The sequence below is a fragment of the Rhinoraja longicauda genome, chromosome 3, assembly GCF_053455715.1.
Source record: "Rhinoraja longicauda isolate Sanriku21f chromosome 3, sRhiLon1.1, whole genome shotgun sequence".
NCBI lineage: Eukaryota > Metazoa > Chordata > Chondrichthyes > Rajiformes > Arhynchobatidae > Rhinoraja > Rhinoraja longicauda.
This window is the reverse complement of record NC_135955.1, coordinates 81,872,657-82,016,835: the sequence shown is the minus strand read 5'-3', so window position 1 is coordinate 82,016,835 and position 144,179 is coordinate 81,872,657. Positions and strand designations below refer to the sequence as shown.

At 41.9% G+C, this 144,179-nt stretch overlaps 2 protein-coding genes and 1 pseudogene across 3 annotated transcripts in view; 1 reads left to right on the top strand and 2 right to left on the bottom strand.

The window, feature by feature from the left end:
• Positions 1 to 28,276: 28,276 nt before the first annotated feature.
• LOC144592513 (U2 spliceosomal RNA) lies at positions 28,277 to 28,367 on the bottom strand (annotated as a pseudogene).
• A 3,815-nt stretch (positions 28,368 to 32,182) lies between these two features.
• On the top strand, positions 32,183 to 123,061 carry LOC144592132 (ras GTPase-activating protein 1-like). Of its 2 annotated transcripts, XM_078396531.1 has the most exons (25): positions 32,185 to 32,963; positions 56,567 to 56,719; positions 59,532 to 59,667; positions 65,730 to 65,800; positions 70,947 to 71,064; positions 74,863 to 74,894; positions 75,596 to 75,648; positions 76,885 to 77,035; positions 80,583 to 80,661; positions 83,593 to 83,713; positions 86,724 to 86,880; positions 92,298 to 92,385; positions 93,108 to 93,188; positions 99,547 to 99,704; positions 100,019 to 100,095; positions 104,402 to 104,574; positions 105,156 to 105,315; positions 105,485 to 105,627; positions 107,669 to 107,784; positions 112,470 to 112,556; positions 113,496 to 113,563; positions 116,579 to 116,667; positions 116,925 to 117,002; positions 119,555 to 119,689; positions 121,514 to 123,061. In XM_078396531.1, the coding sequence occupies exons 1-25, from the start codon at positions 32,620 to 32,622 to the stop codon at positions 121,589 to 121,591; spliced, it is 2,946 nt and encodes a 981-aa protein (XP_078252657.1). In that variant the 5' UTR covers positions 32,185 to 32,619; the 3' UTR covers positions 121,592 to 123,061. The 2 variants fall into 2 exon arrangements, with proteins under 2 accessions (XP_078252658.1, XP_078252657.1); XM_078396532.1 differs by lacking the exons at positions 116,579 to 116,667; positions 116,925 to 117,002; positions 119,555 to 119,689; positions 121,514 to 123,061 and adding an exon at positions 114,904 to 116,558 and having other exon boundaries at positions 32,183 to 32,963.
• Positions 123,062 to 128,630: 5,569 nt separating this feature from the next.
• The window catches only part of ccnh (cyclin H), a 16,327-nt gene continuing 778 nt past the window's right edge, over positions 128,631 to 144,179 (bottom strand). The window contains exons 2-10 of the mRNA XM_078396533.1: positions 140,130 to 140,273; positions 137,759 to 137,884; positions 136,409 to 136,482; positions 133,559 to 133,769; positions 132,142 to 132,305; positions 131,230 to 131,300; positions 129,847 to 129,958; positions 129,593 to 129,653; positions 128,631 to 129,117 (exon numbers count right to left, since the gene is read on the bottom strand). Of these exons, the coding sequence (XP_078252659.1) occupies positions 129,079 to 129,117; positions 129,593 to 129,653; positions 129,847 to 129,958; positions 131,230 to 131,300; positions 132,142 to 132,305; positions 133,559 to 133,769; positions 136,409 to 136,482; positions 137,759 to 137,884; positions 140,130 to 140,246 (975 nt within the window). The 5' untranslated portion in view covers positions 140,247 to 140,273 and the 3' untranslated portion in view covers positions 128,631 to 129,078. The remainder of the gene's footprint in view (positions 129,118 to 129,592; positions 129,654 to 129,846; positions 129,959 to 131,229; positions 131,301 to 132,141; positions 132,306 to 133,558; positions 133,770 to 136,408; positions 136,483 to 137,758; positions 137,885 to 140,129; positions 140,274 to 144,179) is intronic.

Here is a 144,179-nt window from a genome sequence, read left to right as displayed (position 1 = left end):
TCACTCCATTACAGGAAGGATATGGAAGCTTTGCAGAGGTTGCAGAATAGATTTACCAGAATGATGCCCGGATTAGAGGCTGTTAGCTATAAGGAAAGGTTGAACCAACTCAGGCTTTTTTCTCGGGAGTGTTGGAGGCTACAGTGAGACCTGATAGGAGTATATAAAAGTATGAGAGGCATAGATGGGGTAGACAATCAGAACCCTTTTCCCAGGGTGGAAAATGAAGGGTAAGTTTGTGAAGGTTTAAAATAAATGTGTAGGGCAAGTTTTTATACACAGAGTGGTGGGTGCCTGGAACGCGCTACTCTAGGTGGTGGTGGAGGCAGATTTGATAGTGGCATTTAAGTGCCTTTTAAGTAAGCAGGGAATGGAGGGATATGGTCAAGTGAAGGCAGAGGGGAATAGTTCAACTTGGCATCATGTTCGGTACGGACATTGTGGGTCAAAGAGCCTGTTCCTGCACTGTATTGTTCTGTTATTTTTATACTTATATCAATCATCTTGCAATGAAGGGCAACATACAATTTTCCTTCTTAATTGCTTGCTCTTCCAATGATTCATGTAAAAGGACATCTAGCACCCACTGTACATCAACATCTTTCAATCTCTCACCATTAAAAATACTAATTCTTTCATGTGAAAGGTTCTATATAAAGTAATATTGTTTCTAAGCATAATAGTAAAAGAACAATGTGAAATAGTAAAGAATCATGAGAAATATTAGAAATCTATATGAAATTGTAAAGATTCTGTATGAAATAGTGAAGCTCCAATGTGAAATATTAAAGCATGTAGGAAATAGTAAAATGTTATGCGGAGAGTAAAAGGTCTTGTGTGAAATATTTAAGGTCTAGTATAAAATAATAAAACCCTATGTAAAATATTAAATGTTTAGAATTAAATAGTAAAGATGTGTAAAATATTAAATCTCTAGCATGAAATAGTGAAACTTGTACATGAAGTAAAAAGGGTAAAATACAAGTTTCTTGGCTGAAATACCAAAGTTTCCCTTTGAATCAGGAGTCTCTGTGTGAAAGAGTGAAAGTCCTGAGTGAAATTGTAAAGTTTCAGTCTGAAATAGTAAAGATTCGGCTGGACAGATTACATTTTCTAATTGTTATTTTGAAACTCTACATGAGATAGTAATACATTAAAAAAACGATTGTATTAAGTTCCATTTTAAATTCATCCTGTCACCAATTATGAAATATCGGGAGAGATGCTCAGAGAGTACACACCACAACAAAGTATTTCATCCCCAAGGGGTATACATAAATAAATTTTGTGTGACCTGCATCTATCAATATAGCAGAACATTCGTCATTTTGACCAAAGAGAACAGCTAGGTCAATAGTCTTTACAGAATCATGTTGGCCCAAAAGGAATATTTGTGGTAGATGGAATGTGTAGGAAATGACTTAATGGAAAACTTTGCAGAGGAATTACTGCTTTCAACCTTTGCGCAAAGGTCTTCTAACTACTTAATCACACTTGAGCAGTATGTGCAGATACCTCTTTTTATCAATGGAAAAGTAAGCATCACCTTACTGCAAGTATTTTGGATGGATATTTGAAAGCATTGCAACACCTTGAAAACTTTTATGCACATAAAGAGTAAAGACAGACTGCGACATGTTGTTCAAATGCTATGAAGTACAACACAGGAGCCGCACAGCGCTAAAGACCCAGATTCAATCCTGACCTCGGGTACAGTATATGTGGAGTTTGCACGTTCTCCTTGTGACCCCATGCATTTCCTCTGGGTGCTCCAGTTTCCTTCCACAACCCAAAGACGTGCATGTTTGTAGGCTTTGTAAGTTGCCCCACAGTGTGTTGGGAGTTGATGAGAAAGTGGGATAACATAGAACTAGTATGAATGGTCGGCATGGACTTGGTAAGCCAAAAGGGCTGTTTCCATCCTGTATCTCTGAGCTCTGGTTTCCTCGTGTGGGTGTGGGTTTGTAGGTTAATTGCCCTATGTAAATTATCTGCGCTGTACAGAGTGGATGAGAAAGTTGGATAACATAGAACTTGGCAGCAAGGTTGTTGCCTTACAGCGCCAGGAACCCGGGTTCGATCCTGACTGTGGGTGCTTGTCTGTACGGAGTTTGTACATTCTCCTCGTGACCTGCGTGGGTGTTCTCTGAGATCTTCGGTTTCCTCCCACACTCCAAAGCCATACAAATTTGTAGGTTAATTGGATTGGTATAAATGTAAAATTGTCCCTAGTGTGTGTAGGGTAATGTGCGGCGATCGCTGGTCGGTGCGGACCCGGTGGGCCGAAGGGCTTGTTTCCACGCTGTATTTCTAAACTAAACTAAATTATAAACTAAGTGTAGATTGTGGCAGTAACTACTTTTTTTCCAGCGAGGTTTTGTGAACAGGGCTCTTTCTAAAAGGTAGCTATTTCTAAACTAATAATTTCTTCATCTCAAATTTTGGCTCAGCCCATCCCTTGCTATGTTCAACCCCATCTGGATTAGATAATTCCATGGCCAGAGGATTCCCAGGGTGGGTAGAGGAGTCTACAACTAGTGAACATAGGTTTCAGATGAGAGGGGTGATATTTAAGAGGGACCTCTGGAACAACTCAGAGCGTAGTCCTTATCTGAAATGAGCTGCCAGAGGAAGCAATAGAGGCAAATACAATTATGACTTTTAAAAGACATTTGGACAGATTTATAGATAGGAAGGGTTCAGAGGATGATGAGCCAAAGGCAGGCAAATGGGACTAGCCCAATAATCCAACTTGGTTGGCATCAACAACGTGGGCTAAAGGGCCCTTTTCCATGACAGATATATGAATCATTATTAGACTTGAGTAAGGTACAAGAACATTGGTGGATGCACAACATTGTTGTACCTCTATTTAAGAAGGGTTGCAAAGAAAAACCTGGAAACCATAGTCCAGTATATCTAACATAAGTGTTGGGAAATAACTGGATATTATTCTGAATGCTAACATATACATGCATTTGAAAAGACATGGGGTTGATTAGGGATACTTTACATGATTTTGTGCTTGGAAGATCATGTCTCAAACATTTTATTGAGTCTTTTGAGGAAGGAACCAAGAATGTTGATGAGGGCAGGGCCCTAATCATAGTATCTATGGACTTCAGCAAGCCCATTTGATACGGTTCTAAATAGCAGGCGGCTCTGGAAGGTTAAGTTGTATGGATTCTTTGGAGAGGTAGCTAATTGGATGCAGAATTGCCTTCCTGGTAGGAAGCAGTGGAAAGTCATTTTTTTGGACTGGAGCCCTGTGACAAGTGCAGTGCCTCAGGGATTGGTACTGGGCCCATTGGCCTATTTATGTGATCTATATCAGCGATCTGGATGAGACAAGGCATTATTCATATGTTTACAGTTAATACTAATAATTTAAATGGTATTGTGGACAATGAAAATAGTTAACAAAAATTATGGTGGAATCTTGATCAGCTGGGCAAATGGGCCAAGGAAAGACAAATATGAAAAAGTGTGAAGTGTTGGATTTTGGGAAGTCGAACCAGGACAGAGTAAATGGTAGGACCGTTGGGAATGTTGTAGAACAGAGGATCTTGGAATACAAGTACATAGTTCCCTAAAATTGGCAACACAGGTAAATTGGGTAGTGAAAAAGGCTTTTGGCATGCTGCCTTCACCAATCAGGATGCTGAATATAGTAATTGGGATGTTATGTTACAACTGTACAAGTGGTTGGTGAGGCACCACTTGGAGTACTTTTTTCAGTTTTTATTACCTTGCTATAGGAAAGATGCCATTAAGCTGGAAAGAGCATGTGAAGATTATGAAGATGTGGCCAGGCCTCAAGGGCTTGAGGTATAGGGAGTGGTTCGCCAGGCTAGGATATTATTCCTTGGAGTGCAGGACGGGTGATTTTACAGAGTTGTATAAAATCATGAGAGGAATAGATTGGGTGACGGCACAGAGTTGTTTACCCATGGTAGGAGGATAAAGCGGATTGAGGGATGGAGTGGGTGAGTGCGTGAGGGGGGAGGGAAGGAGGGGGATAGAGGGGGGATCAAGTGCTCGAGTGGAGAGGGGATAAGGGGGGATTGAGTGGGTGAGTGGGGGGGGGAGGAGGGGGGATAAGGGGGATCGAGTGGGTGAGTAGGGGGAGGGGGAATGGGAGAGGGGAGCGGGGGGAAGGGGAGGAGAGGGTGCTGGACCAATGCAGGAGTGGTTTGAGGCCAATGAGGGGGAGGGGGCTGCTGAGCCCACAAGTCGCTAACTTTAATAGATGAGCTGCCCCCCCCACTGACAGGAACGGCACCCGTCCCGGCATGCCCCGCACCTGACCTTCCTCACATGGTGCAGCGCAGTGGCAGAGGGCCCAACAAGACGGCCGTCGCCGCCATGCTGCAGGAGATGCTTCGGGTCCACGGCTCACTCTGGCTGCAGTGCTGGCAGCACGGGGCCAAGGTGAGTGCCTCCCTCTCCCGTTCCCTGGCCCCCCCACACCCGCCCACGGTCCTGGGGGACACTCCCCGCCCGGCAACGGGCTTCGTCAGTTGGAGAGGGTTGCCCCTGGAGAGGCCCGCAGGAGAGATTTGGACCCATCGGGTCCACCTATAGTAATAAAAATAAAAAAGAGGTACTTTGCAAAACAAGAAACAAAATCAATTTAGCCCAAGGCAAAATTAGCCATTTGATGATGAAAACATGGTTCAGGTTATTATGCTTATTGTGTAAAAGGTAATATTTACCCTTGTGCAAACTGTGACTAATTTTCTAATTTCAAAGGCTGAAACTAAAGAGCACTTCCTCCTGCCAAAGAGCCAGCTCTTGCATGAAATTTATCCCTTGAGTAATGCACCTGTTATTTCTATTTTTAAGAGTGGAGATTCAAGGTGTCCTCAGGGTATATTTTGAAATATTTCTGGGACACATAATGATCAGACGAGGAATGTATGTTTTTGAAATACATTTCCAATCGGATTTTCTCTTAATGGCAATGTGTATTCATTTTATATGGAAAATACATGACAAAGGTGTGAAAAGTGAACTGTCTGATGAAGGTTAGTTAGAAAACTGTGACAGCATCATTGTAATAAGTTCATAAATGATAGGAGCAAAATTAGGCCATTCGGTCCATCAAGTCTGCTCTGCTATTCCATCATGGCTGATCTATCTTTCCCTCTTAACCCCATAACCCTTAACCCCATAACTTGCCTTCTCCCCATAACCCTTGACACCCGTACTAATCAAGAATCTGTCTCTGCCTTAAAAATATCCACCGATGTAGTCTTCACAGCCTATGTGGCAATGAATTCCACAGATTTAGCACCCTCTGACTAAAGAAATTCCTCCTTATCTCCTTCCTGAAAGAACATCCTTTAATTCTGAGGCTATGACCTCTGGTCCTAGACTCGCCCCACCAGTGGAATCATCCTCCCCACATCCACTCTATCCAGGCCTTTCACTATTCAGTAAGTAAGTAATCCTTCTTTCAAACCTACCAGTGACAAGGCTTAAAATTGTCAAACATTTGTTGGTGACATTCCTATCGTGCTTTAGACTTTAGAGATACAGCGCGGGAACAGGCCCTTCGGACCACCGAGTGTATGCTGATCAGCGACCACCCCATACACTAGCACTAGCTTTTTATTGGACCTCAGTACACGTGATAATAAACTAACTTGAAACTGAACTATTCAACACACTGGAGACAATTTACAATTTTACCAAAGCTAATTAACCGACAAACCTGTACGTCTTTGGAGTGTGGGAGGAAACCAGAGCACCTGGAGAAAACCCACGTGGTCATAGGGGGAACGTACAAACTCCGTAGACGGCACCTGTGGTCTGGATCAAACCCAGGTCTCTGGCGCTGTAAGGCGGCAGGTGGAATATTATTGCCATGGTGCTGTTTATTATTTTTAAATCAAACAGAAAAGGAAAATAACATAAGCAGTACCATTAATATATCAAAATATTAATAAATGAGTTTAGAGATTGTACCTTAGAACTGTCACTCTTCTTTGTGTGACATTAAATTAGTGTTGTTAGGGTTACATAATTACTGAACTATTATAATTTAAAGTTTCCTGGAGTTGTGCTCATTTATATCCAGTAACAACCATTCACCCACAGCTGCTCGTTTCCATTAAAATGAATGGAGTCAATGAACCTGTGCCAAAATAAATGCAATGAAATTACAGGAAGTTGTTGCTCCACTGCTAGACTCCATGAAAGGATCAAAATCAGAATGTAGCCAGCATGACAGCGTCATGGTACTCTCAGGAAGTTTGAGACTTCGTTAGTTTGCATAACTGGCCCTTCAGTGTATTTCAGACTGCCAATCTGGGTCCTCTCACAACAGAATTGTGACCCTTTAAATGCAAATTTTAGAGATAACAACACTAAAATCTAACTTACAGTGTATTTATCACAGCAAAACACAAGGTGCTTCATGGTCATGGAAAAGAAGAACAACATAAGTCATAATTCCAAGGCGCACAAGTATAAAAAATTGGATGGAGTGCAGGATGATGAAGCAAACAATCTCTGAGCTGGTTTGTGAGGTACAGAAAGCTCCAATAATCATTACTTTTTACCTGAAAAGAGCAGCCCAATAGCTTAAATAAAATATGATGATATATTTAAACTTAGGTAGACGATAACATTGTATTGTATGGGGTAGTGGATTGACTTGAAATGGGGTGAGCAGAAGGAAGCAGGTTACTACAGTAGATTTAGCAGTAACAATAATTCAGGATAGACACAAAAAGCTGGAGTAACTCAATGGGACAGGCAGCATCTCTGGAGAGAAGGAATGGGATGTTTCGGGTCGAGACCCTTCTTCAGACCTCGATCTCGACCCAAAACTTCCCATTCCTTCTCTCCAGAAATACTGCCTGTCCCGCTGAGTTACTCTAGTTTTTTGTGTCTTTAAACCAGCATTTGCAGTTCCTTCCAACACAACAACAATTCAGGGTTGAGTGGATGATGGCAGGTGGTGGAGAAGGATGGTTGCAGTGGAGAATAACTGTATCATTTTCATTTCAAATGGGGTTGGGACCTCTCACAAAGGTTTTGGCCTTTCAGAACCGATTATCAAGCTCTTGGTTTTTCTGAGTGCAGATGATCCTAAATATCAGCTCAGTGCTGGGACCCCAGCTATTTACAATATATATTAATGATTTGGACGAGGGAATTGAATGCAACATCTCCAAGTTTGCGGATGACACGAAGCTGGGGGGAAGTGTTAGCTGTGAGGAGGATGCTAGGAGGCTGCAACGTGACTTGGATAGGTTAGGTGAGTGGGCAAATGCATGGCAGATGCAGTATAATGTGGATAAATGTGAGGTTATCCACTTTGTTGGCAAGAACAGGAAAGCAGACTATTATCTGAATAGTGGCCGATTAGGAGATGGGGAGATGCAGCGAGACCTGGGTGTCATGGTGCACCAGTCAGTGAAAGTAGGCATGCAGGTGCAGCAGGCAGTGAAGAAAGCGAATGGTATGTTGGCATTCATAGCGAGGGGATTTGAGTGTAGGAGCAGGGAGGTTCTGCTGCAGTTGTACAGGGCATTGGTGAGACCACACCTGGAGTATTGCGTACAGTTTTGGTCTCCTAATCTGAGGAAAGACATTCTTGCCATAGAGGGAGGACAGAGAAGGTTCACCAGATTGATTCCTGGGATGGCAGGACTTTCATATGAAGAAAGACTGGATAGACTCAGCTTGTACTCGCTGGAATTTAGAAGATTGAGGGGGGATCTTATAGAAACTTACAAAATTCTTAAGGGGTTGGACAGGCAAGATGCAGGAAGATTGTTCCGGATGTTGGGGAAGTCCAGAACAAGGGGTCACAGTTTAAGGATAAGGGGGAAGTCTTTTAGGACCGAGATGAGAACGTTTTTTTTCACACAGAGAGTGGTGAATCTGTGGAATTCTCTGCCACAGAAGGTAGTTGAGGCCAGTTCATTGGCTATATTTAAGAGGGAGTTAGATGTGGCCCTTGTGGCTAAAGGGATCAGGGGGTATGGAGAGAAGGCAGGTACGGGATACTGAGTTGGATGATCAGCCATGATCATATTAAATGGCTCGAAGGGCTGAATGGCCTACTCCTGCACCTATTTTCTATGTTTCTATGTTCCTATGTAAATCTCACATGTATATTATTCAGAGAAACAAGGAACTGCAGATGCTGGTTTACAAAAAATGATACAAAGTGCTGGAGTAACTCAGTGTGTCATGCAGCATCTCTGGATTACTAAAAAAGACCCAAAATGCTGGAGTAACCCAGCAGGTCAGGTAGCATCTCTGGAAATCCCTATCCAGCATCCTTGACAAAATACCTTCTTATGCCAACTGTTTATTATTGAAAAATATTGTCATTAACTGTATTCTTACAAAACATGTAAAGCAGTAAGCCTGGAGAGATTTAATCTATGTTTCCTTTCAAATAAATAGTACCCATATTTTTTATGCTCTTCGTCACTGCCTTGCTGTCATGTCTAAAACGCAGGTAAATTCAGCAAGATAAACTTTTAAAATTCAGATTATTAAAGGACATAAATCTTGAGACATAATTTTGAAAATTTAGCACGACTTTTATTTATTTAACAACTGCAAGGCTTCAGCTGAAATTCCTGTTGAACCGTGGAGTTTTAGTACAATTAGCACCATCCTAGAGCACATATTAATTTTAGCGATTTTGATTCTCCAGTCTAAGCACACACAACTATGGAGCTTATTGCATTTGGAGGAAGCCATTTGCTTGAACTGTGCATTGCTGTGCTGGGAATCAGACAGAAACTCATGTTCTACCTCATGCTGCTAATTGATTTTGCAGGGAACCTAGTGTAAATCATTGCTGTCTGCTGGTATAGAAACGTAGAAAAATAGATGCAGGAGTAGGCCTTTCAGCCCAGCTCGTGTTTGCCGGCGCCGACGCCACCGTTTGCCGTCGCTGTCGTTCGGCATCGCCGTCACTGCCGTTCACCGCCGAACAGCGATGCACGCACGGAGCACAGGTAGGTGGCTTTCGCCGCCAATGGGCCCACGGATCGGTAGGGTTGCTGGACCCGTCACAGCCCTGGGGGATGCTCCTCGCTCGCTACCTGGTGCACGGATCGGTAGGGTTGCTGGACCCGAGGGGAGGGGGTTGGGGGGAAGGTAGAGGGGGGAGTGGAGGGGAAGGGGGAAGAGGAGGGGGAATGGGGGAGGAGGGGGAAGGGGAAGGGAAAGGGGAGGCGAGTGGGGTGTGGGGGGTAGGGGGAGTGGGGATGGGGAGTAGTGGGGAGTAGTGGGGAGTGGGAGTGGCGGAGGGCAGACGGAGTGGGGGGGAGGGGAGGTGGGGAGTGGGGGTGGGAGAGGGAGTAAGGGAGGGGAGGGTGCTTGACCAATGTAGGAGAGGCTTTGGGTCCACGCCTCGATCTTGCTGCAGCGCTGGCAGCACGGGGCTGAGGTGAGTGGCACCCTCTCCCCTTCCCTGTCCCCCCTCACCCCCCCACGGCCCCGGGAGACACTCCCCGCCCGGCAACGGGCTTTGTCAGTTGGAGAGGGTTGCCGGGCTCGCAGGATCATCAGTTGGGGGAGGTTTGCCCCAGGAGAGGCCCGCAGGAGAGATTTGGGCCCAACGGGTCCATTTAGTCTCGTATATTACTAAAACTCTCTGTTTGTTTGTTATTCTGAGGGTTGATTTATGCTGTATGTTATTCTGACAGTGTATGTTATTCTGCGGGATGTTATCCACTGTATTTCTGTGCCCCCGTCACACGATAGCACGACAATTTTAGGACCACCTTAATCACCAAGTCGGGGAAGTTGGGGTGGGGGAAGTGGGGGTTGGGGCAGGGAAGTTGGGGTGGGGGAAGTGGGGGTTGTGGGGAGGGGATGGGGATGGGGGAGGGAAAGGGTGGGGAGTGGGGGTGCCGTTTATCCACATGTGCGCAGAACCCAACGGGTCCGAACGGGGTGGGGTGGAAGAGTGGGGGGGTTGGGGGGGAGTGGGGGTGAGAGGGGAGTGGGGCTGCAGGGGGGAGTGGGGATGGAGGGAGGGGTGGGGGGGAGTGGGGGTGAGGGGAAGGGTGGGAGGAGTGGCGGTGGGGGGGCAGTGGGGATGGGGAGGGGGGAGTGGGGCTGGGGGGAGTTGGGGTGGGGAGGAGAGGGGGGTAGGGGGGAGGGGGCAGGAGAGGGGGAAGGGGGAGAGTGGTGGGAAGGGGATGGGAGGGGAGAGGGAGTGGGGAGGGGAGGGTGCTAGACTAATGCAGGAGGCTTAGGGTCCACGGCTCACTCAGGCTGCAGCACTGGCGGCACGGGACCAAGGTGAGTGGCACCCTCTCCCCTTCCCTGTCCCCCCTCGCCTGCCCATGATCCCAAGGGAAACTCCCCGCTCGGCAATGGGCTTCATCAGTTGGAGAAGGTTGCCGGGCCCACAGGATCGTTAATTGGGGGAGGGTTACATAGAAACATAGAAAATAGGTGCAGGAGTAGGCCATTCGGCCCTTCGAGCCTGCACCGCCATTCAATATGGCTGATCATCCAGCTCAGTAGCCTGTACCTGCCTTCTCTCCATACCCCCTGATCCCTTTAGAAAAAGGGCCACATCTAACTCCCTCTTAAATATAGCCAATGAATTGGCCTCAACTACCTTCTGTGGCAGAGAATTCCACAGACTCACCACTCTCTGTGTGAAGAAATGTATTCTCATCTCGGTCCTAAAAGACTTCCCCCTTATCCTTAAGTTGTGACCCCTGGTTCTGGACTCCCCCAACATTGGGAACAATCTTCCCGCATCTAGCTTCTCCAACCCCTTAAGAATTTTATATGTTTCTATAAGATCCCCCCTCAGTCTTCTAAATTCCAGCGAGTACAAGCCGTCTATCCAGTCTTTCCTCATATGCAAGTCCCGCCATCCCAGGGATTAATCTGGTGAACCTTCTCTGTACTCCCTCTAAGGCAAGAACGTCTTTCCTCAGGTTAGGAGACCAAAACTGCACACAATACTCCAGGTGTGGTCTCACCAAGGCCCTGTACAACTGGGTTGACCCAGGAGAGGCCCGCAGGAGAGATTTGGACCCAACACATCCACCTCAGTCCAGTCATTAATAATTTCCAGGTTATTCTGCTTCGATGTAATAAGTAACATCTACACTTCCCTGATTTTCTCTGCAGATCCTCTTCCCTTGCCTCCAAATTCATTGTTCCTTACCTAACCACTCACAGCTCCCTTGCAACCGTCCTTAATATTCTCAAGCAGGATACGCCTCATATTCTTATTGCTTGAGATTGTTCTTCTCCCAGTAACCTCACTTCTTACCATTTTGGCATTATTCTTTTTTCCTATCGAATTTCTGCCCCTCAACATCCTCAACTGCAATGAGATACTTTGCTAGTTTTTTGGTCTCCAGCAACATATTTCCACCGTGGACATCTAATCTCATCAAACCTTCAGCACACCTGTTGATAGTCTGCAGGTTTTTTACTTCTTGCCATACAGAAGCTCTTCAATAAGCAGTCAGGCCACATCACTTCACCAATCACGGACCATATTCTGGGAGGCTTAAAACCCACTGATACTAACACCGGCTTGTCTGCTCAGACGAGAGTACGGAAACAGCTCTCTAATTAAGGCCCAACCATTCTCGGGTATATTTTATTGCATCCACAGTTCTGGTTTCCATTTGGCTGAATATTTAGAATTGTTTTTCAAAAATAAAACATGCCTTTAGAGTATATCCTAAAGCTCACAGAATTGTTGTCAGAACAACAAAGACATCTCGTTCCCAGCTTTACTCAGATGTACAATGACAGGAAATACATTAAATGTCTATTTCACTAGTTCATTTCATCAGTGCAGTCATCTCAGTTCCGAGCTTGAACTGAGAGCAAAAACAAAGGTCCAAAAAGGTCCTATCCCACCAAGAATTATCCATAATGGCAGCAGGTAACAAGTCTGGGAAGAGGCTATTTTAGAACTTTCAAACCATTTACAAATATTGTTCACAAGGTGGTGTCAGGGCAAATCTCTAGACTGGACCTTTGGTAACAGAATGACTGCCATAATTGCACTTAGTTTTTGTTTTAAGATAAGAGTAGATAAGATATATTTTGTATATTTAAAATGGCAAATTTCTTCAAAATTTCCTCATGCCAAAATCCCTACTATTCTAAAAGAGCTATTGTGCAAAACAAAAATCTTATTTTCTCAATTGATACTTTATTTTGCAAAAACTATATCTTTCAGATTAGATATAAAAACAAGGCCACGATGATATAAAAATGAAAACAGGAATGTTCTCATACCCACCATCATTCATCCCTCATCGAAAACCACATAAACTAATATATTCATATGAAACGACAGTGCATTTGCATGAAAATTGATAGTGGAGTGTTTTTTTAATCACTAATATTATTTTGTAGAACCATTCCATCAGTTTAATTAGGTAATAAAATACACTTTTAGAAAATGCTGAACATTTATATTCTAATTATTGAGTCTGCTGAATATATAGATTAAAGATATGTGACAATCAACTTGTAAAATTAAAATCAAAATAATCCAGTTATTTTCCCCTCTATTTTCCCCGAAGGGCATAACAATTGTGGAATTAGGCTTGGACACCAAAAAAAAACGGTTTCGCCAGTGAAATTGATTAGGTTGCACAGCTTTTTATAACTGTGTTCACTCTCCTCACTTGAAGGCATAAATGGAAAAAAACTGAAAGTCAAAAGCATTCATTGTATTTATGTTTTTTATCTATCTGGTTCTAATACAATTTAGTGCAGTCTGTATTATATCTTGTTGAGAAAATGTCCTCTGAGACTCAAATGTATTGGAAACATTAATGCACTGCAGGAAATAAGCAACATTTGACAATGTGTACCTGAGGCTGAAAAGGACAATTAAATGTAAACGGAAGTATTTAGGAACTTGTTATGGAGGCAGAACACAACATTGATGGCAAATTTAGAAATTATAAGTAATTCCAAATACTGACCTGATTACCTAATGCATCAATTGCCACCTGCATTTCAGGATCCAAAGCCCTTCCCTCCAAAATCCTCTAGAGACCTGGATTAATTTCAGCTAGTATTTCAATGTATTGGAGAGATATCACCAATATTTGTTCTGCAAAATCTCCACCAAATTAACTGGAAGGATGTCAGCCAACATCAGTTTCCTCTCCAGGGGCCAACATCTTAAACAGTGAAGCTTAAATTATACTATTATAGTCATGCCACATAATTTGCATACCTGACACTAGATCCCGAAGAAGGTACTATTCCAACCTCTGTGACCCTCGACTGACCCAGTAGATAAGGAGCATTTGGAATTGGATTAACAACCTCAAAGCCATGCACCAGAAGCATACAAGAACCCTGCGTAAGTGGCAGAAGGAATATAGCATCTCACCCATTCCATTAGGAACTCCCTGCCCCATCTGCTGAACAGACTGTAATTCCCACATTTCCCTCTTTAGTCACCTCAGGTCCCACAAAACCAGAGTGAAATCAAGTCATCCTCAACCCAGAGGAGCTACCGAAGAGGATGAAAATTGTGTAAAGCAATAACTTGGTGATTATATTCAAAAGTATAAGCTACACATCAGTAACATCCTGCCTCGTGGATCTTGTAAGTTTATTTATGCTAGTAATATTGCATTAATCACATCAGATGATTATTTTCTAAACTATTTGCCCACTCACTTATCCCGTACATAACTCATTAGAAATTCCTTTGCCTCCACAAAACTCACTGATTCTCATATAGGAGCATTTAACATCATTCAGCCTGTGGTTATTGGATCATGAACTTCTTTACTGGCTGCCTTGTGATGGGAAAACTAATTTGATTTAATCCAGGTTGTAGCTGTGAAAAATGTGTACTAAAAGCAGACTGTGACTGAAAATACCAGGAAGTAATTCAAAAGTACGTCTTCTTTCCTTCATTTTTGTAGAGTTTCTAAAACCAATTTTTGAACCTTGCTTTCCTATATTTAGACGGCGACATTAGGAAGATGTTATGGAAAATTGCATCAATGCAAAAGCTTTCAATTACCCTATCATAAGTTCAAGATTCTAAATGGATGTTTATTACTTTTAACTACTGCAATACATTAACATATATGCCCAGGATAGTTATGAGTGTACATTTCACCAAAAATCTATTTTCTTCCTTTAGTGCCCAATTACACCAAGCTGCTCCAGAGATGCATAATTAAAAAATGGATGCCATGCTGAAGAAGCAATTTTTTGTTAGCAAATAACCAAATATCTAGTTAAAAAGACTGATGAATAAAGCAGTTGATGATGCTTCAGAGACCAGAATCAATGGAAGTGGAGGTTTGTGAAAGAAAGCTTGGAGGCTATAGATCACAAATATAGCAGCGGTGGTGATTGTGGCGTGTATGGGAAGGGGGAGTAGCTCTGATGCAACAAACAGCTTGAAGCACAAAGATTACCATTTTTTATTAGAAAATCTATGGTGATTTTGTACGGGTAGGGTAGATCGGCAAGAAGAGCCTGTTGTAGCAAAGGGTATTGATATTATTTCATGAGCTAATTAATCCCAATAATGAACGATGAACAATGTTAAAATAGCTGAGGTTTGAGACGACAAAGGCACAAATGAGGATTTTAGAAATAGGCAGACTAAGTTAGGAACAGAGGTGATTATAGGCAGTCTTTGTTCTAAAATGTTTTAAGAATCTCTTGATCCAATTTCTCAGGGACATTTCATGGCTCCTTTTTGCCCTGCTAATTTTTTTCTTAAGCTCTCTCCTAGAGAAGAGTACAAGACATGGGAGCAGAATGGGGCTTTTGTAGGGGTTTGAAAGATGAAATCAGACTGGACCTTTGAGGAATATAAGGTAAGCAAGAAAGAACTCAAGTGGGCAATTAGAAATGTAATTGGCAAATCCGATCAAAGAAAATCTTAAGGCTTCTTTTATGTATATTAAAAACAAGAGGATAACCAAGGGGAAGGTAGGACCGCTCAAGGATAAAGGAGGGAATTTATGTTTGAGTCAGGATGGAGGTTAGGTACAAAATGAATGCTTTAAATCTTTATTCACCAAGGAGAAGGACATGGAGGACAGTGAGATCAGTGTGGGGAAGATAAATATGCTAGAACAATTTGAGATCAAGAAAGTGTTGGGGTTTTTGAAGTGGTTTAAGATGGATAAATCTCCAGGGATGGGATCTGACCAAGGTTATTGTACACTGTTGTACTGCTGCAAGAATTTCATTGTGAATGAAGGAACTGCACATGCTGGTTTACACCGTAGACACAAAATGCTGGAGTAAATCAGCGAGTCAGGCAGCATCTCCGGAGAAAAGGATTGGTTGATATTTCGGGTCCAGACCCTTCTTCAAACTGATACTGATTCTGGTTTGGGACATGACAACAAAACTCTTGACTCTTATGGCAAGAAAGGAGGTTGTTGGGGCCTTGACTAAAATCTTTGTATGTTCTCTAGCCACAGGCAAAGTTCTGGAGGACTGGAAAGTAATCAATGTTCTTCCTTGTTCAGGAAAAGTATAGATAATCCAGGAAATTGTAGCCTGGTGAGCCTCACATCAGTGGCTGGGAAGCTACCAGAATGGATTCTTCATGATAGTATTTACTCTCATTTGGAAGAGATGGGCTAATTAGGGACAGTCAGCATGGTTTTGTCTGTGGTATGTCATGTCTTACGAACTTGATTTGAGATTTTTGAGGAGGTGACAAAGGTGATTGAAGAGGATAGGGCAGTGGGTGTTGGCTACATGGATTTTTGTATTTAATAAAGTTCCTCACGTTAGGCTGATCCAGTAGATTAAGAAGCATGGAACACACAGTGACTTGGTTGTTTTGATTCAGAATTGGCTTACTCATAGAAGACAGAAGGTTGTACTGGAAGCATGTTATTCTGGCTGGAGGTCTGTGATCAGTGGAGTTCCATAGGGATCTGTGCTGTGTTGTTTGCAGAATATATAAACAATGGACATAAATGAATGAATGAGTTTATTGGCCAAGTATGCAGATACACGGAATGTGCCTTGGTGCTCCGCTCACAAATGACAACACAAACATACAGTTAACAATTAAGAATAAAGCATAAACACATCAAAACAATAAGGATACACCATTACTGTCTAAACATGTTGGTGAAAATAAACCAGAGCAAAAAAGAGACTACAGACTTTGGTTATTGAGTATAACTATCACTCAACGAAAATAGCTTTTTTTATGTCTGGCTGTGGCTGCTTTGACAGTCCCGAGTCGCCTTCCAGAGGGAAGTGCTTCGAAGAGTTTGTGGCCAGGGTGAAAGGGGTCAGAGATGATCTCGCTCGCTCGCTTCCTGGCCCTTGCAGTGTACAGTTCGTCAATGGGGGGGAAGGTTGCAGCCAACAACCTTCTCAGCTGTGCGAACGGTCTGTTGCAACCTCTGGATGTCGTGCTTCGTGGCTGAGCCAAACCAGACCATGATGGAGGTGAGGATGGACTCAATGATAGCAGAATAGAATTGAACCATTATTGCCTGTGGCAGATTGTGTTTCTTCAGTTGCCGCAGGAAGTACATCCTCTGTTGGGCCTTTGTGACTGTGGAGTTGATGGTGGCCCCCCATTTAAGGTCCTTGGAGATGATGGTTCCAAGGAACTTAAATGACTCCACAGATGTGACTATAGTGTTGTTGATGGTGAGTGGGGGGAGGGGGATCTCTTCAAAAGTCTACAATTAGTTCCACTGTCTTGAGAGCATTGAGCTCCAGGTTGTTGCGATGGCACCAGGACCCCAGCTGTGTCACTTCCCATCTGTAGGCAGATTCCTCCCCATCCTGGATCAGTCCAATCAGGGTAGTGTCATCCGCAACCTTGAGGAGCTTGACAGAGGAGTCTGTGGAGGTGCAGTCATTGGTGTAGAGAAAGTAAAGGAGAGGGGAGAGTACGCAGCCTTGCGGTGCTCCTCTGCTGAGGGTCCGAGATGTGGTTTCCCAGCCTCACATGCTGCTTCCTGTCCGTCAGGAAGTTGATGATCCACTGACAGAGGGGTTCAGGCAAATATAGCTAGAAGATAATGCAAAATGCTGGAGTAACTCTGCAAGACAGGCAGCATCTCTGGAGAGAAGGAATGGATGACGTTTCTGGTCGAAACATCCCCCAATTCCTTCTCTCTAAAGATGCTGCCTGTTCCGCTGAGTTACTCCAGCATTTTGTGTTTATCTTTGGTGTAAACCAGCAACTGCAGTTCCTTCCTATACATAAATGTAGATGGGTTGGTTGGTAAATTTGCAGATTACACAAAGATTGTCTGAGTTGCTGATAGTGAGGAAGTTTGTCAAAGTATACATACGGATATAGATCAGCTACAGAAATGGGTGGAGAAATGATAGATGTAGTTTAGTCGAAGTAAGTTTGAGATGTTGCATTTCAAGAGGTCGAATGTAAGGGGAAGTACAAGACCATTAACAGCATTGATGTATAAAGGGATCTCAGAAATTAGCAACACAAGTAGATAGAGTGGAGAAAGTGTATGGTATGCTTGCCTTTAATGGTCAGGGCACTGAAGATTTTTTTTTTTTTTATATCAAAAAATACTTTATTCAAGTAATAAATATCATTTACAAAACATCTTTTTTAAACAAACCCATCCGACATTTCCGGAGGTTACATATTCAATACAGGCATTTACTTAGACATTTACATACATTTACATACATATCCCTTATTTGGAGGGGCGTCTCTCTCCACCACACCCTGCCCCCCCCCCCCCATGTCCAGCAGCAGAAGGACCCTAGACTGTGGTCCTCCCCCACAGGGCCTTGGCGTTGGCTGCACCGAGCTTCAGAGCGTCCCTCAGCACGTACTCCTGCAGTCTGCAGTGGGCCAGTCGGCAACATTCCTTGACGGACAGCTCGCTCCGCTGGGAGGTCAACAAGGATCGGGCAGACCAAAGAGCGTCTTTCACCGAGTTGATGACCTTCCAGCAGCACTCGATGTCAGTCTCGGAATGCGTCCCTGGGAACAGTCCGTAGAGCACAGAGTCCTCTGTGACGGAGCTGCTCGGAATGAATCGTGACAGGGACCCCTGCAGACCTCTCCAGACTCTCCTGGCAAATCCACACTCTTTGAAGAGGTGGGCCACCGTTTCCTCTCCGTAGCAGCCGTCCCGAGGGCAGCGTGCGCTGGTAGTGAGGTTCCGGCGGTGCAGGAAGGATCTGACTGGGAGGGCTCCCCTCACCGCCAGCCAAGCCAGGTCTTGGTGCTTGTTGGTGAGTACTGGCGATGAGGCATTTTGCCAGACAAGCTGGGCTGTCTGTTCTGGGAACCACGCCACAGGGTCCATGGAGTCATTCCCCTGCAGTGCCTGCAGGACGTTCCGTGCTGACCACTGCCCGATGGACTTGTGGTCAAAGGTGTTGGTCCGGAAGAACCTGTCCACAAACGACAGATGGTTCGGCAATGTCCAGCTGACTGGCACATTGCGTGGCATCTGCACCAGGCCCATCCTTCGCAACACCGGGGACAGGTAGAACCTCAGCAGGTAGTGGCATTTGGTGCCCACGTGCCTTGGCTCTATGCTCCGCCTTATGCAGCCACACACGAAAGTGGCCATCAGAATGAAGGCGACGTTGGGCACGTCTTTACCCCCGTTGTCTGCCGACTTGTGCATTGTGGCTCGTCGCACCCGGTCCATCGCCGACCCCCAGATGAAACGGAAGACGGCCCGGGTGATCCCCGTGGCGTAGGATGGAGGGACGGGCCACAATTGCGCCAAGTACAGCAGCCCCGAGAGCACCTCACACCTGATGACCAGGTTTTTCCCCGTGATGGAGAGGGAGCGCTGCTTCCACAGCTCCAGCTTCTTCCCCACCCTGGCTATCTGCTCCAGCCAATTTTTGTCACATGACATGGGGTTGATTTGCACTCCAGACAAGGACGTATACAAAAAAACAGACAGCTTGAATTTGGGAAAAATATGTACCTCTGAGGTACATCTCGATGTAAATTATTTAAGTTAGTTGCCTTCCTAAGACTGAATGACATGATCACTCAGTCCTTTGAAGCATGGCCAATTTAAACAGAAATGGAGAAAACAGCAAAGTATATTCAATACAATTAGTCAACATGGGGCTCAAGCAGACACCTTTAACTCTCATGGGAAGAAAAAATGCTGCAACGTAAAAGGTTAGTGTTGGTGTTCTGCCTGTGAGAATCACGAGCCAGGCTGGCATTTGAAGAATCAGTGAATGGAACAGCTGCAGAGGAAAGGAATGAAGACAGACTGGAGGAGGGTTTCATCTTAACTCCTTTTTCTTTTCTCTTTTAGTAACCTTAACTAACAGTTGCCCATTCATGTCTGCCTGCTTTCTTTCTTGATCGGGAAAGGTTTGGAGGATTTTTATTTTTGTAACACTATGTCGTGGAGTAAGCTGTTAATAAGCTGTTGCTTTGTTGTTGATATTACCCTGCGATACAATGGACGTTCTAATGAAGTGGTGCCTGTGAAGTAGCATGTCCATCTGAAGATCATGGCCCTGGAGAATCTGGGAATGTGGAAAGGCATTTGGATCGGATGCACTTAGGTGATCCACCGAGATGGTTAGACCTGATGACTTGAGTTCATAAGGTCATAAGGAATAGGAGTAGAATTGGACCATTTGGCCCATCACATCTACTCCGCCATTCAATCATGGCTGATCTATCTTTCCCTCCTAACCCCATTCTCTTGCCTTCTACCCATAATCTCTGACACCTGTACTAATCAAGAACCTATCTATCTCTGCCTTAAAAATATCCATTGACTTGGCCTCTACCATCTTCTATGGCAAAGAATTCCACAGATTCACCACCCTCCGACTAAATAAATTTCTCCTCATCTCCTTCCTAAAAGAATGTACATAAATCCAGCCTCCTAAAATTGATGAAATAAATAACTAGTGAATAACCTTTGCATTCTGTGGACGCAGTCGGGAGACCCGGATGGTGGTTTGCCTCCCTGGTGCCGGTGTCCGGGATGTGTCTGAGCGTGTCCAGGATATCCTGAAAGGGGAAGGAGAGGAGCCAGAGGTCGTGGTACATATAGGTACCAACAATATAGGTAGAATAAGGGAAGAGGTCCTGAAAGGAGAATTTAGGGGGCTAGGAAGAGAGTTAAAAAAAAGGACTTCCAAAGCAATAATCTCAGGCTTACTGCCTGTGCCACGCGATAGTGAGAATAGGAATGGAGTGAGGTGGAGGATAAATACGTGGCTGAGGAACTGGTGCAGGGAGCAGGGATTCAAGTTTCTGGATCATTGGGACCTCTTCTGGGGGAAGTATGACCTGTACAAAAAGGACGGGTTGCATCTGAACCTGAGAGGAACCAATATCCTGGCGGGGAGATTTGCTAAGGTAATTGCGGAGACTTTAAACTAGTACGGTTGGGGGGAGGGACTTAAACACAGATAGCTAATAGGCAGTGTGTGAGGCAGGAGGCAGAAAAGGGAAACACTCAGACCCAATATGTAGGAGAGAAAGAAGTGAAAAGAAATAAACTGAGAATAAGAAATGAAGGGTCCCTTAAATGTGTATATTTTAATGCTAGGTGGATGAGCTTAGAGCCTGGATTGACATCTGGAAGTATGATGTTGTGGCAATCAGTGAAACATGGTTGCAGGAGGGTTGCGATTGGCAATTAAATATTCCAGGATTTCATTGTTTCAGATGTGATAGAATCGGAGGGGCAAGAGGTGGGGGTGTTGCATTGCTTGTCAGGGAGGATATCACAGCAGTGCTTTGGCAGGACAGACTAGAAGGCTCGATTAGGGAGGCTGTTTGGGTGGAACTCAGAAATGAGAAAGGTTTGGCAACACTTATAGGGGTGTATTATAGACCGCCAAATAGGGAACGAGAATTGGAAGAGCAAATATGTAAGGAGATAGCAGATATTAGTAGTAAGCACAGAGTAGTGATTGTGGGTGATTTCAATTTTCCGTATATAGACTGGGAATCACATTCTGTTAAAGGGCTAGATGGTTTGGAGTTTGTAAAATGTGTGCAGGATAGTTCTTTGCAGCAATACGTAGAGGTACCTACCAGAGAAGGGGCAGTGTTGGACCTCCTGTTAGGAAATGAGACGGGTCAGGTGACGGAGGTATGTGTTGAGGAGCACTTTGGGTCTAGTGATCACAATGCCATTAGTTTCAATATAATTATGGAGAAGGTCAAATCTGGACCAAGGGTTGAGATTTTGGATTGGAGAAAGGCTAATTTTGAGGAGATGAGAAAGGATTTAAAAGGAGTGAAATGGAACTTTTTGTTTTATGAAAAGGATATAATAGAGAAATGGAGGATATTTAAAGGTGACATTTTGAGAGTACAGAGTCTTTATGTCCCTGTTCGGTGGAAAGGAAAGAATAATAATTTGAAAGAGCCGTGGTTTTCCAGGGAAATTGGACACTTGGTTCGGAAAAAGAGGGAGATATACAATAAATATAAGCGGCAGGGAGTAAATGAGGTTCTTGAGGAATATAAAGAATGTAAAAGGAATCTTAACAAGGAAATTAGAAAAGCGAAAAAAAGATATGAGGCTGCTTTGGCAAGTAATGTAAAAGTAAACCCCAAGGGGTTCTACAGATATGTCAATAGCAAAAGGATAGCGAGGGATAAAATTGGTCCATTAGAGAGTCAGAGTGGACAGCTATGTGCTGAGCCGGAAGAAATGGGGGAGATATTAAACAAGTTCTTTTCTTCGGTATTCACCGAGGAGAAGGATATTGAATTATGTGAGGTAAGCGAAACAAGTAGAGTAGTGATGGAAATTATGAGGATTAAAGAAGAGGAGGTACGGACACTTTTGAAAAATATAAAAGTGGATAAGTCTCCAGGTCCTGATAGGATATTCCCTAGGACATTGAGGGAAGTTAGTGCAGAAATAGCAGGGGCTATGACGGAAATATTTCAAACGTCATTAGAAACGGGGATGGTGCCGGAAGATTGGCGCATTGCGCATGTTGTGCCTTTGTTTAAAAAAGGTTCTAAAAGTAAACCTAGCAATTATAGACCTGTTAGTTTGACGTCTGTGGTGGGCAAATTAATGGAAAAGATACTTAGGGACAATATATATAATTATTTGGATAAACAAGGCCTGATTAGAACCAGTCAACATGGATTTGTGCCTGGAAGGTCATGTTTGACTAATCTTCTTGAATTTTTTGAAGAGGTTACCAGGGAAATTGATAAGGGCAAGGCTGTGGATGTTGTCTATATGGACTTCAGTAAGGCATTTGACAAGGTTCCACATGGAAGGTTGATTAAGAAGGTTAAATCGTTGGGTATTAATAGTGAGGTTGCAAGATGGATTCAACAATGGCTGAATGGGAGATACCAGAGGGTAATGGTTGACAATTGTATGTCAGGTTGGAGGCCAGTGTCTAGTGGAGTACCCCAAGGATCTGTGTTGGGTCCACTGTTGTTTGTCATTTACATTAATGATTTGGATGATGGTGTGGCAAATTGGATTAGTAAATATGCAGATGATACTAAGATAGGTGGTGTAGTTAATAATTAAGTAGTTTCAAAGTCTACAGAGAGACTTGGGCCTTTTGGAAGGGTGGGCTGAAAGATGGCAGATGGAGTTTAATGCTGATAAGTGTGAGGTGCTGCATTTTGGTAGGACAAATCAAAATAGGACGTACAGGGTAAATGGTAGGGAATTGAGGAATGCAGTGGAACAGAGGGATCTGGGAATAACTGTGCATTGTTCCCTGAAGGTGGAATCTCATGTGGATAGGGTGGTGAAGAAGGCGTTTGGTATGCTTGCCTTTATAAATCAGAGCATCGAGTATAGAAGTTGGGATGTAATGTTAAAATTGTACAGGGCATTGGTGAGGCCGAATCTGGAGTATGGTGTGCAGTTCTGGTCACCAAATTATAGGAAGGATGTCGACAAAATGGAGAGGGTACAGAGGAGATTTACTAGAATGTTGCCTGGGTTTCAGCACTTAAGCTACAGAGAGAGGTTGAGCAGGTTGGGTCTTTATTCTTTGGAGCGTAGAAGGTTGAGGGGGGACTTGATAGAGGTTTTTAAAATTTTGAGAGGGACGGACAGAGTTGACGTGGGTAGGCTTTTCCCTTTGAGAGTGGGGAAGATTCCAACAAGGGGACATAGCTTCAGAATTGAGGGGCAAAAGTTTAGGGGTAACATGAGGGGTAACTTCTTTACTCAGAGGGTGGTGGCTGTATGGAATGGGCTTCCGGTGGAAGTGGTGGAGGCAGGCTCGATTTTATTATTTAAGAGTAAATTGGATAGGTATATGGATAAGAGGGATTTGAGGGTTATGGTCTGAGTGCAGGTAGATGAGACTAGGTCAGGGAGAGTGGTCGGCGTGGACTGGTAGGGCCGAACGGACCTGTTTCCGTGCTGTAGTTGTTATATGGTTATATGGTTATATGGTTATTAACCTTGCCTTAATGCAGTGAAGAGGCTGCAAAATACAATATGAATTTTATCCCATTTCTGCCCATTATAAATCCAGCCTAACTTGTTTCGTGCTTATATTCTCAATGCTTCAAGAAACATGACTATTAACAGTAATATTAAGGAACACGATATTAATGGTAAATAGATTGCCAGGGATGATGCCATTAATACTATATTCCAAAAGTAAGACAAGAAATGTAGTCCACATAATTATTGTACATGTAAGTAAGAATTAAAGACAAGGATATTTCTGATGAGGCAGTCTCAGCGCTCAGTGTGGAGCAGCACAGGTTTTCCACCTGCCTACTTGGCTTTGTATGGAGCCCCGTAGGCTTCCCAGGCTTGGTCTAAATATGGTACCTGGCATTGCTCCCACCTCTGCATGGGACCCTACCTTCGGTGTAAAAAATGTGGCTGCTGCCAGACTTACAAGAACAGAATGTAGACCAAGTGTGCTGCTTAAGGACTAGAAGGACATAGGTAAGAAGAATGTGTGGGAAGGAACTGCAGATGCTGGTTTAAACAGACACAAAAACCCCCTGTCTAAATCTATCAGTCTGAAGAAGGGTCTTGACCCGAAACATCACCTATTCCTTTTCACCAGAGATGCTGTCTGACCCGCTGAGTTACTCCAGCTTTTTGTGTCTATTATAGGTAAGAAGGAATTGGGAAAGATGAGGTGGGGGGATAGTTGTAAGGATACTGACACGGTCATGTTGGGCTAAATAGTTAGTTAATGTGGTCTAAAATTGACGTTCTTGGGATTCTTGGAATGCAATTCATCTTCTTTATCCACGAGTGCTCTTGCAAGAATGGATCTTATGGATCATCCTTTCAGTGGTTTTATTTCTGAGCACATCCATTCAAAATTTAGGTGGCTGATAGATGTAAAAAGATATAGATGCAAGGAAAAGAATTAGATGGCCAGCCAATTTCCTACCGACACCAATCCTTCAAGGTGTGTCGAAAAGTTGATAAGGTTTAACAGTTGCTATATTTTTCTTATGCTCGCATCCTTCCTGATGGATTCGGCAAAGGGTTCAATGCAACAGACGAACAAGACAGGGGAAAGAGGGCAACCCTGCCTGACTCCAGACCTGACGGGGAAGCTGTCTGATTCCCACCCATTAATTTGGACTGCACTACAGATATCGGAGTAGAGCAGTTGTATCCACTTCCTGATTCCCTCCCCAAAGCCCATTTTGGAGAGCACGTCCCTCATGTACGTGTGCGATATCCTGTCGAAGTCCTTCTCCTGGTCCAAGCTGACCAGGCAGGCATCCACCCGTCTGTCCTGCACGTAGGCAATGGTATCTCTCAGCAGCACCAGGCTGTCTGAGATTTTCCTGCCAGGTACAGCACAGGTTTGGTCCGGGTGGATCCCCTGTCCCAGAGCAGACTTGACCCGGTTGGCGATGGTCTTAGACAGGATCTTGTAGTCTACATTCAACAATGTGATGGGTCTCCAATTCCTTAAGTCATTCATCTCCCCCTTCTGCTTGTAGATCAGGGTGATGTTGCCCTTCCTCATAGAGTCTGACATGCTGCCGGCTAGAAGTATATCGTTGTACACTTCCAGCAGGTCCGGGCCCACCCAGTCCCACAGAGCCGAGTACAACTCTGCCGGTAAGCCATCGCCTCCGGGAGTTTTACTCGAGTCAAAGGTTTTGTTTTGTGTAAAAAATTATATCTGTGTGTCTTGTGCTTTTTAATGTCTACTGCCCGACCCTGACGTGAGAGGACGCTGGCGTTGAGTATTCGCCGCTTTTCCGTCAGGATAGTTTGTCTGTTTCTATGTTAATTGTTTTTGTAAAGCGCTTTGAGCATGTGATAAGGCGCTATATAAAATAAATGGATTATTATTATTATTATTAAAGGAACGGATGGAGCCCGTCAGCTCCTCCAGGGTCAGTGGTTGGTCCAGACTCTCCCGCTTGCTGTCGTCCAAGACTTCCGTGATGGAGGACAGGAAGTTCTGGGAGGCGGTGCTGTCTGTGGTCTTTACATCGTACAGATCCTTATAAAAGGATCTGCAGATCTTGAGCATGTCTGACTGCGAGGATGTTACCGAGCCGTCCTCCTCCCTAAGGCTTTTGATCACAGAGCTCCCCCTGTGAACCTTATGGAAGAAGTAACGTGAGCACGTCTCATCCTGCTCAACATGGCGGACCCTGGACCGGAAGATGATCTTGGAGGATTCAGAGGTAAAGAGCCGAGCTTGCCAGCCCTTCAACTCTCTCAGTTCCTCCCTCACATCCACCCCTCTCCTCTGCAGAAGGAGTAGCTGCTGCAAATCTGTCTGGAGTTGACACAGTTCCCTCTTAACCTGTCTTGCTCTCTGAACACCTTTGGAGACGAAGAACTTCTTGATGTTCTCCTTTGTTGCCTCCCACCAGAGTGTCGGGGAGTCAAAGAGGGGCCTCACAGTTCTCCAACATGCGTAGTCCCTCTTTAGCTCCTTAACGTTCTCCGGGGTCAACAGCTCCACGTTTAGCTTCCACGTCCCTCTGCCCGCCTTCCGGTCCTCCTGTAGGTGACAGGTGGCCTGAAGGAGGCAGTGGTCAGAGAAGAACACCGGCGCGAGGTCGGTGTGTCTGACCGTGACGGCCCTCGATGTGAAGAGGAAGTCTATCCGGGACTGGGCTGAACCGTTCGGTCCTGACCAGGTGAACCGTGGCTGGACTCCGCCTGCAGGGTCACTGAAGGCGTCGCGCAGCTTTGCATCTTTGACCGTTTCCACCAGGAGTTTGGAGGTGCCGTCCAGTCTGTGGTTGGCACTACCGGATCGTCCAGCCGCATCGATGATGCAGTTGAAGTCACCGGCCAGAACGAGCGGTCTAGACGTGGCCAGCAGCGGTGGGAGCTGCTGGAGGACGGCCACCCGCTCGCTCCACCTGGATGAGGCATACACATTAATCAGCCGGAGCGGAGAACCACGGTACATTACATCCACCACCAAGAGACGCCCCCCCACCACCTCCCTTACCTCAGTGATGGTGAAGCCCCCTCCCCGCAGCAAGATCCCCAGACCGGACGCACGACAATCATTGCCCCCCGACCATACCGACAGTCCGTGGGGCCACCATCGCGACCACCTCCGATAGCAGCGAAGGTGTGGCAGCCCGCACTCCTGTAAAAAAGTCACATCCGCCTTTACCTTGGCCAGGTACTGCAAGGCGGATACACATCGCGCAGTGCTCTTCACACTGCGCACGTTTAAGGATGCCAGTTTCAGCTCCATTGTCCTTTAGTGACCCAGGCGATCCTCCCGCATGCCAATCATCTGGCTGAGTTCCTGCACATTTGTGTCGCACAGGTAGTGGTACAGGTTGGTGGCTTCCTCAGCACAGGGTGTATTTTCTGGCGTGGCCACTGCGTTGCTCCCAGTTTCCCGGAGCTGGGGCCCATTGGCCACTGCACTGCTCCCGGTCTCCCGGAGCTGGGGCCCATTGGCCATTGTGCCGCTCCCGGTCTCCCGGAGCAGGGGCCCATTGGCCGTTGTGCCGCTCACGGTCTCCCGGAGAAGGGGCCCATTGGCCGTTGTGCCGCTCACGGTCTCCTGGGGCTGGGGCCCATTGGCACTGCTCCCAGTCTCCTGGGGCTGGGGGGCAACAGACACGTTCTTTCTCTTACCTTCCTCCTCCCCCGTTTTCTTCCTCTGCCTCTGCCTCCGTTGTCGGCTCTTCCTGGTCGTCTCATCCTCCGATGCGGAGAGGCTGCTGGCCTCGTCCTGGGAGAGGACTCTTTTTTGGGACTTGCTTGTCCCCTCCGCCTTTTTCTCCGTGCGCACAGCCTTCAATGTTTTCCTCGATTTTACCAACTGCCATTCCTCTTCTTCCTGCTCCCCCTCTTCCATCGACTCACCCTCGTGGGCAGGGGGCTGGGGGGCTCTGTCCTGCGGTTGGGGGCTCCTGGTGGTCGCGTTGTCATCGCCCCTGCTCTCCTTTCCTTTTTGGGCTTTTTCCGTGGTAGGAGGCGTCTCGTCCACCCTGGGGGTGCTGGCAGCGGCCCCTCTTATCGCCTGTGCATAAGTGCTAGCTCTTTTAGGGCAGGCCCTGTAAAGGTGGCCTGCCTCCCCACACAGGTTGCAGCTCTTACTCTCTTTACATTCCCTTGTCTCGTGGCCTTCTAACTTGCAGTTTCTGCAGACGACTGTCCTGCATTCTGCCGCCACGTGCCCAGGTTTGTTGCATTTCCTGCACACCCTGGGCTGCCCCGCGTAAGTCATGTAACCCCGGTTCCCTCCGATAGCGAACACCGAGGGAGGGTGGATGATGAATCCCTTCCCGTCCACCCTCAGCTTCACCTTCACTTGCCTCTTGCTCGTCCAGATCCCGAACAAGTCCTTTATGTCCACGCAGTTCCCGGCCCCTTCGACATAGCGCGCAAGGAAGGTGAGGACATCCACGACGGGCACATGTGGGTTAAACATGTGCACCGTGATCATCCGTTCCCTCTGGGTGGGGAGGGTGAAGAGCGGCTGCACCTTCAGGAGCGACAGCGGGGCTTCATCCCCCTTCTCCCGGAAGTCCTGCAGCAACTTCTGCCATCCCGCCGGGTTCTGGAAGGTAACGTCGAAATATCCGTTACCCGGGAAGTCCTGGAGGCAGAAGATGTCCACGGCCTTGAATCCACAGGCCTCCAGCAGCACCTTCTTGGTGAAGAGGTCCCTTGAGAAAGGGTTCCCCTCCTTGAGGTCCTTCACCAATACTCGCAGGGTATTCCGGATACCCTGCCCTCCAGCTCCACTTGCTGCTGCCATCCCACCTGGATAAGGGTGTTAGGTTGGTTACCCAACCAGCATGGATCCACCCCTAAACCAGACACGTGCTCCTGACCTCCGCTCCTCGTCGATGATCCAATGCAAATACTGCTCTTATACTGTTCTTATAAGAACATTAGATTGTGCCAGAACAGATACTACACTTGATCTTAGCCAAAAGGCCGAGAAGCGATCTGAGGATATGAGTCAGGAAGTCAGGTTGCAACTTTTAGCACTTTGGTTAGGCTGCATTTGTGGCATTGTGTGCAGTTCTGGTCACATTACAGGAAAGACGAGGAGACTGTGGTGAAGGTGCAAAACTCCTCATCAGTAGCCACTCATCACTTGCCAGGTTTTGTTTCACCCTCACCTCTTCTCCAGTTTTCTCTGCTCTACTCCAATGAATCTGAAGAAAGTCCCAACCGGAAACCTCACCTGTCCCTACAGATGCTGCCTGACCCACTGAGTTACTCCAGCACTTTGCTTTTTGCTCAAGATTCTAACATCTGTAGTTTCTTGTGTCTAATTTTACTGAATGCTCGTTCCCAAATATCTGTGGCCAACTAACTTTTCCATGAGCTTTTCAAAGCAAAGTCTGTCAGATGGCAACATTTTGGTGCTGAATTTGAGCAGGAAACTAGGAGTCTTATTGGAGAAATTAGTTGGAATAAAATAGTTATCATGCTGAGATATTTTTATTTATGTAATTGATTGGGATAAGGAGGAAGCAAAATGAGATAGTTAAATGGCATTTCCACAATATGTTTTTGACTCCTTAGAAATCCTGCGTCTAATTGGGATTTATGAAATAGTTCAGGCAGTAGAGCTAAATGTGAGTGAGCACCTTGGAAGCTGTGACCACAGTGACATTTTAAGTTGTTTTAACAAAGTTATGCTAGAAAGAGTCTATCAGACAAGATGTTTGATTGAATCCTAATCCATCAGTATAATTTGAGGCATATGGCCAATGGTAGCAATTGCTTCCCTCGTTCAATAGGTTAAGGGATAAAATTGCACTGACTAAAGCTGAAAATTTAAACTGGCACTTTAATATGGTCTTAATAAGGGTCCTGATCTGAAACATCATCTGTCCATTTCCCTCTAATGGGTGCTGTCTGGCCTGCTGAATTCCTCTTCCAGATTTTTTTGCTCTACTGCAGTTTTGTTGGAAAGTGTCTATCAGATGAGATGTTACATTGAATCCTCGTCCATCAGGATTCCATCCGAGATTCCACAGTTTATCTTCTATTTTTTTTCCAAATGTTCCTGTCCTTTCACACAAAGGGTGGTGGGTGTATGGAACAAGCTGCCAGCGGAGGTAGTTGAGGCTGGGATAGGGCTGGTTTGGAGGGATATGGAACAAACGCAGGCAGATGGGACTAGTGTAGCTGGAACATGTTGACCGGTGTGGGCAAGTTGGGCCGAAGGGCCTGTTTCCACACTGTATCACTCTATGACTCCTCCCAAAGGGCCTGTTCCGAATCCAAGCCCACATCTTCAGCAAAGACTTGCTACTCAAACCAAGTTGAGCCTCAGTAGCATACTTAAGATTTTTATTTAGGGCAATGGTTTGGTGAGATCAAGTATCGTTATTAAGGTTAAGGTCAGGTTTTAATTTTATTTACCAGCAGACCCCAACTTCCCTTAACTTACTTCTCTTTTTAGCCACAATCTGCTTTGGAATCCCAACACCGACTTGTTGAACAATGAACAAGGAAATCAAATGCCACAGCAATATAGATCAGTTATCAAGAAATAACAAAGACAGAGGAGTGAAATAGGGACATAATTCAATTGGTAGCATTCTTGCTCCAAGTTATACTCCAGAGATACAAGGTATCACAAAATGCTGGAGTAATTCAGCGGGTCAGGCAGCATCTAGGAGAGAGGGAATGGGTGACATTTCGGGTCGAGACCCTTCTTCAGACTGATATCAGGGGGGCGGGACAAAGAAAGGATATAGGTGGAGACAGGAAGACAGTGGGATAACTGGGAAGGGGGAGGGGAAGAGGAAGAGAGGGCCAGAGGAGAAAGTTGGAGAAGACAATGTTCATACCGCTGGGCTGTAAGCTGCCCAAGCGAAATATGAGATACTGTTCCTCCAATTTCCGGTGGGCCACACTATGGCACTGGAGGAGGCCCATGACAGAAAGGTCAGACTGGGAGTGGGAGGGGGAGTTGAAGTGCTCAGCCACAGGGAGATCAGGTTGGTTAAGGTGGACTGAGCGAAGGTGTTGAGCGAAACGATTGCCGAGCCTGCGTTTCGTCTCGACGATTTTGTGATACCTTCGATTTAGAAACATAGAAAATAGGTGCAGGAGTAGGCCATTCGGCCCTTCGAGCCTGCACCACCATTCAATATGATCATGGCTGATCATCCAACTCAGTATCCTGTACCTGCCTTCTCTCCATACCCCGTGATCCCTTTAGCCACAAGGGCCACATCTAACTCCCTCTTAAATATAGCCTATGAACGTGCCTCAACTACCTTTTGTGGCAGAGAATTCCACAGATTCACCACTCTCTGTGTGAAAAAAAACGTTCTCATCTCGGTCCTAAAAGACTTCCCCCTTATCCTTAAACTGTGACCCCTTGTTCTGGACTTCCCCAACATCGGGAACAATCTTCCTGCATCTAGCCTGTCCAACCCCTTAAGAATTTTGTAAGTTTCTATAAGATCCCCCCTTATACCAGCATCTGCAGTTATTTTCCTACACTCAAGAGACATAATGTAGGTGCAATATTGAGACATGGCTGTACTGCTGGGGATGCTATCTTCAAAATGTGATGTTAAACCAGGCCATATGTGCCCGCTTAAGTAGACCTAAATATTCTGTTGTACTGAAGAAGGGTCCTGACCTGAAACATCACACATCCATGTTCCTCAGACCTGGTGAGTTACTCCAGCATTTTAAAAATCCTTTTCTGTTGTACCTTTTGAGTTCACTTCAACCCCTTTGGAACACATGCCTGTTTAACCCATATCTCCTATCTGTTACCCTTGAGGGCAACGTTGACACAATTTGATTGGATCCAATGCAAATTTACATTTTATTCCCTCATAGTTTGAAATATATTTTCAAGTTTTAAAATACTTTCACGCATTGAAAAGGTTCTTGGCTAACATTTAAATGTGTAGGAAGCAAATGCAGAAGCTTGTTTACGCCGTAGTAGGCACATTCAAAATGCTGGAGTAACTCAGCGGGACATAGAAACATAGAAAATATGTGCAGGAGTAGGCCATTCGGCCCTTCGAGCCTGCACCGCCATTCAATATGATCATGGCTGATCATCCAGCTCAGTAACCTGTACCTGCCTTCTCTCCATACCCCCTGATCCCTTTAGCAAAAAGGGCCACATCTAATTCGCTCTTAAATATAGCCAATGAACTGGCCTCAACTACCTTCTGTGGCAGAGAATTCCACAGACTCACCACTCTCTGTGTGAAGAAATGTTTTCTCATCTCGGTCCTAAAAGACTTCCCCCTTATCCTTAAGCTGTGACCCCTGACCCCTGGACAGGCAGCATCTCTGGAGAGAAGGAATGGGCGACGACGTTTCAGCTCAAGACCCTTCTTCAGACAAAATCAAAACTCATTATGTGCGATAACAGCAAATCCGAAGGTTGAGTGAGGTTGGGTACATTTTACTCAAAAGCCTCATAGATATCCACGTGAGGATGTTGTCAAAGTCTGAACATCTCAAACGTGACTGTCGATATCGAAGATGTCACAAGTTAAGTTTATGGTGACCAACTGCCCTCTGACATAAGGTCCCATTTTCCTGAAATAATGCGCGATAAAATATATTGACTTTTCCAAAAAAAAAGCTTTTGTTGGGAAACGTAGCAACCTCGACCGTCAACAAGTTACTGGCCTTGAACACACACACACACTTCTACTCACTTTCTTAGACTAGGTGTTGCGGGATCGCAGATCACATCGTTCCCTTAAAAATTGCAGCGCTACGGGGACTGCGCGCAGTCGATTCCTTGAGTCTTAATAGGATACAACTAAAAGTTGCGAAAGAAAGGGGGTGGGGGAAGGCAGTAGTAGAAGCTGAAATGATTTATTTGACTTCCACTTGCTCTGATCGTGTGGAGCGGTGCGAGTGAGCTAGTTGCCCGGGGACAACGGCACCGCGCGCGCTGCAGGCGACGGTTGAACGGCCGCCCCGGAGCGAGCGAGCTGGCGGCGCGCGCCCTCGCGCCCCCTCCCAGTCTCAGGCAAAGCGGGCGGGGCGGGCTGACGGAAGGAAAGCAGATGAAGTCATGAACTCTCCCCTCCGTTAGCGCTCTTTCATTGAACTTGCGGTTCCACCACCTTCCCCACCCAAGCCGTCGCGCAACAAAAAAAAAAAACCCCATACATAAAGAAAGTACTCTCCCTCCTCATCCTCCCCTCTCCCTTTTCCTCACTGCTATCGTGTGGCGGCGCTGGCTGTGACCATGATGGCGGCGGAAGTGGGGAATGAGTGCCTGTTGGCGGCGGCGGCCGCCGTGACTATGGTGGCTCCAGGTGGAGATGGAGAGACGGTTGTTTTCCAGCCTCCGCTGCAAGAAATGTCGAGATTCGGCCCGCTCACGGCTCTGGACACGGAATCGACGTCGCCCGCTTCGGCCTTGGCCTCCCTGTTGTCGGAACCCATGGAGGCCGCCTGCGCTGCGACCCCTCTCGCTGGCGCTGCCCCAGTTGCCCTCCCCTTGCCCCCGGATGAAGTGGATTCTTTCGACGGGCATGAATTTGAAGAGGAAGAAGTGGCGATCCCACTGGTGGCACCTCCAACCAACCAGTGAGTAATGACAGTGTGACTCCTTGCGCTAGTAAGCGGCCCAGGGCAAGTAAAGGCATCCGGGGAGAAAGAGGAGGGAGGGAGGGCTCCCGAGAACAAAGAACCAAAGCCGCGGGCCTGTGATTGTACCTGAACTAATTCAAAGAACATGGAACAAATGTTACTTATTTATTGACAACAGCAGGAGCACAATTCACTTCGAGCATCTTTTAACCTCCTTTACAGTAGTTTAAAATTTATGTGCAAGTTTGCAATATTCCCCAGAGTAACTATTTATGCAATTATTACAAATAATCTATTCCACCTGATTTTTGAATTGGTCCTGGAGTCGGCTGTACACGGTTATTTTTCATAGATTCCTTAAGTTGTACTATAAGTTGATACCGGATCCAACGAGTGTATTGGATAAAACCTGGATCAACTGAAAATGTATTTATTTTTGTTTTGTTTGTGCATGTTGTGTAATATCTCATTTATTGATTACTGATCAAATATTTTGCTTGAATCGTGACTAAAACTCGTTTCAATTAGATGGGTAATCGTTTAATTTGTGGCAGTCGAGTTTGGCCTTTAAACGTGTACTTGGATGGTTACTTATGTTCATGAAAAGAATAGTGTGCTTCAATGTCCACAAATATTATGATTTTATTTAAATGCAGTAATATATGTTTCTTTTTGGGAAAAGTACAATCCTACATTTGTCATTTTGGATTATCTTTATGTAGATAAAACAAGGATTATGATTTGTGATTATAAAAATAATATATCAAGAAAAACTGCACTATATAAGCCATCTTTTGGTATCTATAGTAGTTTTGGGTCCACTTTATGTTTGAAACAAATCTCTTTCATTCACCTATCTTGCCCAATGCCAATCCTAAATCCATGCTGCTGTCTTTAATTCAATTTCTTCACTTTTCCCCATTGCATATTTTTGGCTCTTAAATCCCATGTTGATATTTTTGAACAATCGTGGTGATAATAAACGCGGTGACAATCATTGTCATAACAATAAAATACTAGTGAAAGAGCAAGATTGGTATTTTTAGGCTTGGGTTTATTATTGTCACATTTATCATGATGCCTTTTCTGCACTCGGTGAAACTGACAAGCTTTATTTTTCTTGCTATCCTATTAAATCACATAATAGACATAAACACAATCCAGCTAAACTTGAGTACAATAGGAAGAGCAAAGGGGAAGGTACAGAGTGCGGAATATAGTTTGTAGAATTATAGTGCAACATTGCCAGTGACAGTTAAAGAAAGACTGTTCAGAAGCCTGATAATAGAGGGGAAGAAGCTATTTCTTAGTCTGGTGGTGCATGCTTTCAAGATTCTATCTTTTGCCCTGTGGAAGCAGGAGAATATGGAATGACTCAGAAGGCCTGTGATTGTGTTGACCGTTTTCCTGAGGCTGCAAGAAGTGTCAATGATTGAGAGTCTGATCTGTGTGATGGACTGAGCTGTAATCGGAGATGTAATGCTGAGGCTCCATAAGGTGCTGGTCAGGCTGCATTTGGAATACTATGAGCAAATTTGGGCCCCATATCTGAGGAAGGATGTGCTGGTTCTGAAGAGGGTCCAGAGGAGGTTTACAATGATTCCAGGAATGAGTGGGTTAGCATATGATGAGCGTTTGACAGCACTGGGCCTCTGCTCGCTGGAGTTTAGGTTGAGGGCGGACTTCATTGAAACTTGCAGAATAATGAAAGGCATAGATAGTGGCTGTGGTATGTGATGTGGAAAGGATGTTACCACTGGTGGGAGACTCTAGGACCAGAGGTCAGACTCAGAATTAAATGGGGCTCTTTTAGAAAGGAGGTGAGGAGGAACTTTAGTACAAGGGTAGTTAATCTGTGGAACTCATTGCCACAGAGGGCTGTGGATGCCAAGTCCGTGGATATTTCTAAGACAAAGATACACAAATTCTTGAATAGAACAGGTGCCAAGGATTATGGGGAGAAAGCAGGAAAATGGGATTAGGAGGCAGAGATCAGACATGATTGAAACATAGACACATAGAAAATAGGTGCAGGAGGAGGCCATTCGGCCCTTCGAGCCAGCACCGCCATTCATTGTGATCATGGCTGATCGTCCCCAATCAATAACCTGTGCCTGCCTTCTCCCCATATCCCTTCATTCCACTAGCCCCTAAAGCTCTATCTAAGTCTCTCTTAAATCCATCCAGTGATTTGGCCTCCACTGCCCTCTGTGGCAGAGAATTCCACAAATTCACAATTCTGGATGAAAAAGTTTTTTCTCACCTCAGTTTTAAATGGCCTCCCCTTTATTCTAAGACTGTGGCCCCTGGTTCTGGAATGGCAGAATAGACATGATGGGCTAAATGGCCTACTTCTACTCCTAAAACTTGTGAACCTGTGAGTTATAAACACAACTCTGCAGTTTCTGGTGGTCTTGCTTTCACTTCGGTGTGTTTAGTCATTTGTAATATTGATACCAAGAAACTTGAAGCTCTCAACCATTTCGATTTGGTACTATGGACATTGGTGCATGTATTGCACCATGCTTCCTGAAGTTGACAATTTGTTCCCTCGTCTTGCTGACATTGAGCGAGAGGTTATTGTTCTCTATTTTCTTCCTATACTCCATCAATTCGTTTTGTCATTCAGCCCATCACAGTGATGTCATTTGCAAACTTGGAAATTGAATTGGAACCAAATTAGGCCACACAGCATGAGTATACAGGGAGTATAGTAAGGACTAAAAATGTATACTTGTGCAGGCACGGATGTTGAGAATTATTGTTGAGGTGATGTTGTCATCTATCCTTGCCGATTGTGAACTGTGGGTCAAAACGTTGAGGATCCAGTGGCAGAGGGAGGTGCTGACTCCTAGGTCTGGGAGTTTGGAGATGAGTTTAGATGGGATTATGGTATTGAAGGTGTAGTTATAGTCAATAAATAAGAGTCTGTGTTCTGGAGATGAGTTTCGGGTCAGGGAATGCATCTGCTGTGGACCTGTTGCGATAGGACACAAACTGCAGCAGGGCAAGGGGTACCAAGGATACACGAGTGAGGGCTTCATCTATGATGGGAGTGGGGAACCCCCATTCCCTAAAGAATGAGGACATCTCGGATGTCCTGGCATGAAACGCCTCATCTTGGTCGTAGATGCTGTATAGCAGAGGAATTGGGAGTAGGGGATAGAGTCTTTGCAGGAAGTAGGGTGGGAAGAAGTGTAGTCGAGATAGTTGTGGGAGTCAGTTGGTTTGTAATAGACATCAATCAATAGTCTATCTCCTGTGATGGAGACTTTGAGATCAAGAAAGGGGAGGGAAGTGTCGGAGATGATCCAAGTGAATTTGAGTGTAGGATGGAAATTGGTGGTGAAATTGATGAAGTCCATGAGTTCTGCAGGGGGGAAGGTAGCACCGATGCCGTCGTCAATGTAATGAAGATAGAGTTCGGGGGTCGGGCCAGTGTATGCCTGGAACAGGGACTGTTCAACATACCCTACAAAGAGGCAGGCAGTCCTCCTACAGGGAACTCTATTCATGTGGTTTACATAGGAATAAAGGAAATGGAATAATGACGTTTTGCATGGAAATCTATTTGTCTTTAGTTTTTAACCATATTGCTGTGTTCAGAACTTTTCTTTTGATAATATGACAGATCATTTATTAAACTTTCCAGGTGATATTAATATAGAGTCAATTATGTCATTGGAAAGGTTGTTTTGAATAATTTAAGCGAACGTGTCTTTTCTACCCTACTTTTAACCAGCTTTCAATGTGGGGGAAGTGGTTAAACCCAAAGTTTTGTGATATTATGAGAGCAGCAACCATGAAAAAGCTTATGAATTCAAGGGTCTGGCATGCTGACCATTAAAAGCTAATGTTCAGGTGAGAAACACAGTTTAAAGGCAACTGGAATATTGTCCTTTAGTTCAACGGAGTTGAATAACAAAGTGGTTAATTAGACAGTTCTTTTCAATTTCGTCTTGCACTTTTGCTGTCCAAGATGGTAGTTCTGGCCATCTGATCTGTTCTAAATTTAATAATTCAACCAATCATCTAAGCATTGAAAATCTCCCCAAAAACTTGCATCTTTTTCCCTTAAGATGATGCTTTAAATATGCCTTTATTGACCCAAATTCTGATTGTTTGACTGGCTGCAAACTTTACTTTGCTATCCTTTAAAATGACTTGGCATTGTTTCTCTTTTAAAAGTGCTACATAACTACTCTCCCCAGATGCTGCCCGTCCTGTTGAGTTCCTCCAGTACTTTATTATTCCAGCATCAGCAGTTTCCTGCATCCAGTAAGAGCATTCCAATTTGACCCATTTCCTGTCATTCTGAAAAGCTGACGGGAACAAATTTCAGTAGATCATGATGACTTGAGAGTGACAAAGTTTATCCTTTGTTCTCGTAATTCTTTCATCAGTCTCATGGAACAGTAGAGCACAGGAAAAGTTCCGTTTATTGTCACGTGTACCAAGGTATAGTGAAAAGGTTTTGTTACATGCTACCAGTCATCCTGAGGCCCACAATGTAAACCTCTTCTGCATTTTCTCCAACATGTCTACATCTTTCCTGTATTGAGATGGCCAGAACTACACATAATACTCTTAAGTATGGCCCAACCAAAGTTTTATAAAGCTGCAGCATGACTTCCTGAATTTTACACTCAATGCCCTGACTGATGAATGCAAGCCTACCATATCATTTATTTTAAAAAATCTATCTTCTTGTGTTGCCACTTTCAGGGAGCTATGGACTTGGACTCCAAGATTTTTCTGTACGTAAATGTTATTAAAGGGTCTTGCCATTAACTGTATACTTTCTCCTTGCATTCAATCTCTCAAAATGTAACCCCTCATACTTGCTCGGATTAAATTCCCATCTGCCATTTCTCTGCCCAATTCTGTAGCTAATTTGTATCCTGCAATATACTTTCACAGCCTTCCTCTCTGTCTGCAACTCGTCCAATTTTGGTATCATCTACAAACCAACAAACCAGCCAATCTATTTTTTACGTCTAAGTTGTTTATACCACAAACAACAGATCCTTGCGGAACTCCTCTGGTCACAGATCTCCAGCCAGAATAACGCTCTTCCCCAAAAAACCCTGTCTTCCATCAGTAGGCAGTTCTGAATCCAGACGACCGAGTCTCTGTGGATAGGTCACCAGGGAGGACAGACAAGAGATTTTTATGGCAGAAAACAGAACTCCAGGATGATGTATTGTCTCCCTAATGCCAGGGTCTTGGGGTGACTGCAAAACATTTTCGAGGGAGAGATGAGCGGCTAGTACGATATGCACATTGGCACAAATAACATAGGTTGGAAAAGGAAAATGTCCTGCAAAGTAAATTTAGGGAGTTATGGGAAAGGTTAGAAAGCAGAACTGCAAGGGTGATAACCTCTGGATTAATCCTGGTGCCATACATTAAGGAGGGTAGAAATAGAAAGATTGGAAAGCTGAATGTATGGCTGAGGATTTGGTGCAAAGGCAGTGGTTCTCATTTTTAGACCATTAGTTCCTATTTTGGGAGAGGTGTACAAGAGGGACAGTCTGAACCTGAACTGGAGGGAGACAAATATCCTGGTGGGCTTGTTTGCAAGTGCTACTTAGTGGGTTTAAACTAAATTGGCAGGAGGACTGATGCAGTAGTAAGTCAGGTGGCAGTCTCGAAATCGGTGCAGAAGTCAATGACAGTAAGTTCAGTTGACAGTATAGACAGGAGCACAACAGGGAGTGAGGAAAGAGAATGGAATTAAATTGTATTTATTTTGATGCTAGAGACCCGATGGGTAAGACAGATGAAATTTGGGTGTGGATAGCTGCATATACGTGGTATATTATAGCCATTACAGAAACCTAACTAACAGGGAGGGACAGGACTGGCAGCTGAATGTTCCAGGATATCGTGTCAGTGGGTGAGTCTTTTAGGACCAGTGTCCACAGTTCTTAAGCTTTAAAATAGTTATGGTCAAGGACAGGGCTGATTCATGTTAACGTTTGAAATTTCTCTGTGGACAGGCCAACTTTGATGGCATTAGACAAGAACTTGTAAAGGTTGATTGGTGTAGGTTGTTCGCAGGCAAGCAGGTAGGAGTAAGAAGCCCTGGATGATGAGATTAGTCTCTAGTCAGAAAAAAGGAGGCATTAAGTCATGTGTAGGCAGTTGGGATCAAGTGTATCCCTGGAGGAATATATGGACTTGACGACTGTACTTAAGAAGGAAATCAGGAGGGCAAAAAGGTGGCATGAGAGGACTGGCAGATATGATTATGGGGAATCTAAAGAGATTTAAAATTAGAAGGCATCCAGGGATAGCTAGCTAATTGGATACAGAATTAGCAATGGTAGGAACCAAAGGGTGGTGGTGGAAAGTTGTTTTTTGGGCTGTAGCCCTGTGATGACTAGTAGTGTGCGTCGGGTATTGGTTCTGGGCCTGTCGCTGTTTGTCATTTGTATCAATGATTTGAATGAAATTATACGGCATGATTTGTATGTTTGTGGATGACACTAAAACAGTGAAGATTGTTGTCAAGAATCACAGCCGGATCTTGCTAGGCAAGTGGCCTGAGAAACGGCGCATGAAGTTGAACGCATATAAATGGGTGATGCTGCATTTTGAGAAGTCAAACTAGGACAGGGCCTTCACAGTAAGTGGTGGGGACCTGGAGTGCATTGTGGAGTAGAGGAATCGATGAGTATAAGTGAACAGTTCCCTGAAAGTTGTGTCATAGATAGTTAGAATGGTGAAGAAGGATTTTACCGTGCTGGCGTTCATCAGACGGATTTATTATAGAAGTTAGAACATTATGCTACAGTCGTACAAGTCATTGGTAAAATCGCACTTGGACTGTTATGCTCCATTTTGGCTAACTTGCTATAGAAAAGATGCCATTAAGCTGGAAAGAGCACAGTGAAGATTTGCTGGTCTAAGACTTGATACCTTGAAGCGCAGAGGCTAATGGGTGAGTGTGATCATGTAGAGATCTATAAAGTCATGAAGGGGCTAGTTCAGGCTCTCCATGATAGATTAAGGAGAATTCAAAGAGATTTTGTAAGTATATTAAGGAAAACGAGCAACTTGAGAGATACCAGGGCCCTCTTTTTTGTTTCCTAGGGTAGGTGAATCCAGAACTCTAGGTTTAAGGTGAGAGGGGAAAGATTTAATTAGAATCTGAGAGGACTTTTTTTTAATAGAGGGTGGTAGGTATATGGAATGATCTGCCAGAGGGAGTAATTGAGGCAAGTACAATAACAACATTTAAGAATCATTTGAACAGGTACATGGATAGGAAACATTTAGAGGAATATGTGCTAAGTATCATAGATAAATGGGCCTAGCTTAGATGAGGTATCTTGGACAGGCCCAGAACCAATACCCGATGCACACTGCTAGTCGTACTGCAGGGCTACAGTCCATAATGGGTCTAAGGTCCCATTTATTCTGTCACTAGTCATCTTGACTCTGTCGTTTTATTCTTGAGTATTCCACAAGTAAGAACTGTATTTTCATTACCTATTTTGTTCAGAATTGACGAGGTTCTATACACATCTCTTTTGTCTTTGGAACCTTCAATGCTCCTAACGAGAACAATTCTACCATATCTTAATGAGAAGTAATTATCTTTCTAGCCTCTGAGTCTGTTCTGTAATTAAGAAAGATCATTGATAGATACAAAATGCTGGAGTAACTCAGCGGGTCAAGCAGCATCTCTGGAGAACTTCAGAGAATTTCTCCAGAGATGCTGCCTGACCCGCAGAGTTAATCCAGCATTTTGTGCCCATCTCCTCCCTCCCTCCTCCCTCCCCCTTCCCTCCCTCCCCCCTCCCGGTTACAATGGAAACCCTACGAGGACGGGCCCAACGGGCCCACGGCCTAGTATCCCTTAAAATTTTGATGATCAAAAATGTTTCAAACACAAAGAAGGGTAGGTTTCCTGGAATCAATTATGTTTTTGGAAGAGTTACAAATTGTATCATTATTCATAGAAATGTTTCTCTCATAAATTCATTCCTAAAAATGGCTGAGTTGCACTACCCAGTCCTAGACCTCAACAGATGGGAATAGTTTCTCTTTGCATGGCCAACTTCCTTTAACATTTTAAACTTCAATAATACCACCCAAAATATTTGAAATTTCAAAGAATGTAGATGGTCGCATCACATTGATGCTATATCAAAGGAAGCATACCCTCAATGGCTACTTTCTCAGAAGACCAAAGAAATTCAGCATGTGTCTAATGACTCTTACCAATTTCTATAGAAGCACTGGAGAAAGCATCCTGTTGGGATGCATCATAGCTCAATTTGGTAACAGTTTTGTCCAGAACCACATGACGTTGCAGACAGTTGTGGATACTGCTCGGTTCTGCAGCTCGGTTCATCATTCAAGCCAGCCTACTCACTGCCCCCTCCCACCCCAATGGAATCCACACTTCATGCTGCCCAAGAAACGTAGCCAATTTAATCAGAGACAATTTACACCCCTGTCATTCCCTCGTCTCCCCTCTCCCGATGGGTAGAAGATACAAAATCTAGACAGCACGAACCCAGATTCAGGTACGGCTCTTTTATCTGTTCTTTCTCTGCAGCCGTAACACTAGATTCTGCTCGGTTTATTTTTCTCTTTTGCACTACCTGATATGCTTGCATATTTTTTTTGTACTTGTGGATGGTAAGATGTGACTGTACACTATAATAAATACTATAATACTCTGCACACTATAATAACTAATACAAATACCAATATCATACTTTTGTAAAACCCTCTTCAAATTTAAGCCCTGCATATCCAGATACTGAGACAAAATTGTTGTTCTATACCTTCATATCTAATAGCCAGTTTTCCATGTAGCCTTCCTGATTCATTGGATAATGTTAATTGTTACTATGAAGTACCTTTTACACATGGTATGTTCTCCAGGTTTTTGATTTGTCTCAATTTAAAAAAAGAAAAGAACATTACATTTCATTACATTTCCAATTAAACCAAAACTGTGCAGGTTTCTTGAACGGAAGTTGAAAAGTACTGAAGGTACTATCATGTACAAAGGTAGACAAATCTCCAGGCCCTGATCATACATATTCAAGGACAATGTGGGGAAACTAGAGAGGAAATTGTGGGAGCCCTGGTTGAAATTTACGAGTCGTCCTTAAATACAGAAGAGGTGCCGGAAGACTGGAGGGTGGCAAATGTTGTGCCTCTATTGTGAACTTAACATCTGCAGTGGGAAAGTTACTCGAGCATATTCTGAGGGATAGGTTATACAGGCATTTGGATGGGCAAGGTCTGATTAGGGATAGTCAGCATGGTTTTGTACGCAGGAGGTCGTGTCTCACAAATCTGAGTTTTTTGAAGACGTGACCAAAAAGGTCGATGCGGGCAGAGTTGTAGATGTTGTATATGTGAATTTCAGTAAGGCATTCAATAAGGCTCCGTATGGAAGGCTGTCCTGGAAGGTTAGATTACATGGGATCCAAGGAGAGATAATAATAATAATAATAATAATGCATTACATTTATATAGCGCTTTTCATATACTCAAAGATAGCTGAATGGATAGCAAATTGGCTTCATGGAAGGAAGCAGAGAGTGTTGGTGGAAGGTTGCTTCTCGGACTGGAGGCCTGTGTCTAATGGTATGCCTCATGGTTCGGTGCTGGGCCTGTTACTGTTTGTCATCTACATCAATGATTTGGATGAGAACATACAGAGCAAGATTAACAAGTTTGCTGATGATCCAAAAGTGGGTGGTTTTGCAGGTAGTGAAGATGGTTGTGAAAGATTGCAGCAGGATCTGAATCGATTGGGTGGGTTGAGGAATGGTTGATGGAATTTAATAGAGAAATGTGAGGTGTTGCATTTTGGGACATCTAACAAGGGCAGGGCCTACACAGTGAATGGTAGGCCTCTGGGGAGTGTTCTCGGGCAGAGGGATCTGGGAGCACAGGTACATGGTTCCTTGAAGGTCGAGTTGCAGGTAGATAAGGTGGTCAAAAAGGCTTTTGGCGCATTGGCCTTCATCAGTCAGAGTATTGAGTATTGAATTTGGGAGGTCATGTTGCAATTGTATAAGACGTTGGAGAGACTGCATTTAGAATATTGTGTTTAGTTCTGGGCACCATGTTATAAGAAAGATATTGTCAAGCTTGAAAGGGTTCAGAGAAGATTGACGAGGATGTTGCCAGAACAAGAGGGTCTGAGCTCTAGGGTGAGGTTGAGTAGACTGGGTCTCTATTCCTTGGAGCGCAGGAGGATGAGGGTTGATCTTATCGAGGTGTATAAAATCATGAGAGGAATAGATTGGGTAGATGCACAGAGTCTCTTGCCCAGAGTAGGGGAATCGAGGACCAGAGGACATAGATTCAAGGTGAAGGGGAAATAATTTAATAGGAATCTGAGGGGTAACTTTTTCACACAAAGGGTGGTGGGTGCATGGAACAAGCTGCCAGAGGAGGTATTTGAGGCTGGGACTATCCCAATGTTTAAGAAACAATTAGACAGGTACATGGACAGGACAGGTTTGGAGGGATATGGACCAAACGAGGGCAGGTGGGACGGTTGCAGCTGGGACATGTTGGCTGGTATGGGCAATTTGGGCCAAAGGGCCTGTTTCCACATTATATCACTCTATGACTCTGTTTTATACTTGTTTATAGAAGTGATTAGACTTGGTTAGAAAGTTAGTAACTTGTTTAAAAATAGTGAACCTACGCTGCACGCCCTCCATAGCAAGAATATCCTTCCTCAAATTTGGAGACCAAAACTGCACACACTGCATGACTTAGACGAAGGGATTAAAAGTACCATTAGCAAATTTGCAGATGATACTAAGCTGGGGGGTAGTGTGAATTGTGAGGAAGATGCAATAAGGCTGCAGGGTGACTTGGACAGGTTGTGTGAGTGGGCGGATACATGGCAGATGCAGTTTAATGTAGATAAGTGTGAGGTTATTCACTTTGGAAGTAAGAATAGAAAGGCAGATTATTATCTGAATGGTGTCAAGTTAGGAGGAGGGGGAGTTCAACGAGATCTGGGTGTCCTTGTGCATCAGTCAATGAAAGGAAGCATGCAGGTACAGCAGGCAGTGAAGAAAGCCAATGGAATGTTGGCCTTCATAACAAGAGGAGTTGAGTATAGGAGCAAAGAGGTCCTTCTACAGTTGTACCGGGCCCTGGTGAGACCGCACCTGGAGTACTGTGTGCAGTTTTGGTCTCCAAATTTGAGGAAGGATATTCTTGCTATGGAGGGCGTGCAGCGTAGGTTCACTAGGTTAATTCCCGGAATGGCGGGACTGTCGTATGTTGAAAGGCTGGAGCGATTGGGCTTGTATGCACTGGAATTTAGAAGGATGAGAGGGGATCTTATTGAAACATATAAGATTATTAAGGGATTGGACACGTTAGAGGCAGGAAACATGTTCCCAATGTTGGGGGAGTCCAGAACAAGGCGCCACAGTTTAAGGATAAGGGGTAGGCCATTTAGAACGGAGATGAGGAAGAACTTTTTCAGTCAGAGAGTGGTGAAGGTGTGGAATTCTCTGCCTCAGAAGGCAGTGGAGGCCAGTTCGTTGGATGCTTTCAAGAGAGAGCTGGATAGAGCTCTTAAGGATAGCGGAGTGAGGGGGTATGGGGAGAAGGCAGGAACGGGGTACTGATTGAGAGTGATCGGCCATGATCGCATTGAATGGCGGTGCTGGCTCGAAGGGCTGAATGGCCTACTCCTGCACCTATTGTCTATTGTCTAGTCGTGACTTCATTTAGAGCTTAAATTGTGCATTGAGGATTTCCTGGTTGTGCTGGTAGTATATATAGAATCTTTTAACTAACTGAAAGCTTTGGGAATCAATAATAAAGTTCTTAACATTTGGATATTTAATTTCTGGTGTTTAATACTTTTTGATTATTTTCCCCATTGCACATTTAACATGCCAATTCTGTGAAGGCTGACGTTTTATTTCAAAACTTGCTATTAGCTTGAAAATTTGCCATCTTTGTCTGCTTTACAAAATATCAACAGTACACTGTGGTTTTACGCTATTTGTTTTGTCGACCATTCGGGTTGGGTGCTTCCGGCCCCACTCCCAACTCGCAAGGTGCACCAGTGGCATCGATGCCTAGTTTTAAAGTGAAACAACACAAAGTGCTGGAATAACTCTGCCAACTGAATCGGTCTGAGGAACGGTCCAAATGTCACCTATTCATTTTCTCCAGAGATCCTGACCTGCTGAAATATTCCAGCACTTAGACCTTTTGTCTATTCACCATCATCTGCAATCATTGGCAATAATGGACACCATTATTGCTCTGCTATGATCCGTTTACAGAAAACCCTCGTTATAATCGACCAAGTAAACCTAGCAATTATAGACCTATTAGTTTGACGTCTGTGGTGGGAAAATTAATGGAAAAGATACTTAGGGACAATATATATAATTATTTGGATAATCAAGGCCTGATTAGAAACAGTCAACATGGATTTGTGCCTGGAAGGTCATGTTTGACTAATCTTCTTGAATTTTTTGAAGAGGTTACCAGGGAAATTGATAAGGGCAAGGCTGTGGATGTTGTCTATATGGACTTCAGTAAGGCATTTGACAAGGTTCCACATGGAAGGTTGATTAAGAAGGTTAAATCGTTGGGTATTAATAGTGAGGTTGCAAGATGGATTCAACAATGGCTGAATGGGAGATACCAGAGGGTAAAGGTTGACAATTGTATGTCAGGTTGGAGGCCAGTGTCTAGTGGAGTACCCCAAGGATCTGTGTTGGGTCCACTGTTGTTTGTCATTTACATTAATGATCTGGATGATGGTGTGGCAAATTGGATTAGTAAATATGCAGATGATACTAAGATAGGTGGAGTAGTTGATAGTGAGGTAGATTTTCAAAGTCTACAGAGAGACTTGGGCCTTTTGGAAGGGTGGGCTGAAAGGTGGCAGATGGAGTTTAATGCTGATAAGTGTGAGGTGCTGCATTTTGGTAGGACAAATCAAAATAGGACGTACAGGGTAAATGGTAGGGAATTGAGGAATGCAGTGGAACAGAGGGATCTGGGAATAACTGTGCATTGTTCCCTGAAGGTGGAATCTCATGTGGATAGGGTGGTGAAGAAGGCGTTTGGTATGCTTGCCTTTATAAATCAGAGCATCGAGTATAGAAGTTGGGATGTAATGTTAAAATTGTACAGGGCATTGGTGAGGCCGAATCTGGAGTATGGTGTGCAGTTCTGGTCGCCAAATTATAGGAAGGATGTCGACAAAATGGAGAGGGTACAGAGGAGATTTACTAGAATGTTGCCTGGGTTTCAGCACTAAGGCTACAGAGAGAGGTTGAACAGGTTGGGTCTTTATTCTTTGGAGCGTAGAAGGTTGAGGGGGGACTTGATAGAGGTTTTTTAAATTTTGAGAGGGACGGACAGAGTTGACGTGGGTAGGCTTTTCCCTTTGAGAGTGGGGAAGATTCCAACAAGGGGACATAGCTTCAGAATTGAGGGACAAAGGTTTAGGGGTAACATGAGGGGGAACTTCTTTACTCAGAGGGTGGTGGCTGTATGGAATGGGCTTCCGGTGGAAGTGGTGGAGGCTGGCTCGATTTTATTATTTAAGAGTAAATTGGATAGGTATATGGATAAGAGGGGATTAGAGGGTTATGGTCTGAGTGCAGGTAGATGAGACTAGGTCAGGGAGAATGGTCGGCGTGGACTGGTAGGGCCGGACAGGCCTGTTTCCATGCTGTAGTTGTTATATATGTTATATATGTTATATATGTTATATATGTTAAAGCGGAGGGACTGATGTTTGTATTGTCCGCTAAAACTGAGGAAGGTACTATCATCATATATATTTAAAACAAAGAACTGCAGATGATGGTGAATTTCAACCGAGTTCTTGTAATTTTGTCCAGATTATATGGGTGGCCGCACTGCTGGAATATTCAACCTATATTGCAATTCTTTCAACACATTTCAGTACTTTGGCATACTCCAAATCTCCAAAATTTTGCCGTAGAAACAGAGGGATATTTACAATATGTGTAGGAAGGAACTGCAGATGCTGGTTTATATTGAGGACTAGACCAAGTGGACCCGTTAGGCCCATTCCTCGTAGAGGGGGGACAGAGAAGGGGAGAGGGTGTGAGTGAGTGAGCTCTGGACCCAAAGCGCCTCCTGTATTGGTGTAGCACCCTCAACCCCCCCACTCAATCCCCCTTATCCCCCCCTCCTCCCCATGCAAAATGTGAGAGTAACTCAGAGGAACAGGCAACGTCTTTGGAGAGAAGGAATGGGTGAGGTTTCAGGTCGAGAAGAAGGGTCTCGACCCAAAATGTTATTCATTCCTTCTCTCCAGAGATGTTGCCTGTTCCCTGCTGAGTTACTTCAGCATTTTGTGTTTATCTTTGGAATTTACAATATCCTGACTTTGTGCAGTTAGATACAAAATTGATATTGTAACATGGAGAATACTTATTGTAACAAATGAAGCGATCTTTGGACACAGTTGATCAATGGGTTTTGGCTTAGAATGCAAATTCAGTTGCAAGTTGACAAATTAAATTTAATTTCACGTTGAGATTTGTCCTAATTTCTCCAGTTTTATCTAGGTTTCTATATCACCATAGTGATATAACCACAAATGTACCTTGCACGATATGAGTTAAAAAATAATTGGGCATGAGCCATGTTCAAATCTACAATGTGTACGTTGATCATCTGTGTACGATATATATCCTTGTTCCTCTATGTTCTGGTCTTTGTACTAAATATCCATTTCATTTTTCAATCATAGATTTGTATCATTTTGACTATTAATTTGATTGCAGATGTGTGGGAATTAATTGTTAGTACATCAGTGGAAGGGAAGCTATTAGAGAATTCTTTGGGATAGAATTTAAACATATTTGGAAGATAATGTGCATGAAAATCAGCATGGCTTTGTCTGTGACAAGTCATGTATTATGAACGATTGAGTTTTTTGAGGTGGTTACAAAGATGATCAGTGAAAGTAGGGCAGTGGATGTTGTCTGCATGAACTTTAGTTAGGCATTTGATAAAGTCCCTGAATGTAGGCTGACCCAGCAGATTAAGATGCATGGGATCCACAGTAACTTGTGTAGAAAACTTGTGTCTGAAGAAGGGTCTCAACCTGAAACGTCACCTCTTCCTTCTCTCCTGAGATGCTGCCTGACCCGCTGAGTTACTCCTGCATTTTGTGTCTATCCACAGTAACTTGGTAGTTTAGATTCATAGAAGACGGAGGATAGCGTAGAAGAGTGTTATCTGCTGAAGGTGTGTGACAGGTAATGTTTTGCAGGGATCTGTGTTTGGACCTCTGCTAATGATATAAAAACACCTTGAACATAAATGTAGATCGGTTAGGTTGTAAGGTTGCATACCATGCCAAGATTGGAGTTGGAAAACAGTGAGAAAGGCTGCCAAACTGCAAAGGATATGGATTGGTAAAAAATCTGGGCAAATAAAGCGTAGATGGAGTTTAATCAGAGCATGTGTGAGGCTTTGCACTTTGGGAGGTTGAATTTAAGGGGAAACAACTTGCTAAGACTTTTAACAGGAGGCGATCTTGGGGTTCAAGTGGATAGCGGTTAAAAAAAGCATAGTATACTTTTCACTGGTCAGGACATTGAAAATAAGAATCAGGAAGCATGTTGCACTTTATTATTCACTGGTTAGGCTGCATTTGGAGTATTATTTGAAGTTCTAGTTGCCCTATTATGGGAGGCTTTGGGAGAGCTCAGAAGAGGTTTACCAGAATACTGCCTGGATTAGAAGGTATCAGCTAAGAGGAGAAGTTGAGCAAACTTGGATTGTTTTCTCTGGAGCTTTGGAGGCTGAGGGGAGACCCGATGGAAATGTATACAATAATGAGAGGTACAGGGTAGACCGTCAGAACCTTTTTCTCGAGATGGAAATGTCAATGATTAGACAGTATACTTTAAGGTCCGAGGGGAAAAGTTTGCACATTGTGGGGCAAATTTTTTAGACAGAATTTGCTGAGTGCCTGGATTACGCTGCGAAGTGTGGTGTTAAAATCAGATACAATTATGTCATTTAAGAGGCTTTTAGACAGGCACATGAATAGGGAATGGAGAGAGACGGGTCCTATGTGGTCAGAGGAGATTAGTTTAACTTGGTTTTATGTTTGGTACAGAAATTGTGGGCCGGAGGACCTGTTCCAGTGCTGTACTGTCCTAACTAAATTTGATTCATTCACAAATACCTAATTAGATGTTTTTTAGCTCTATTAACCATTCATGGTGTGTAGGATTAATGGCACAGGGAAATGAAAGGTGCTACTTAAATGTATTTTTTTCTACTTTTTTAACTTTATAGATCTCAAGTCAAGTCAAGTTTATTTGTCACATACACATACAAGATGTGCAGTGAAATGAAAGGTCACCCACAGTCCAGCAATAGAGCAATAAAAATAAACAATTTCACACGCAATCACAACCAACACAAGAAAAAGAAACATTCATCACAGTGAGACCCTCCAGTCACCTCCTCACTTTGATGAAAGGCCAGAATGTCTTTTCTCTTCCCCTGCCGTCTTCTCCCGTGGTCAGGCTGTTGAAGTTGCCACGTTCCAGGCCACGCCGGATGGTGAAAGGTCCGCAATGGGCCGACCCAAGCACCGCGATCCAGGGCGTGCGAAGACGCCGCTGCTGCACGTCGGGGCGGTCGGGGCTCCTGACATTGAAACTCTCTTAAGTTTAATCAAAGCACTTGGGAGAAAGAGTGGAATAACCTGAAGTGTTGGTTCAGTTTAGTAGCATTAAAAAAACAACCAAGACTAAACATAAACCTGTAATATATGTTAAGCAAATATTGCATCCTGCAGTGAAACCGCATAGAGGCAGGATACGACAAAGATTTGGAGAGTTCAATTATATCCATGTACCTATTTTATTTTTATAGCAAAATAAAACACATGCTCATGCCCAACTACATTTGAAAATAGAATAATCATACAGTGATGACTTTGCAGAGATGGTTTTCCCATTTACAAAAGATTAACATTTTTTGCCCAGCATTTATGGATTGCCTAATTATGTGGCATTTATAATTTATAATGTAGCAATTATCACCATTCAAGAGAATCAGGTGGATTTGGTCCAGGCCTCAACCCTTCTATGTGACGTTTCTACATAGCCCTCAATTTGCTGGTCTTTCTAAACATTTAATCATCCCTTTTAAATACCTTCAGTGATTTGGCCTCAATCTTCTTGGCTAAGGAATTCCAGAGATTCACTACTGACTGGGAGAGAAGAGTTTTACTATGCACTTCAGTTTTAAATTATTGCCCCCTTATTTTGTAATTATGTCTCCTTTATTTGAGATTCTCTGAGTGGGAATGTCCCAGTATCAATCCTGTTGTCTACTTTTAGGATTTTGCATCTTTTCAAAAGATTACCCCTCATTCTTAACTCTGAAAAATACAGATCTAATTTCTTCACCTTTTCAACTTATCATATCATAAAGCAAAGTTCAGTATAGTTAGCCCTCTCATTTACTTTTGTTAATTTAGAAATTTAGATACCTTGTATTTTGCTGCTTCCAAGTCAGTCATGTTGATAGTAAATGATTGAGGGCCAAAAAACGACCTTTGTGGCACTTCCCTAGTAGTTACTCCCCTTCATTTGTTTGGATCTTTTTTTAACCAGTCTTCCATCCATGTTAATATGCTTCCACAATTTCTTGAGCTCTTGTATTATGCAACACTTTTTGTGAACCTTTTCACTAATGTCCATCTTGGGCTTCATTTTGTCCACTGTTTCAGCTCCTCATAACCTTGGCAAACATGGGTTGTAAAGCTAAATTCCAGAGGAAGTGTGAGAATGGCTATCTTTACATCAATGAGGCAGTATTTGACTATGAATGGCATCAAGGGTTACAATCAACACAATACAATAGTGCTTTATTGTCACATGTACAAATTATTTTCAAGTCGTCAGATTTGCTGCCATTTCCAAGGACTGGTCTGGTCTGAGCGCTAGGTCTTATGGAGCTTTGCCCAATCTGGGCAAGCCCCTGGATTGCTCTGCATACCTTTGTGCCAGGGGGAGCATCCTACAGCCGTCCTTGAGGGTGCGGGAGGTAAGAATCCAGTTCACTTTCCTACCAGCTTTGCTCCTCGTGAACATCGTTACCGACTCCCTCTTTGGCACTCCAATCTTTGGGGGACAAACAGGGGCTGGGCCCCACAGCTTCCCCACTACAGGCCCCATGGCCCGACACGTCTTCCTGTGTCTGGCCACGGTGGGCGACCCAGGTCTTTAGGATGAGTTCTCTGCCTGCAGCGACAATATGTTCGTTCACTGATTGCTTAATGTTCGATTCAGTTAGCAACCTCTCAGCAGTTGTATAGGGCATTGGTGAGACCATATCTGGAGTATTGTGTGCAGTTTTGGTCTCCTAATTTGAGGAAGGACGTCCTTGCTATTGAGGCCGTGCAGCATAGGTTCACGAGGTTAATCCCTGGGATGGAGGGACTGTCATATGAGGAAAGATTGGAAAGACTGGGCTTGTATTCACTGGAGTTTAGAAGGATGAGAGGGGATCTTATAGAGACGTAAAAAATCATAAAAGGACTAGACAAGCTTGATGCAGGAAAAATGTTCCCAATGTTGGGGGTCCAGAACCAGGGGACACCGCCTAAGAATAAAGGAGAGGCCATTTAAAACTGAGGTGAAAAGAAACTTTTTCACCCAGAGTGTTGTGAAATTGTGGAATTCTCTGCCACAGGCAGTGGAGGCCAATTCACTGGATGAATTTAAAAGAGAGTTAGATAGAGTCCTGGGGGCTAGTGGAATCAAGGGATATGGGGAGAAGGCCGGCACAGGTTACTGATTGTGGATGATCAGCTATGATCACAGTGAATGGCGGTGCTGGCTCGAAGGGCCAAATGGCCTCCTCCTGCACCTATATTCTATGTTTCAGCGTCTGGCTGAAATTGAATTGAACTGGCCAATATTTACACGTATACAAATAGCTCTAAAGAACCAGTCGTTGATAAATTCCATGAAGGAGACCAATTAGCTACCTTTGATATTCAGTGGATATGATCATCACTGAGTTCCTCCCAATCAACATCCTATGGGTAACGATGGACCAAAAGCCCAGTTAAGCAAGCCATGTAAATACTGCTATTACTCTGAATTACTCACCAACTGGGTTTTCTGCATTTTTCATCTCCTTTCACAATAGTTTTCCAACAATTTGAACAATAAAGCCGAGAAACATGAAACAACAGACAAATTGAAACACTAAGTTGCAATTTATTGTGCCTTGGAACACATCGCCATTCCTTCATTGTCACTAAGTCTAAATCTTGGAACCCCCTTCCCAATGATAACGTCTGAAGAACGGTCTTGAACCGTAATCCCTTTCGGAATGGCAGGCAGTGACCAGTGGGGTACCGCAAGGTTCGGTGCTGGGACCCCAGCTATTTACGATATACATTAATGACTTAGACGAAGGGATTAAAAGTACCATTAGCAAATTTGCAGATGATACTAAGTTGGGGGGTAGTGTGAATTGTGAGGAATATGCAATAAGGCTGCAGGGTGACTTGGACAGGTTGTGTGAGTGGGCGGATACATGGCAGATGCAGTTTAATGTAGATAAGTGTGAGGTTATTCACTTTGGAAGTAAGAATAGAAAGGCAGATTATTATCTGAATGGTGTCAAGTTAGGAGGAGGGGGAGTTCAACGAGATCTGGGTGTCCTTGTGCATCAGTCAATGAAAGGAAGCATGCAGGTACAGCAGGCAGTGAAGAAAGCCAATGGAATGTTGGCCTTCGTAACAAGAGGAGTTGAGTATAGGAGCAAAGAGGTCCTTCTACAGTTGTACCGGGCCCTGGTGAGACTGCACCTGGAGTACTGTGTGCAGTTTTGGTCTCCAAATTTGAGGAAGGATATTCTTGCTATGGAGGGCGTGCAGCGTAGGTTCACTAGGTTAATTCCCGGAATGTCGGGATTGTCGTATGTTGAAAGGCTGGAGCGATTGGGCTTGTATACACTGGAATTTAGAAGGATGAGGGGGGATCTTATTGAAACATATAAGATAATTAGGGGATTGGACACATTAGAGGCAGATAACATGTTCCCAATGTTGGGGGAGTCCAGAACAAGGGGCCACAGTTTAAGAATAAGGGGTAGGCCATTTAGAACGGAGATGAGGAAGAACTTTTTCAGTCAGAGAGTGGTGAAGGTGTGGAATTCTCTGCCTCAGAAGGCAGTGGAGGCCAGTTCGTTGGATGCTTTCAAGAGAGAGCTGGATAGAGCTCTTGAGGATAGCGGAGTGAGGGGGTATGGGGAGAAGGCAGGAACGGGGTACTGATTGAGAGTGATCAGCCATGATCGCATTGAATGGCGGTGCTGGCTCGAAGGGCTGAATGGCCTACTCCTGCACCTATTGTCTATTGTCTATTGTCTATTGTCTATTCATGATCCCCTAGGATGATGTCTGACCCACTGAGTTACTTTGATACTTTGTGTCCTTTTGTTCGGTAATGTCGGTATGGTGGTTGAAGATGACAACTCGTTGCACTTTCTTATTGGTAATAAATGCTGGCCATGTCAGCGATATCCACGTTCTATAAAGTAATCTTTCAGCATGTTGTAGGGTGGGTGAACGCATTGTGTGAATGCAATGATATATGCACTGGTTTAATAGCATTGGAACATCATCTTTGAAAGTAACTATGCCACCTGCAGGAGAAACATATATGTGTACTCTTCCAAAATTATTTTTTTGAATCTGAACTCAGTCTACAAAATTTCATATAAAGATGGCAGATGTTTTAAAAAAATTAGATATTTGAGCTCAATAGGCATGTCATTTGTGTCTGAAGAAGGGTCTCGACCCGAAACGTCACCCATTACTCTCCCGAGATGCTGCCAGACCCGCTGAGTTACTCCAGCATTTTGTGGAATTCTCTGCCACAACGTGTGTCATTTGTTGCACATTTGTTAAGTCTTAATTTCCAGGAGCTTGTTCTTATCCTATAAATTTAGTTGAGGGATAAGCAGGCATTTTCTTTGTAAGATTATTATTATTATTATTGCTGCAGTATTTTGCCTTTTGCCACATTAAATCAGCCGCTTTTTATATCTTATGTTGGTAAATTATTCATGTGCTGAAATCTAAAATATATTCACTACTGTGGCTTAGGTTCTGCTTATAGTGTGTTTGACAGTTTCATTGCTTGAAGATTTATTCATTTTCAATATATTTTTGTTTAGTAGTTAATGGCACATTATACATGAATATAATTAATAGTTTATTAGTATGATTTTAATTAAAGTATATATGTGAATGAAACTATCCGCTTCAAAGTGGAGTTCGTTCATTTTCCATTCAAATTCATTAAAAGTTTTTGGCATACTACTTGAAATCAGTATTTTCCCATAGGTCTGGCAATGTGGATAAAATGTAATGCGCTCTACTTCAGTGCGTGTCTATTATATATTGATGCTGATAAATTCTGACAGATTGCCTTTTGAGACGCTTTAACAAAGCTACATAGCCAACATGTGAACCGTTGTGTGACTTTCAGTTAGTCACTTTATTCAATTGCGAATTCGGTGCCTCGTTGTACCAGATGAGGTAGGTAATGAATATTTTTGTTAGGAATATTTTTGTATCGAATAAAAATACTTGTGATTTTATAAGAATGTAAACACATGCCACAAATTGTAGGCAGAGGCTTCTCCTTCTGTATGCTATATGTTGTTGTGGGAAATTGTATTGTAAATATTATAGTAGAGAAATGGCATTGCAGATAAAATTACTATCCATTTTATGTTGTGACCATTTAACCAATTTCTTTGGTATTTCTGCATTGGAGAGTTATAAAATTAATTAATTGCCTAAAACACATAACCTAGATTAACTGGTATTTGTTGTCAGCTATTCCTAATTTAAATAGGGTTTTTTACGCCAAGGGTTTTCATTTTAAACGTCGATGTCCAGGGGCTGTTATTGTAATTCTCCAAAATATATTTGTTCATATTTGTTAACCCAAATGTATTTTAACTGGGTTTTTTTTCACAAAAAGTCAAATGTTCTTTTTTTAATGGGGTTTCCTATTAGAACTGTGCTGTTCTCTTACTACATCTACATAATGATAATGCATCAGTACTCTTACTTATTTACTGCTGCATATTTTGGAAGACATAGCCCTATGCTGCATGTTTAAAGTCTTAAGAGAGATAAAGAACAACGCCTTTAGAAACGTTGAGAAAACATGTAGAATAGTGCTTTGGAAATAATGTTGCTGATTAGTGATGTGTACAGCTCATTGCCCTTTCAGTATTAGCTTAATTTCTACATTTACTTGTGTAGTACTACTGAATCATATGTGAATTTGGGAGGATGTTCGGTATTTTTGTAAAGTAGCCAGTGAACAAATTTGGCAATACAGTTAGTTGATTGTCTACTGAAAAGTGCAAACAAGGAAGCTTGTTTTGATATACCGTATAAACATAAGAAAACGTATTTTCGTTCAATATATTAGCGCAGTTTTAATGATTTATACTTTAAAACTTTTATGGACAAATTCTCTATACATGTGCATTTTTTAGTGTTGACAGTTTATAGTTTTGTTAAGTTTAATTGAGCAGATGAGTAAGTGGGTAGAATCTGGCTTTGTTATTCTGCTGTCGTTTTGGCCATTTTATGATTGATGTTGGTTAAGCAATCTAAACACTAACAATTGTTGGATTTAAATGTAAAAATAAGCATTGGAGGGAAAAAAAACTGAGGATGCTGTAAATCAAAATATAAGCAACATTAACAAATGTTAATGCGGAGAAAAAGCTAATCAAAGTAATCATGCCCTCATCTCTATGTCTGGTAGGGGAAATAGGGGAACTGCTTTGAAGATACCTCTCAGTAAGCCACCGGGTTCAAGTTGATTGTCACCATAATTCTTTATCTCACTGCACACTAACCACTTTGCTTTTCAACATTCTTCTGGCAAACCCAACTTAAGCTCAAATAATAGCACCTCGCTTTCCTCTGGACATTTCGGTATTGTTATTGGGTTCAGTATTGAAGTCCACAATTACCGCTGAACAGCCTTTCCTTTGCGTTAGAGCCAGTAATTTCTGATGTTATAAAAACAGAAAATGTTGAAAACGGTCAACAGACCAGGGAGCATCAGTGAAAAGAAACTAAAATTAATCAAATAAAATTGTTCCAGCATCTACAGTTATTTGCCCTTCCAATGCAAGTTTATCCACTTGTAAACTTATGTTTTTATTTCCCAACATAAGCTGCATGACTTGAAGGTTATTTACAATATTCCCATTCATTTTGCATTTTTTAACAACTGCTCTGTTTTGCATTCCTCAATTCCAAAAAGTTATTTACACTTTCTCTCTAATTACTCTAGTTCATTAATGATCAATCGTAAATATTAATAACACTATTCAAAAATATGGAATGAAATTCATCCTGTCATAAAAATGTCCAATTAAGCTCCTGGCCTTTATTGTTAAGTAGCAATCTTCAACTGCCTCACACATTTGAATACATTTTTATTAACTTTGATTTTTTTTCTATTTTTAATACAATGCATTATTAACTTTTACTTTCTCAGTTGGTATCATGGAAAACTGGATCGTACAATTGCCGAAGAGCGACTTTGTCAGGCAGAGCGACCAGGAAGTTACCTCATCAGAGAAAGTGATCGGAGACCAGGTTCATTTGTGCTTTCGTTTCTAAGTAAAACAGGCGTAGTCAATCATTTCAGGTGAAAAGATAAACATTTTCCATATAGTTCATAATCTAATACTGATGGTGGTGGGGTGGGAGGTAGTATGGCGCAGAAAGCGGATGCAAAGAAGGCAAGGGCCCATTTGGATTTGCCTTTGTAGGCTGCCCTTTCGTAATTGGGCAATTGTACCAAAATGAAGATAGACACAAAATGCTGGAGTAATTCAGTGGGACAGGCAGCATCTCTGCATAGAAGGAATGGGTGATGTTTTGGGTCGCAACCCTTCATCAGACTAAGAGTCGGGGAGGGAGACACAGAGATATGGAAGGGTAAGGTGTGAAACAAAACTTCTCTAACTTCAAGTAACCCTTTATCTCCATCCCTTCCCCCATCCTAGTTCTCCAACCAGTCTGACTGGCCTCCTGTTTAAATGTTATCTTTGTACGTCTCGTTTTCACCTTCCCTGGGTGAACAATGATATATTCTATATTTTCCTTGAGCTTCGTCCCCTTTGATCTCTCGTTTTCACACCTTCTATAGAAACATAGAAAATAGGTGCAGGAGTAAACCATTCGGCCCTGTCGAGCCAGCACCGCCATTCAATATGATCATGGCTGATCATCCAAAATCAGTACCTCGTTCCTGCTTTTTAGCAATATCACTTGATTCCGTTAGCCCTCAGAGCTATATCTAACGCTCTCTTGAAAACATCCAATGAATTGGCCTCCACTGCCTTCTGTGGCAGAGAATTCCACAGATTCACAACTCTGGCTGAAATGGTTTTTCCTCAGCTCCGTCCTAAATGGCCTACCCCTTATTCTTAAACTGTAAACTTTGGTTCTGGACTCCCCCAAAATCAGGAACATTTTTTCCGCATCTAGTCTGTCTAATTCCATAAGAATTTTATGTTTCTATAAGATTCCCTTTCGTCCTTCTAAATTCCAGTGAATATAAGCCCCGTCAACCCATTCTTTCATCATATGTCAGTCCTGCCATCCTGGGAATTAACCTGGTGAACCTACGCTGCACTCCCTCAATAGCAAGAATGTCCTTCCTCAAATTAGTAGACCAAAACTGCACACAATACTCTAGGTGAGGTCTCACCTGGGCATTCCATATCTCTGTGCCTCCCTCTCCCCTGACCCTCGATGTCAAGAAGGGTATCTGCCTGAAATGTCACCCATTCCTCCTATCCAGAGGTGCTGCCTGTCCCGCTGAGTTACTCCAGCATTTTGTCTATCTTTGTTAACCAGCATCTGCAGTTCCCTCCTACACATTGTAACAAAATAAATATATTTCTGCACTGATCAGTCAAGATTTATTTTGAGAATTATTTTTCAGCTGCACTATCCTGTACAATGGTCAAGGACTTGTTAGTTTGATTCTTGACTCAGGCCAAAATTGGCCAAATTATTTGAAATTGTTTTTAATAAAATTTGCAGTCTAATTAAAGATGTAATAAAAATCCTTCCAATCATGAGATTGTCAGAAAGTAGTCACAGTTTGGAATAATGCCTGGAAAAGGTAGTGAACAAGAAACATGACAAATGTGATATAAATTAATTTGTATGGGAGATCACTTGGATGTGAAGATACTACATGGAAATCCACGTTAATAGCTGTGTTATCTGCAGATGCATCACAAATTATGTTTCTGTAAAAAAATTGGTAATTTACAGTTCACATACAATTCATTCTTACAAATCTATAGGAAAGAACTGCAGATGCTGGTTAAAATGAAGGTAGACACAATTCTGGAGTAACTCAGCGGGACAGACAGCATCCCTGGAGATGTCCCGGCCTGATGTCTCTCAGCCTGTCCCACTGAGTTACTCAGAATTTTGTGTCGACCGTACAAATCTATTCTGTATTTCAGATTTTTGGGTAGTGATTTATGAGCGGTGGATCAATTTCCATTCCTTGAATAACCTAGTGTAGGTATCGCTTGTAATCTCTTTTTGAAGCTCACTTTTAATCACTTTAGCCGCCACAGAGGCGAGAGCTTCCTGTTACTTAATTGTGTTCATCCATTTCAGTTTGCTATTTTATTGGCATGTGAGCTGATTTTATGAATCTGCATAATATGTCTGAAACATCAATTGTGCTGCGGTGTCTTGCATTACGTTGTGTTGAGCACATTAGTCAATGTAATGTATTATTTAATGACTCCATATCTAATTAAGAGGTTGATGTTAGCCATCGAATGCTCTTTGGGTTGATTCTGAAATTTACTGAGTACCAGTTTCTGAATATTTGTATTGCTGCTACAAATTGGAATTGCTGAAGCAATTGGCATATTTTGCAAATTAAAAAAAATGTTTTTAATCAGGAACAGTTTAGAAATGACACGCATATTGAGGAATGAACTTGCTTGGCTATACAGGGACCGAGATACCAGTGCACAAAGTCGGCCACATAAGGCGGCAATGAATAAATGGGAGCAAATTCAACCCGCCGATCACCGTGGATGTCCCAGTGAGGATGAGATCAGCTGCCTCCCTGGCCTCGGTGCCACATTTTCGGGGGGACTGCTGGAGGGGATTTCAAGTGTGCTCCTGTTATTTTGTCCAGATTAAAGTACCAGGACCACCAGTTGCTGGAAAATGGATGGTGGACCTGTAATATCCAAAACCGTAATCTCTCAAGTAATTTTGTGACATAATTCAAATGCTTCTGTAATAATTGCTCTGATCACTGCACGTCTTTTGCCTATGTCATAAATGTTGCCGTTGCATATTTGAATTAAGTGATTTGGACAGACTAGGTGAATTATATTGCAGATTACATGAAATACATAATTGCTTTGTCACCATTCAAACTTATAATTGCATTGTTGTACCCGTTTCAGGATCTTTGCAATGTGTGGTGATTATTACATTGGGGGACGACGCTTTTCCTCGCTTTCAGATCTGATTGGTTACTATAGTCATGTGTCCTGTCTACTAAAAGGAGAAAAGCTTTTGTTTCCGGTTGCACCTCCAGAGGTAAGAGTGTAATTTATAACTATAATAGCATTTGATCAATGAATGTCCTGTAGTTATGTGCAAAGTAAGCTGGTACAATAGTTCCACATCCAATGCTTCCTTCTTTTATTCTGGACATTAAGTTTCTTAAACTCTATAAATTTGTCCAAATAGTGTGCTAGAAATAACATTGGTGAAAAAAGAACAAAATGTTGGTGGAACCCAGTGGGTTAGGTAACATATGTGGAGGAAATGAAGTCTGACGATAGTACTGACCAGAAAAAGCATCTGTCCATTCCCTTTATAGATTCTATAGATTCTGCCTGACTTGCAGAGTATCTCCAACAATTTGTTTTCTGGTCAAAAAAGCGTATGCAGTTTCTTTTGTCGCAGTAACACCAGTTATCGATTACACTTGGAGTATTGTATGAAGTTCTGCCCCCAAACTATCGGAAAGATGTGATTGTGCTGGAGAGAGTGGAAATGAAATTCACCAGAATGTTGCCTGGATTGAAGGATTTGGGTTATGGAAAGAGATTGGATCAGCCCTGGCTTGTTTTCCCTGGAGCATGGGAGGCTGTGGGATGACCTGTTATTAGCTAGGTAGTGATTTTTCTTTCTCCTCATAATAAGAGTTTTAAAACCAAAAGGAATCTGTTTTATGTTGAAAGGCTGGAGATTTAGGAGATCTGAAAGGAAAGGGTTTTTTTCTGTTTATCTGGTTGATATCTGAAACGGGTGCCAAAGAAGGTGGTAGTATTAGTCAGATTTGTTGTTTAAGAGGCATTTAGATAGACAAGTAGACAAGGCACAGCAGGCCTTGGTGGACTTAGTGCAAGTGTCGGCAAAAAGGTTGCCTCGTCTCTGCTTGGTCTTACCGATGTACAGGAGGCTGAATGTAGCAGATGAAATTTGAAGAGGTGCATGTGAACTATCTCATCTAGAAGAGCTGCAAGGGTGCTTGGATGGAGGTGAGGGAGGAGGTGGGAGTGAACCGTTTGGGTGTGAAAGAATGAGTAAACCCAGGAGTTGCAGAGGGAGTGGTCTCTGAGGAAAACAGAAAATGGTGGAGACGGGAAGATGTAACTGGTGGAGGGATCACTGAAGATAGTGGAGAATGATGTGTTGGATATGAAGGTTGATGGAGTGAAAGGTAAGGACCAGAGGAGCCTCTAAGGGACACGAGGGGTTCACATGCACCTCTTCAAATCTTATCTATTACAACAGTGGTCCCGATATGGCCTTGTATTAATTGGCAAAACCAAGCGTGAACTTGCTGACGTTTTAACTGAACACTTGCACCCAGTGTTGCTAACCATTTTGACTCCCTCTCCTTCCCATACCAACCTTTCTATTCTTAGCCTCTATAGTCAGGGTGAGGTCACAGGCAAAGTAGAGGAACAGCATCCCACATTCCGCTTGGGTACCTAATGTCCAACAGTATGAACATTGAATTCTTCATTTTTAAGTAATGCCTCCCACCTTTTCCCGTGACCTAGGTATATACCCGTTTCACCCACCATGTCATCCTTCATCCCCTCGCCATTATGCTCCCCTTCTAGCTATATCTCTCCCTCTGGCTTTACATTTCACAGCTTTTCTTATTTGGCACAGTTTGTCTCCTTTTAATCTCTAGCTCTGTCACTTACTCCACTCATCTGCCAATCAAACCCTCCTCACTGGTAGGAAAAGTAACTGCAGATGCTGGTTTAAATCAAAGGTAGACAAAAATGCTGGAGTAACTCAGCGGGTCAGGCAGCATCTCTGGAGAGAAGGAATGGGTGACGTTTCGGGTCGAGACCATTCTTCAGACTGAAGAAGGGTCTCGACCCAAAACATCACCCATTCCTTCTCTCCAGAGATGACTGATCCGCTGAGTCACTCCAGCATTTTGTGTCTACCTCCTCACTGGTATCCACATATCATTTGTCAGACTCTGTCCCACCTCCACTTCCCCGTTTCTGCTTTCAACTCCTATATCTACTACACGAACACTCGATAAATCTGAAGAATTTTGCTTATCCATGCTTTTTATGGGGCATCTGTAGAAGTTGGTGAGAATTGTTGGGGAAATGTCAGACTTCCTAAGCCTTCTAAGAAAGTAGAGGTATTGCTGTGCTTTCATGGCCATTACCACACTCTCCAGTTTAACATTTTAACACCACTCTTCAGTCTACAATTTAACCATGAATGTCCTGCCCAGGATTGACTTCCCAAAATGCAACGCCTTGCATCTGCATGAGCCATTTCTTAGACCACTTGCCCTGCTGATCAAGATCCTGCTGTGAGACTTGTCATACCTTATACATTTTCATCTAAATCATTCATATAAATCACATACAGCATTGGATTCCTGAGGCACACCACTATTCCAAAAAACGCCCTCTCCCACCCTCTGCTTCCTTTCTTGAACATAACATAACATAACATAACATAACAACACTTTATTGTCACTCGGCACAACACCGAGCGAAATTTCAGCAGTCACACAAAATACAGCAAAAAGAAAAGAACACAGGACACCCGACCCCAACACAAACATCCATCACAGTGACTCCAAACACCCCCTCACTGTGATGGAGGCAACAAAAACTTCCCCTCTCTTCCCCCCGCACCCACGGACAGGCAGCTCGACCCCTACCAAGGCAAACGACACGCACAGCCCCCGCAAGGGGATGGAAGGCCCCCCGGCCGAGCCGCCCCGGGCACCGAAACGTCCCGCGGCCGCACCGGGCGATGTTAAGTCCAACGGCCGAGCCGCACCGGGCACTGAAACGTCCCGCGGCCGAACAGCGCTGACGATGTTAAGTCCAGCGGCCAAGCCGCACCGGGCACTGAAACGTCCCGCGGCCACACCGGGCGATGTTAAGTCCAGCGGCCAAGCCGCACCGGGCATTGAAACGTCCCGCGGCCGAGCCGCACCGGGCACTGAAACGTCCCGCGGCCACACCGGGCACTGAAACGTCCCGCGGCCACACCGGGCGATGTTAAGTCCAGCGGCCAAGCCGCACCGGGCACTGAAACGTCCCGCGGCCACACCGGGCGATGTTAAGTCCAGCGGCCGAGCCGCACCGGGCACTGAAACGTCCCGCGGCCGCACCGGGCGATGTTAAGTCCAGCGGCCGAGCCGCACCGGGCACTGAAACGTCCCGCGGCCGAGCTGCGCCGGCAATGTTAAGGCCCGCAGCCGAGCCGCACCGGGCACTGAAACGTCCCGCAGCCGAGCTGCGCCGGCAATGTTAAGGCCCGCAGCCGAGCCGCACCGGGCACTGAAACGTCCCGCAGCCGAGCTGCGCCGGCAATGTTAAGGCCCGCAGCCGAGCCGCACCGGGCACTGAAACGTCCCGCAGCCGAGCTGCGCCGGCAATGTTAAGGCCCGCAGCCGAGCCGCGCCCCGGGGAAGAGACCTAATAAAATAAAGGTTTCCCCCCGCCCCACCCCCCCACCCCACCCCACACCCCCACCACACACCCCCACCACACATACACAGCCAAAAACAGAAACAAAAACCATCCCAACACCGACACAAACAAAAAAAAAGAAAAAAAGACAACAGACTGCCAGAGAGCCGCAGCCGTTGAAGCCAATACAATTACAGTGCTCTCCATAATGTTTGGAACAAAGACCCGTCATTTATTTATTTGCCTCTGTACTCCACAATTTGAGATTTGTAATAGAAACAATCACATGTGGTTAAAGTGCACATTGTCAGATTTTAATAAAGAGTATTTTTATACATTTTGGTGTCACCATGTAGAAATTACAGCAGTGCTTATACATGGTCCCCTGAAATGGGGGGACTATAATGTTTGGGACACAGCAATGTCATGTAAATGAAAGTAGTCATGTTTAGTATTTTGAAGCATATCCTTTGCATGCAATGACTGCTTGAAGTCTGCGATTCATGGACACCACCAGTTGCTGGGAGTCTTCTCTGGTGATGCTCTGCCAGGCCTGTATTGCAGCCATTAACTTATGCTTGTTTTGTTTTCTCTTCGGCATTTCAAAGGCATGCTCAATTGGGTTCAGATCGGGTAATTGACTTGGCCACTCAAGAATTGGCCATGTTTTAGCCTTGAAAAACTCCTTTGTTGCTTTAGCAGTATGTTTGGGATCATTGTCTTGCTGCAGAATGAACCGCCGGCCAATGGGTTTTGAGGCATTTGTTTGAACTTGAGCAGATAGGATGTGTCTATACACTTCAGAATTCTTTATGCTACTATCATCAGCAATTGTATCATCAATGAAGATACGTGAGCCAGTACCTTCAGCAGCCATACATGCCCAGGCCATAACACCCCCACCACTGTGTTTCACAGATGAGGTGGTATGCTTTGCATCTTGGGCAGTTCCTTCTCTCCTCCTTACTTTGCTCTTGCCATCACTCTGATATAAGTTAATCTTCGTCTCGTATGTCCACATTTCCTTTTTCCAGAACTGTGGTTGATCTTTTAAGTACCCGATCTGAACCCAATTGAGCATGTCTTTTATATGCTGAAGAGAAGACGGAAGGGGACTATCCCCCAAAACAAGCATAAGCTAAAGATGGCTGCAATACATAAGCTAAAGATGGCTGGCAGAGCATCACCAGCGAAGACACCCAGCAACTGGTGACGTCCATGAATTGCAGACTTCAAGCAGTCATTGCATTCAAAGGATATGCAACAAAATACTAAACATGACTACTTTCATTTACATGACATTGCTGTGTCTCAAACATTATGGTGCCCTGAAATGGGGGGGACCATGTATAAACACTGCTGTAATTTCTACATGGTGAAACCAAAATGTACAAGAATGGCCTTTATTACAATCTGCAATGTGCACTTTAACCACATGTAATTTTTTTCCTATTACAAATCTCAAATTGTGGAGTACTGAGGCAAATAAATAAATGATGGGTCTTTGTCCCAAACATTATGGAGGGCACTGCAGCTAGCTGTCTCTGGATCCCAAGCAATCTGATCTTTTTGCTGAGTGTTTCAATCAGAGAGATGCCTCATGGCTAAGCAGCTCCTATGCCTATTTATTCCTGGTACCAGTTTTTCTTTCTGTCCAGGTTTTTCCACCAAATAAATTAGCCACTCCATCTATGAGCAATAGGTAGAGTCTTGTTTTAAATTTTTTATGAACTTAGTGGCACTTGCGGTCGTTCTTGGCAAGCAGGCAAGAACAGTTGGACCGTTTATAGAAATTCGAGTGCTTGGAAATTTATGCCATATCTTCATTTTTCTTGTTCTATGATGTGGTCATTCATGCTCTCCAAAGCCTGTTGGAAATGAAATTTTCAATTCTTTCAGTGATATGCTTAGTATAATATTTCACTGAAATAGACTGTTAACTGGTTCAAGAAAGTTACATTTCATAATTTGCATTTTAATTTGACTTGTCTGTTTTAAAAAAAAAAGTTCATCAATAAATTAGAATGCTGCAGAATGGGAATGGATCCTTCGGCCCCCAATGTTTATGCTGAACATGATGCCTGGTTAAACTGATCTCACCTGCCTGGACATGATTTGCATCTCTCTATTCACGGCACTTTCAGATGCCTGAAGTGGCTTAAAAGCCATTACTGTATTTGCCACCACTGGTGGCCTTCCAGGCCCCTAACAATTTTTTTTATTTTTTTTAAATTCGACCTGCACATCCATATTTTATTACTAAAACTCATCTTGTTGGTTTGTCAATTTGTTTAATCCTGTTGATTTGTCTAGATCATTTATTGTTATTTTTAGCAGTAGCAGCTAGCTTTGACTATGATTATTGAATTTTAATTATTGAATTGACAAGTTGATTAATCATTGTCTTCATTTCTGTGGGACAGGCATATGAAATATGTTCACCATGATAAGATATTAATTTGACCAATTTGCTTAATTTAACTATATCCACAGAGAAACACACAATTTAGCAACCCATCAATTCCTCCTTTCTGTTTTTATTAAGGAAACATGGTAGGAATGGAATATCTTAAGTTATTAATGTCTCGTAGGAACTGAATAATGTAAATAAAAAATGTAGGTCCTAACTTGGTTTTGTTGTCCAAAGTAACAATAATGTTATTTGTTTGTCCAAAATTGTAGCCAGTTGAGGACAGAAGGAGAGTCCGAGCTGTCTTGCCGTACACTAAAGTGCCAGATACAGATGAAATTAGGTAAGTTGTTGAAATGTAATTGTTATTTTTGTAGATGACTGTAGTGCGGCACAGTGGCTTAGCGGTAGAATTGCTGCCTTACAGCGCCAGAGACCCGGGCTCAATCCTGACTATTAGTGCTGTCTGTACGGAGTTTGCAATTGATTGTCTGGTAAAATTGTAAATGACCTCCAGTGTGTAGGATAGTGTTAGTGTATGGGGTGATCATTGATCAGCGCAGACTCAGTAAGCCGAACAGGCTTGTGACTATTTGAAAGTCTAGTTTAGAATATTAGATACTAGTCTATCTATCAAGTACTTATCAAATGCTCCAGACCAAATAGAATAAACTGAACATCCGCCTTAAAGAGGCATCATAGCTGTCACCTCAGAGCTGCTCAGACTATGATTTTCTTGCTTCTTTTAGCCTTATTTATTTTCACATCCCCACTTCCTTCCAATTTGGTTTGTTTTGACATTCTATTAAGTTTTTAGTTTAGAGATACAGCTTGGTCTACCATGTCTGGATTGACCAGCGATCACCCCATATACTAAGTATAAGAAAATAATTGCAGATGCTGGTACAAATCGAAGGTATTTATTCACAAAATGCTGGAGTAACTCAGCAGGTCAGGCAGCATCTCGGGAGAGAAGGAATGGGCGATGTTTCGGGTCGAGACCCTTATTCTGACCCCATATACTAATGCTGTCCAACACACTAGGGACAATTTACAGATCAAATTAACCTACAAACTTGCATGTCTTTGGAATGTGCAAGGAAACCAGAGTACCTGGAGGAAACCCACACAGTCACAGGGAGAGCGTACAAACTCTGTACAGACAGCACCCCTAGACAGGGTCGCACTTGAGTCTCTGGCACTGTAAGGCTGCAACTCTACAGCTACACCACTGTGCTGCCCTGGTTTGGATTGCCACATTGGATGTAATGTACTTCAATAACTATTATCAGTGATGGCGATAAAGTGACAAAATGTTGTAAGAATAGACCTGACATATTAAACCCTTTTCAGGGAAGGAAATGTGCCGGTCTTACAAGTCTGTTCTGTTTGGGACTCGAGGCTCACAACATTGTGGTTGACTCTCCTTATAAGTCATTTCTTTGAATAGGCCACCTCATTCTTGTTCGTATCTCTGAAATATCCCAGGCTGAGTTTCATCATCAAATCTATTTTCACCATAAACCATTTCAAATATGTTTTCAAATATGCATGGATAGTGATTGATCTGGATGGCATAAGAAATAATTGTGACAGAGTGAGGACAAAGTTGTTGAGGTGATCCAAATGTTTCTGGAGCCATCTCATGAATGCTTCAACTTAAAACTTGCTTTTTGACTTTTCCATTTCATATAAAGAATCTTTGACTTGACATTGGCCCTATTTATCGTTTAATAGATTGTGGCTGATTGTTTTGCTAGCATTTTCTTTTTTTAACATCAGATTTCCAACATCTTTGATTTCCATCTTTTAATGAAGCTCAAAACATTTGCCTTCTGAACAAAGAAGAATATAGCACAGGAACAGGTGTTTGGCCCATGTTTGTGCTAACTGTGATGTCAATCCAAACCGTTATTATTGGCTTGTATATCGAAATACAATGAAGAACTTTGTTTTGCATGTTATCCAAGCAAATTAAACCAGGAAGGGGGTGAGAGAAAGAGACTAACTATCTACACCCCCGATAATTTTGTATACTTTTATCAGGTTTGCCCTATCTTTGTAAAAATTAACTCTAATTCGGTTAACACCCTGGCGATCATCTTCTGCACCCTTTACAATGCCTCAGCATCCTCCTTGCAATACGGCATCCTTTCTATAGTGTTGCAACAAGAGTTGCACACATGTCTTGCCAACTTTTATATTCTGTTCCCTCACCAATGAAGGCAGACATACCATAAACTTTGCCTTTACCTTGTTTCCTCTTGTTACCATTTGCCGAGAGCTGTGTGTATCAATATTCCTAAGGGCCCTGACATGTACTGTATCCTTTCCTTTTGCATTTTGCCTCCTAAAATGCGTCACCTCGAGCGTCCAGATTAAACTTCCGCTTCCCGCAAAGACCGTTCCCTCCTCAACTCATCTCTTCCCACCCAAACCATCCCCTCGCCAGGTACTTTCCCCTACACCACCTGTCCCTATACCTCTTCTCTACTCCGTCGAAGGACCCCAACAGTCTTTTCAGGGAAGGCAGGGATTCACTAGCACCTCCTCCAACCTCATCTACTGTACCCGCTATTCCAGGTGTGGACTCCTATATATCATGAGACAAAGCGCAGGCTCGGCAATCATTTCGCTGAACACCTCCACTCAGTCCGCCTAAACCTACCTGATCTGCTGGTTGCTAAACACTAACTCCCCCTCTCATTCCCACACAGACCTTTCTATCCTGGGCCTCCTCCATTGTCAGAGTGAGGCCTAGCCCAAATTGGAGGAACAGCATCTCATATTTCGCTTGAGCAGCATACACCATTAGATTTGGGGACAGTTACTTCCCAGCTGTTATCAGGCAGCTGTTATCAGGCAACTGAATCATCCTGTCACAACCAGAGAGCAGTGCTGAACTATTATCTACTTCTTTGATAACCTTTGGACTATCCTTGAACGGACTTTGCTGGCTTTACCTTCCACTAAACATTATTCCCATATGTTGTGCTGCAGCAAGTAAGAATTTCATTGTTCTATCTGGAACATCTATATATTAAAACTCTCGTTTGTTTGTTTGTTCCTGAACTACAGCCAAAAAAGTACATGATTGCGTGACAATTTTAGGCCCACCTTACTCACCCTTTGGTGCTAATGGAAGAAGTTTCCCTTTAGTGCTAATGGAAGACGTTTAATTGAAATCGGTGTTATATTTTTAAAGTTATTCATATTTTAAAGTTTAAATCTATCTCCTAGGGAGGAGGGGGCTGAGGGAGGAGGGGGGCTTTGAGGGGGAGGGGGGCTTTGAGGGGGAGGGGGGCTTTGAGGGGGGAGGGGGGCTTTGAGGGGGGAGGGGGGCTTTGAGGGGGGAGGGGGGCTTTGAGGGGGAGGGGGGCTTTGAGGGAGGAGGGGGGCCTTTGAGGGGGAGGGGGGCCTTTGAGGAGGGAGGGGGGCATTGAGGGAGGGGGGCTTTGAGGGGGAGCACTTTGTGGGAGGGGGGCGCTTTGTGGGAGGGGGGGCGCTTTGTGGGAGGGGGGGCGCTTTGTGGGAGGGGGCGCTTTGTGGGAGGGGGGCTTTGAAGCGGGGGGGCTTTGAGGGAGGGGGAATTGGAGGGAGGATAAGGGGGATGGAGTGGGGGGAGGGGGGAGGTGAGGGTGCTGCACCAATGCAGGAGAGGTTTGGGCCCAACGGGTCCACTTGGTCTAGTATGACAATAAAACACTCTTGACTCTTGATCTATACACTGTAAATGGATCGATTGTAATCATGTATTGTCTTTCTGTTGACTGGTTAGAACGCAACAGAAAGCTTTTCACTGTACCTCAGTACACGTGACAATACACTGAACCCCGACCTTCCCTCTCGCCAACCCTCCCCCTTCCCAGTTCTCAGACCAGTCTGACTGTCCTGATTACATTTTATTTGTATGCTTTGTTGTCACCTTCTAGCTAACAATAATCTATTCTACATTTTCCTTGATCTGCATCTCTTTTGATGTCTCGTTCTCACACACTTTATCGTTCCTTATCTCTGTGCCTCACTCTCCCCTGACTCTCTGTCTGAAGAAGGGTCTCGACTGGAACAAGTCACCCATTCTTACTATCCAGAGAAACTGCCTGTCCTGCAGAGTTACTCCAGTATTTTGTGTCTATCTTATGAAAGCTTAACTCAGCTATGTGATAACAGCACCCTCTTGTGTTCAGGGCTGACGCTTCATATTTCATGCCTGTGTGTTTACTTCAGCAACCTGAACGTGGGCCAAAATACTGGGATGTGACCAGGCTACTGCAAAATTGTTGACATTTATCATATCATATCATACATATACAGCGCGGAAACAGGCCCTTTCGGCCCACCAAGTCCGCGACGCCCAGCGATCCCCGCACATTAACACTATCCTACACACACTAGGGACAATTTTTTTTAAACATTTACCCAGTCAAATTAACCTACATACCCGTACGTCTTTGGAGTGTGGGAGGAAACCGAAGATCTCGGAGAAAACCCACGCAGGTCACGGGGAGAACGTACAAACTCCTTACAGTACAGCACCCGTAGTCAGGATCGAACCTGAGTCTCCGGCGCTGCATTCGCTGTAAAGCAGTAACTCTACCGCTGTGCTACCGTGCCGCCCCTATCGCTTTGTATCGCTTTGTATCAAGTTTGACAAATGTATTGCTGTTGTCAATAAGTAACTATTGGCTTGAATTCTGTGATTAGATACCCCCTTTCTAGATCCTTAACTATGTGAGGAAGGAATATTGAATTGAATGATACCACATGGAAACAGAGTCCATGACAACCATCAATCTCCCATTCATACTGCTTTAATGTTATCCCCCTTTCTCATCCACTCCTTACACATTTGGCAAATTACAGAGGCAAATTAACCTACAAACCTACGTATCTTTGGGATGTTTGAGAAAACCATAGCACCAGGAGAAAACCCACGCAGTCATAGGACGAATGTGCAAACTCCACACAGGCAGCACCTGAGTTAGGATTGAACCTGGGTTTCTGGTGCCGCGAGGCAACAATTCTACCAGCAATGCCACTTGTAAATATTGTTTATCTGTTCTCCTCATTATTGGTTACAATTTGATTGGACCACCTTGCAGTATAACTTCTCCATTTAAAAAATCTCACGTATCTATTTTCTCCAGAGATGCTGCCTGACCCACTGAGGTACTACAGCATTTTGCCTTCAATGCTATATTTGAATTTACGTCCACCACTTTATCTCTGCAATTACATTTAACAAAACTTGTGTGACCTTTGAAGTACATTGTCACTTGTATCCCATTAAGATGTCCTGATTAGATTGTTTGATGAAATATAATATGCTTGCACTGCTTCAGGGTGCATTGGAAAATTGATTGGGAAACTCTTGTATATCTCCTGAGTCGATAATTGTTTAAATTTTGATGAGTTTTTTGTTTCTGTTATTTGAAACAGAATTCCCTGTTCTGTGGTTTCATAATAGTTGGTCTTTTATTCACATGCAGTTTTCTGAAGGGGGATATGTTTATTGTTCACAATGAACTGGACGATGGTTGGATGTGGGTAACTAATTTGAGAACTGACGAGCAAGGCCTCATTGTAGAAGACCTGGTGGAGGAGGTGGTGAGTAGTTAGAATTAAATCTTTTTCAAATTTACCATGTTTTATTTATTCATACTACAGGGATTCTGCAATTGCTTGCTGGTAAAACTTCGTCACTTTCTTCATCTGTTTTACTTTAAAATTTGCAAATACTGAGAAATAGCTGTTGGAGCATTTATGTAAAGTTTATGTAAAGTGACCTTTTCTGCTTAGAATAATTCAAGTGTTGAATATCAAAAATGTTTGGGGATTGAAACTCATTAGCTTTATTAAAAACAATAAAATTGATGACAAGACTACATAAGAACATATTTTGTAATTAGTATGACATAGAGTCATAGAATGATACAGTGTGGAAACAAGCCCTCAGCCCAACTTGCCCACACCGGCGAACATTTCCCAGCTACACTAGTTCCACCTGCCCTCATTTGGGCCATATCCCTCCAAACCCCTCCTATCCATGTACCTGTCTAACTGTTTCTTAAATATTGGGATAGTCAATGCCTCAATTACCTCCTCTGGCAGCCTGTCCCATACATCCACCACCCTTTGTGTGAAACAGTTACCCCTCAGATTCCTATTAAATCTTTCCTCCTTCACCTTAAATTTATGTCCTCTGGTCCTCGATTCACCTACTTTGGGCAAGAGACTGTGCATCTACCCAATCTATTCCTCTCGTGATCTTATACACCTCTAAGCTCACCCCTCATCCTGCTGTGCTCCAAGGAATAGAGTCCCAGCTTACTCAACCTCTCCCTAAAGCTCAGACCCTCTGGTCCTGGCAACATCCTCGTAAATGTTAGATATTTCTATATTTACCCGAGTTTAGAAGAGCAACAAATATATATATGTTGTCTACTAGCTTAGAAAAATACCATGTAAAATCATCTGAACATTTTCAATGCACTAATTAGTTTAGTTCTTTTGATATGTTTATTCAGACTTTTAAATAAATAGGCATTTTAGACAATAGACAATAGGTGCAGGAGTAGGCCATTTGGACGTTTGAGCCAGCACCACCATTCACTGTGATCATGGCTGATCGTCCACAATCAGTACCCTGTTCCTGCCTTCTCCCCATATTCCTTCGCTATCTTTAAGAGGTCTATCTAACTCTCTTGAAAACATCCAGAGAATTGGCCTCCACTGCCTTCTGAGGCAGAGAATTCCACATATTCACAACTCTCTGGGTGAAAATGTTATTCCTCATCTCCGTTCTAATCGGCCTACCCCTTATTCTTAAACTGTGGCCCCTGGTTCTGGACTCCCCAACATCGGGAACATGTTTCCTGCCTCTAGTGTGTCCAATCCCATAATAATCTTATGTTTCAATAAGATCCCCTCTCATCCTTCTAAATTCCAGTGTATACAAGCCCAGTCGCTCCATTCTTTCAACATATGACAGTCCTGCCATCCCGGAAATTAACCTTGTGAACCAACGCTGCACTCCCTCAATAGCAAATTTGGAGACCAAAACTGCACAAAAACTCCAGGGAGGCAACAGACCATCCTCGATTCTTGCCTGCTGCCACAGAATCTCCTTTCCACATCTCGGACAATGGAGTCACCCACCCTCTGGCTCTTCCCAAGGTCGGTCTCGCCGGTTGAGTCTCATCGCTAGGATTGGAGCCATCGACCTGTCCGCTGCTCGGACTTGAAGCGTCCTCTGCCCCGACAGCTCCCAAGAGAGTGTACCTGTTTTCATTAGGCACAGCCACCGGGGTCTCCTGCACTCCACGTTTACTCCCCTTTCTCACAGTCACCCACCTTTGCTTTTCCTGTTTCCTTGGCGTGACAAACTCACTGTAGGTCCTGTCTAGGAAACTCATTTTCCCAGATGGCCCAGAGGTCATCCAGTTGCTTCTCCAATTCATTCGGGAGCTGCACCTGGACACAATTTCTACAGGTGTAGTTTCCAGCAGCTCCAGCGCTGTCCCTAACTTGCCACATCCTGCAGGAAACACACTGTACCAACTTGCCTGCCATTTCCTCAATGGACAAAAATCACAAATTTCGATCAAGTGTAGCCTCCTTGCCTCAGCCTCCTTGCCAAAGACTCAAATTTTCATCATTGACAATTCAACCTTAATTGATAGAAACTGTAAAATTGCATATGGAGGAGCTTTTCGGCCCGCTCCATTCTGGATAGCCCGTAAGTTTGGAGCAGCAGCTCCTTAAGGGCTTTATACTTGTCGTGGGTGGGGAGGTCCTCAAGGAACTCCGTGACCTCTTCGGCCGTGTCCTGGTCAAGGGCTCCCACCAGGTGGAAAAAGCGGGTATCATCTGTTGTGATGCCCCGCAGCTGGAACTGGGCCTCCGCTTGGTGAAACCAAACGCGAGCCCGGGTGGTCCAGAATGTCGGGAGCTTGATGCCTACCGCGTCGACAGCTGCCCCCTGGTCGGCCTGCGAGCCGGACGAACGGTCGGCTTTCCATCGTGTGTCCATCCTATTATCAATGGACTGTCGGGGTCACCAATGTGGCGCGTCGGAAGAGGCCCGAAATAAAGGCGAGGAGCCGGGTATTTCGGGACGGTCGGTTTTATTACTCAGTTATCAGACCGGTCAAGTCTGCTGGAATGACTTCGCGCCCAAACCCTCGTCCTTGTATCCTTAGCAAAGGACCGCCCCCCTGGACTGGTCCATTCCCGTGCCGAGGGGTCGGTAGTGGTATGGCCCGACCCTTGGGAGCCGCCACAACAAACTGCTTAGAGACTGGTGATGGTGCACATCAACTCCAGCCAGCCTTGATCCCCAGTAGTTTGCTTACATCGCAACATCAGATACTATCTAGAAGCATAGTGGAGTACATGCCCCAATCAGCATCAATGGTGCTGAATGAAAATGGTTGAGCACTTCATGTTCCTTGGCCTTAATCTACCAATGATCTGTGGTGGATCAACCACATTGATGCAATAGCCCAGAAGACAGACTTCCTGAGGATACACAGTAAATGTTGGCATGTCTCCAATGACTTACAAATTTCTACAGATGCACCATAGAAAGCATACTGTCAGGTTGCATCACAGCTTGATTTGCTCTGCCCAAGACCGCAAGAAAGAGAGTTGTAGATGTAGCCCAATCCATTGCACAGACCAGACTTCCCACTATTGACTCCATCTACACTGAAATCTGCCTCAGGAAAAACAGCCATCTTCAAAGACATGAAGGTGTGCACCACCAGACTTGGGAACAGCTTACTCCCTTCTGTTATCAGGCTTTTATCATACTCCCCCATTCTCTATTTCTGAGCCTCCCACTTTTATCTCCTTTCACCCCTTTTGGTTCCATCTACCTACTGGCCAAATATTTCACCCACTATTTCCTCCCCCATCTGGGTCTGGTTCTAACTTTCCTTTAGCTCTCCCTTAATGGTCACCTTCCTTACTTATCAGATTCCAGCATTGAAAGCCTTCGTGTTCTTGTGTATCACTCGCCTACCTGTATCAACCTTCATCCTCCTTCCTGGTTCCTTCTGCTGTTTTTTTGTTTTGTTTGTGCTTGTATATGGAATGTCTGGTGCATAACTGAGGACATGCACTGTTGCTGGGATTCAATCAGGAAGAATTGATTTACCAATTTCTAAGGTTATTTGGGGAAAACTCTAAACAAACATAATCAGAATATTGGGAGTAGAAGCAGGAATTAGCCACAAGGTCCTCAAAGCCTGCTCTACCATTCACTGAGATTCTGGGGGGTTTTCACCTCAATTCCACTTTCCCAAACTAACTTGATACCCTTGATTCCCGAATTATCTACAAACTCTCAATCTGTCTTGAAAATGCCAAGTAACTGAACCTCCAATCTGGATTGTTTTACAGGACCGTGAAGAAGATCCACATGAAGGAAAAATGTAAGATATTAAAAAGTTTTCATTAGTTGTATTACCTATAAAAATAAGTCACCCCTGGACTGAAAACAGTTGATGGAGGGATAAGCTATTCATAAGTACAGCAATGAACACAACAAAAGTTTGAATTTCATTTTCTCTGATAATTGTTTTGGGTTAGGACCCTTCTTCGGACTCCAAACTGCAGTCTCTTGTCCTTCCACCCTCCAGCGATTTGTTCTTTGCTCAAGATTGCAGCATTTGCAGTCTCCTATGTCTCCAGACAGCAAAAAAAGATAGCAAGAACATTTTTCACACGCTGGTGATATTTAGTTAAACAGGTCATAAGTTCATGGGTAGGATGGGAGGTTTTCTGGAGATTTGTGGGAGATTCTCCCCCTACACACACAGAATGGTTGGAGTCTGGGATGGGTTGCCTGAAGAGGTATTGGTGGCAGATGCTGTAAGGTATTGGAAAAGCATTTAGATAAGTACTTGAATAGTCAAGATGTGGAAAGTTACAAACCTACTGTGGGTAAATGGGATTAATATAGACTAGTACTATGGACACCATGAACATGATGGGCTGATGGGCCTGTTTTTGCAACAAATCTTCCCACATTTTATATAAGTTTAGTCTGTAAAGGTAACTCTCTAGGAAACCTACGTAGTTGGGCAATTTGATTAAATTACAAAAAAAATTAAAGTTATTAATTGCTTTTCAGTTGGTTTCGTGGGAAGATATCAAAGCAAGAGGCGTATAATCTACTAATGACAGGTAATGATTGATTACAGATAATATAGCTTATTTGCATATTGAGAACATGATATTTCTGAAGTATTTTGATAATTTGTTTCCTTTGCTCTATCAAAATGCTGCATTTTTATTTTTGCAACTATGAAACTGGTTTTGGTGCACAATACTTTAATTTGTAAAAATAAAAGCTTTAATACCAATGTAAAATCTTTATTTTGCTTAATTTAAATTTTCTTCAAAAGTCCAATTAAATACTGATGAAAATGTTGAACATTGTGGTTTTAAAGGATCCACATGTAGCTTTGAAAATGGGGGACAGAAAATCCAAATATTGTTCCATAATGCCACCTATTGCTTTATTAATCTTCTCCATTAACACTTTTTGTAACTATAATTTAGTTTTAGTTTTGATTATAATTTTGACAAAAGAATTTTTAAGCAAAAATTAAGCAAAAAATAGTATATAGCCTTGTAAAACTTGTCCCTTTTGTTAAAAGCACCACAATTCATTCATGGCAATATGTTTTTAAACTTGAAGTCTTCACTTTCTCTCCAAACTAATTCTGTTTGGAATTCTCTTTTTGCACAAAACAAAATTTGTTAACTCCATTGCAGCCACCAAGCAATCAATTTATTTTGTTCATGAATTGTTATTCATCTAGGTAAATTTGTTGAATTTTTCAGTTTTTTGCAAGATCCAAGTTGAATTAAGGAAAGCCAAATTATACTTTTTAAAATGTTATGCAGAAGGTATTATGTTTCAAAACTTATTTTACTAGAACTCTGTTGGGAACTTTTAATCATTGATAGAGTAATTTGCAAATCCCATTGAATTTTAAAGCAAAGTGAAAACATCTGTGCCTGTTTCTTAATGCAAGAGAGAAGGTGTAATAATCTGAGAGGACTCTTTATGCTTATTTTTCTCATTTGAGTTTCATTGTAAAATATTGAACGAATATTGAATGGAACAGTTGTATCTAAAGTGGAAAGGAATATCTAAAATTTCTAAACTCCAGTCTCCTGACTATATTTGCCATTTGCACATTTAACCTGTTGCTACAACTGCCTGCCATTTTTTTTATGATTCATGCACAATAACACCTATTCACCTCTATACTTTACTATGGACATTGCCTGCTCCATGTACTTTGTGTGTGAATTTGTTTTGCTTACCTGAAGTCCAATTCAGGATTTAATTGCTATTTTCCTTTTTGAGAGTTAAATAGAATAATTAATTTGGAAATATGTTTATTCTAGTGGGCCAAATATGTGGCTTTCTTGTAAGACCATCAGATAACACACCGGGTGATTATTCTCTTTATTTCCGAACAAATGAAAACATTCAACGATTTAAAATATCTCCAACATCAAATAATCAGTTTATGATGGGTGGACGGTATTACAACAGGTAACTGATTTATGTTTTTTACAAATTAAGATCAGTTAGAACTAAATATTACGGGTCATGTGAGGACCATCTGCCTTCAAAGCCTGATTGAGATGCCAATATTGTTCACTGTGTTACAATACTGCAATATTTCATGTAGCTATGGTGTGAAAATTGAAGTTAGCTGATTAATAATGCCTTTATGAACACAAGACCAGATAAAATAATTAAAAGTCCACAAACAAAAACTTATCTGACTTGTTTTAAATCGCCATTGCTATGGATACACCTTTTAAAGGGATTTCACGTAAGCAAATGACATGAATCTTACAAGATGTACATCCCAAAGTAGAGCGCCATTAGTGATTCCAGTGATTTAGTGCTTTAATTCCAGTGCTTTCATTCCAGTGCTTTAATTCCAGTGCTTTAATTCCAGTGCTTTAATTCCAGTGATTTAATTCCAGTGATTTAATTCCAGTGATTTAATTCCAGTGAATTAGTGGCCTCCAGACTATGGAACATCTCCTGTACACTTCTTCCCACCCAGTCCCCTACAAAAAGTCTATCCCCTACTCCCAATTCCTCCGTCTACGCCGCATCTGCGCCCGGGATGAGGTGTTTCACACCAGGGCTTCCGAGGTGTCCTCGTTCTTCAGGAAACGGGGCTTCCCCTCCTCCATTGCTCTCACTAGGGTCTCTTCTACATCCCGCAGCTCCGCTCTTGCTCCACCTCCCCCACTCGCAACAAGGACAGAATCCCCCTCGTTCTCACCTTCCACCCCACCAGCCAGCGGATCCAACATATCATCCACCAACATTTCCGTCACCTACAACGGGACCCCACCACTGGCCATATCTTCCCATCCCCTCCCCTCTCTGCGTTCCGCAGAGACCGTTCCCTCCGTAACTCCCTGGTCCATTCGTCCCTTCCTACCCAAACCACCCCAACACCGGGCACTTTCCCCTGCAACTGCACGAGATGCAACACCTGTCCCTTTACCTCCCCCCTCAACTCCATCCAAGGACCCAAACAGTCTTTCCAGGTGAGACAAAGGTTCACCTGTACCTCCTCCAACCTCATCTATTGCATCCGCTGCTCTAGATGTCAACTTATTTACATCGGCGCAGGCTCGGCGATCGCTTCGCTGAACACCTGCGCTCGGTCCGCATTAACCAAACTGATCTCCCGGTGGCCGAGCACTTCAACTCCCCCTCCCATTCCCAGTCTGATCTTTCTGTCATGGGCCTCCTCCAGTGCCATAGTGAGGCCCACCGGAAATTGGAGGAACAGCACCTCATATTTCGCCTGGGCAGTTTGCAGCCCAGTGGTATGAACATCGACTTCTCCAACTTTAGATAGTTCCTCTGTCCCTCCCTTCCCCTCCTCCTTCCCAGATCTCCCTCTATCTTATGTATAAGAAAATAACTGCAGATGCTGGTACAAATCGATTTATTCACAAAATGCTGGAGTAACTCAGCAGGTCAGGCAGCATCTCGGGAGAGAAGGAATGGGTGACGCCTCTATCTTCCTGTCTCCACCTATATCCTTCCTTTGTCCCGCCCCCCTGACATCAGTCTGAAGAAGGGTCTCGACCCGAAACGTCACCCATTCCTTCTCTCCCGAGATGCTGCCTGACTTGCTGAGTTACTCCAGCATTTTGTGAATAAATTGATTTGTACCAGCATCTGCAGTTATTTTCTTATTCAACCATTAGCCAACTGGTTCGACACATGGGCACAACTTGTAGAGCTGTTACCACACGGCACCAGAGGCCTTGATTCAATCCTAACTTTGGATGTTGTCTGTGTGGAGTTTGCATGTTTCTCGTGTGATGACATAGGTTTCCTCCCAGAAGGCATTGCAGAAGGCAAAGTGTGGCAATAAAGGGGCCTTTGTCTGGTTGGCTGCCTGTGATTAGCAGAGTTCTGCAGGGGTCGGGTGCTGGGGCCGCTATTCACAATGTATATTAATGATTTGGATGAGGGGATTGAAGGCTTTGTGGCCAAGTTTGCAGATGATAGGAAAACAGGTGGAGGGGCAGGTAGTGCAGGGACTCGGCAGAAGGACCTGGATAGGTTGGGAGTGGGCAGAGACATGGCAGATGGAAAATAGTGTGGTAAAGTGTGGAAACATGTGTTTTGGTAGTAGGAATAAAGGTGTAGGCTATTTTCTAAATGGAGAGAGAATCCAGAAATCGGAGGTGCAATGGGATTTGGGAGTGCTGGTGCAGAATTGACAAAAAGTTAATCTGCAAGTCGAATTGGTAGTGAAGAAGGCAAACGCATTGCTTGCATTTATTTCAGGAGAGCTCAAGTCAAGTCAAGTCAAGTCAAATTTATTTGTCACATACACATACACGATGTGCAGTGAAATGAAAGTGGCAATGCCTGCGGGTTGTGCACAAAAAGAATTACAGTTACAGCATATAAATAAAGTTAATAAGTTACTATTAGTGTCGACAAAAATTTATACAAAAGCATGTGGTGCTAGTCAGGTCGCATTTGGAGTATTGTGAGCAATTTTGGGCACCATGTGCTGGATGTGCTGGCTCTGGAAAGTGTCCAGAGAAGGTTTAAAAGAATGATTCCAGGAATGAGTGGGTTAACATATGATGAGCGTTTGGCAGCACTGGGCCAGTACTCGTTGGAGTTTAGAAGAATGAGGGGGAACCTCATTGAAACATACAGAATAGTGAAAGGCTTGGATAGAGTGGATGTGGAGAAGATGTTTCCACTAGTGGAAGAGTCTAGAACTAGAGGTCATAGCCTCAGAATTAAATAAAGGACATTCTTTCAAGAAGATGAGAAATTTATTTAGTCAGAGGGTGGTGAATCTGTGGAATTCTTTGCTACAGAAGGCTGTGGAGGCTGTCAATTGATATTTTTAAGACTGATTTATTCTTGATTAGTACGGGTGTCAGGGGTTATTGGGTAGAACGCATGAGAATGGGGTTAGGGGGAGAGATAGATCAGTCATGATAGAATGGCGGAGTAGACTTGATGGGCCGAATAGCCCAATTCTGACCTACATATGACCTTATGATCCCGAAGACGGGTTTATAGGTAAATTGCCCTCACTGTGCAGAGAGTGTATATGGAAGTGGGATAACATACTAATAGTGTGAACAGGGCCGGCGTGGACTCGGTGGGTCGCAGGGCTTGTTTCCATGCAGTATCTCTAAACTAAATTATTGTATATTGCAACAATCCAGAGGGAACATTATGAATACACGAGACCTGGAACACTATTAGTGAGACCCTGGAAAAAAAAATCCTTTTCCTATTCTGCTTCCTGCCTTTGTTATTTAATCTTCCTGCAATTTTCTATTATTATACATCTAGTACTTCCAAGCCAAAAGTTTGTGTTTATAATGCTTTCTGTATGTATTAGCTCTGAATAAATTACTTATTTGTGAGATGGCATTTGTGTACATTTGACATGCTACCAGCAATTCAAGAATTGTTATACTCCATCTATTGGCACGATGACAATTGTAAACAAAAGTAGTTTTAATATTTTCAACTGATTTTAACTTGTTTATTTAAAAATGTAATTCCTTCATTATAGCGTAGAGGAAATCATTGAGCACTATAGGAAGGAACAGATTGTTGAGGGTTATTATCTCGAAGATCCTGTCCCCCTGCTGGTGAGTAAAGATGTGTCAGTAAATGTTCTTTTAAAATGACTCGTGTGATTTTAATACTACTTTATTTTTAATTTTATATCTGACCACCTCATTTGACTTGTTTAAATGAGCAGAACATAATGGAGCAATATATGTTGATTCTATTTTTTTATTTCTTAAATTTGCATTTGCGATATATTTTAATAATTTCCTGACTCTATGAAATGCATATAGGATTAGATTCAACCCATGGATTTCGGACCCGAATACATGCAAATATGTTATGATTCATCAGAATCTAAATATACATCAATTTCTTAAGTGCAATAGCTTAATGTTGATGTATTGGGAATCCTTAAAGATAAAATGTTTGTTTGTTACAAGATGGATAAAATGCTTGTTTGTTATAATTCATGCACTCGTAATAGAAACATAAAAAAATAGGAGTAGGCCATTTGGACTTTTGACCTGCTCTGTCACTCAGTAAAACCATATCTGATCCTGATCACAGTGTTGTGTTCCAGCTCTTTTCCTATATGCGTTGATCTTTTGTGTCAAGAAACCTCTCTGTCTTCTGCTTAAATATTTTCAGTGCTTTGGCTTTCACTGCCTTTTGTGGTAGACTCTCATGTTCATCACTCTCATGAAAGAAGAAATTTCTCTTCCTCTCAGTACTTGATCAAATATCTTGTGGCCCAGAACTATAGTCTTTATAGTTTCAGAACACCAACCAATGGAGCATTCACTCTCTATCCAATCTGTTTAGCCCAGTCAAAACTTTGGATTTTTTTGGTGACATTCCCACTTATTCTTCAGAACCCGTAGGTAATCTTTTCCCCTTGATCTGGAGCACATTTGCTTCTTTCCCTCCATGCCAGGAACAACAACTATTCATAAGGAGAATGAAATTGCGTTCACCAAGTTTTGTCCTGCCCCTCTCTTCCAGCTTTCTTTCTCTTCCCCACGTTCCCCCCACAATCAATTTGATGAAGGGTCTCAATCCGAAATGTAATCTATTTATACTCCCGAGAGATGCTGAGTTACTCCAGCACTTTGCATTTTTTTGTAAACCTGCATCTGCAGATCCTTGTATCCATATAGACTATGCCTACTGCCTGGTCCTCATCTACCTTCTTGATTCCTTCTTTTTAAAAAAAAACAATTAAATTCTTGAGAGACTCTCTCACAGATACAAAACCTTGTTGACTATTCCCAATGAAGAAGAGTCCTGCCTGACCCACTTGAGTTACTCCAGCACTTTATGTCATTGTTTGTGGACCAGCATCTGTAGTTCCTTGTTTTTGTGTATCTCCCTCGGGAGTCCCCTCCAGTAGCTTGCCTACTACTGATGTCGGGCTTACTGGTTTGTAGACTTTTAGACACCAGAGATATAGTGTGGAAACTGGATCTTTGGCCCACCAAGTCTGCGTTGACCAGCAGTCACCCCGCACACGAGCACTATCCTACACACTGGGGACAATTTACAGTTTTACCAAAGCCAATTCACCTATAAATCTGTACGTCTTTGGAGTGTAGGAGGAAACCGAGCATCCAGGGAAAATCCATGTGGTCACGGGGAGAAAGTACAAGCACCATATAGACAGCACCCAAAGTCAGGATCAAACCCAGGTCTCTTGTGTTGTGAGGCAGCAAATCTACCACTGCGCCAGTGTGCTGCCCCTATGGTACCCAGGTTTTCTTTGCAGCCCTTAAATACAATAGCGACTGTTGAATCTTCTGGGACCTCACAGGTTGCTTGTGATGATACGTGCATCACAGCTAGGGCTCCTGCAATTTATTTGGTAGCTTCCAACCTGATCAGACCCGGACATTTATCTAACTTCATAGCTTTATGTTATGCAATATCTCCTCCACTGTAATGCAGACTACTCTAAGCCATCTTGATTAACTTAGCCAAAATCCCTAATCTTCATGTCTTTCTCCACGGTGAGAACGGGAGTGATATTCACCTTTTAGTTCCATTCATTTCTGCAACAGTTTTTACAGTAATAATGCTATTAATATACTCTAAGTTAGGTTTCTGCTCCCAATGAAGCATGAAGTTATTCAAATCAAACAATAAAAATATCTTAACCATTTCAGGTGACATTTTGGCCAAAAGAACAGCAAAATGTTATCAATGATCATTACACAAAAACAATTATATCTACAGAAATTAGTCCTACTAGAATTTGCCGTTTTTGGGGTAACATCCAGAGAAAGTGTAGTTATTTAGTTCACAACCCTAACCTTCATCTCACAATTTCCAATCAATGCAGTAGCAACAGAAAATCAAATGGATTAAACTGTAGAAATTTTCATAAGGTCATGTCATGGGAACAAAATTAGGCTATTCGGCACATTGAGTCTGCTCTGCCATTCAATCATGGCTGATCTATCTTTTTCTTTCAAACCCATTCTCCTGCCCTTTTCCCCCCCATAAGATTTGACACCCCATAATCAAGAAACTATCAATGTCCCCTTTAAAATTACCCAAAGAGTTGGTCCCCTTTTTGTACTTTTTTAAAATCTTTTTTCCCTAATAATAGTCTCGGTTCTGAATTTTATATTTTGAGTTTGCGAGCTTGACCTCGGTCATAATTAAGTTGAAAAGACAAATTTCAAGTGCTTTGCTTCAACGTTTTTATACTGAAGAGTAAAGCAGAGCTAACCAAATTTGAATTCAGGCTACTTTTACTGTAACATGCACGAGCTATTCTTGTTTGATGAATATACTGCAACTGATAGTTGTCTATTATTTGTAGGGTCTTTGGAATAAATATATTTGAATTGGAGACCATATTATAGCCATGTAGATCAATGTATTGTGTATTCAGATACTGGGGCTAGTATTTCATAATTTTGGTTTTATCTTTTTCAGTTCCAGCAATGTAAGTTGTGAAAAATAAATTGAGAATAATACAGCTCATCAAAGATTTTAATTTATCTTAGAATCAAGAACAAGTTCTCGAAGATTCTGTTGATGGTAGAGAAATATACAATACAATCCGTCGCAAGCCAAAGGATGCACTTTATAAGAATATAGTGAAGGATGGCTACCTCTGGAAAAAGAGTAAGGAACAATTTCAATAGATTGTTAACATTAACCTCATTTAGCTTAATCCTGTAAATCCCTGTACTAATTTTGTGTATTTGAACAAGATCGTCCTTCATTGTTCTAAACTCTAGAGAGCCTAGGCCCTGATATTTCTCTTACTCCTACTCCTGTTTTCTTTCTATTAATCAATCCACAAGCAGCAGCGGTATATTAGCCCAGTTGCACCATTTATTTGCCCGGATTTGTCAAATCTGATCATGCTTTCATAATTCCACATTGACTTCTGCCCAATCCAGTATTTTTTTTCTGTGTCATGCTACCACTTCCCATATGGAGTCCAGTATTTTTCCGGCCAGTGATGCCAGGCTAACTGGTGCATGTTCCCTTTTTTCTGTTTTCTTCCTCTTTAATAGTGGGGTCACATATACTAACTTCTAATCTGTGGGAAATGTTTGACAAACTTGAATTTTGTATGATGATAACCAATGCATCACTGCCTCTGTACTGTTTTAAATCTTGGTATGTTGAACAGCAGGTCCTGAGGGCTTGCCACCTTTCAGTCCCTTTCATGCTTCTTACCCTTATTGTTTTTTGCACTACCCAAACAAATTCCACATCTTGATTTTTTTTCTTGAGTTTAAATCCGTTGTCTCATTGGCCTTTATTATCAGCTAATCCTTTTTCCACTTTGTGTGGCTCTTCTGCATTGCTTATAAGATCACACCCATTTATATCTTGTTATGCCATTTAATTTGTCCACTATTTTATGAATTGTGCGTGCATTTAAATAAAGAGCCTTCAGTTTTATGTTCATTTCCCTGCCATAACTACAATTGGAGTATGTTGATACACTCTATCCCTTGCAGATGGGCTCTGGTTGTTAAAGCATAGAAACATAGAAAATAGATGCAGGAGTAGGACATTCAGCCCTTCGAATCAGCACTGCCATTCAATATGATCATGGCTGATCATCCAAAAACAGTACCCCGTTCCAGCTTTTTCTCCATATCCCCTTATTCCCTTGATGTCATCCATTTTGCTACATTTCATTATCATCTTGTTTGTTCTATTTTACTTTCTAAATTTCCCTTGATCAGAGCCTTTTCACTCTCCTTGGACGTGCTATTTAGCGATAGAGTGATACAGTGTGGAAACAGGCCCTTCGGCCCAACTTGCCCACACCAGCCAACATGTCCCAGCTACACTTGTCCCACCTGTCAGCATGGTCCATATCCCTCCAAACCTATCCTATCCATGTACCTGTCTAACTGCTTCTTAAATGTTGGGATACTCCCTGCCTCAACTACCTCCTCTGGCAGCTTGTTCCATACATCCACCACGCATTGTGTAAAATGGTTCTCCCCTATGGGGAGAAGTTGGGCCCAGATTACTGATTGTGGATGATCAGCCATGATCACAATGAATGGTGGTGCTGGCTCGATGGGCCGAATGGCCTCCTCCTGCACCTATTTTCTATGTTTCTATATTTCTATTACCCTGCCAGGTAGGTTTTGTTCAAATTAATCCCATCGCATCACCTAGCAAGGTAGAGTTTGTCTGAAGAAGGATCTCGACCCGAAACGTCACCCATTTCTGCCATCCTAGTTACTCGATTTGCAGGAACACTGATTCCACCCTGACACAACAGAACAGCTCTTGTCTTTTTCCAGTTACATGAATTAAAGCCCATGTCCCCCATACCAATATTTGAGCAACACACATAATTCTGATTTTAATGATCTTGTGCCAGTTTACATATGGCTCTGATGATAATCTAGAGGTCACTACCTTTTTATATTTCTGCTTTTAAGTCCACATTGGCTGAATGACCCTTGTATCTGTCAAACAAGCAAGGACCAGGGCTACCTCCAGCATGACCTTGCAGATCATGATACTACCCTTATTCCCCATTGCACCATCTGGTTACTTTTGATATGCCAGTTCTGCAGAACTCAAGTAGTGTAACTGACCTGCCCCCTGAAATGAAGTGTCAAGATATCTTTACCTCTCCATCAGCCCCCCAATGCCCAAATCTCAGACTCTGTCTCATCAATTCTGAGCTTAACTTCCATAAGCTCAGGGTGGCACAGTGGTAGACTTGCTGCCTTACAGTGCCAGAGACTCTGGTTCGATTCTGACTACAGGTGTTTGTCTGTATGGAGTTTGTATGCTTTTCCCGTGACCTGCGTGGAGTTTCTCCATTAAGTTCCGGTTTCGTCCCGCACTCCAAAGATGTGCAGGTTTTAGGCTAAATGGCCTGGTATAAATTAAAATTGTCCCTAGTGTGTGTAGGATAGTGTTGATATGTGGGGATCATTGGTCGGCACGGACTCTGTGGGCCGATGAATGGATTACAATGACTTCATTTAACTTCCATGAAGTTTAACTGCAAAATGGCATCTGACCTGCCTGGTCTGCAATTTTATTTGCTTAATTGATTTATGCAACTATTTAAATGCAAACTTACTTTCTCCTTAACCTTAGTCTCTGCCAAAATCCACACTTAAATATTACACTGCATGGATCACTGCATATTATGCAAAAAATAGTGAGCTGAATTAGTCCTTTGCTGTATATTCCTTGGAACACTCTGTTCGTTTTACCCAATATACTGTTTCTTTTGTAGTGGAACATTTCATTGGTAATTTGTGTAGTTTTCTTTCACGTGAGGGTGGATAGATTATGGTGTGGTGTGGTTTATGCTGAACCTGCAATCAACTTGTGGGTGGTAAATTTGAACAACAGATGTTTTCTTTGGAACATAAACTGCTTGGTTCATCCTTGCTCAATCTAACTCAAATTGAGAACTTCATCTAATTCAGCTGTATGACACTGAATTTTAATGTGAAATGTAATATTTCTCCTTTGTTTTATTTTTCTGGCCTCTTAATGATTGTTTTGAATAAGAAGCCAATTGAGCTTAGTACCACCAGGTTATGAGATCCAGCTGCATTGTGATACCAAACTAATGTTGAAATGTCACTTTATACTGTAAAATTAAACACATCTTGAATGTTTATTCCAGGCAAAAATAAACGGTGGAAAAACTTGTACTTCATTTTGGAGGGGAATAACTCCCAGCTAATCTATTTTGAAAGTGAAAAGAGAGCAACAAAACCAAAAGGATTAATTGACCTCAGTGTTTGTACTTTGTATGGAGTTCACGACAGTCTGTTTGGCAGGTGAATAATATTTATGAACTTGATCTTTTTAAAAGCTCTATGCATGATGTTTTTTTACATTACCGTTGCTTTGTCCATACCTATCCTAATTTATCATGGTGAGCATTCTATGGTAGTTCCAATGGAAAATGTTCCTTAACATGTCTTTTGACAAACCTCTAAGCACGTCTTCTATATCAGACTGCGATCAAAAAAGTAATGAACAGTTGGCACCTTTTCATCTTGATTAATCTACACAAACAAATGCTTCCTCCCACCATTTTACCTTGTTTATAGTTATAGAGTGATACAGTGTGGAAACAGGCCCTACAGCCCAACTTGCCCACACGGCCAACATGTCCCAACTACACTAGTCCCACCTGCCAGCATTTGGTCCTTGTCCCTCCAAACCTGTCCTCCATGTACCTGTTTAACTGCTTCTTAAATGTTGGGATAGTCCCTGCCTCAACTACCTCCTCTGGCAGTTTGTTCCATACTTCCACCACCCTTTAAAAAGAAATGCCTGCATTGATTGCAAATGTTTTGCCACAGTGCAATACCTCACCTCTTCAGTAAGTAAGGAGTTGAAGTTGAATATTGAAATGTATAAGCATTTTGTGCCTGCAGATTTATTTTTACTCTGATTTACCTTTACACAGAAACTTATGTATAAGATATGTCTGTACGGAGTTTGTACGTTCTCCCCGTGACCTGCGTGGGTTTTCTCTGACATCTTCGGTTTCCTACCATACTCCAAAGACATACAGGTTTGTAGGTTAATTGGCTTGGTAAATGAAAAAATTGTCCCTAGTGAGTGTAGGATAATGTTAACGTGCAGGGATCACTGGTCGGTGTGGACCTGGTGGGCCGAAGAGCCTGTTTCCACACTATCTCTAAACTAAACTAAAATATGCTTCCACGTTTTCTGAAATTCCTTCAGGGACACCTGCCGTTATTTTATATCCTCTTCTAGCCCAAAGTCAAGAGCTACCAGTATTATACCTGGGAATGGGAATTAGATTTTAGCACCCTTCGATTTTGGTTTCAGTTGTGTGCTTAGAAAATAAAGTTTGTGTACAATTCAGTATAACTAGATATTGCAAACTAATTTTGACCAAAGTTGATTAGTATTGGAACTGAACATGTTTGTAGTAGTTACTGCATTTCAAAAGCCACTTAAGAAGCACTTATTTAGAAAATCAGTTCTGTAATCTACTTTCTCAACATTATGAAAATGTGGGTGAGGGGGGAACATTAACTGGAATTTTGTGGATGTTCTATACCACTGGCCACTTCTTGATGTGAGTCTTAAGTTGCAGGTAACGCTAACATTATTCGGGGAAGGTTCATCTTTGAGCTCTCCTGGGTTTATAAGAACCTCGCTTAATGCTATGCTGGACTGGGACCCTGTCAGATAAATCTCAAGCCTTCAATCATTTATCTCCCAACCAATCCTTCCCTGGAACTCTGTCACAAAATCATTACCTGCCACTTCATTGTGCTTCCTTAATCGTCAGCTTTTCCTCCTTACTCCATTCACTCATGGGCCACTGCACAAGACTCTCACCCACGTACCGAAAGCACAGAGTAAATCTCCGATCCCTCGTGCCACAGCTACAATTCAATCCTAGTTCGATTTTCCGCAACAGTCTGTCCCTGTCCCATTCCCATAATCACCATCCCGGTTTCTATTCCACAGCATATTTTTAATACAAAAAATATGCAGAGGAAACTCCTTTGCAATGGAAGTTACAAGCACGGAAGTGCTTGTTGAAACTGTCATTGATCCCCACTTGCAATGCCCATCTGGCGTAATTTGTTGGTGCAGGGCAGTTTCTAAACCATTGTTAAAACAACTGTTTGCTTGTCCAAATGTAAAGTACTTGTAAAAGTTAAGTTGATGGAGGGGAAAAAATGGATGCAAAAAATGGCAAATACCTTTGGTCATTTGAAGAATTAGTTATACTTGGTGTTGAAAATTTTCAATTACAGGATATGAGAAAACATACTGTAGTCACTTGGGTTTTTGTGATGTTTACATCTGTTTTATTGAAATGCAGAGACTTGACTTGTTTTTGATTTGCAATTTGGAAAAGTTGGAGAGGCTATGACTGTTTTCCCTGAAACAGAAACGTTTATAAGATTACGAGGGCCAAAGATAGGATAAAAATAGTCTCAAGTTTTTCCCCAGGGTATGGGAATCTAAAACTAGAGGGTATAGGTTTAAGGTGAGGTGGCATGATTTAAAAGGAATCCTTGTGGCAACTTTCTACACAGATGATGGTGGGTAGGTACAATTATAATGATTAAAAGACATTTAGACATTGGTAGGAAAGATTTAAAGAGATATGGACCAAACACAGACAAATGGAAGTAGCTTAGATAGGCATCTTGGTTAACGTGGACAAATTTGACCTAAAGACTTGTTTCCACGCTACATCAGTGTATGAATTAATGAATTTAGAACTTATTTTCAGTGTCGCAATCATATAACAAGAACAGAAAGACTTCCTCTGCAAACACCCTCCATTTAATCTTGGGATTAAAAATAGTTGTCATGTCCAGGCTCCCCAGTATCCAGTGGGAATTAGAGCATTTGTGCAGGGAAATCGCATGTGGGCAGATTTAACCTTAAAGTTTCATCATTTAAATTTTGAAACTGCCTTTATAAAGTTAGTGAATATGCTCTCACTCTTTAATGCAGTGAAATCCAGATCAAATCAAGTCATGAATGTATGTTCTCATTTCAAAACCAGTTGTACAAAGCCCATGAATAGGCTATTCAGCTTGTGTCAAAACTTGTGATAAAAGAACAATTCTATCTAATCCTATAGTTATTTGGATGTAGCCTTGGGGTTTACAATGCCCAAAAGCAAATTTGACCAATATTTTCTGTTTCCTTTTGACCAAAAGATGCAGAGGAGAGATTAAATGAGATTTTAAAAAATAATTTTAGACTTATGGAATGAGCTGACAGCTCATTCCATATACGCAGATTAGAGTTCTCGGAAGAGCTCACTGAACTATTACTGCGTATAGTAAAAGTTTGAATATCACTATCCGATCCAATCTGATGTTTCAACATCATGTTCACTGGGTGCCACTGAGCACCTTCTGGTACGCTGAGGTCCTGCTCCTTTCAAACTTAACAAGTTTGCTGGAAAATGTTATTCTGTGATACTGCACCACTGTAACATTTTTAAAAGAATGTGAATTAAAAATGTATTGGATTATTAATTTAATAACATCCAATGGTCTACAAAATCTGAAAATGTGGCACCATCAAGTCCCCATTTTGCCAGAGGAATGGGATGTTGCTATACAGATTAAAGTCATGGATTCATACAGCATGGAAACAGACCCATCAGCCCAATTTGTCCATGCTGACGAAGACACCCGATCTAAGTCAGTCCCATTTCGACCATATCCCTCTGAATCTTTCCTGTCCATGTACCCATCCAAGTGTCTTTTAAATGTCATTATACCTGCCCCAACTACCTCCTCTGACAGCTCATTCCATATACCCACCTCTTGGCTGCTACCTCTAAAAATCAAATAAAATTTGTGAGACATTATCTCCCATGTAGAAAATCATGTTGACTAACCCCTAATCGACCTCTGTCTATGCAAATATATAAATATATTATGTTGGTCAGAATCCTCTCCAGTAACTTGCCTACCACAGAAGTTAGGCTCACTGGTCTATAGTTCCCAGGCTTTTCCTTGCAACCGTTCTTAAATAAATGCACATGAGCCGCCCTTCAATCATCAGATACCTCGCTTGTATTTAACAATAATTTGTACATCTGCTTACCGAAAAAATCCCTCGCCTATATCAACTTATCTGCTAGCTTTTGTCTTGCCACTCATCTCTTACAGGTTTCTTCTCTGTTTCTTTCTTCACCCCCTTCCCACCCCCCCCTTGTAAACCATCATCTTCAGTCCTAATATTTACATTCCATCAGGGCTCCTGCAATTTATTTTCTAGCTTCCCACAATGTCCTTGGATACATCTGATTAGGCCTGGGAGATTATTATTTTCCTGATGGCCAGTTTACTGCTTAAGCCATTAATACACGTGGTGCATTGCTCAGCCTCTCAAAATCAATGATCCACCACACCTGTTCTGTTTCTTTGAAAGTACATTTGTGCTTGGTTTGATGTCCTTAGTTTCCTCTTCAATATAGTCAATAGTCGTTTATTTGTTACATACACATAAATGTGTAGTAAAATGAAACATTACCCGCAGTTGAACAATAAGACCAATAAGATTAATCAATAAAAATGCAATAACACATACAATCACAACTAACACCAAACAAAAAGAAACATCCATCACAGTGAGTCTCCTCCAGTCCCTCCTCACTGGAAGGCCAGAATGTCTTTTTCTCTTCCCTGCCGTCTTGTCCCGCGGTCAGGCTGTTGGAGTTGCCACGTCGGGGCGGTCGGGGCTCCCGATATTGAAGCCCCTGCTGGGCGGTGAAAAAAAATCCCGCGGCCTATTTCAGGCCGCGCCGGATGGTGAAAGGTCCGTGGCGGGCCGACCCAAGCCCCGCGATTCGGGGCGGGCGGACACGTTGCCTCTGCCGCTGCCGGAGCTCCCGATGTCGGCCCCCATCCAGGGGCCTGCGGGCTTCCGACGTCCACGCGGCCCGCGCCGGAGCCTCCGGAGACGAGTCGCAGCCGTTCCCGCAGCATTCGCAGGCAGCCAGCGCCGCAGGTGGTGAGTCCGGACCGCGGGCTCTGCGAACCAGAGACCCAGGTGGTCCCAGGTGCATGGCCGGTGGTAGGCCGCAACGGGAACGGAGACACGATACAGAACAAAGGTCGCGTCTCCGTTCTGGAGAGAGAATGTTACAGTTACAGTTCCCGTTCCCTCCCACCCCCACCCCCACCCCAAAACATAACATACAACACTACATCATATTAACACTACAATTGAGACAAAAACAACAAAAAACACAAAAGACAGACGGACTGCAGGCAAGCCGCAGCTGCGACGGCAGCGCTGGCTCCTCCCTGGATTCGGATTCCTCTCTTTCTTGGGGATGTTATAAAAGAAAATATAATCACCCTGGCAAAAAGTAATATATTAAGATCTTTATTTTTAATATTTAATCTATCTTTTTTTTACCACTTTCAATTATAAAGATGTTGTCATCTTTTTTCTGGTAAAGGTACTTTATTCTGTTTGTTGGTTCTCACTATTTTCACAGCAGAGAAACTTTGTAAAACATAAGTGTATGAACTCCCTTTACTGCTATGCCAGTATTCTAATTTCATTTTTTGAAAAACAATGTAGCATCCGAAGAAATATGCATCTTTGGAGTATTGTCATCATATTTTCTTAAAATTTAGAGGTATTTACTTTCCAGTTGTGATAGTATATGCTTCACATTCGTGGATTAATTTGTTTATTGTGGTTTTCTTTCCTGTAGGCCAAACTGTTTTCAAATAGTAGTGCAGCACTTTAGTGAAGACCAATATATCTTTTATTTTGCAACAGAAACTCCAGAACAAGTACAGGTAAAATGTTTGAATATTAAATTGCTTTAACTTTGTAACATCACAAAAGAGTACAGGTGCTCCTCAATTTACGATGGAGTTATGTTACGCGAAACCCATCAGAAACCGAAAATATCGTAAGTCGAAAATGCATTGAATACATGTTATCACGTGACCGGAAGCAGGCTGCGGCTCGCTAAGAGTCGCTGCCGTTTGCACCATCGCAAAGTCGAAATATCGTAAGTCGAAGCATCGTAAGTTGGGGAGCATCTGTATTAATAAACAAAACTACAAAACTGTCATGCCTCCACCATGTATCTCAATGCTGTTCTAAATTAGCTCCTCCTTTTACTTGGATTCCTTCCTGGTCATTCTGTGATTTGAATAAGGAACATCAACAGTGTCAAACCAATTGTGAATTTTGAATGAAGAATAAAATTATAAATCTAGATTTTTAGCTGTTTGTGGAAAAGGCTCTTTTGGTGCAACTTGTCCACATCGATCAAGATGTGCCACCTAAGCTAGTCCCATTACTCATGTTTGGCCTGTATCTCTTTAAACCTTTACTGTCCATATCCAAATGTCTTTTAAATGTTGGTATTGTATCTGTTTCAACTACTTCTAGCAGCTTGTTCCATATATCTTATGTAAAAAAAAATTGCTCTTGATATTTGAATAAAAGTTGATAATGTAGCCAGGGATGAGTTAGTATTATGCACAATAAGTTTGTTATTCTTTTGTAGGACTGGATGAAATGTCTGCAGGCATTTTGCAATAACCTGAAGAAACCTCTGGCGCCAGCTTCCAATAAACGTCTTCGGCAGGTAAGAAATTATTTACATTGCTGCAAATGATGTCACACAAGATCAATTTATAGTACACACGACTCTGCAAATGACCAAAATTGGCATTTTAATTTTGTTAGACGATTGGGGACACAGCTGGAAGAGCCACTGCCTCACAGTGCTAGAGATCCCGGTGCCATCCCGACCTCTGGTGCTGTATTTGTGGAGTTTGCACGTTCTCCCTGTGACCGTGTGCGTTTCCTCTTGGATCCCAAAGACGTGTGAGTTTGTAGGTAAATAGGCCTCTAAATTGCCTCATGTGTGTAGGCAGTGGACGAAAAGTGAGATAACATAGAACTAGTGTCAACGGGTGATTGATGGTTGGCGTGGATGCGGTGGACCAAATTGCCCGAGTCCATGCTATATCTAAACTAAAAACTAAACAGAACACTCTGAAATCCCATTTTACGACTAAAAATAGCTTGCCTAACTTGTGATTACGCAATCATACACACAAAGATCATTTCATCAACTTTGTTACCTCTGTAGAAACTGATGGAATTTTTCATTTAAAAAATCGCCTTAGTGACAGAAACTACAACACTTGGGTTTTTGGTTTTCAAACGTATTTGAACTGATTACGTGAGAGGCTTTACTTGTCCATGTGATTGTTAGCCCATTGTCATCAGCAGCAATAATTATTTCTTTTCATTTTAACATTAAGCCCTTGGCTGCCAAATCGATTGATGAGATTAGCTTTGCAAGAAAGGCAAGAAATGTACCTGAATAAGTTCCCCCATTTTCCCTGTTATGCATTTTCTTTCACTGCACTTCAAGATCATTTGTGCAGCAAGATTTCTTGCGTTGCCCACTATTATAGATGTTTGTGGATGCTAAGTGGATATTTCCTCAGTGGGGTATCTAGAACAATGGGGCAACATTTTAGAATGAAGGGTTGTCCAATTAATATGAAGATGAGAAACCTCTTCTAAAATTCATGTTGGTTTAGAATTTTTTATGGTAGACACTGTAGGTGTAGAGTCCTCCAATACATTCTGACCTACAGTTTTTAATCTATAAGGAAAGCCGAAGGTATTGGGAGAGATAGGGAAAGAAGTGTAAAAGCTGAAATCCAGTCAGCCCTGTTCTCCTGTGGTGATGCAGGTTGAAATGATTAATGGCCTACTTTTCATATTGCTCTTGACCACTTACCCCATAGCTCTTAAAACTACTTTTATCTCTTTTTTTTCTCTTGTTCTGATAAGTTAGCAACGTGAAATGTTAACTCCACAAATGCTGTCTGATCTACTCAGTATTTCTTGCATTTATTTTATATAGATTTCCATGATCAGTGCTGTTTTGTTTTGGGACCTTTCCTATTATCATTTTAATTAATCTCTGCCAACAAAAATGCTATATTTTCATCAGACTCCAACACTGGATGTTTTAAATTAACTGTTTTTGAGCAAACTGATTTTCAAAAAAATTATTGAGAGCCTTATGAAACTCAATAAATTATTATTGAACGTGTTAAAATCTAAAGAGAAAACAATTGAATTTGTCAAGCACAACTTGCCTTCAATACCTGTCATCATGTATTACTTTTTATATACCTGCATTGAAACCGTTGCCTTGCAGTCATTTTTCTTTTTCTTGACTTGCATGCATGTCATCTCAAGCTATTGCATTTTAGTTAATTAAAAACTGCATTTTTAAAAACTGATTTGGTGGCTGACAAGGTTTGCCAAAATTATTGGGAAGTAGAGGTTAGCTGCAGATTTTAACCCTAGAATGTGTCTGGAATCTGCCAACTATTAGCATCAGCAGGAAGGGGAGGAGGAAGCTATGAAAATTGGGCAATTGTTTGGGCAGCACAATGAAGTATAGAGACACAAACTAGGATAGCTTTGTGGTGGAACAATGAACTGAAGATGGTAAACTTACAACCCAATGGTATGAATATTGAAATTACCAATTTCAAGTAATATCCTCCTGTACTCTTCACCCCATCTTAATTAAACCTCCATCAAATGTGAGGTTATCCACTTTGGTGGCAAAAACAAGGAGGCAGATTATTATCTTAGTGGTGTTAGGTAAAGGGGAAGTGCAGCGAGACCTGGGTGTCCTTGTACACCAGTTACTGAAAGTTGGCGTGCAGGTACAGCATGCAGTGAAGAAAGCTAATGGCATGTTGGCCTTCGTAATGAGAGGATTTCAGTATAGGAGTAAAGAGGTTCTTCTGCAGTTGTATAGGGCCCTGGTAAGACCACATCTGGAGTATTGTGTACAGTTTTGGTCTCCAAATTTGAGGAAGGACATCCTTGTAATTGAGGCAGTGCAGAGTAGGTTCACGAGATTGATCCCTGGGATGGCGGGACTGTCATATGAGGAAAGATTGAAAAGACTGGGTGTGTATTCACTGGAGTTTAGAAGGATGAGAGGGGATCTTATAGAAACATATAAAATTATAAAAGGACTGGACAAGCTAGATGCAGGAAAAATGGCTCCCAATGTTGGGGCGAGTCCAGAACCAGGGGCCACAGTCTTAGAATAAAGGGGAATAAACCATTTAAAACTGAGGTGAGAAGGAACTTTTTCACCCTGTGGGCTGTGAATTTGTGGAATTCTCTGCCACAGAGGGCAGTGGAGGCCAAATCACTGGATGGATTTAAGAGAGAGTTAGATAGAGCTCATGGGGCTAGTGGAATCAGGGGATATGGGGAGAAGGCAGGCACGGGTTATTGATTGTGGACGATCAGCCATGATCACAATGAATGGTGGTGCTGGCTCGTAGGGCCGAATGGCCTCCTCCTGTACCTATTTTCTATGTTTCTAAATATCCTTTAATTTGTAAACAGTAATCTTAACTGGTTATATCTGCTAGATATCCAGTTACTATTTTTTGCATATTATGTTATGTGTTGGCCCTGTATCTAAATTGTTATGGCGTAAGAAAATAACTGCAGATGCTGGTACAAATCGAAGATATTTATTCGCAAAATGCTGGAGTAACCTGCTGCGCTACTCCAGCATTTTGTGGATAAATACCTTAATGCTGAATTCGCTAAATTTTTCACCAACAAAGTTGAGAACATTAGAATGAACATTTCCCCTCCCACCCGTGACCTAGCTGTCTCACTAGTCTGTTCATCTAAATTGGACTGCTTCCAACCCGTCACTCTATCCTCCCTTGCAAAGCTTGTCTCCGCTATGAAACCTGCAACCTGCCCCCTTGATCCTGCCCCCACTGCCCTTCTGAAGGATGTCATTGCAATAGCCGGTCCCAGCATCCTCTCTATTATCAACAGTTCTCTGGCCACTGGCACTGTTCCAACCAGTTTCAAGCACGCGGTGGTCCAGCCCCTACTGAAAAAACCTAACCTAGACCCCACCTTGCCTAGCAACTACAGACCCATTTCCAAACTGCCATTCCTGTCAAAAGTCCTTGAAAAGGCAATTCTAAACCAATTAGTGCCCTACCTGCACCAAAACACCATCCTGGAAAGTTTCCAGTCAGGTTTCAGAGCCCACCACAGCACAGAGTCTGCCTTGTTGAAGGTACACAACGACCTGCTTCTCGCCATCGACACCGGCGACTGTGCAATCCTGCTCCTTCTCGACCTCAGCGCAGCGTTCGATACAGTGGACCACACCATCCTTAATGACCGTCTCCGGTACGCGGTTGGCATTGATGGCACTGCCCTGAGCTGGTTCGCTTCGTACCTCAAAGATAGGAGTTTCGCCATCAACATAGGCAGTTATTCCTCTGCTCCAGCTAGCCTCTCCTGCGGAGTTCCACAAGGCTCCATCCTAGGCCCCATTCTCTTCTCTCTATACATGCTCCCCCTTGGCCAAATCATTCAAAGGCACGGCATTTCTTTCCACTGCTATGCCGATGACACTCAGCTTTACCTCCCCCTGAAACCCAACAACCAGTCATATTTAAACAGCCTCTCACACTGCCTTGAGGACATAAAATGTTGGATGGCACAGAACTTCCTCCAATTAAATGAGAGCAAGTCTGAGGTCATCCTATTCGGCCCCCCCGACTCCATCAAATTGATAACAGGCAGTCTTGGAAGTCTATCCTGCCTAGTCAAACCGCATGTCAAAAACCTCGGCATGATATTTGACTCTGCATTAAAATTTGATAAGCAAGTCAACACTGTGGTAAAAGCCAGCTTCTTCCAACTTCGACCCATAGCTAAAATCAAACCTTTCCTCCAATTCGACGACACAGAAAAAATCATTCACGCTTTCATTTCCTCCCGCCTAGACTACTGCAACTCCCTATACACTGGGATCAGCCAATCTTCCCTGTCCCGCCTGCAACTGGTCCAAAACGCCGCAGCGAGACTCCTGACGGGTACCCGTAAAAGGGACCACATCACCCCGATTCTGGCCTCTCTCCACTGGCTCCCTGTACGGTACAGAATCAACTTCAAGCTCCTCCTATTCACGTATAAAGCCCTAAATGGACACTCCCCCCCCTACATCAAAAATCTTCTAACCCCCCTCTCTAACTCCAGGTCCCTCAGGTCGGCCGACTTGGGGCTACTCACTATCCCGCGGTCTCGGCTTAAGCTCAGGGGTGACCGCGCTTTTGCGATTGCAGTTCCTAGACTGTGGAACAGCATCCCTCTCCCCATCAGAACTGCCCCCTCCATCGACTCCTTTAAGTCCAGGCTCAAAACCTATTTCTACTCCCTAGCGTTTGAGGCTCATTGAGGAGGCGCTGTGAACTGTTTGCGTGCTACTGTATGTTTCATTTTTTTTCCATTGGAACCTAATCAGTTGTACAGCACTTTGGTCAACGTGGGTTGTTTTTAAATGTGCTATACAAATAAAATTGACTTGACTTGACTTGACTTAAATTGTTATGGCAATCTTAAATTCCAATTTTGCTAAATTAAATGACTACTGAGTACTTAACTACTGATGGTATTTGCATATTTTTAAATATGGATACCAAGTTTACTGATTCCTAATGTCTCATTTCTGGGGAGCTTAAAAAATAATCTGGAGAACGGCAGCAACCCAAAAAATGAAATTAAGAGTGGGAGAATGATCAGCCATGATCACATTGAATGGTGGTGCTGGCTCGAAGGGCCGAATGGCCTCCTCCTGCACCTATTGTCTATCGTCTATTGCAACTTAAGTTAACAACTTATCACAGAGTACAAAGTTCAACACATGAGGGTGGTGCTTAATGAATGACATCAGTAACCGACTGATGTCTGCTTGGTTTACTTAAGCAAATAACTAATATGTGTTGCCATTTGTACTTGCATGGCCTTTCAACCTATCCCCTTTCAGCCACGAGTTTAGTGCATTAAGAATGTTAAGTCTTTGGAAAAGAAGAAGCTTAAGAGTTCATCTCGGGTTACTGTTAAACATTGAATCATTACCCAAATAGAAGCAAAGTGCTGGAAAAATTCAGCAGGTCAAGTCATAATATGCTATATACTGTCTTCTACAAAATAATACTATAGACAATAGGTGCAGGGTTAGGCCATTTGGCTCTTCGAGCCAGCACCACTATTCAATGTGATCATGGCTGATCATTCTCAATCAGTAGCCCGTTCCTGCCTTCTCCCCATACCCCCTGACTCCGCTATCCTTAAGGGCTCTATCCAGCTCTCTCTTGAATGCATTCAGAGAATTGGTCTCCACTGCCTTCCGAGGCAGAGAATTCCACAGATTTACAACTCTGACTGAAAAAGCTTTTTCCTCACCTCTAAATGGCCTACCCCTTATTCTTAGACTGTGGCCCCTGGTTCTGGACTCCCCCAACATTGGGAACATGTTTCCTGCCTCTAACGTGTCCAACCCCTTAATAATCTTATATGTTTCGATAACTGCAATCTACTCAGTAATTTCTAGTGAGCAAATAATTGATCAGTTTATTCATTTGGTTTAGTACATTGTGAGCCTCTATGCAGCACATTACTATCAAAAAGAATGTTTTCCAATATTGTCATCTAATATGAAAATATGAACTAGATATTTCTTGACATTCAGCCTGTTCAGTTTCCACTGGTTCTCAGAGCAATCTCATCAATCCCATTTTCCTTCATTTAGTTCTCTTATACATGCATCACCTCTAACTATCCTAACACCAACAAACACTAAGGATACTTCACTGGCTTTTAAACTAGCCTTCTCGTGCATCTCTGATATGTGAGGAAAGCTGGACCACTAGGGAAAATCTGTGCAAACTCCATGTAGACAGGATCGAATCTGGGTTGCTGGAGCTGTGGGACAGGAGTATTACCTGCTGCCACTGTGCCATCCCTAATTGTACAGTAAATGGAAGCTATATATATTTAAATTATTTTCCCATGTTGTAATGCAATATTATTGCTAATTTCATAGAAGTATTGTTTTTCTCCTTCAGGTCAGTAGTCTGGTTTTGTATGTGGAAGAAGCCCATAAACTACCAGTGAAATATTTCACACACCCTTACTGTAACATCTACCTAAACAGTATTCAGGTAGCAAAAACTCATGCCAGGGAAGGCCAGAATCCTGTATGGACTGAAGAATTCATTTTTGAGTAAGTCCCGTCCTTAAAAGTAGAGGAAAAACAAGCATAATTTGAAATCAGAATATTTTGGTAATGTTAATAGCTGAATCAGAGAGTAATAATACTTATGTTGAAAAATGCATCTCTTCATTTTACAATTAAACTTAAAGTTGTTCTCTTTTTCCTATTTCTGCTGTATAAAGTGAATACTGTTCTTTTACCCAAGTTAGCAACATACTGTAGGTCTAACTAATAAGTGCATGTCTGCATAATATCAGAAAAAAACTCGTAATGTAGAACATAATGTGGCAGTTTTTAAATTCTTTATATCTTTATTTCCCCAGTGATCTTTCATCAGATATAAAAGTATTTGAGATTAGTCTCAGTAACAGAACGAAGAAGAGCAAGGATCCTGATATCTGTAAGTGTATTTGACTGTCAAGTTGTAGGATTTTATTTTTCTTATAAGAAAGATCCTTGCTTAGTTTTTAATTCTGTATATTTTTGTTACAGTATGTGTTTCTCTGCCAAAATTTAGCAGTTCCAGAATCTAAATTCTGTAAACACAATAAGATAGAGCTATTCAGCAAGTTTACGTAACTTTGCTAACTACTTTTGATCTCAAGTTATTCTAGACTGCAGAATGCTATTGATGAAACAAGTCGCAGGAGAGCATTATTAGTCATGGGTTCAAACAGCATGGAGTCGGGCCCTTCCTATTTACTGAATCCACACTGACCATTGAAGGATCCATTTACATTAATTTTACATCAATCCCATTATATTCGAGTCACAGAATGGTCCTGAATGGTTTTGGTCACCTCTGCTGTCGAAAAATATTTCTTATTCTCCTCTCTATCCATACCTAGACAAAGTTATAAATTATACAGCGTGGAAATAGGTCCTTTGGCAATTTGTCGATACTGACCAAGTTGACTAACCAAGCTTGTCACAGCTTATGGAATTTGGAATGCAGCTTATTCCATATATGACCAAAAAGAAGTTCCTTTTTATAATTCCCTCAGGATCCTTTTTAAATCTTTCACCTCACCTTAAACCTTCACCCTCTAGTTTTAAATTGCCATACCCTTCAGAAAAGATTGTGGTTATTCACCTAATCAATGCCCCTCATGATTTGATATACCTCTAACGTCACCCCTGAGCCTCCTATACTCCAGGGGAAAATTTGTCCCCTCCTATCCAGCCTCCAGCAAACTCTCCAAACCCAGTAGCATCCTCGCAAATCATTTTTGCACCCTTTCCAGTTTAATTATATCCTTCCTATCCAGATTGATCCCTGGGATGGCAGGACTTTCATATGAAGAAAGACTGGATAGACTAGGCTTATACTCGCTGGAATTTAGAAGACTGAGGGGGGATCTTATTGAAACATATAAAATTCTTAACGGGTTGGAGAGGCTGGATGCGGGAAGATTGTTCCCGATGTTGGGGAAGTCCAGAACCAGGGGTCACAGCTTAAGGATAAGGGGGAAGTCTTTTAGGACCGAGATGAGAAAACATTTCTTCACACAGAGAGTGGTGAGTCTGTGGAATTCTCTGCCACAGAAGGTAGTTGAGGCCAGTTCATTGGCTGTATTTAAGAGGGAGTTAGATGTGGCCCTTATGGCTAAAGGGATCAGGGGGTATGGAGAGAAGGCAGGTACGGGTTACTGAGCTGGATGATCAGCCATGAACATATTGAATGGCGGTGCAGGCTCGAAGGGCCGAATGGCCTACTCCTGCACCTATTTTCTATGTTTCTATGTTTCCTGTAGCAGCAGACCAGAACTGTACATTGTATTCCAAAAGTGTTTTTTCCAATATCTTGTGCATGACCAATGTTGGCAAGCATGCCAAACTCCTTTTTTATCATGCTGTCTGCCTATGTTGTGACTTTCATGGGACTATGTACCTGTATCCCTCAGTCTTGCTTTTCTACAACACCCCCTAGGACCCTACTATTAACTGTGGAAGTCCTTCCCTAGTTTCTTACCAAAATGCAATCCATCACATTTATCTGAATTAAACTCCATCTACCACATTTTGGTTTTACCACGTAGAAATTACAGCAGTTTATACATACTCCCCCCATTTCAGGACACTAATGTTTTGGACACAGCAATGTGATGTAAATGAAAGTAGTCATGTTTAGTATTTTGTTGCATATCGTTTGACAATAGACAATAGGTGCAGGAGGAGGCCATTCGGCCCTTCGAGCCAGCACCGCCATTCAATGTGATCATGGCTGAACATTCTCAATCAGTACCCCGTTCCTGCCTTCTCCCCATACCCCCTGACTCCGCTATCCTTAAGAGCTCTATCCAGCTCTCTCTTGAATGCATTCAGAGAATTGACCTCCTGCCGTCTGAGGCAGAGAATTCCACAGATTCACAACTCTCTGACTGAAAAAGTTTTTCCTCGTCTCAGTTCTAAATGGCCTACCCCTTATTCTTAAACTGTGGCCCCTTGTTCTGGACTCCCCCAACATTGGGAACATGTTTCCTGCCTCTAACGTGTCCAACCCCTTAATAATCTTATACGTTTCGATAAGATCTCCTCTCATCCTTCTACATTCCAGTGATTTGCATTTGCAGATTTCTAAATTTGCATGCAATGACTGCTTGAAGTCTGCAATTCATGGACATCACCAGTTGCTGGATGCTCTGCCAGGCCTGTATTGCAGCCATCTTTGGCTTATGCGTGTTTTGGGGGCTATTCCCTTTCTGTTTACTCTTCAGCATATAAAAGGCATGCTCAATTGGGTTCATATCGGATGATTGACTTAGCCACTCAAGAATTGACCATTTCGAGAACCAGATGGCGCGATTTTAAGGTGAAGAGGGAAAGATTTTATAGGAATCTGAGTGATAGCTTTTTCACACACAGGGTGGTGGTTGTATGGATGAGCTAACGGAGGAGGTAGTTAAGACAGGGACTATTGCAACATTTAAGAAGCAATTGATCAGGTACGTGGATAGGATGTTTAACAGGCTGTGAGCGTAGTGCTGAGCCTGGATCTCGGGTAAGGTGAAGGCTCCAGCCCGCTGGTGGGTGGTGGAGAGGCGAGGGTCGGCGGAGTCGCTAGTGAAGGCTTGCAGAGGGCTAGAGTAAATATATGGGTTGGCGTTAGTAGTAGCAGCGGTGGTTCCAGGGAGACGGTGAAAGTCAGCGTCAGTGGCCCTGGGGAGATGGTGAGACTTGATCGCACGTTTTGGTGGTCCAGGCCTGGGATCGGCCAGGAAAGTGGAGAGGGTCGGAGAGGCGGTGGATGTTGGTGTTGCTCCTCGTGGTGGCAATCTTGGCTTCGTGGTAGTCAGGCAGGTGGCGTGGTCTAACGGTGGAGCCCCGCTTTTTATACCCTCTCTCCAGAGATGCTGCCTGTCCCGATGAATTACCCCAACTTTTCGTGTCCACCCTCTTTACATGGATAGGATAGGTTTAGAGGGATATATGGGTCAAATGAAGTCTAGTGTAGATGGGACATAATGGTTGGTGTGGCCAAGTTGGGCTGAAGGGCCTGTTTCCACACTTTGACTATGACTAACTCCTCAAGCTGAAATATTGGATCAGATCATCCAAAATCTAACCTATTGCCTAACAATGCCATTGCATCTGCACTAAACTGTTGCAGATAACATGGGCCAGCCGAGCTCGCCACTAGTGATATCTGAAAGTCCTTCTGTGAAGAGAAGTTGCCATGAGGAAATTTGTCATCAGTGGCGTGCTAAATCAATACCTGTGTCTTTACCCAGACAACCTCGATGACCTTTTGACAGCTTGCTGCTGTCAATGTATCTAATAATCCAAAACATTTATTGAAATAAGCTTATCGGTAGTTTCAAAATATTTTATTATAAAAAATATTTATAATTGATGCCTTTAAAATACAAAATTGTATTGAGAGAAAATAAGTGGATTGTTTACCTTGCACTTTATATTTGTGACCATTGAAATGAATTGAGTTGTATTAATTGCACAAATGATAGTGTGTGCCAATGCCACAGTGGAGATGGAGGTCAAATGTACAAGCATCTGATCTCCAGCTTGTCTGATTTATTTGATTTATGGTATGGTGAATAAGAGATGAGCAAAATCTGGTCGTTAAGGCAGGTACTATGACAGCATTTAAACAGCACTTGGAAAGATACATGGGTAGGGAAGGTTTAGAGGAAAAAATATGGGTCAAAAGCAGCAAATGGGGCGAGCTCAGATGGGACATCTTGGATGGCATGGAGGAGTTGGGCCGCAGACCCTGTTTCTGTGCTAGTGTAAGAAAATAACTGCAGATGCTGGTACAAATCGAAGGTATTTATTCACAAAATGCTGGAGTAACTCAGCGGGTCAAGCAGCATCTCAGGAGAGAAGGAATGGGTGACGTTTCGGGTGTGAATAAATACCTTCTGTTTCTGTGCTATGTTAGTCTATCGTTCTGCCCCTTTGCCCAACTCACAAAGTTTTTGCTGCATTAGCGGGGATAGCGTTACAGTCAAGTAAATCTCAGCAAATATATTTTGTTAACAGAATTTGGAGTTTGAAACTTTCTTTGAACAATCCCAAAAGCATACAGAATCAAATTTCAGTGAGTGGTAAGCAGAAAAATGCAGTCTCTACGATAATCTGACCAATATTTTAGAAAACAGTAAGTTGAAGCTGTAAGATGCTGTGTGTTGATTATTCTTAATTTAAATTCATGAAAATGTATTTTAACTGAACAATTTGTTTTTCAGTATTTATGCGCTGCCAGCTGAGTAGGTTACAGAAAGGTCAGTTAATCGATGAATGGTTCCCTCTCAGTTCACATTTCCCACTAAAAGGAATTGAGCCAGGATCATTACGTGTAAGAGCACGATATTCATTGGAAAAAATAATGCCAGAAGAGGAATACAGTGAGTTCAAAGAGGTATTTTTTGTTGTTTCCAGCACTTTGCATGTGCATAATTTACATAAAATATTGAAAAATAACAGTATTTTCAAAATGCCTTTACATGTGCTCTGCAGGTGACATTTCCATTTCCAAATTATGGCACCTGTGTTCTGCTGGCCAACACATCTTCCCCTCTTCATTTGCTGTTCCATGGAAACACCACTCCTGAAATGATTTTTTTTTTCATTTTCTCAGCTACCACTTTAGAAATAGGAATTTTAATACCAAGGGACAATGAATCACCTGGGTAGTTAAATTCACATAGAAAAAGAGACATTTTTATACTCTGCAGTTTTAGGTATTTAAACCTAATCTGCTTCAATCCTGCAATATTTGATTAATGCCAGATTCTGCCATTAACTTTGGTTCTGCACTTGATCCATAATATAAATTGTCACATCAAACATGTTAAATTTACTTAATTTACATTTAATTCCATGGTATTATAAAGTCTATTTAAACCCAACAAAATATTGAAATTATTTGTAAGAATCTCCATTAAAATTAATTATACGCTATGTTGCATTTTATTTAATTTCTCATATTTCATTTTTTAGATTATTCTTCAGAAAGAATTTCACGTGATATATGCACTGTCACACGTGTGTGGCCAGGACCGTACATTACTTGCCAGCATTCTGCTAAGAATTTTTCGGCATGAGAAACTTGAATCGCTATTATTACGGATATTAAACGACAGGGAAATTAGCATGGAAGGTAGGAGGTCTATTTTTACCCAAGACATCAACTTACTCATTATAGGTTTATTATTTGATTTGAAGCGTGGTTACGTTCTCTTCCTTGTACATAAAGTGTGTTTTCTAATTTTGGAGTTGGTGTCACTGGCACTTTTACGAATCTAACACTCATTATTATTTTACCCTAGATGAATCTACCACACTCTTCCGTGCCACAACTTTGTCAAGCACACTTATGGAACAATACATGAAATCAACAGCAACACCATTTATCCATCATGCTCTTAAAGAAACTATTTTAAAGATAATGGAAAGTAAACAATCATGTGAGGTACAGTACTAGATACAGTAGGCCAATTTACTATGGACACAAATATGTATATTTGTAGTATACTTAATAGTGACGAGAAACAGGTTCAACTTTGTGCCAACACAAAAGTTGTTGTATATATCCCGAGTTAAGGCCCACCAACTTTGAGGGAATTTGCACAAGCGGCTCTAGTGAATGAGTTATCTGCTCTTTTCCATGCTGCCCCTTTCCAATGCATGCACTATGACATAAAATTGAAGTTCAATTAAACTATGTAAGATTAATCTGGGAAATGACTGTAATATCCTGATCACTTTCTGGCACTGATCCTTGATTCATATGTTTGGGTGGTGTAACCATTGTTATAGTCACCATCTCAGCTTTGAAAAATGGCGAAGTTGAGAGTAGTTAGATATTGAACTGTTTGACTACTTTAATTTCAGCCTAAGTAATGAAACCATTTGGGGCCTGGACGAGAGTTGAATGGGGAATTAACTAAAAATATCCAGATATTAATACATTCTTTGCAAATTCTTTGCCACAGAAGGCAGTGGAGGCCAATTCACTGGATGTTTTCAAGTGAGTTAGAAATAGCTCTTGGGGCTAATGGAATCAATTGATATGTGGAGAAAGTAGGAACAGGGTACTGATTTAGGGTGATCAGCCATGAGGCTAGAGGCAGGAAACATGTTCCCAATGTTGGGGGAGTCCAGAACCAGGGGCCATAGTTTAAGAATAAGGGGTAGGCCATTTAGAGAAGAGATGAGGAATTTTTTTTTCACTCACCAGAGTTGTAAATCTGTGGAATTCTCAACCTCAGAAGGCAGTGGAGGCCAATTCTCTGGATGCTTTCAAGAGAGAGTTAGAGCTCTTAATGATAGCGGAGTCGGGGGGGTATGGGGAGAGGGCAGGATGGGGAGAGGGCTGATTGTGGATTGTGGATGATCAGCCATGATGACATTGAACGGCGGTGCTGGCTCGAAGGGCCAAATAGCCTACAACTGCACCTATTTTGTATGTTTCTATGGTTCTATTTGATCCTTTAGACTTTAGGAGAGCTCCTCCTCGCCTCCACTCACCATCAACAACACCACAGTCACATCTGTGGAGTCATTTAAGTTCCTTGGAACCATCATCTCCAGGGACCTTAAATGGGGGGCCACCATCGGCCACAGGCAATGATGGTCCAATTCTATACTGCCATCGTAGTTTGTCCTCATCTTCTCTATCATGGTCTGGTTTGGCTCAGCCACCAAGCGCAACATCCGAAGGCTACAACGAATCATTTGATCAGCTGAGAAGGTTGTTGGCTGCAACCTTCCTCTACATTGACGAGCTGTACACCGCAAGGGCCAGGAGGCGAGCGGGCAAGATCATCTCTGACCCCTCTCACCCTGGCCACAAACTCTTTGAAGCACTTCCCTCTGGAAGGCAACTCCAGACGGTCAAAGCCGCTACAGCCAAATATAAAAACAGCTTTTTTTCCGCGAGTAGTAGCTCTACTCAATAACCAAAAGTCTGTAGTCCCTTTTTGCTCTGGTTTATTTCACTCGCATGTTTAAACTAATGTTGTATTCTTTATCTTTTATGCTTTATTCTTAATTGTTTACTGTATGTTCGTATTATTACTTGCGAGTGGAGCACCAAGGCACATTCCTTGTATGTGTATATACTTGGCCAATAAACTTAATCATTATCAATAATAATTAGAAATTGAAAAATTCTAATACCATCCAACTCATCAAAAGCATTTGGTTCAAAATCAAAATGTTTAAAACCTCAAGTACTGGATTGGAATGGGACCTAATGTCAGTGTAATTGAGAAATAGAGCAAATGAAGCTTGATTTCAAACCAAGATCTTCATCAAGTTTCTGTGTACATATTAAATTAAAGGGGTTTAAAAAATCATTATTTTACACTGTTTCAAAATGTTTTTGACATTGTCACAATTATACTTTTATTTTATGTGCATTTACAGACAAAAAATAAAATTGAGACCATCTTATATTTCCCAATAGCTTGTATATTGTTACATAAAATGTAAACCTATCTGTTTTTCAGCTAAATCCTTCTAAACTTGAAAAAAATGAAGATGTAAACACTAATTTGGCACACCTATTAGGTCTCCTATCAGAATTAGTGGAAAAAATTTTCATGGCTGCAGAAGAACTGCCTCAGTAAGTAACAAAATGGTATCTATACATAAAGGACAGGAAAATGAATATTGCAAATTTGTGTTATTCTGTTGCAACAAACTTAAGTATCCAACCAGAAAGGGAAGGAAAAAAAGATAAGGCAAATAAATAAATATAATGTGGCCATTTGAGTGAGTCAGTAAAAACAAAATTGTAACGTAATCGATTTTTCTCATATCTGATCAGAATTCAGAAAATGCTTTATATACATGGCTGTTTTCTTGCAGTCTTGCCCAAACCCAGTCCCCATTGACAGTGCACCTTCCACACCTGTTGCTACCACCTCACAACTGAGAAGATATCTGCTCATGGTGGTTTTCCCCTACATTGTGACCATAGTAATAATAATAATAATAATGCATTACATTTGTATAGCGCTTTTCTAGAAACCCAAAGACGCTTTACATATTAGATATAACATAAAAAATAAATAAATAAACTAACAGAAAAGGAAGAATAAGGTGGAGCGACGGTCAATGATTGAAGGCGGTGTTGAACAAGTGAGACTTCAGTGATGTTTTGAATGTGGTGAGTGAGGAGGAGTCTCTGACGGTTTGGGGTAGTGAGTTCCAGAGGTGGGAGCAGCGATGGAGAAAGCCCTGTCCCCCCAGGATCTGAGTTTGGTCCGGATGGGGAGGGACAGGAGGTTAGCAGCAGCAGAGCGGAGGGTGCGGGTGGGAGTGTGTCTGTGGAGGAGGTCAGTCAGGTAGGATGGGGCCAGGTTATGGAGGGCTTTGTAGGTCATGAGGAGGATTTTGTACTGGATTCTCTGGGGGATGGGGAGCCAGTGGAGCTTGTAAAGGACGGGGGTGATGTGGTCACGGGTCGGGGAGTGGGTGAGTAGACGGGCAGCGGAGTTCTGGATGTATTGGAGTTTATTGATGATTTTTGAGGGTGAACCATAGAGGAGGCTGTTACAGTAGTCCAGACGGGAGGTGATGAAGGCGTGGATGAGGGTTTCTGCAGCTGTGGAGGAGAGGGATGGACGGAGACGGCGATGTTTTTGAGGTGGAAGAAGGCTGTCTTGGTGATGTGTTTAGTGTGTTTGTCGAAGGAGAGGGTTTGATCAAAGATGATGCCAAGATTCCGGATGTGAGGGGAGGTGGATACTCAGAAACCGTCGATGTTGAGGGTGAAGTTGTGGGTGGATTTGCTGTGTGTTTTTGGTCCGATGATGACGATTTCGGATTTGTCACAGTTTAGTTTGAGGAAATTGATTTGAAGCCAAATTTGTAGACTACTGTTTTTATCATGCATCTGTCTTGGACATTGTAAACAAATCAATAATCATCCTGCACAGCATTTCTCTCCAGAATAAAACATTGGAATTAATTATCTAATTGTAAATACTGTATTGATTTCCCGGCTCAAAATCTGGGAAAATAACACCTACCCCTCAAAAGGTGGCAGTAATTTTTACCATGGCACTATCCACGAAATCTCATTTGGAGCTGCACTTGAGACTTTCATACAAGCTGTTTCCTGCTTGTCTTACTGACCATGCAGGTGCCCATTTTGAGTTTTCTCAGGGCTGCTTGACTTCATGTCATTTTCAGTCATGTGAGAATATTCCTTATGAATGCACAATGTTCAATCCCATTTGCAGCTCCTCAGCAAATGAAACAAATCATGCTTTCATGTAGCAAGATCTAGACAATATTTGAGGTTGAACTGATCAGTGACAAATAACATTCGCACCAAAAAATGAGAGACACAATTAAATGGGTGTTCAATGGTATTACCATCTCTGAGCATCAATATCCCGGGGAACAACGTTAATCAGAAATTCAACAGACAAAAATAGATGGCGGCCATATTATAAGCAAAGGCTGGCCTCCAGGTGACTGACCTCTTCATCCCAAAGCGACTTTGCATGATGTAGCAGGCATAAGACAGGAGTGCAATACAATGTAGTCAACTTGCTTAAATGAGTGTTGCTTTCCAATTTCTGCCTGACCTGCTAAGTATTCCTGGCATTATTCTGACCATGTAATATTGATGACACCTTTCTCTCTGGACACTGAGTTGAAGTAGAATGTTTGTCATGTTGGTGCATAATTCGCTGCGAACCAAATCTCCAATTCTGTATTCCTTTTCGTAAAGACAGCTCACCTCTATTTCTACCTCAGTACATCCATTCATGTTCTTGTTATCTGCAAAAATATGCATTACCAACTCCCATCTGCCAAAGTCTATAATTATTACATTTATTTCATCCCACAGCCAGCTCACTGTCATTGCTGTTCTTCATATAATACCCACACATGTTGAATCACAGAAAATTCTGGATGCATTTAAGCCATTGGACATCTGTGCAGCAAATCAACAAATAAGCATTTTATGCTTTACCAGTCAAAATTTCACAATTTATGTTCGTGAGGAACATGGAACGTACTACAAGGAACGTCCAGTCACTCTACACTTCCATCCCCCACAAGGATGGTCTCGAAGCCCTCCGTTTCTTCCTCGACCGTAGAACCAGCCAATCCCCATCGACCAGCACTCTCCTCCGCCTAGCAGAGCTGGTTCTTACCCTCAACAACTTCTCCTTTGACTCCTCCCACTTCCTCCAAACCAGAGGCGTAGCTATGGGCACTCGCATGGGCCCTAGCTACGCCTGCCTCTTTGTCGGGTACGTCGAACAATCCCTGTTCCAGACGTACACTGGCCCCATCCCCAAACTCTACCTCCGCTACATCGACGACTGCATTGGTGCTACCTCTTGCACCCATGCAGAACTCAGACTTCATACACTTTACCTCCAATTTCCATCCTGCCCTTAAATATACCTGGACTATCTCTGACATCTCCCTCCCGTTTCTGGACCTCACCATCTCCATCACAGGAGACAGACTAGTGACGGACATTTTCTATAAACCCACTGACTCGCACAGCTATCTGGACTACACTTCTTCCCACCCGGTCCCCTGCAAAAAGTCTATCCCCTACTCCCAATTCCTCCGTCTACGCCGCATCTGCGCCCGGGATGAGGTGTTTCACACTAGGGCTTCCGAGATGTCCTCGTTCTTCAGAAAACGGGGCTTCCCCTCCTCCATTATAGATGAGGCTCTCACTAGGGTCTCTTCTACATCCCGCAGCTCCGCTCTTGCTCCCCCTCCCCCCACTCGCAAGGACAGAATCCCCCTCGTTCTCACCTTCCACCCCACCAGCCAGCGGATCCAACATATCATCCACCAACATTTCCGTCACCTACAACGGGACCCCACCACTGGCCATATCTTCCCATCCCCTCCCCTCTCTGCGTTCCACAGAGACCGTTCCCTCTGTAACTCCCTGGTCCACTCGTCCCTTCCTACCCAAACCACCCCCACCCACTTTCCCCTGCAACCGCACGAGATGCAACACCTGTCCCTTTACCTCCCCCCTCAACTCCATCCAAGGACCCAAACAGTCTTTCCAGGTGAGACAAAGGTTCACCTGCACCTCCTCCAACCTCATCTATTGCATCCGCTGCTCTAGATGTCGACTTATTTACATCGGCGAAACCAAGCGCAGGCTCGGCGATCGCTTCGCTGAACACCTGCGCTCGGTCCGCATTAACAAAACTGATCTCCCGGTGGCCGAGCACTTTAACTCCCCCTCCCATTCCCAGTCTGACCTTTCTGTCATGGGCCTCCTCCAGTGCCATAGTGAGGCCCACCGGAAATTGGAGGAACATCACCTCATATTTCGCCTGGGCAGTTTGCAGCCCGGTGGTATGAACGTCGACTTCTCCAACTTTAGATAGCTCCTCTGTCCCTCCCTTCCCCTCCTCGTTCCCAGATCTCCCTCTATCTTCCTGTCTCCACCTATATCTTTCCTTTGTCCCGCCCCCCTGACATCAGTCTGAAGAAGGTCTCGACCCGAAACGTCACCCATTCCTTCTCTCCCGAGATGCTGTCCGACCTGCTGAGTTACTCCAGCATTTTGTGATACCTTATGTCTCTGAAGTATAACTTGGAGCTAGAATGCTAACAATTGAATTTTGTCCCTATTTCACTCCTCTGTCTTTGTTATTTAAATCGATTTGTACCAGCATCTGCAGTTATTTTCTTGTACTACAAGGTTATCTTGATTACCTATATTGTCCCTTTCATTTACTGCTTCTGTACTGAAGAAAAAATGTCGCTTGGGATGAATATTCCTATTTTGTATGGGACATTTGGGCAGAAAGAGATGTTATATTCAGGATGTCTAGCTTCATAGTTGTACAGCGCAGAAGATGAGAGCTTTTGGCTGCCAATAGATCCATAACAACCGTATTGCCCATCTACACTTACCTGATTTATCCACACTGTCTTTACCTTTTAATGCCTTGCCTATATATTATTTGAGCATATTTTTTCTGTGATTCATTTTGTGATTTTTCTTATGCTGACTCCTCTGGCATATTGTTGCCTGGATAATTTAATTAATATTTGATCTTTCTGTCATGACATTATATTTCAGGTTCTATGATGATGCAATATGATCTATTTGAAGTGAAGCACTCATGTTATGATTCTCAAATTAAGCATCCAAACAAATTTCTCAACCTCTGTGCAATAATGTAATACATTCCAATATGATAAAGTAATAGAACATTGCAGTTAAGAGTTTAATTATTTATTATTACGGAAAGATTCTTCAATGAATTCTTGATAAATTATTGTAATTCATTTTAACAGGGCTTTAAGGTTTATTTATGGATGTTTACAAAAATCTGTCCAGCAGAAATGGCCAAAAAACCCCACAATGAGAACCAGAGTTGTAAGGTAAAATATTTTTTGAACTTTGTGATTTGCCAATTCAATTAGCTATTTTGCACCACAGGTTTTCATTGGGATATGTTAAAAATTAGACTATTAAGTGCATCTTGCTTAGGGCAAGAGTTTAGAGAACTGCAAGAATTGTGTCAGGTGTCATTAGTAGACCTATCGACAAGTTAACTACCCTATGACTTTGGAAGCCACTTTGTTCTGGTGAAGGGCAGTTACATGCCTCCTGGCTTGGACAGGAATTATCCATTGGATCACGTTGATACCCACAAGTGCTTGAGTCAATGCTATTAGAGACAAACTACATTGAATCACTAAATAAAATGTTCCTCAGAGAGCGCATCTCAGGAAGAACTTTGTAGATTTATTGCCAGTCAGCGATTGAAATGGATTGCTGAGAAGTTTGCTTGAGACCAGGAGACCCCATTCATCAGAATATAATCTTGTTGATTGATGGCAAGCTTACTATGCACACCATCTCTTGGCTTTATCTTAAAGTATTATAAGACTACTTGGTTGCAAGTGAATTGTCCAGTTTTAATTTTTCGGCCATTCCACCCAGTCAGATGTCTTGCAAATGCTGTCTGTTCATTTCATAGGTTCTTAAATGTCTCGTTCAAATATTCTTTGCTTTCCAGCCTGTGGATCAAAAGAGTGCAAGTAATGCAGTTTGGACTGAACTTTTGCCACATCAATATTGAGTGTACTTCAGCTGGAGTTTTAAATGCCAGTTTTCTTCTCCAAGATCTCGAAGGAATAAGATGGACTATGAGATTTGAAATTTGATAGCATGGCAGCTCATTACTTTGTTCAAGTTGTTTGATGTATTCAAACAAAACTGCTTTCATTAGTTGCTTTTTGCGTTTATTGTTCTTTTTTTCTTGGCAAGTGTCTTTGGAGAATTATACGTAATGTTTGTTTTTCCTTTTATTATAGTGGATTTGTTTTCTTGCGGTTGATTTGTCCAGCTATTCTCAATCCGCGGATGTTCAATATCATTTTGGGTGAGTTTTCCTGGTGAAAATTTGCAATGCATTATTCTACAAACTAAAATATCAAAAAAACAGCCTATCAACTACAATTCTCAAATCTTGCAATTTGCCACCTTTTCTGCATTTGCACTATATCAACTTCAACACCTTCAATCTGTTCATTGTACAGAAGCTAATTAAAATTGCAGTATCTGGAGGATTGAGTAATTAAGGCAAATGTTTGCTTTTCTTTTCATCATTTTATCACCTTTTGCTGCTTGTATTGCTGAAGACTCATGAACAGCGACTAACAGAATACCATCTTCCCAAAAGTGTTGACTCGGATAGGTAATGAGGGGCAAAGGACATGGTGGGAATGGAGGAGGGAGAATTAACAATTATTTAGGGGATTAAAGGAGCATGGAAAAGAGCAGATAGAGAAAGAATGATGAGAATAAAGGAAGCAGACATGGAGATGATGATGCATCTGCAAAGTAAATGTTTTGGGTGCCTGTCTTTTTGTTTGTCAAAACTGATTACTCCTCTACTCTACTCATAATTTAATTTGATATTGTTCAATAACATAATATTGAAACTAATTCTACTAAGCCATCGGGCAGTGCATTGTAGATCATAATAGCTGCCTCAGAAGGCAGTGGAGGCCAATTCTCTGAATGCATTCAAGAGAGAGCTAGATAGAGCTCTTAAGGATAACAGAGTCAGGGAGTATGGGGAGAAGGCAGGAACGGGGTACTGATTGAGAATGATCAGCCATGATCACATTGAATGGTGGTGCTGGCTCGAAGGGCCGAATGACCTATTGTCTATTGTCTCACCACATGAGAAGATGTATCTGTTTGTGGTCTCTGATCTATCAATGAATTTAAATCCATATCTTGGGTATTCTGACCTTTCCATGGAAAATAAGTGATTTTCAATATACTACGTACGTGATTTTGATATACTACACCCTGAAAGGAAAGCTTTTTTGCTATGTTTTAAGAGAAAAAAAGTTGGCTTTGTTTCTCTCAAAACACAAATGTTTTCAAGAGAGAGTTAGATTTAGCTCTTAGGGCTAACGGAATCAAGGGATATGGGGAAAAAGCAGGAATGGGGTACTGATTTTGGATGATCAGCCATGATTGTATTGAATGGCAGTGCTGGGCTCGAAGGGCCGAATGGCCTACTCGTACACCAATTTTCTATGTTTCTATGGCTTCTTCAGCTGCTAATTCTATTCACCTTCTAATTCTAAAAAAACCTCTGTCAACCTTTGGGTCCTACATTTTAGGAAGTATAGCAGTGCCTTGGGAATTGGTTTCAATTGGATGACAGTTGAATTCAAGTACTATTTGCTCATTTTTCTTCCATAGGATCAGACCCTCACCCCAGGAATCAACCTTGTGAATCTATCGTGTATCATATCTAAGTCAAGTATATCCTTGATTAAAGAGTACAGAGTAAATGGTACAATGTATTCTTGGTACTGGTCATGTCAAAGGTTGTAGCTAGATTTTCTTTATCCTGGGCTCTAATCCATTTGTCTTAATTATTTGATGTCTCTGATGTGGTCATTTTATTTCTTGTACAAGGGCATTCAGATCCATCTCACACCGTTTAAATAATACTCTTCTTTTCTACTCTTATATAGGTGTTACCCTTGCAGTTCTCGATCATTGCATTCCATCTGCATCTTCAACCACTTGTTTTAATCAGTCTTTATACTCTTGCTAAGTTCTTAGTTTCTCCTCACAACTTGCTTTCTTTCCCTCTATCTTAATCTTTTTGATTAGTTATTCTATCCTGGTTATTGTGAGATTTCTATTTAATCTAGTCTGATTACAAGTGACCAGATCAAAAACGACCTAAAAAACTGTCTCAAATGCATTCCGTGAACATAATTTTCAGAATTAGTTTGATTGTGGTTATTGCATTATTCTGATACAATTCCCCATTTAGTTCTCAATTTCCCACTGAACAGTTTTTAAACTTTAAAATTAACATTGAACAAACATGGCCCTTGACATTTTTATACTCTAACAACTCTTGCCAAAATATTTCCCCATTGAAAAATGCTCCAGTTACATTACTTTATTCCTCAGAACAAGGTCCATCACTATTTGCTTTATAGAGTTATGATCTGCTTTTATATTGAGAAACTAACAATTATTTTGAATTTATTATCTGGTGATCTTGAGAAATCGAGTGAAATTGTTATGCTTTGGTTCACCATTATGGTACCGACCTCCGATTATTAGGTTTATTTCCAGTTATATGCAAATCAAAATTTCCTGTCTGAAGGCAGAAATAAGAAACATTTAGTTTTTAATCCTTAATGTATATTTAATGGAGTAGTATTTTTACAAAGTTAAATGAGTGGAATAGCAACTGTGTTTTCTACCCCTGTCACCACCTCAATTCAGTATTTTACAGCAAAGGGATAGATTTTGTTTGTATTTTGAAATTGGAAAGGTATTCTAATATAACCTCCAGTTTAAATTCAATTTGGAATATTTTGGAGAACCAAGAATCTTTATAGATTACCTCGAGAATGAGGACATAGATTACCTCGAGAATGAGGACATTTTTTTGAACATGTTAATTTCTAATCATGACCTAAATTATTCTGCACATTCTCTGGCTGCTGTTTAAATGTTATGCAAGATGGTCACAGCTTTAGCGTCTGACTTGATCCTGAGCTGGGCTTTTAAAGTTTATGCCGTTTTCTTCTACAACATGCCCTGAATCCAGTAGTAAAACATTGCACATCTTGTTTACTGGCTTGTCCAGTGCTGAAATACTCACCGATAACTTACTTTCTTCCAGACTTAATTATTCCAATGATCTTCTGGACAGTCCCCTAAGTAGCATTCTAAAAAAATTAACATCATCCAAAATTGCATAATAGGAAAATATTAGGAAATCAGAAAATTATTTCCGATTGCAAAATGATTGATTGTTTTGGCAGAAATTGAGCAAACGTTTAGTAAAATGTGATGGTAAAGTGATATGTACTGCAACAATAACTCTTCCTTAATCTTTTCTTAGATCCTCCTTCCTCCACCGCTGCAAGAACGCTCACTCTTGTTGCAAAGTCTCTTCAAAACTTAGCAAACTTGGTAGAATTTGGCGCTAAGGTATTTTAAATCTGATTCTAGAAAGTTCAGGTTAATTCAATTGTTATGGCATCTTTAATTTTTTAACATTTTTACAGGTAATATTTCCAGATTCTAAAAGATCTGCCTTGGTAATGTTCACAGTATCATGTTGCCTCATGTCAAGCTTATGAGAAGAATTGATTCAGGCAGACCACACTATATGTTATTGATATTCTGCACACTGCATGATGCTCATTTTTAAGGTGACATATATTGACAAGTTTATTTTAAAATAGGAACCCTACATGGAAGGTGTAAATCCATTCATCAAAAGTAACAAGCATCGAATGATTATGTTCCTCGATGAGTTGGGGGTAAGTATAGCTTGGGGGGAAATTATTCTCCTTGAAGACATCCAATAGACTTGGAATTTCTGCACAAAACACTAATTTTGGAACTTCATTTATTCTGATTTGAATTAATAATGTCCAGAATTTGCCTTTGTTTCAATATTTTAAAAAACTAAGCTAAACCAGGGGATATTGGGTAAGAGCAAGATTCAGCCAGCTTAGAAAGGTGAATTCTAAGGAACCAAAGCAGATTCTTAAAGGCATAAAGATTTAAATGAATTAAAGGACAAAGATGGCTGACAGTATGGGCACCACATTGCAAGAGGAAAGCATGTAGAGGACAGCACGAAGCAGAAACAAGCTTTTGAGAAGCTGTCAACAACGCTAGGAGAGTGGCAGTCATTATTGAATTTATGCTGAAAATTTAGAATTGCAAATTGAAGATGTTTGGGAAGTAAGGCCAAAATGCAACACGGCATGATCACTAATGGTTCTGTGAATTTGTGTGGGTTAAGATAAGAGCAACAAAGTTTAAGGTGGGTGGAGGCTGAGTGGTTCACCATTGGTGTATAGGAATATTAAGTCTGCAAATAAAGCAGCATTTCAAAACAATCTAATATGAAATAAGGCTGGAAGCTTGGTGATGATTGGGAAATGGAAGTGGTTTTTGTAATGGAAGAACATGTCAGAAGCTCAGATTGCAGAAGATGCAAATGTGATGCAATAGCTAGTGAAGGGGAAGATACAAAATTTGTAGTAATGTCTGAAGATGTTCATTTTCATCTTTTCAGATTTTAACTAAAACAATCTGGTCTGGCAAGACTGGTGATGGAAACAAACATAATGGGTAGAAAAGGGTCTCGACCCAAAATGCCACCCATTCCTTCTCTCCAGAGATAATGCTTGTCCCGCTGAGTTACTCCAGTTTTTATGTCAATAATGGGTTGAACAACATGTCATGGAATTAAGGTAGATACAAAATGCTGGAGTAACTCAGTGGGTCAGGCAGCATCTCAGGAGAGAAGGAATGTTTGACGTTTCGGGTCAAAACCCTTCTTCAGACTCACCCGGATCTCAGACTTTTCTGCCTGAATGAAAACCATCTGTATTCAGATTCTTAATGTAATTCTCCAGCCTTGGTAACGATGAGGAAGATACTATGAGGTTGCAGGGTGACTTGGACAGGTTGTGTGAGTGGGCAGATGCATGGCACATGCAGTTTAATGTGGATAAGTGTGAGGTTATCCACTTTGGTGGTAAGAATAGGAAGGCAGATTATTATCTGAATGGTGTCAAGTTAGGAAAAGGGGATGTACAACGAGATCTGGATGTCCTAGTGCATCAGTCACTGAAAGGAAGCATGCAGGTACAACAGGCATTGAAGAAAGCCAATGGAATGTTGGCCTTCATAACAAGAGGAGTTGAGTATAGGAGCAAAGAGGTCCTTCTACAGTTGTACAGGGCCCTAGTGAGACTGCACCTGGAGTACTGTGTGCAGTTTTGGTCTCCAAATTTGAGGAAGGATATTCTTGCTATTGAGGGCGTGCAGCGTAGGTTTACTAGGTTAATTCCCGGAATGGCGGGACTGTCGTATGTTGAAAGACTGGAGCGACTAGGCTTGTATACACTGGAATTTAGAAGGATGAATGGGGATCTTATCGAAACTTATAAGATTATTAAGGGGTTGGACATGTTAGAGGCAGGAAACATGTTCCCAATGTTGGGTGAGTCCAGAACCAAGGGTCACAGTTTAAGAATAAGGGGTAGGCCATTTAGAACGGAAATGAGGAAAAACGTTTTCAGTCAGAGAGTTGTGAATCTGTGGCATTCTCTGCCTCAGAAGGCCAATTCTCTGAATGCATTCAAGAGAGCTAGATAGAGCTCTTAAGGATAGCGGAGTCAGGGGGTATGGGGAGAAGGCAGGAACGGGGTACTGATTGAGAATGATCAGCCATGATCACATTGAATGGCGGTGCTGGCTCAAAGGGCCGAATGGCCTACACCTGTCTATTTCCGACGACATACTTCATGTATTGTGGTGACAGGAACTTTGTGCAGAACAGTTAAAATTGCCTAATCACTGTTTTATTAGTACACTAATTAGCTGTGGAATAGAACACGAGGCAAGCAACTTGTTTGCCTCATTAGTCACATTATCTGTTTGACTCATCGTCTTCAAGAATCTTTGACGATGCTGTCCAAGGTCATCTTGGAGATGCTATTCTTCTATGTTTAGAATTCTAACCATGATTGTGTACTACCTTGATTTTCCTCTCCAAATACATTATCCTACATTTTTCCACATTTAATTCCATGCACCACTTTTGTACCCATCAGTCCAATGCATTGACATGTCCCTTCAACCTTGAACTTCCTTGTATCAACCGCACTGATTTATCCTGTAATCAATACGAGTCTATAATTGCCGATATTCCTTTTTTCATCTATCTTAAATGTAGAGTAACATATAATTTTAGAAAGTAATGAAACACTTTGCACATCATAAGATGTTAAATGTTTACATACCATATTTTATCTGGTGCTTCTTAAATGAGAAATTTTATTTTTGTCTTTAGAATGTACCTGAGGTTCCTGAGACCACAGAGCACTTTCGGATTGACTTATCTCGTAACATGGCGGCTTTGCATGAGGTTTGTGCAGCACATTCGGATGAACTTCGTACCCTAAGTAATGAACGGGGAGTCCAGCAGGTAAGTAGTGATTATCTGAATGTTTCATTTTAAATTAGATTATTACAAAAAATACTGGCAATTTCAGTGGCAGATTCGGCAAACTAATGAAAAGTAGTTCAGTTTGTTCAGAAAGAAAGAGGAATCATTCAGATTATCTTGTTTTTGTAAAGTTCCAGATAAAAAATAATTTTCTTATTTTACTCAATTGTAGTCAATTTTCAACATAATTTTCTCACATTTGACCTAAATATTAAAAATGATAAACTAAACCTGTATTCTTAAATCAGAAACGTATTAAGTTTTTAATTTCCCTACGTCCACAATGGAACTATGAAATTCTTACTTGTAACAGCATAACAGGCCTGTAAAAACAAAATACAGAAAAAAATATAACAAAAATTAAATAAATCAAACCAGGGCAAAAACACTAAATCCTTAGTGTAACCAGACAGTCCATATTTCATAATAGAGATTAGTGTTGTGCAGTGTGCAAGAGTGTGACGGTTGTTGGGAAGAAGCTACTCTTGAACCTGGTGTCACAGTTTTCAGACTGTTATATCACCATCCCAAAGGTAGGAGTGAAATGAAAGTATGGCCATGGTGGTATGTGTGTCTTTATTGATGTTGGCTGCCTTTAGTTTCAACCAAGAATGCCTGTACATGCCAACATTCCATATTGGTGGAATGAAATAAGAACGATGTGTGCAGTTTTTAATAGCTCAACAAATTTTTCGATTTAGAGATACAACGCGGAAACAGGCCCTTCGGCCCACCGAGTCCGCGCCGCCCAGCGATCCCCGCACATTAACACTATCCTACACACACTAGGGACAATTTTTAAAAAACATTTTACCCAGTCAATTAACCTACGTCTTTGGAGTGTGGGAGGAAACCGAAGATCTCGGAGAAAACCCACGCAGGTCATGGAGAGAACGTACAAACTCCGTACAGACGGCTCCCATAGTCAGGATCAAACCTGAGTCTCAGGCGCTGCATTCGCTGTAAGGCAGCAACTCTACCACTGCGCCACTGCGCCACTGTGCCGCCGTGCAAAAAATTGTTTTTGTTTTACTCCGGCAAGAATTGAACTAAATTTTTAAATTGTAAACTATTTGCAACTACCATTGCACCAACTCCATCTGAATAAATCATGCCTGAGTGATGAACCCCGCCTAATCAAGTCTTTTTTTTCCACCCCATTTTAAAAATAAAACAGTTCTGTAACTGAGTATCATGTGAGTGAGATGCATGGGGTTTCTGCCTAGTACATCATTGGATGTTATTTTTCTGAAATAACACCGTAGGACATAATCTTATGGAACTTAGAGAAACAATTACTTGAAAGTTGGCGATAGCTCAATGGTATGGAACAGATGATTAAAGTTCATATTTCACTTGAATTGCTTTGCAGCTAGTAGTTGGATTTGATGGTAACTCTGTCAGAGGATATCTTACAAAGAATCTTCTTTAATGTTTCATCTTTGAACTTAATTATTAATCATTATACGAGTCTTTAGTTGTACTGCATTTGCAACATTTCTATGAGTATTGAGTTTGATAACTCGACAGTGAAAATGTTTTGAAGATTACTATTTTTTTATTTAAGAGGCATTTCCCTCATTTTTCTCCACTTTTCAATCCACATAGCATTAAGGAATGTTGGTTGGTTTCATGAACAGGACATGGGTATTGCTGGCAGAGTGGCATTGCTGTCACTAATTGCCATTGGAAAGGTGGACAAACTGTTTTCTTGAAATGCTGTAGTCATTTTGTTTGTTTGAAAATAAACAGGATTGTTTTGCTAGTAACTAAACCTAATACTATTTCTGATATCTTTTTCAGCATGTCTTGAAAAAGCTTCTGGCCATTACTGAACTGTTACAGCAGAAACGAAACCAATATTCTGCAGCCAACAGGTAGCAGAATCTCATTCAGAGAATTCTGCATGGATTAGCATGTCCCAAGGTTATCATTGAACAACTCACTGCAATCTCACTTGCTTGTGTACTTCTGAAAAATAAACACCGGTGTACAACATTCCCTTTGTCTTGCAAACTATGCAACAGAAAAAAAACCTGGTTGATGTTTCCACCAGTAACGTAGTAAGCTATTTGTACAGGCCACCTCTTGCACTTCCTTCTCTGAACCAATCACTAGCTGTTGAGCTTTGATGTATCGTCAACTTTCACAAACCCAGGTGGATTGACAACCTCATGACAATATCACGGCGTTTAATATTTCAATTTGCCAAAGTTTCCAGGATCTATCCAGAGCTGCAGTATAGAATGCCAGTCAACTGACAAGGTGAAAAAACAAGTTGAATTTCTTGTGTTTGGTGTATAACTGGATATTGAGTTGTCAAGTGTAATATACTGTAATTTCTGACTGACTACTTTTATGGTTAAGATTGCTTACGTCTTTATTCTCTGGTTATATTCAGTTTATTGAAAATGTCTTTAAATATCAAGATTTCTCACTAAAGACTGGTTATTTTTTATAGAACAAAAAAGTGCGACAAGCATTCGTTACATGACAATGAATGTGAAAGAGATCACAGCATTTGTTGTGGCACTAATTTTGATTTGTTTAATTACACTGTATGACAGACAATGAAAACAATCTGTTAAAAGTTGTGTAATTGAAAGCTTTGTATCAGGTTTACAACTGTAAACACTTTCAATAGTTGAATAAATTTATTGATCATTTATTGGAAATGCATGCACTTATTAAACTATTTTGTAAAGTAGATTGTTACATTGGCTTTTGTTTCAATAAATGAAAAGCAAGTGTTGAAACTGAAACTGGTTCAAACCCATTTAAATAGACTTTTCCAATAACATTGGACCAGGTGCAATAATTGTGAAATTTCATAAAGAAACTTTTCGGAATTCTGTGTGAATTTAATTTCAAATGTGTAATGTAAATGAGATGTTTCCATTCTGCCTGTTTCCGACAAAGCCCAATAAGTAAATGGGTAGATTTCCTGTGGCATTGCTCAAAATATAAGATGGGAAATAAGTTTGCTTTCTTTTGTGCTGTTTGAATTTCTTCCCATATGCTTTTTGTTTTCCTTAATGGTATTTATTTATATCCGCCAATGACTGTTGTCCATTGGAGAATGTGTTTTCTGTTGACTGTCACTTTTTTACTACAGGTTTCTCCACACTTTGATAATACAACATGCTTTCCTTGTTACCACTTGTACTTTAGTGCTTATGCTCCTGTTTCCCTGCTTCGCTGTCACTTTTTTTTCCCCTTTGGGTGCGAGTGGCAAGGTACCAAGGGCTCTCTGCCATCAACCTATTTTGTTTGGATTATTTTAGAATATTAGGCATCACATACGTGTTAATTGTTAAAATGTTTTTCTTTATTCCTACTATTCCCTTCATTGGCCCCTATTTTTGCATTTGTTAATGTCCCATATAATGAAATCACATGCAAAATATATATCTTTCTCATTTCTTGATCTTTGTCTCAAATAAATACTTTTAATGTTGCATTGTATATAAACAGCTGGAGAAACATTTTTCATGTTTTACTTGGTGGCCTTGATTTTGTGGTCAGATCTGACTGCTTTTAATTACTTCATGGGAACACTGCATCCATCTTGTGGTTCAGCCCTTCATTCCAGATAATTTACTGACACCAAGACATCTTTGCCACATCACTGGACAACCAAAAGAGGGTTGGAAATCTTCCTGCTGAGCATGTACCAGCATGTGGATCACCAAATTGCCGATTGAAGCTATTTTCCTTTTTATTGTTTTATTCTGTTCCTTTAATACAGTAAAACTTCACCTGCTAATGAATTGATGCTTTGGCATCTGACTCGCACCTGGTTCTGTTATTTTTTCTTTAGACCAATGAGGATTTGTTGCCCATGCTCTTTAAAATCACTGTGTCCCCATTTCCTATGCTCGTGTGTGCGGCATTGTTTCCTGTGCTCCCTTTAAACTTATCAAGGCTCTCTATTTAGGATCACCAGGTTTTGTTTCCCCATTCTTTCTTTAAATTCACCTGATTTACTTTGTATAGCATTTTTTTTAATATGATTATCAAACTGAATGAGAAATCTCTGTATTCAATGCCCAAATCCTGAGTGTTAGATTATTTGTTCTACTAATTGATTATGAAAGGTCAGTACGAGGAGAGTGAAAATGGTTAGTAACCAGCATTTTAACTCACCTTCTCATATTGATCATTGTGGCCTGTGCTGCCTCCATTACTAGAGTGAAGCTGCATGCAAACTGGATGAACAGCTTATCATATGCCAGTAGCTTACAACCCAGCAGTGTAATCATTGAATTCACCATATCTCCTTCCACCTACATTCCTTTCTCTGGCTTCACATTTTGTGCATCTTCTATCTTTATCTTGTTTTTTGACTTTTCATCTCTGCCTTTATCCAATCATCTGCTAATCAAATATCCCCCTCCCCTTACCCCACCCACCTCACTCCCAGCTTTTTCTTCCCACACCCCTGCAATTATCTGAAAAAAGGTCCTAACATGCCAAGTTACACTAGCACTTCATGTCTTAATCAGAGGTGTAACTCTTAATACTGTTTTACGTGTAATAATCAAGTAGAAACGGCCTTTCAATTCAAGAATATGTACTTACTTGGCTGTGATTGGTCCACCATTTAGTACAATGTTTCTAAACTTTCTAAATCTGCAGTTTTGACATTTACCAAGCACAACAAATTTAAATACATTATCTTTTAAACATTGTGCCACTATTCCCCTTCGAGACCTGCTATGACAAGATTGGATGCAGGCACAGGTTCTGAGAATAACTAGACCACATTGCATGTAGTTACTGTTTTAAATTTGTATTTTCAATCTTGATATTCCAATACCAGCTTCGTATATTAGTCCTTATACTGGAAACTGCCAGTGTAAACTCAATACATAGAAACTAGGTGCAGGAGGAGGCCATTCGGCCCTTTGAGCCAGCACTGCCATTCATTGTGATCATGGCTAATCGTCCCCAATCAATACCCCGTGCCTGCCTTCTCCCCATATCCCTTGATTCCACTAGCCCCTAGAGTTATATCTAATCCTCTCTTAAATCCATCCAGTGATTTGGCTTCCACTGCCCTCTGTGGCAGAGAATTCCGTAAATTCACAACTCTCTGGGTGAAAAAGTTTTTTCTCACCTCAGTTTTAAATGGCCTCTAAGACTGGCTCCTGGTTCTGGACTCGCCCAACATTGGGAACATTTTTCCTGCATCTAGCTTGTCCAGTCTTTTTATAATTTTATATGTTTCTATAAGACCCCCTCTCATCTTTCTAAACTCCAGTGAATATGAATGAAATAAGGGAGGACCATCACAAAGATGTAATTCTAGTGCCACATTTTTTTATTTTAATGGTGCTTTTTCTCAAGCAAAATAAAGACAAAGTGAAATCTTCCGAGTACATTGCTGCTATTGGAGTTAGAGATTCTAACAAGGCACAGTACTGAAGCAATTCCACAGAATATCTGGAGAACATGGGTAGGTGATGTTTCCAACCTGAAACATCACCTGTTCATTTCTTCACCAGAGGTGCTGTCTGACCTGGTAAGTTACTCCAGCACTGTCCTTTTTTTTTTGTTGTAAACCAGCAACTGTAGCTTGTGTCACTATTATATTTAGCCCTGCCCTATTTTTAATACCATACTAGGAAAGGGTGGACCCTTTGGGTTCAAAGCCCTCCTGCATTGGTGTAGCACCCTCTGCTCCACCTCCCCCCAACTCACCCACTCCATTCTCCCCCTTATCTCCCTTCACCCCCTCCACTCTTAGGGGCTCTCCAGCACGTCCCCCCACCCCAACTCGATGGCTCATCGATGGCAGCGGCAGCTCGATGGTGACGGCCGTTGCTTTGAGCGGGAAGATGCCTCCCCCCCCCATTGGCCACCACTCCCAGGTTCTCGTGGATGATCCAAGACAGTCGGGTTCCTGTCTACGGCATGGGTTCACCATCCAGGGTGGGCTAGTTGGGGCTTCCGTCTCCGATTGGCGAATTGAGCCTACTGGCCAGGCGAGTCCCTGGTTGGTGAGCTGGATCAGACAATAGGTGCAGGAGTAGGCCATTCCATTCGGCCCTTTGCACCATCACCGCCATTCACTGTGATCATAGCTGATCATCCACAATCAGTACCCCGTTCCTGCCGTGTCCACATTTCCCTCAAATCTGCTATCTTTAAGTACTTTAACGGTGTTGAAAGCATCCAGAGATTTGGCCTCCACTGCCTTCTGAGACAGAATTCCACAAATTCACAACTCTGGACGAAAAGGTTCTTCCTCATCCCCATTCCAAATGACCTACCCCTTATTCTTAAACTGTGGCCCCTGGTTCTGGACTTCCCAACATCGGGAACATGTTTCCTGCTTCTAGTGTGTCTAATCCCTTAATAATCTTATGTTTCAATTCCAGTGTATACAAGCCCATTCTTTCAACATATGACAGTCCTGTCATCCTGGGAATTAACCTTGTGAACCTATGCTGCACACCCTCAATACCAAGAATGTCCTTCCTCAAATTGAGACCAAAACTGCACACAATTCTCCAGGTGTGATCTCACCATGGTCCTGTACAACTACAGAAGGACCTCTTTGCTCCTATTCTCAACTCTTGTTATGAAGGCCAGGGAAGGTCTTCCAGGTAAGACCCCTCTGTCTAAGGGCCGCGGCTCCCTGGGATAGATTTGAAGAATTATGACAAACCGCATCAGTAAACCGGAAGGATTACTGCCTGATACCGTACAAATATAAACAAGTTAAACTTTTGACTTATAGGAACAACAGGTTGCTATTACAACTCTATTTGAACATTGATTTACAGTATGTTATCATATCATATCACATATATACAGCCGGAAACAGGCCTTTTCGGCCCTCCAAGTCCGTGCCGCCCAGCGATCCCCGTACATTAACACTATCCTACACCCACTAGGGACAATTCTTACATTTACCCAGCCAATTAACCTACATACCTGTACGTCTTTGGAGTGTGGGAGGAAACCGAAGATCTCGGAGAAAACCCACGCAGGTCACGGGGAGAACGTACATACTCCTTACAGTGCAGCACCCTTAGTCAGGATCGAACCTGAGTCTCCGGCGCTGCATTCGCTGTAAAGCAGCAACTCTACCGCTGCGCTACCGTGACGCCCTCAACTGTCAACATAAATCATTTTGGACAAAACCTCTTTCTCACAGCACTGACTGAAGCATAATTGCAACTTTTGCATAAGATGTACTTGTTTTATGGAGAGGTAGGAGTAAAACTAATAATTTGCTGTCCAAGTATTCAGAAATACAGATGGTACAGCACCTGGTAGACTGGGTGCTAATACCTGAGCTTCCTTTCACACACTAGAACACTGGTTCTCATGCTCCCATTAAGCTCATTTGGTTATATTTCAAAAGCCCTTTTAAACTTAGATTTTTTTTCAGCAAACCACATATAGCATCTTAAAAATGCTGCCAAAAAAGTGCATTAGGTTATTAATTGCTTATTGATCATTATGAAGATTATATAAATCATTATGTATCAATTAATTCAATTATTAATTCATAGATTATTAACCTGTGCAGACCAACTGGCAGGAGTTTTTGCAGGCATTTTCAGGTTATCATTAATGAGGTCTGAGGTTCCCACCTGCTTTAAGAGGGCATCAATAATAATGCCCAAGAAGAGTAAGGTGACACACTTCAACAACTGTCAACAGGTGGCATCGGTGGTGATGAAGTGCTTTGAGAGATTCGTTATGGTACATATCAATTCCTACCTCAACAAGAACCTTGACCCACTACAGTTTGCCTAATGCCTCAACAGGTCAATGGAGATGCCATCTCACCAGTTCTCCACTCTGCACTGGGCCCTTTGGACAATAAAAAACACATATGTCAAGCTTTTGTTTACAGGCCACAGCTCAGCATTCAATAGCATCATCCCCTCCAAGCTGGTTACCAACCGCTTCCCACTTTTGCGGGCTGGAAGAATCTGTGTACCACGTGTATATGGAGTGTGTGAGGTTGCAGCCCATTTCAAATGTAAAGGGGCTGCTCCTAGCCTTCTGGCTGCACTTTTCACACACCATCATCTTTCAACACCCTGTGCGTAGGGGAGAGGGTAAGGCCGAAGATGTTCTGGTTGGGTTGCTCCTGGGCCTGGCCAAGCTGGCCATCTGTGAGTCACGGCGCAAGGCGGAAGAGGGCTCTTCCCAAGCCTGCTGCCTGCCCCTTTTACGGGATTATGTCCGCACCCGCATGGTGTTGGAGAGGGACTATGCGCTGTCCATGGGTACCCTGGGGGATTTCCAGGACCACGGGGGGGGGGGGGGGGTTGGATGCATCCTGGATCAGACCTCCACCCCATCAAAGGGATTTACCAGAGTCTGCCTCAAAAAGGCAGCCATCATCAGAGACCGACCACACACTCATTTCACCCCTGCCATCACGAAGAAAGTACAGGAGCCTGAAAACACCAACTTCCAGGTACAGGAACAGCTTCTTCCCTACAGCCATTCGGCTATTAAACACTACAACCTCCAACTAAGCTCTGAACTATAGACTAATATTGGTATTATTGCACTAGCATTGTGTATATATATAACATATATGTGAGTATATGAACCTCATTAATTATATTGTTTACACTGTACTTTGTTTACATATTCTCTTGTGCTGCAGCAAGTAAGAATTTTATTGTTCTATCTGCGACATAAGACAATAAAACACGCTTGACATAGGAAAAACAACCAATGGGCCAGAAAAGCTTTTGGTAGAGCAAAGTCTCATGGAGTTGACTGCTTGGTTCGGTTTATATGTTAGCATTTTTTAAATTATTTTGCAAAATAACTTTTTGCAGCACTATTTATAACTTTGGTTTCTTTTGCAGAACAATTTGCAAAGTTAACAGTAATATAACTTTTTGCTATGTAATCTGAGCCATGAATAAAACTCTGAACCTGAAAAGAATAAAGCTTTTATTTTCAACACTTCCTCTTGAATGACAAACAAGAGTTTTAATTTTGGAGAAATTAATTAACAAGTTTTATTTCAGTTTCCATGAATGGAAATAGAACATTTAGAACTAGCTTCCACATAACAGGTTTCATACGAAGTCAGGTCAGTCTCAATGTGCCCTCGTTAAAACTTGCATCTGATTTATTTGCATTCAAAATTTCTGATAGTTTAGGTAAAAAAAATAGACTATTAAATTGGTAGAAGGTCTTTCAGTGGTCAGCAGCCTTTAGTCGTCCTTTCAAATATTGGGCTTAAGTCTCTTCTAATCGAATATGCAACTCATTCAATTGGATCGGTTTTGTATAACCGATTTTACAGATTAAACAGCAAGTTAGAGAACAACTGCAGCTGCTCCTCCACGACTAGTGTCAAAATGTATGCCAAGCTGTATTTACATAGTATCAATTAGATCATCATCACTCCATTCCTCCTACAAATAAGGTAGAAAAAAATTAGGATGCCTATTGGGATACTGGACAAATAACAAAATTAGATGCTAAAACTAAATAAATGTTCAAAGAAAGGAATAGAAGAGATTTAGAAAATGAATTGCAGAAACAGGACTGAAAAGTGCAGAGTTGAATTGCTGAAGTTATAAAACTGAAGATACCAAAAGTATTCGGTTGATCAGACAGCAAATGTGAAATGAGAAACAAAGTTCACAGGATGACGATCAAAAGTCTGAATTATGATAAACCATCAGTTACCCGAAACATTAACTCTCTCTACCCCCCTCCCCTCCCAGATTATGCCTGGTACTTCTAACACTTCATTTTATTCCATTGTCAATAAAGTCTGACTACATAATTCCATCCATTTAATTAACCTCTCCTGCAATCTGGTTAAAGCGTCACGTTAACTGACAATGCCTCGCACAGAATTGTTACAAAGAAAATAATACTAACTTCTTCCACTTTTGCTTTTTTAGCGATTACTCCATCTTCCTCATATCCTTTCCTCTTCTTTCTGTTTCCAACACAGACAAGAAGTGGATTCATATTCAGTGGTGCAGATTATATATAGAATCAGAAATTTATAACACAGAAAAGCCACCGTTTCTTCAACCAAAAACAAGATGGTATTTGTTGATCCATATTCACAACTTTTGGTCCACAGAATTTGGTGATTAGATAAATTCAAATGATAAAAAAATACTTACAAATTTGTACCGACACCAAGATCCAAGCTATGGAAGTGTTCAAGTTTCTGTTTCATAAGGGTAACCTCTTCAAGTTTTGGAGGATCATACTTCTTCACCAGGATCTTTATGTCTGCACAGGGTTAATTGTGATATCATTAATATTTCAAGATTCAAAGTCAAAACAACAAAGTAAATCTGGAAATAACAACATTAAACACAAAGCAAAGAAACTATAATAATAGACAAAGAAAAATTAGCAGATAGTTTTTTTTAATTATTTCCTTCATAATTATTTAAAAATAGATCTGTGACAAAAGTAATGAAGTACATAGAACAGTACAGCACAGGAACAGGCCCTTCGACTAGGGCTGTGAGAATTATGAAATGTTGCATTGAAGTAAACAGTAATGTTGCTTATGCCACCAATAATGAACCACAAAGAACATTTCAAGAAGAAATTAGTTCAAATGAATGGTGGCAAAAAAATAGGAAACCTCTGCCACAAACTATTGTCGAAGCATTGACCAGAAATTTGTAATATCATGGAATTAGAATTTTATCCCCCAAAAATTAGAATAATGTGATGATTGGTATAAGACAAGTTGGAGCTATACAGCATGTTCTTGTGCAGTAAAATTCCAAAATGGAAAGACTGCATTATACAATTCTGAATATCGATTAAGAACTTTTGAACCCAATTCATAATTTTGTCTGAAGTTTGAGAAATAGATATATCTTGTTCAGATTTAGGAGGTCATTGCGGGAAACTAGAGAGGAAATTGTGGGAGCCCTGGTTGAAATTTACGGGTCGTCCTTAAATACAGGAGGTGCCAGAAGACTGGCTAATGTTGTGCCTCTTTCCAAGAAGGGCTGCAGGGAAAATGCTGGGAACTATAGGCCGGTGAGCTTAACATCAGTATTTGGAAAGTTAACTTATTAAAAAAAATTAAATAGTGTACAAAATCATGAGAGGAATAGATCGGGTAGATGCATTGAGTCTCTTGCCCAGAGTAGGGGAATCGAGGACCAGAGGGCATAGGTTCAAGGTGAAGGGAAAAATAATAGGAATCCGAGGGGTAACTTTTTCACACAAAGGTGGTGGGTGTATGGAACAAGCTGCCAGAGGAGGTAGTTGAGGCAGGGACTATCCCATCGTTTAAGAAATAGTTTAGACAGGTACATGGATAGGACAGGTTTGGAGGGATATGGACCAAGCGCAGTCAAATGGGACTAGTTTAGCTGGGACATTGTTGGCCAGTGTGGGCAAGTTGGGCCGAAGGGCCTCTTTCCACACTATCACTCCATGACTCTATATCGCAATACCCCAGTTATTAAATAGTTAATATAACTGCAACCATTACAGAAAAAGCTACTTCAATAGATTATCGTAACATTACTTACTTCTGAGTGTTTCAATCAGTTTTGACAAACAATCTTCGTTATGTTTTAACATGAGGCATTCCATCAAGTAACTGTAGCACCAAATACAAATATCAAAATAAGCAATCATTAAATTATCTTGAACGCTTAAAAGACAGAATTTAATTGTTGTATACCAGCACAATAGCAACGACAGCAAACATTGTTGACAGATCACAAAAAAAAATCCAAAAGAATTTAAGCAACTTTTATCAGGCATAGCTTAGTTCTTTAAAAAATAGTAACATGGACCATTATCTTGAATTGGACACTGTTAGACGTTCTTGCATGCTAGAATTTTGAATAATGCCTTATAAAATGTACAAACAAATGTAACTATATCTGTCAGACTAGAGCACCTTAAGCTCTGTTCAAACTGTACCTTGCTATGAACTATGAACAAATTTTGAAGTACACAATAGCCTATATTGACAATTCATAAAACTGCTACTGAGAAATCAACTGTGATATCAAGTAATAAAAAAATTACAGATGCTGCTTTATACCAAAGATAGACACAAAATGCTTGAGTAACGGTGGGTCAGGCAGCATCCTGACCCGCTGAGATTATCCAGCATTTTGTGTCTATCTTTGCAATATCAAGTACACCTTTTATCCAATGTATATGTTCTACACACAGCACTTAGAAACTTTCTAATGGCAGGATTATAAATTCTCAAATCATCTGTTGCGAAACTAGATTTCTAATTTCTTAAGCACAAACAGAATTTCATTTTAGTCCTCATTCAATTTAGTTTTGCGCTAGACTGTACAAAACAAATATAGCCTGAAACTATTACAACGAATTACAAATATTCAAAAAATGTCTTAACACAAAGTAGTGAAAAAAATGTTAAAGCAATAGAACACTTGAAAATTAAAGGGTGGAAGTACCTGTCCATATTAATACCAACTCTGGAAGCACTGAAATGGATGGCTGCTAAGGCTATTTGTGATGGCGTAAAAAGGAGACCAGTATCAGTCATAGTTTCTCTGCTAAGAAATTCATCTGCGGTTTTTCGCAAAATTTCTGGATTTTCAAATGCTGAGTATCGGGCCTATAGAAAATGTGGAAAAGGATTATTGTCTAAAGAAATACACATCCATAATTATGATTTTTAGTAGTTCTCTTTTACTTGGGAGTTCTCAAATTTAAAACATTTCAATATAAAGTGTGAACAACCTTTATAACATTACATAATATGTACTTCCAAATTTATTTTCCCTTTCCTGCCAGCATATACACTAACATATGTGGTAAGAAGGGCAAGTATTACAATAAAAATAATCTATGGCCATTTTCTTGCAATATTTTATCTATTCAGTCAGATTACAGGGCCAGTAATTTAAACATCGTGAATGCATTGCTGGCAAGCTACAGTAAAAATAATTTTAGCTTCACACCTAGAGGTAGATTTAGCCGGCTGAAGAGCGGCAGAGTCAAGCAGCAGTGGAGGCAACGGGATGGTTGACATTTTGGTTCAAGATCCTGCATCAGTCCTGGATGCTGCTTGACCCATTGAGTTCTTCCAACAGTTTTTCTTAAATCACACTTCTCATTCTGCCTTCAGTGAATATCAGAAAAACTCATGGCAGGAAGAAGATCCCAAAACATGATTCCTGAGGGAGTTCCAGTTCCTCAAAATTCCTCTATCCTACATAACCTTTATTCAATTTAATGCAATGCAGAAATCCCAATGGTCTCTGGAAAAATTTGTTCCAAATTTGGCATGGCAGAGAAGTTAATTAAAACTAACAGCTCCACAAAGGCATTACTCCATTTTGCTCACTGTTCATCCACACACTATCTCAGAAAAAAAGTTTTTTTCTCACCTTACATCTATCTACTGATTGAAATGATAAAGAATGAACAGATTTAATTTCTCAACTGCAGGAAATTATAGTCTTGTACAAGTCCTACTGGTGCTTTGTTTAGTTTGCGATCACAGTATACCAAAGTTGTATCTTCATCGATGCATAGATTTATAACAAAATTGCAAATCCTTATGCAATTAAGCACTCTTTACATGTTCACAGAATGCTTTGGCTTCCAGCATTGAACAACCTTTTGATCATTACGGGATTTTCAACTACGAGTGTAGTAAATCTAATTAATTTAGTTGAATCTTGCACGTAAAGATAATCTGGAGGTTTAAAATGCAGATGCAATAACTGATGGCAGAATAAATCATTATTACATAGATCATAAAAAGATTGCTTTGGGTATACAATGAGAAAAGATTGTTCAAACTTCTAACTGGGTGAAAAGTATTCTGAATTACCAAAAATCCAGTCAATGGTGGCATGGTACCTTTAGATCAATAAGAAATCCCTCAAAAGGTCGGAAGGGGTTGTGGATAATAAGATGAAAGTTCAACTGCTGAATTAGCAACAGTTCATACTCGAGGATTTGTTCCAAAGCCTTCTCTTGGCCTGCAGGACTTTCCCACAGATTAGCAACAAACTGGGAACTGGAGACGTTAAATTCATCCACTTTGCATGCTAAATATACACTTGTTAACCTACATAAAACACAAGAAAAAGATCAATAAAAGAAAAGTGTTCAAAATAACAATTGGATTCCAATGCAACAAATGTCTAATTGACCCATTAGATCTTGATGATTCTGAATTTGAGCTACATCATCCAATCACACTTCCTGCAAATTCCACATCTATGCCCATATTCAATATTTTGTATTCAATTATCTGATTTTCAACTTTTCACAGATTTGTTAATGCAAAGAATGTTTTACAGCTCAAGTCCATGCTGGCTCCTTGCAGAACATGTATTAATTCCCATAGCCCAACAAATTACTTTTCCTCATTATTTCAGACTTTTGCCTGCTTTATCTCATGATCTAGAAGCAAGCATATTTAACAAGTAGTTTGACGGACATAGATTAGTGGGCAAAATTAGAGCACATGGTATTGGGGGTAGGGTACTGACATGGATAGAAAATTGGTTGACAGACAAAGCAAAGAGTGGGGATAAATGGGTTCCTTTCAGAATAGCAGCCAGTGACTAGTGGGGTACAGCAAGGCTCGGTCCTGGGACCGCAGCTATTTACAATATACATTAATGACTTGGATGAAGGGATTAAAAGTACCATTAGCAAATTTGCAGATGATACAAAGCTGGGTGGTAGTGTGAACTGTGAGGAAGATGCAGGGTGACTTGGACAGGTTGTGTGAGTGGGCAGATGCATGGCAGATGCAGTTTAATGTGGATAAGTGTGAGGTTATCCACTTTGGTGGTAAGAATAGGAAGGCAGATTATTATCTGAATGGTGTCAAGTTAGGAAAAGGGGACGTACAACGAGATCTGGGTGTCCTAGTGCATCAGTCACTGAAAGGAAGCATGCAGGTACAGCAGGCAGTGAAGAAAGCCAATGGAATGTTGGTCTTCATAACAAGAGGAGTTGAATAAAGGAGCAAAGAGGTCCCTCTGCAGTTGTACAGGGCCCTAGTGAGACCGCACCTGGAGTACTGTGTGGAGTTTTGGTCTCCAAATTTGAGGAAGGATGAGAGGGGATCTTCATATCATATCATATATATACAGCCGGAAACAGGCCTTTTCGGCCCATCAAGTCCGTGCCGCCCAGCGATCCCCGCACATTAACACTAACCTACACCCACTAGGGACAATTTTTACATTTACGAGGCAGGAAACATGTTCCCAATGTTGGGGGGAGTCCAGAACAAGGGACCACAGTTTAGGAATAAGGGGTAGGCCATTTAGAACGGAGATGAGGAAAAACATTTTCAGTCAGAGAGTTGTAAATCTGTGGAATTCTCTGCCTCAGAAGGCAGTGGAGGCCAATTCTCTGAATGCATTCAAGAGAGAGCTAGATAGAGCTCTTAAGGATAGCGGAGTCAGGGGGTATGGGGAGAAGGCAGGAACGGGGTACTGATTGAGAATGATCAGCCATGATCACATTGAATGGTGGTGCTGGCTCGAAGGGCCGAATGGTCTACTCCTGCACCTATTGTCTATTGACCAGAATATTGTCTGGATTAGGGGGTATTAACTTCAAGGAGAGGTTGGACAAACATAAGATTGTTTTCTCTAAAATGCCAGAGGTTCAGGAGACTTGACAGGCATAGATCGGGTAGCCAGTCAGAACCTTTTTCCCCACAGCGGAATTGTCAAAGACTAGACGGCATAGCTTTAAGGTAAGAAGGACAAAGTTTAAATACAGAGAGAGAGGGTGGTAGGTGCCTGGAATATGCTGCCAGGTGTCGTGGTAGAGGTAGATACGATAATGCCATTTAAAAGCCTTTTAGATAGGTACATGGATATGCAAGGAATGGAGAGGTATGGATTGCGTGCAGGCAGATGAAATTAGTTTATCTTGGCATCATGTTTGGCACAGACATTGTGGGCCAAAGGGCCTGCTCCAATGCTATACTTTGATGTTCTATGTAATTAATAATCTTAATCCAACTGCAAATATTTTGCAGTTACTGCCATTACATCATGGTTTTGAAATTGTTAAGCAGCTGTGTTCTGATGGAGGCCACTGGAGCAGCATAGTTCATTCCTACCCAGAGTTTGCCCAAGTGCTCAAGGATTTCAAGCGTGTTGCCTCTTACTCCATGGTTTTATTGAGTATTTACACTTGTGACCTGGGTGACCTGGCAAATGATATTGGCACATTTGAGCTTTTAATTTTCAATCTATCTTAATTCATCACTTAGTATACATCATGACTTAACCCCCTATCCATTTGCAAAACCACTGACTCCGCTCATTTTTCATGACATGGGAGTCTGGATAGCCTAGGTCTTTCTTTCCTGGAGAATAGGACGCTGATCGGTAACTTTGTGAAGGTGCATAAAGTCATGAGCGGCATAGATAATGTGAACACCATAATCTGTTCCCCAGGGTAGGGCCTCTAAAACGCAAAGGCATAGTTTTAAGGCAAGAGGACAAATATTTAAAAGATGCCTGAGGGCATCAGTTAGCTTGACATGCTCATAATCCAAATTGAGATTTTGCAATTTATTAATGTTACATTTTTATACTATTAGAATATCTTTTAAAGGATTATGCAGGTAGATAATCGGGTTGCAATAATAGCACAAACAATTAAGTAGAAGTACAGAACTTGGTACATATGCAACAGCAACCTAATCAGTCATCAGGTATAGTAACTCACATAATTGTCCTGGGATGATATTCCATTAAGGAGTTATTTAAATAAAATCTCTTGAAATACATACTTGCTGTGCCCTAGACAAAAATACAAAGAATGTTCTCAATATCTATCAGCTTTGTGGTTGAGACAATGCCAGAATTTGTATTTTTCACAATGTTTACTTAATGTTTTGAAAAACTGAAATCCTAGGCAAATTTAAATATTTAAAAACCCAAAGGGAAATTATAGTAACTAATAAACTAGTTCAATTGAAAGCAATCACAAAATAAAGCTGTGCAAACAAAGATCATTTTTTATTAGAACAATGTACAGCAGGGGGCCATATAGCACGTGGTTTGTAAACTGATCACTGTGTCTATATACACAATCATTGGCTCTGGAATCATGTACAAATATACAGAAAGAGCGGTTTAAAAAAAAAATCAAAGGGGCCAATCTCCTGAGTCTCAATATCTGCAGACAACAAATCAGTGGATAATGAAGACTGTATATTAAGTATAGACAATAGACAATAGGTGCAGATGTAGGCCATTTGGCCCTCCGAGCCAGCACCACCATTCAATGTGATCATGGCTGATCATTCACAATCAGTACCCTGTTCCTGCCTTCTCCCCATACCCCCTGACTCCGCTATCATTAAGAGCTCTATCTAGCTCTCTCTTGAAAGCATCCAGAAAATTGGCCTCCACTGCCTTCTGAGGCAGAGAATTCCACAGATTTACAACCCTCTGACTGAAAATGTTGTTCCTCATCTCTGTTCTAAATGGCCTGTCCCTTATTCCTAAACTGTGGCCCCTGGTTCTGGACTCCCCCAACATTGGGAACATGTTTCCTGCCTCTAACGTGTCCAATCCCTTAATAATCTTATATGTTTCAATAAGATCCCCTCTCATTCTTCTAAATTCCAGTATATACAAGCCTAGTCGCTCCAGTCTTTCAACATATGACAGTCCTGCCATTCCAGGAATTAATCTAGTAAACCTACACTGCACGCCCTCAATAGTAATAATGTCCTTCCTCACATTTGGAGACCAAAACTGCACACAGTACTCCAGGTGCGGTCTCACCAGGGCCCTGTACAACTGCAGAAGGACCTCTTTGCTCCTATACTCAACTCCTCTTGTCATAAAGGCCAACGTGCCATTAGCTCTCTTCACTGCCTGCTGTACCTGCATGCTAACTTTAAGTGACTGATGAACAAGGACACCCAGATCTCTTAGTACTTCCCCATTTCCTAACTTAAGTGTAGATATGTAAATAAAAATGTAGCAGAGTTAAAAATGTATAATCGGTTACCAACTCATATAATCATTCTCAATTCCTGTCCAAATGTAACATCTATATTCTTACCATCACAGATTTGGGCATGGAAGGTTTAAATGCAGAGCAGAAATCCAATAATCGTTTTTCATAGTATTTACGTAGCAATTTTTCTTCATGAGGTTCCAACAATGGTAGAGAATCATTTGGAGAAATCTGTACACCAAAACCAAAGCAGTAATTAAGAAAACAACTGTCAGGTACAACAGCCATGTCCAATGCAAATAAATTAGCCCTGCAGCAATAGTTATTGGCCAAATGATTCACTTTCCAAGGTAACATAACCATCACCCTAACGCGTTTCTACAACAGCCAAAATCCCAAGATGCTTCTTCGAAGCCCTGAATCAAAAATAAGACACCAAGTCACAAGCAAACTGAAGAAATAAAGCTTAGTCATCGTTCCAAGGAAAATGGAAGTGATTTAAGAAATATATTCCAGGGCACAGAGGTCTTTGTAGCGAAAAACATCCATGGAGTGATAAAATTCAGCAATGATCACAAAGGCTAAATTAAAAGGATGCATGTATTTCGCATAGTTATGGGACAGAAAGAGATTACAGAGATGAGGGGACGTAGGGACACAAAGAATATTCTAAAATGAAAGGGAATATTTGAGAGAAATGTTAGTTATTTGAGAGGCAATGTTAACCAACATACACAGGATTCGTAAGCATATAAAATTTGATATAAATTAGAACATAGAATGTAGTTATAGAGACTAAAACAAAAAAGGTCAAGTATCATGGATTTGGAATTGTCAAATCTAGAATTAGCCACAACATTAGTGAGACTTCAGCAGCAAGGAAATGAAGGAAGGCACACCCAATATCATATTGGGTTCAAATAGCTGAAAATGCAATTCCATATTGCTGTTGATCAAATACCTGGTTCTGAAAGAAAACTTCAAAATATTTGATTTCACACATTCCAAAAAGTGTGCAATGAGTACTCATGCCTCAATTTAAATCACACTGGAAAGCGGATAGCGCTTCGATGGCAGCCTCGCCTACAGTCTGTCCTTTTTGTGTTTTTTTCTGTTATTTTTAGTGAGTTTTAAAAATATGTATTAATGTTCTCTAGTTTGTTTTATGTGGGGAGTGGGCAATTTTTTTCCAAATCTCTTACCTTGCCGGAGATGCGATTGGTTCCCGGATCGTATCTCCGGTCGCTTTGCGGCCTAACATCGTGGAGCTGGAAGCCTTGCTTGGGACTGACTTTGAGCCCCACCACAGGGCGTGGACTTACCATCAGAGCGGGCGATCTCGCGGCCTGCGTACTTTAACATCAAGGAGCTCGCAGTCTCGGGTTGAGACCGACGTCGGGAAGCTCCAAAAGCCGCACGACGATCGACTAGCTCCGACCCGGGGTAGATCGCCCGGCGCGGGGGAGCCGAGATTTCCCCCCCCCCCTCCATGCAGGAACTTGATTGCCCTGACAAGGATGGCCCTCCGCAGGCTACAGGAGTAAGATCGTTCTGTCAACGGAAGGTTAGAGGCCCCCGACTGCTGGAGGATCAAAGGAGAGATTGAACTTTTGTTTCACCTTTGATCACATGGAGGAATGCGGAGGAGTCACTGTGGTGGATGTTCATGTTAAAATGTATTTTGTGTGTTCTGTTGCTTTTTACTGGTATGACTGTATGACAAATGAAATTCCTCATATGTTACAAAACATACCTGGTTAATAAAGTATGATTATGATTTTGATTATGAAAAGGAGGGAAGATGATAATACGTTATTGCCTTCCATCACACTGCACTGTGGTGGACGTTTCTGTTAATTTTTATGTAGTTGTGTGTCTTGTTGCTTTTTTGATATGACTATAGCAAATCAAATTCCTTGTATGTTTTCACATACTTGGCTAATAAATTAATTACAATTACAATTTATTTTAATTCACTCCTGGAATGCAGATATCACTGGGAATCCCGGTATTTTTATTCTCCATTCTGAATTGGCCTTGAACTGAGGAGGCAGTTAACAGCCAGCCACATTGGTGGCTCATATTTCGGCTGACAGGATAAGGATGACCATTAGTGTCGTTAAAAACTCATCTGTGAATTTCATTGTTTCCATTCTTGAGTCTAGTTTTCATTTCAAATTTATTTTTATAACTTTGAGGAACTAGTGTCTTTCCAATCAAAGTCCATACGTATGGCTGATAGTAACTTAAGCACAAAGCTGTCATTACAAGCACAGTATAGCTCCATCAAAAGTAGTACCATCAATAAATTATAGCTTATCCTACTTAAAATCAACCACAATATTTAAAAAGATGCCTAATGCCTCCAGAGAAACCCGAGACTCACTAAATTGGAAAAAAAAGGATAATTCCTTAAAAATATTGCATATCACGTATCAAATCTGATCATTTCAAAGAATAGATTGAAAGCATTTACCGTTGCACTTGCCAGAAGTTTGGTCTGAAAACTCTGATTGGCTTTGTTTCTCATATTTTCTAATATTTCTTCACTGTGAAAAAGCCAACATTTTTTCTGGGTACTGTTATTAAACATTTTGTAAACATCACTCAATATTCACTCCTGTAACCAAATGAGCAACAGATGAAAAGGTTAAGATTCCCAGTATAAAATACATTATATGCATATATTGGAGACAAACTGTATATCAGCACCTTCTTCTACAAGAGTCATACAGAAGGGAAACAGGCCCTTCAGTCCAACTCATCCATGTTGAGCAAGATGCCTCATCTAAGCTAGTTCCATATGCCTGTGTGGGTCCATATCCATCTAAATCTTTCCTATCCATATTCCTGTCCATGTGCCTTTAAAATGTTTTTATACTACCTGCCTTGTCTATCTCATCTGGCAGCTCGTTCCACAGTTACCACCCTCTGTGTGGAAAAGTTGCCCCTCAGATTCCTGTTAAACATTTCCCCTCTCGCCTTCAACCTATGTCCGCTGGTTCTTGACTCCCCTACCCTGGATCTGTGCATTCACCTTATCTGTTGCCCTCATTTTATACAGCTCTATAGGATCACCCCCTTAGCTTTCTGCATTCCAAGAAAATAAGTCCTAGCCTGCCCAGTAGTTCTAGTCATGTAGTTCAAGCCTGCATGTCCTGGCAACAACCTTGTAAATCTTCTCTGCACCCTTTCCAGCATTACGAATCCTTCCTGCCCTGGTTTGACGTTCCAAAATGCAACACCTCGCACTTATCTGCATAAATTTTGAATAAAATAAATCTTGAAAACAGTAACAGGTACTTTATGTTAGATCAGTTTTATGGCATAACTTCCATACTATTTCTCAATCTCTTGAATTAAACTTTCTACAGATTAATATTTGTAATCTTGCAGGACAGACATATCAGAACAGTTTTTCAATATTAATATATCAATCTAAACCAGATTCTTGCTTTCTACAATGGAAGTGTTTCAAATTATCTTAAAACAGTGAAACTAAATTAGCTTTGTTTACAGAGAATTAAGACATTTTACAAAATGTAAAGTGCCAGAGACCCAGATTCGATCTAGGGGGCTGTGTGTAGAGTTTGTACATTCTCCCCATGACCGTGTGGGATTTTTTTCCAGGTGCTCTGGTTTCTTTCCACATTCCAAATACGTGCAGGTTTGTAGGTTAATTGGCATCTGTAAATTGTCTCTCATGTGTAGGATAGAGTTTGTATATGGTTGATCATTGGTTTGCGCGGACTCAGTGGGCCAAAGGGCCTGTTTCCACATTGCATGTCTAAACTAAACAAGCCTTTATTATTTCCTAAAGTATGACACCCAGAACTGGATGAAGATTTATCATGACTTCCTCTATCTTACACTCCATTTCTCCATTTATGATGCCCAGGATCCTTCACCCTTTTATTAAACCAATTTCTCATCCTGCCACTCACAATGAATTATGCACATTTATCCAGAGACCTGTTCTTCTAACCCTTTCAGAATTGTGCCCTCTTGTTGATATTACTGCTTCTCATTTTCCCACCAAAATATAACACTTTCCAGTTATCAGCATTAAATTTCACCCGCCACACATCTGCCTTTTCACATAGACTGATCACATCCCCTTGAAGTCTATTAGTATCCTCGCAGCTCATGACATAAACAAGTTTGTTCCATCTGCAAGTTTGGGAATTGTGCCCTTCACACACGTCCAAATCATTAATGGAGTTAAAAAGAAAAATAGCAATTCTAGTACTACCAGCAGAGATCTTCACTGTACATTTCCTCCAACCATAAAATAACATATACCCAATTTGTTATTATTCAGCTAATTTTCTATCCATGCTGCAGTGTTTATCATTTTATAGATTTAATTTTGCTAACAAACACGACTTCATAAAATGCCTTTTGGAAATTCAATTATACCACATCAATGGTATTTCCCTCTTCAAGCTTTGCAGTGAATACATTAAAATAAAACAATCATGTTAATCCAGCCTGATTTACTTTTAACAATCCATAAACCCTCTCTCTAATCAATCCACACTTGTGAGATTAACTAATTTACTTAAGACACACAAAACTGCAGAAGCTGAACTCTTGAGCAAATCAAAAAGTGCTGGAGAAGACACACTGAACTGCAGATGCAAGTCTCTGGCATTGTGAGGCAGCAGCTCTACCAACTGTATCCTGTGCTGCCTAAATTTTCCCTTAACTTTCCCCAGCAATTTCAGATGACTCCCATTTGAACCAGCTGATTTATTCACTTGTGAATGTGACTAGTTTTGCACAGCACCTTTTCTTTATCAGGTTTCAGCCCATTTTCTGTATTCCTATTTTGTCCTCCTTTGCTGAGGCTGCAGCGATATTTTCTTCCTTGGCAACTATGGTGCATCTGCAGAAGCTGGTGAGAGTTGTACTGAGGTACAGTTTCCGCAAGGGACGGCATGGCAGTAGAGTTGGTTTGACAGATGAGTAGAGTGACAAAGGAAACAAAAGGGTGTCAGATATGGAGAGAAGAGGAGGAGTGAAATATAAAGCCAGAGGGAGTGACGTGGGTAGAAAGGAACAGCAGAGGAGAGAGAGGGGATAAGGGAAATGAGGAACTTGAGGACAGGAGAATATTGTACAAAGGGGAAAGGAGCAGAATGACTGGGGAGTGGGAGAAATAGGTGTGAACTAGGGGAGGCATGCGCACAGGTAAGAGAGAAGAGATGGAGGGGGTTTACTAGAAATTAGAGAATTCAATGTTCATACCATTGGGTTGTGAGCTCTTGACTTGAGAGACATAAAACATGTGTCTGCAGATATGCAGTTCAAGAGTTACGAGTCAAGTATCAAGTGTTTAAAAGTCATGGGTCACAGTGTCGTAGCGGTAGAGTTCCTGCCTTACGCCGCCGGTGATCCAGGTTCAATCCAGATTACGGGTGCTGTCTTTACGGAGTTTGTACGTTCTCCCCGTGACCAGGCAGATGAGCAGAAATTTATTTAGTCAGAGGGTGGGGAATCTGTAGAATTCATTGCCACAGACTGCAACGGAGGCCAAGTCATTGGGTATTTTTAAGGCAGAGATTGACAGATTCTTGATCAGTAAGGGGGTCAGGGGATATAGGGATAAGGCAGGAGAATGGGGCTGAGTGGGAAAGATAGCTCAGCCATGATTGAATGGCCTAATTCTGTGCCTAGAACTTATGAACATGACCACTCGAAAGACATACAGGTTAATTGGCTTCAGTAAAGATTATAAATTGCCTAGTGTGTAGGATAGTGTCAGTGGGTTGAAGGGCCCGTTTCCACGTGGTATCTCTAAAATTAAAAACAAAAACAAAAGATGGACTGTGGGACACAGCTGTCAAAACTTACAGGACACAAGACACTGCATATATTGGAATCCTGAAACAAACTCAGCAGATTAGACAGCATCTCCTGCAGAATTCCTCCAGTAGTTTGTCCAAATGTAATCACCTTTGGGGAGAGGCATATTAGGATCCAGGGGCTGGAACTTTCCACTAGACATTAGCATGCTCAATTAATTAAAAACACCTCATGGAAACAGGCCCTTCGGCCCACTGACCATCAATCACCCATTTATACCAGTTCTATGTTATCCACTTTTGCATCCACTTCCTACACAATAGGGACAATTTACAGAGGCCAGTCTACAATCCCACACTCCGTTAGGATGTGGGAGGAAACTGAAGCACCTGGAAAACCCCCACAAAATCATAGGGAGAATGAGCAAACTCCACACAGGCAGCACCAGAGGTCAAAATCAAAATCTAGCACCGAAGCAGTAACTGCACTCCAGGAATTATCATCCAATCACTATAATTACTGTTGAAACAGTTGTTATTTAAAACAATCCAGTAATTTCATGATTGTCATTATTAACTTAGTTCCATTTTTTCACTAAATTCAAATTCAATGAAGGGATTTGAACCCATGTTTCTGCAAGATTATTCTCCCCCCCCCCCCCCAAATAAACTTTATTATACAAAATGTATACAAAACAAAAAGTGTAAAAGTTATTCAG

Excerpts from the sequence above, each read along its gene's own strand:
- LOC144592132 (XM_078396531.1), top strand. The coding sequence starts at position 32,620 with ATGATGGCGGCGGAAGTGGGGAATGAGTGCCTGTTGGCGGCGGCGGCC. Across the intron at positions 86,881-92,297 it reads CACGACAGTCTGTTTGGCAG|GCCAAACTGTTTTCAAATAG; the intron begins GTGAATAATATT and ends TCTTTCCTGTAG. Across the intron at positions 105,316-105,484 it reads CAGGGAAATTAGCATGGAAG|ATGAATCTACCACACTCTTC; the intron begins GTAGGAGGTCTA and ends ATTTTACCCTAG.